At 51.4% G+C, this 142,891-nt stretch overlaps 1 long non-coding RNA gene across 1 annotated transcript; it reads left to right on the top strand.

Annotated features, from left to right (window-relative positions):
• Positions 1-60,838: 60,838 nt before the first annotated feature.
• LOC122203884 lies at positions 60,839-105,107 on the top strand. The gene is made up of 4 exons (XR_006195383.1): positions 60,839-60,922; positions 71,574-71,692; positions 102,322-102,503; positions 104,641-105,107. It is a non-coding gene; the product is annotated as an uncharacterized LOC122203884 (long non-coding RNA).
• The last annotated feature ends 37,784 nt before the right edge of the window (positions 105,108-142,891 follow it).

Raw genomic sequence — 142,891 nt, 5'->3', positions numbered from 1 at the left:
CCGTCAGGAAACAGAATAGCCCCCGCTGGTCAGGGTACCTTGAGGAGTCTCGTAAAGGGGCTAAGACAAGGACGCGGACGGGCCGTTGGAGAAGCGTGACGGATAGGTCAGGACCCGCAAGGCGGAAACACTGGGGCTTTTCCAACCTCTCGACCTGAAGGAAAGGGGGAGTGTTACCTGCACTGCCTGTATTTGAGGGAGACAGCTATGGAGGGAGGACCTCCTTGGGAGGGCTGGGACATTTATCAAGAATAGATTTCCCTGACTTCATCACTGTTGATATTCAGGACTGGATCCTTCCGTGTTGTGGGAGGCTGTCCTATGCATCGTAGGATATTTATTTAGGGGCATCTCTGGCATCTACTCCTAGGAGGCCAGCGACACCCTCCGGACTTTGCCAAATGTCTCTTGGGGGGGGGGGTAACGTTACCCCCAGTTGAGAACCACCGGTCTAGAGAAGCAGCCAGCTTGCTGGCTCTTCTCCCGGAGAGGAGATGGCACCGTCACGTCCCACGTCCTTTTGCTTTCAGTCTCCCACTAGGGTTCCCCACTGGTCAAAACACAACCAGAGGCCAGAAGGTGAGGAAGCATGCCGATGTGCTCCAACCAGGCGGCTCTGAGCCGGGAGGAGGGCACAGGACGGTGGGTGGCAGAGGGAAGGAGGCGAGTGGAGACACAGCGCATGGAGTCAATACCACAGACCAGACCTCCTTTGGGAGCTCACAGCCTCGCGGTGATGGGGCTGGAGGAGACAGACCAGAGACACACACATACACAAGAGAATTCCGGAGCGCGGTTGGGAATGTGCAGACGAACAAAACAGAGCAACGCGACGGTGAACGGCTGAGGTCTCTGAACGTTCAGTGAGGACCTGAATGATGTGTTGGGGCCAGTCTCATAAATACTGTAGGGGGGATACTTCTGGCAAAGGGAACAGCATGGGCAGAGGCCCTAAAGTCTGCCTTCCTCCATTCGCGTGTTTGTTTTTGCCGTGTTTTGCCGGGACGTAACTTACATACGGCAAAATACGCGAGTAGTGAGTGTACTGCTCAATGCACTTTCCTAAATGTATTCAGAACCCATAACCATCATCCAGATTAAGATGGAGGCTATTTTCATCTCCCCAGAAGATTCCTGTGTTCCCCAGGTTGGGCCCCCCCCCCCCATCCTGCCACTGTTCTGACGTCTATCGCCATGGATTAGTGTCGCCTGACCTTGAACTTCATACGCAAGGAGTCATCCGGGGTGTAATTTCCTGCGTGTGCCCGGCTTCTTTCACTCAGCGTTGGGTCAACGTGATTCATTCACGTTGCACGTATCAGGCGTTCGTTGCTTTTTATCGCCGAATAGTACTCCACTGTATGGACATACCACAGCGTGTTTATCCATTCTCCTGCCGAAGGACATCTGGGGCGATTCCGCTTTGGGGCTGTCGTGAACACAGCTGCCGTGGACATTTTCTCGCACAGTTTTCTGTGGACCCACGCACCCGTTTCCCTTGGATGCGATTTTGGGGGGGCCTAGGACACATGCGTGTCTTCTAGCAATAACCCGTTTTCTGTTCGATTCGGATGTGACGCCAGGCTGGTTCACGGCAGTTTTAAAGGCTTTCCGAAGCCCCTTCCGGCTTAGACATCCTACGTGAGCAATTAGCTACTAATAATTAGCTCGTTAGCGATTTCCCTGGATCTCTGCCAGTCTCACCAGACAGCTAGGTTCATCATTACCTCCCCCCCCCCCCCAGGTACCGTGCACCCTGAGACAGCTGTTCTTGTGCTGGGTACCTGGGCAACCTCTCCCTGCCTGGCTCAGCCTCCCGCCTCGTCCGGGGGCGCGTGTATTAAATCACGGCACAGCGGCTAATTCTTTGCAGCTTGCAGGTTGCCGCCTCCGTTTGAGCAGACAGGAGGGCGCCCTGACACTTTTAAAGATCACAAGCTTTGATAACCTGGCTTTCTGATTTATGACAGTCCGGGTCCCCCCGTTCTCCTAATGAGGGGAACTCCGAGTGTCAACCTGTTTATTAAATGCTCAGAACCATGTGTGAGCCGGGCCGAGGCAAGAAGTCAATCATATTTTCATTTATTCTGCTCTGTCCCCCTCCTGTTCCTTCGGTGCTCTCTCCCTGAGACGGTCAGCCTGCCAAATTCTTTCTTTTCATCTCCAGAAGGGAGGACTTTAGGACAGATCATTTGCGGAGACGGTCGGGCTCCACGGCGTTTGCACTTTCCTACTGATTTCCTAGGTGTTTGGAAGTTAATGATACTCAACACCTCATGATTCTTTCCTATATGTCAAACAAAGGCATGAAAGGGAAAGTGGCCAGAGGCCACAGAGACTCCACAGAGACTGGTGTCGATGCCAACGCAAGACGGATGAATATTCCTGAACTTGTCGGGTGCTGACGAAGTCTCAATTCATCTCCTTTAATTCCCTTTGGAAAAGATGTTTGAAAAAGCACCAGTCACAATAACGGAGGGCCCAGCTGGACTCCGTCTCACCCTTTTCCCCTTTGCATCTTGGCCACTGTCATTCCCTTCATTTCCGGGGACTCTACCCTGACTTCTTTCAAGTGGCATCAGTTCTGTCGCTGAGGCTTGGTCTTCCGGGTGCGGCATAAATATCTCTGCGCGCTCGAGGCCCCCCGGCTGGCTTCTGTCCTTGGACGTGCTGGGGGAGGGGGCCGAGCCGGCCACTGTGGAGTTTACTCGGGGAGAAGAGCTCTGGGCAGCCCAGCCTGGAGACCCCTGAAGAGTTTGGAAGGTCACAGTGCTTTAAGCGGCCTTGAGTCAAGTTGCTGGTTTTCACTGTTTTTCTGTCCGTGCACTCTCGTGAGGGACGGCCTCGTTCGTTACAATACCCTTGTCCCACTGAAAATGACCTGAGGAAGAGGTTCAGGAATGGCTTGATCTGTTTTCCCCATTTTTAAAAATGTATATTTATTTCTGAGAGAGAGAGAGAGAGAGAGAGAGAGAGAGAGAGAATGTAAGTGGGGGAGGGACAGAGAGAGAGAGAGGGAGATACAGAATCCGAAGCAGGCTCCAGGCTCTGAGCCATCAGCACAGAGCCCGAAGCGGGGCTCGAACCCAAGAACCGCGAGATCATGACCTGAGCCAAAATCAGATGCTTAACTGAGGCACCCATGCGCCCCTATGTTTATTTTTGAGAGAGAGAGAGAGAGAGCAGGAGCGGGGAGGGGCAGAGAGAGGGGGAGACACAGAATCCGAAGCAGGCTCCAGGCTCTGAGCCATCAGCACAGAGCCCGAAGCGGGGCTCGAACCCAAGAACCGCGAGATCATGACCTGAGCCAAAATCAGATGCTTAACTGAGGCACCCATGCGCCCCTATGTTTATTTTTGAGAGAGAGAGAGAGAGCAGGAGCGGGGAGGGGCAGAGAGAGAGGGAGACACAGAATCCGAAGCAGGCTCCAGGCTCCGAGCTGTCAGCACAGAGCCGGATGGGGGGCTCGAACCCATGAGCCTTGAGATCATGACCTGAGCCGAAGTCGGACGCTTCACCGACTGAGCCACCCAGGCGCCCCTGTTTTCCCCATTTTTATTCAGTTCTTGCGTCTTGCATCGTGCCCAGCGCCTGGATCGGAATAGACGCTACCTAGATATTTGTTGAACGAACGAACAAGTGGATGGATGAGTGAACAGAATAACCCATTTGTGCATTACTCGATTTTTAACTTAAGTTTGGCTTTGATTTGTTTTCATATAAAGCGCAGAAACATAGTCTGGCTGGTGGCAGCGTGGAAGAACTGAATACCTATGGCAGAGATGGGTATACTGGTGGTCATTTAGCCATATCCGTTTCTCTTCCTTAGTAACAGAACCTCCACGCTTAGCGGGGCACTGGATCTCTGACAAAAAGGATCCATTTCCCAGCCTCCCTTGCAGCAAAGTGTGGTCACGGAGGTTCTGGCCATTGAGATTTGAGTGGTAATGTTGTACGATTAATGTCCTTACAAGACAGCTGGAACAAGCCCCTTGCCTTTCTTCTTCTCTTCCTTCTTCCTTATGGCTGGAACGCAGACCTGAAGGATGGAGCTCAAGCAGCCCTCTTGGACTATGAGGCGGGAAGCCATGAAAGGTAAAGCAATAAGAGAAAAGTAGCTTGGGCCTGTTGATTGTAAAACTGCCATATCGATCTGGACTGACTTCTTGCCTCTAGAATAAATTATGTGACACAGCAAATTTCTAGTTTGCTTAAGCCATATTTTGGGTTTTCATCACATGTTAACTAGACCTAATATGCAATTTAAATTTTTTTTTAATGTTTATTTATTTTTGAGACAGAGACAGAGCATGAGCAGGGGAGGGTCAGAGAGAGAGGGAGACACAGAATCTGAAACAAGCTCCAGGCTCTGAGCTGTCATCACAGAGCCCGACGCGGGGCTCAAACCCACGAACCGTGAGATCGTGACCTGAGCCGAAGTCGGAAGCTCAACCGACTGAGCCACCCAGGCGCCCCGTAACTAGGCCTAATTCTAAAGGATTTAACATGTTTTGAGGACCTGGCACTTTACTCATTGATAGAGTCAGCTGCTACAGGTTAATACATCTTAAAGATAAGACACCCAGAATGTAGTGGCTGCAGGAAAAATGGAACACCGTCTGCTTTGAGAAACAGAGGTTTGTGACTGATGAAAAAGAAATTAGCTTGAACCTTCGATAAAACAGAAACAGTCGACACTATTTCCTGAAAAATACATCAGAGAACAACAATGAATGTTAGAAGCACCACATCTAGGAGGAATAGATCAGCCAGTGAATTCCAGGGGACAGACGGGGATCGGCATGAGCACGAGGCCCCCAGCAGGGTGTTTGGCGTGACTCCAGCGATTGGCAGATAGCAGTCTCCTTCGTTCCAATCTCCTGCACCTTCGGCATCTGCAGCTTTGCAAAGTGAGCAGGAACCAAGCCTGGCGGGGCTTTTTATGCAATGCTGACGTGTTTGGATGCAACTACCCACCTCGACCGTCGCAATGCGATGGCTGCCGGAGACAACATGCGAATCAACGGACAGGGCTGAGTCCCGATAAAGCTTTATTTCTAAAACATGGTGGCAGATTGGATTGGCTCACTGGCTGTGGTTTGCTGACCCCTGGTCGCAACAGGTAATTACTTTCATTTATTGATTTTTTTTTTAAGTTTACGTATTTATTTTAAGAGAGAGAGATCGAGAGCTCTCTCTCTCTGGGCCATTAGCACGGAGCCAGATGTGGGTTTTGAACTCACGAACCGTGCGATCATGACCTGAGCTGAAATCAAGAGTCGGACACTTAACGGACCGAGCCATCCAGGCGTCTCTGCAACATGAGTGGTAAGAACAGTAGGTGACACGGAGGACAAGGGCTATGAAACACAGACCACTTCAGGAAAGGTAGTCAGAGAGGACTTCCCGGAGGAAGTGACGTTTACTGAGGGCTGGAGAGGGGAGTCAGTGCTAACCTGACGACAAAGAGTTGTAGGGGGTTCCAACACCCGGGAAGAGAGGGCAATCGGCCCCAGGGATCTGAACGCGGTCCCTGCAGCAGGAAGTGCTGGGGGATCCCAGGGCGGATGGGGACAGACGGTCCTGGAGTCCTCGGCCATTTATGCACACCAGGCCCGGTGGAGCAGTGGCGCTCCGAGACGGACAGAGCATCTCTGGACGTGCGTGTGCATCTTGAGACGGTATCCAGCGCTGGGCACTGACCAAGGAACAGTGAAGTGGGAACAGTGGCTTGTGGCTGGCGCTGCTTGCTTCCTCCCGCAGACACCCTTAAGCAGGCGGCCGCCGACTGCCGCACAGGAAAGCTGTCAGCTTCTGACGGATCAAGGGAGCCAGAAGGACAAAGTCATTCCTGGTCTCCGGGAGTGAACTCCACGAGCCTCCTCATCAGAGGCCCCTTCGGGGGAGGTGCAGGCCCCTTGCACCAGTCCTCAGGCGCCTCTCTATTTTAAGATGGAAATAAATCCTGCCTCGGAGAGCTATCCCTCTGATGCTTGCTTTCAGGCAGAACAGCATGTTTAAGTGACCCACTTCCCCTTTTCCTACCGACTCCCCCACCCCATCGTTCTTGTGGAGTCAAGACTTGATCCAGAAATGTACGACACCCTGGCTGACTCTGTCCTCACCTGTTCGTTCTAGCCAACGGGGAGAAGAAAGACCGTAGGGCATTCCGGAATCCTGCATCTGGCCCTCTTCTTCCCCTTCATCCGGAGCCTGAAGCTGTCTCCTATAATAATACCGTAAAACCTTGGTTTGCGAGCATAACCCGTTCCAGAAACGTGCTTGTCATCCAAAGCACTCATCCCTCAAAGCGAATTTCAAGAACCTTTGGCTCAGTTGTGATCATGTGACCCTGGGGGGGTGGGGCGCATGCTGCTCGTATGGCAAGACATCACTCGTGTATCGAGTTGAAACTTATTAGAAACGGTTGCTCGTCTTGCAGAACACTCGCAGAACAAGTTACTCGCAATCCAGGGTTTTACTGTATTAACTTGTTATGTGTGGTGTGGTTTCCCAGCACCCCCCTCCCCTCCTCGGGAAGGGCTGGCTGGAGGGAGGGCTGCTGGACAATGGGAGGGTCAGAGAACGGGAACAACCAGGGTATATCTACCCCTGTCTCTGCTTCCACGGCCTCTCCTGCAACCCCTGCCTCTTCTCCCTGGCTCCCGACCATTCCTTCCTCTATTGTCTCAGCCCCATGGGCAGCCCTTGCCAAGGCTCTCACATCTCCCCGGTGCCCCAGTTCTGGCTCTGGCAAAACTACATTCTCTCACTGGCCCTCCAGCCGAGGAGAGTAACAGCTCCTTGCTCCTGCCATGTCTGGGCTGCTTCTCAGCCCTTCTATCCTCTGGGCAGTCAATTCCCTCTATCAGACATCCTCTGCTGGAAAGACCTTTAGTGGTTTCTGTTTTCCGACTGGACCCTGACAAATACACGTAGCATCTCACAATCAGAAGGAGCTCTCTATTCTGTGGTCTCATTTAAGAAAAAAATTTGGGGGGGGGGGAGGCGCCTGGGTGGCTCAGTCGGTTGAGTGTCTGACTTCGGCTCAGGTCATGATCTCACGGTTTGCGAGTTCGAGCCCCGTGTCGGGCTCTGTGCTGACGGCTCAGAGCCTGGAGCCTGCTTCGGATTCTGTGTCTCCCTCTCTCTCTGCTCCTCCCCTGTTCATGCTCTGTCTCTCTCTGTCTCAAAAATAAATAAACGTTAAAAAAAAAAAAAAAGAATCAGATGCTTAACCGACTGGGCCACCCCCAGTGGCACCCCCGTGGTCTCATTTTTATTTTTACACGAACAACATCAGGGAGGACTTCAAGGCGGGCACCATCACACCATGATGCAAACAAAAAAAAAGATAAAGGGAAAGCTATATCGCCCAAAGTCCCGGATTAAGGCAACATGTCTCAGGGGAACCAAGGACACCATTGTCTTGAATCCCAGTTTCACCAAATGTCTGTACGTCAGATTTCACTTCTCTGAGCCTCCTTTTCTTCATCGTTGAAGTGTTGGTATATAAAGCACTTAGCTCTGCCTGATATGTGGTAGAAACTCAACAGCATGTTAGCAATGACAGTAGAAACTCTCTACCATCCCCTGGTTAATCGAGCCAACAAATAGCTAGCCTCTTCCGCTGTCTCCGCAAACATACTCTTCGGCAGGGCTCCTTGAAGCTCACGGGTCTGAGATGCTCGCACATTCCTGCCTTTCTCACTCGAGGCACAGATTTACTAAACTTGGGTCACGTGGGGTCCCAGACCTGTCGGACTTAGTCACACGTCTTCTCGAAAGAAGAAACTAGGGATGCTCATGTTTCAGAATCCCTCACCGCACAGACCCCTTCCAAGGTCCTGAGAGAGACCCTGTCAACATACCCCGAAGGTCGTAATTTCTTTTACGGCTTTTAAAAATAGTAAAGTGCCTTCTTTAAGAGCATTTTTAGGTTCACGGCAAAATTGAGCAGAAAGGACAGAGTTTCTATAGACACCCCCACCCCCGCTCCCCACGTGCACAGCCTCCCCGACTAGCAACACCCTGCACTAGAGAGGGACTCATGTTACAATTGGTGAAACTGCACGGACGCGTCACGATCACCCGAAGTCCAGTGTTGACGTTCGGGTTCACTCTTGGTGTACATTCTGTGGGTTTGGGCAAGCACATGGCACGTCTCCATCATTACAGACCAGTTCCTTGCCCTAAAAATGCCCTGTGCTCCTCCCATTTCCCTTCCCCTTATAACCTCGGGCAACCACCGATCTCTTTACTGTCTCCGTAATTTTGCCTTTTTCCGAATGTCTTCTCTTTGGAATCACGCAGCGTGTAGCCTCTTCAGTTTGGCTTCTCTCACCGAGCAACATTCATTCGAGATTCTCCCATGTCTTTTCATCGCTTGATAGCTCATTGCTTTTTAGGGCTGAATACTATTCATCATCTGGATGGACCACTGTTTGTTTATCCGCTCGCCTACCGGAGGGTTTATTCGTTGCTTCCAAGTTTTGGCAACGATCAATAAAGCTATCACAAACATCCGTAGGCAGAGTTGTTTCAGGGACACAAGTTTTGAACTCAAATGGGTAAACACCAAAGAGCGCAAATTGTTGGACTGTAGGGTAAGAGTGTATTCAGCTTTGGAAGAGACCTCCAAACTGTCTCCCCAAGTGGGGTGTCCCATTTTGCTTTCCGACCAGCCGTGAATGAGAGTTCCTACTGCTCCATAGCCTCACCAGCTTTTGGCATTGGCGTTTTGGATTTTGGCCATCCTAACATTAAATTGCTTTAACCTACAATTCCCTGATGGTATATGATGTTGAGTGTCTTTTCAGATGCTTCTTTGCCGTCTGTGTGCCTTCTGGGACGACGTGCCTTTTGCCCATTTTTAACCCTCGTTGCTCATTTTCTTCTTATTGAGTTTTAAGAGCTCTTTGTATATTTTAGACAACAGTCCTTTACCGGATATGTCTCCTGACATAAAAAGTTCTTTCCTATCAGGAATATGCTTGAAAGTGTAGCTTTAACGAGTGCATACACCCCGTATCTTCTCTTTTATGTGAGGAAATAATATAAAATAGGATTTACCCAGGGGCGCCTGGGTGGCTCAGTCGGTTGAGCGTCCCACTTCGGCTCAGGTCCTGATCTCACGGCCTGTGAGTTCGAGCCCCGCGTCGGGCTCTGGGCTGACAGCTCAGAGCCTGGAGCCTGCTTTGGATCCTGTGTCCCCTTCTCTCTCTGTCCCTCCCCCGCTCATGCTCTGTCTCTCTCTGTCTCTTCAAAATAAATAAACGTTTAAAAATTAAAAAAAAAACAGTTTGTGGTCAGAAGTTATAAGAGGAAAAATAATTTAGCCATGTGGGAGGAGTTAATGAATAAAACTGTTACGATCTTTTTCTCTGGGTTTCGTGACATTTGCAGCCTTTTCGCCTTCTAGAAAGGTGGCAACGTGTGATTTCTCACATTCTAGATCAATATCTATCTTTGTGTGTAGAGTTTTCCAGCTGTAATTCTGTTTTCATACAAAAGGGCCCCCAACCTGTGTGAGCCTCGGACCCCACAAAGCCGGGATCTACTCCTTCTTAGCACTGTCACGATTACCATTTAACAATATTTCGTGGAAGCCAATGCAAACCAAGTGTGTAAAGAAAGAATTGCGTCCATCAAAATGAGATTCCAAGCTTTGGAAAAGCCTGATCGGCTCTGAGTCGTGGAAAAAACCTCGCAGTTGAGCGTGGGGGAGATGGGGTGGGGGACAGTAATCCTAATGATCTAGGCTTCTTCTCTAAGGCTGCTTCGCAGTGACTTTAATCTCTCCCTTCACCTCCAAGAAGCCCCATCCGGACCTGCAGGTGGGACCTTGTCCCACGTGTTATGGGAGACAGCAAAGCCAGGCGTGCTGGGGGGCAGGGGGGCATGTTCGCCCGCTTCGCTGTAAGATGGGTAAACTGAGGCCCAGGAAGCGAAAATATATTTCCCAGGGCCGCACCATCATGGAGCGGCAAAGCCAAGGCCCCAGGTCTCCAGGTGGTCTTTCCACCCCCAGGGGGTCGTGCGGTCGAGGAGAGGCAGGCAGGAATTTGAAGCTCCCGGATGCTTAAGTTGCCAGGGCATTCGTGACGTCACCACTGAGGAGGAAATGGGAGGGGAGCCTCAGGAGCCCCCACCCCCACCCCCAGCCCTTCCACGTCCTCTCCGTGAGGGGACTCTCCCAGGGGCTGGGCTCTGAGCCCGAGAGAAAAGGCAGGAATCAAGATGGTAAGCTGAAGTGGTTCCCTCCCCCAGCCCCCCACCCCTTCCCCAAATATCCACATGTCCTCTTGGATCTAGAACACAGGCACACACACAAAAAACCCCCAAAAGCAACAGTCTGGGCCATGGAAACCATCCACGGTCTGGATCACTGGTGTCACCAACCGGGAGAGAATCTGGGAGGTGTAGGTCGCCATCTTGGAGGACCGGCCTTATTCCCGGTGAGAAAGGGGTCCTGCTGATCAGGCACCGCCTTAGTCCACCAGCAAGAACAGGTAGCAAGGGCGTGGAGATCTGGCGGGGGCGGGGGGGTGGTATCCGTGTGGGCGAGGACAGGTTACCCCAGCTTAGCGGATTCGCCACTGTTTCCTTGCAGACAGGACAGGCCCGGGTTCAAAGGTCAGAGGAGACCTGGGCACAGCCTCCTTCCTCCCTCCCTTTCGCGGGCACGAGGAGCCTGAGCAGGACTGGTTGGAGATAGAGAGGCCACCGTCTTCCTTTTGGAGACTCTGGCCGTGGCTCTCCATGGGGGTGAGCGTTCCAGCTGTCTTGCGTAAAAGCCCCAGGTCTTTCGAATGTCCCGTTCGAGCCCGAGCTCCAGGAAAAGTTGCCAGGCTGCGTTTGGCCCAGGGGACCCACACCCTCGGCATAATCCAGGGGTGCCGCGATGAGGCCTCGGTCGGAGGCCCGGAACCCCCTGCGCTGAGGACGCACGAGATGAGGCGTGTTTTAGCTGAGACCCTCTGACCCTCTGAACCCCGGAAGCAAGGAGCAGCCCCAGAACAACAGCAGTCAGCAGAGGAGGCCTTTCCTTGTCCCTTCACAAGAGACAAAATTCCTCACCAGGAGGAATGTGGATACAGGCAGCACGGAGGCACTGCCTTTTACAGGCTTCAGCAGAAAAGATACAGTGAAGGATTCGAAGCGACCGCCTCTGGCAGCTTCCTCGAAACGTGTGCCAATTCGACAAAATCCCTTGCACACAGCGGCAGTGTGTGTGTGTGTGTGTGTGGGGTGCAGATATTTGGAAAATAAATGAAGGAATGGAGTACGACGTTCCTTATCAGTGCCTTTCTGGACCCGACGGTCCGATTGATTATCTAATATACCCTGCCGCGCGCAAGGCAGGCGGGCAGCAGGCGTCAGAACCGAAAGGACGATTCAGGAAACCTCCCAAAGGCTGCCCTTTCCAGGCTCCCACGTTTTGCAGAATCTTTAGAGCAGGGTCTCGAACTCCCAGGCATGCAGGGCCTGCAGGGGGTTACATGAGCCAAGTGGGGGCGGGGGGCAGAGGGGACTCTGATGACCTGAAGAACCCCTGTCCCCTCCGAAGGGGACAGCCACTTCCCAGCTCCATAACTGATGCCACGTAGGGTTTTAGGTCACTGTTGCCAGCCGTCCTGGCTTTTGTTTGTTTCTTTTTTTTTTTTTTTAATATGCATTCAGTTCCTCTGCTCATTTTTTTTTTTTTTTAGTTTATTTATTTATTTTGAGAGAGAAGGGGAGAGAGAGCGAGCACGACTGTGAGTTGCAGAGGGGCAGAGACGGGGAGACGGAACATCCCAAGCAAGCTCTGCACCAGCAGCACAAAGCCCAGGGCGGGCTCCATCCCACAAACCTGGAGATGGTGACCCGAGCAGAAACCAAGAGTCGGATGCTCAACTGACTGGGCCACCCAGGCGCCCCACCCCCACCCCCCCCGCCCCCCACCCCCACCCCCCCCACCCCCCCCACCCCCCCACCCCCCCCACCCCCCCACCCCCCCCCCCCCCCCCCCCCCCCCCCCCCCACCCCCCCACCCCCCCCCCCCCCCGCGGATCTTCCGGCTTCTTAAGAGCCGCCAGCACGCCCGTTTGAACAGAGAGACGACGGATTCGAATATTTTTTGAAAGCGTCGTGTGGTCAAACAAAACCCCGCGTGAGGGCCCCATCCGGACCTCGGGATGGCAGCTTGGAAGCTCGGATTCAACACTTCGCTTCATCCGTTCATCACCTGCTTGTGGGGGAACACGCTCAAGCTGGCTCACGGAGGGTGAGGAGGGTTTGGCGAGCGGGCCGGGTCAGGGCAGACCCGGCGCGCCAGGCGGAGGGCACGGCACGTGCAAAGGCACGGGGCGCCTGCCAGAGCACGCTGCACTTGGGAAGACGGAAGGTGAGAGGGCGTGGCCGAGACCCAGGGAGCGGTCTGGGCACGCGCGTCTGGGGTTTGGGGACAGCTGGGTGCCGTGGGGGCGGGGGGGGGGGGTGGTGGGGTCGCCGCTGGCCGAGGACCCGTGTTGCGCTGAGCTGCCCACCTGGTGAAGAACAGGTCGGTTTGACTGATAACCGCAGGGAAGGGACGGAGCCCGCCTGCCGGGGTTCAAATCCCGGCTGCCCCGCATGGACGAGCGGCGTAACCAGAAACCACAGATGCTGCCGTGACTCAGTTTCCTTGTCGGCTGGAGGGAGACGACCATCCCGCACTGGCTGTGGGGACTGAGGGCGATCCTTCCTGTAACCGGCAGGCGAGCACTCTGCAAACGTTCCCTCTTTCTGTTATGACCCCCTCCCTCCAGGGTTGCCTAGACGGCCAGACACGGCCATCCGTGATGTCTGGTACTGGCCCTGGGAAACCACAGTCCGTGAGTCAGAGGTTTAAAAGCTCTTTTCCAGAGCCGAAGATTCTGATTTCTTAGCTGTGCAGGGAGGAAATAAAGCCCTTGCTCTTCTAAATGGACGGGGAGGAGTATGAAATTACGACTAAGTCGGTTTGGAGCTTTTGTGAAGGGCTTTCACGAAGGATCAGCCATTAATCATGCGCAATTACTCTGACCTTGGGTGAACTGCAGTCTCTCGAACGTGGAAGATTTCACTCCCTGGGGCCCGGAGATACCAAGCCGTCTTGCTCGCCATCCCAGCGCAGAGAAGCAGGTGGCCTCAGGTCCAGCGAGCTTGCGTCTCAGACTGGGACCCTGCCCCTCGTTCCAGGGTCTGCTTGCAGACCCAGATGCCCTTCCGGAGGGAGCAGGGAGAGCAGGTGATGGAAAACAGGGGAAACTGGTCCTTGCCCAAAGCGTGTGACTTCGGGCAGGCTGTTTATCCTTTCTCCCGCTGCCTCAGTGTTGCCGTCTTCAAATTGGGGTGAATAATGTCTGTCCCGTGTGAATGTCCCATGGTGCTCGAAGGCTCCAAAGGCTCAGGGAGCTGAAGTCACTTGTGCACGGGGAGGCTCCCGGCTGCTTAGTCCAGGGTCTGACACACGATCAGAGGAAGGGATGATGGCTCTTGTCCCCCCCAAGGACTGGCCGCCCTCGGCAGCCCCACCCTACCCAGGGACTGGACAGAACTCGGCAGGGCAGAGGGCGGCATTTTGATTGATGGGCTTCCTTCGTCATTTCTCCCTCCCGTCCACCCTTCCTCTCCCCTTCCCACACTCAGACTCTTGATGGGCACCTGCTTCGGGCCAGGCATTGCGCCTGAACACGGGGCGACGTGAGAGCCTATCTTCCCTCAAGCCACACCACGGTGTGGCATACACTATGTTGTCTGTCTCTTCTCTTGTGGGAATGATCGTCCAACTGCTTAATCCACCGAATGTCCTTCATGTTTCAACTCTTATTATTATTTTTTTTAATATTTACTTATTTTTGAGAGAGCAGCGCAGAAGAGGGGGCAGAGAGAGGGGGACAGAGGATCCGAAGCCAACCCCGCGGGGATGGCAGTGAGCCCGACGTGGGGCTCGAACCCACGGAGCGCGACATCACGACCCGAGCCGAAGTCGGACGCTCAGCCACCTGAGCCACCCGGGTGCCATCTCACCTCTTATTTCTAAAAACAAGATAAAACGAAGCATCTTCCCCTGCTAACGTATATATTATACATGGCCACATGGGAAAATTGGGCCATGCAGGAAAGCACTGCGAAGAATATAGTAATCATTAATGCCGCGGCCACTAAATGAAACCACCACTCACATTTTGCTGAATTTCCTTCCAGTCTCTTCCTGCGCACAGCCATATGTACATCCTGTGTGACTGAACTCATACCGGCTGTATATTCATTGGGCATAAATTCATGCATTATATTTTTACAACATACGTATTTTCTCATTAAATAAGTGTAATGTTTCCATTAAATATTCATGTCTTCATTCACTCAATCAACAAATATCTTTTAAATATTTATTTTTGAGAGAGAGAGAGAGCACACATAAATGGGGGAGGGTCAGAGAGAGAGAGGGAGACACAGAATCCGAAATAGGCTCCAGGCTCCGAGCTGTCAGCACGGAGCCCGACGCGGGGCTCGAACCCACGGACCGCGAGATCGTGACCTGAGCCGAAGTCGGACGCTCAACCGGCTGAGTCACCCAGGCGCCCCTCAACACATGGTTTTGAAGCATGTGCTGTGTGCCAATAATTATTTTCGGTGCTGGGGACACACGAGGGAGCAATGTGAATCGAAAGCCCTGCCCCCTCAGATCGTACAGTCTGGTCCAGGGCAATCGTATGGAGAACACATACATAAAATATGGATGTGTGAGTTGATAACAGATGCCGCAAAGAAAAATACAGCTGGAAAAAGGGGTATATGTGTACACATGTGTGTATGTGTGTGTTGTTTCAGTGTTAAATAGGATGTTTGGGGAAGGCCTTACTGAGAGAATGACGTGGGCCAAGAACTGAAAGAGGTGAAAAAAAAAAAAAATGGACATCCAGACAGAGGGAACCACAAGTGCAAAGGTCCTGGGGTTGACATAGGTGGGTGCATTCGAAGAACCTCGTGGAAGCCATTGTGGCAGAAAAAGAATGAATCAGGGGACGCTGTTGGTGTCCTACCACATCGCCTGGGGTCCCTTGGGCCATTTGAGTGTGCCCCTATCCCGGCTGTTGTGTGTCTTACTACCCATAGCTCATACTTCCAATCCTTCAGAGAACTGCTTTTGGACAACAGGAACCACCTTGCCTGAAGGTGTCTGAGAGTCTGTGTTCCTTTCCGGAGTTACGTCCCCATAGTCAGTGACTGGCTTGTCCTCGGGTATGAGAGCTCAGCCTCCTTGCTCTCAAGCGGAATAACTCTGCAACGCAGTTGGGACTTTAAAGCCCCCCGGTGAGATCAGGCTGAAGCTTGACGTCACTGCAAACCACATTCGTGCTTGGCTTCCTCCGCTTCCTTGTCTCGCATCACTCAGCCTGTCTCGCTTCTCTGGAGAGCACTCTTGATAAATCACTCGCACCGGAATCCTTGTCTCAGGCTCTGCGTCCGTGGAATCTGAGCTGACAGGGCCATCTTGCCCTGTGCATACTCGACCCATACCAGTCCGTGTGTTTGCAGTGACGGTGACGTGCTACTCATTGGGTTCTGCGTGCTATGCACTTGCCTTCGCACCAGGGTGTTGAAATGACATTGACACATGCAGCTGATTTCCAACTCCATAGGGCGCCCAACACGATAATGATGCCCTCCCTAAATGCAGAAAGCACACGTCGAAGCATTAGACCGTGTGGGTTTGAACCCTGGCTTCTCTACGTTGCTAGCTATACCCTGAGCATTTCCGGAACCTCTTTGAACCTTGTTTTTCTCAGCTGCGAATGCAGCCAAGCATCATGCATCTCCCAAGTCAGGTTCGTGAAAAGCTTTCGGATACGCACTCTGCAATTGTGAACAGCTACCATTTACCGTACATACAGTGGTGATCACAACGGAAGAGGATGGATGTGAATTTGTACGGGTCCCTGAGATGTGGTCCTACATGGGCTCTTTGGCCCTTTTAGCTTTCATCCAAGAGGAGTGAAGAACTCTTTCCAATTCGTGAGCTCCGCCAAAAAGTCACGTTTGGCGAAACTCAGCCATCTTTATTCGATGGCTTCAGGTGCAACATTACCACCAGGTGGTAGTGTGGTCATATGTCCTAAGCGAGGCAATTTGTCCCCCATCTTCCAAAGCTGCTATACAGGTTTTGTGATAATATCCCATGCCATACTTTCTGCTCTGTGCAAAAACCTAGTGAAGTCATGCAGAATGCTCCAATGAGAGTTGCATACTTGCCAAGAGATTTTTTAAAACGCATTTGCACCGTGACTTAGAGAAACTGTTGGAACAACTGTCATCAGATTCCCTTGAAGCAGAAGCAATAAAAATCTGAACCAGGTGATAAACTGTGGAATAAAGGCATTGAAAAGATGTGTCCCCAGATGAATTCTGAGGAAGCTTTAGTGTAGGGAATAAACGGAATCCAGAATGTTGTGTCCTTACCGAAGCAGGAACGTGTCACTTGTCATTCTTGAAATTCCATTCCATGTGGAATCTGGCCTAAAGTAGGTGCTCAATAAATGTTGATGGAATCAGTCAATTAATCAGTCAACCAACCCACGCATGCGTGAGTGAAAGATTGAGGACCGTGATGTTGGAAAGAATTGTCTCAACGGCACGCTCGCAAAGAAACTCTTCTGCCATAGACATGTGCTTTAGCTTTGGGGGAAACTGGACTGGGTTGAACAAGCAATGTTAATGGGCTTGAGGCATCCAAAGATCTACGAACTTCCCATTACAGCTGAGCTAGTTGAGGAAGGACACCGTTTGGAAAATTCTGCTGAGTCTATTATATTAGGGTCTTGTCGGGCCCCTGCATAAAAATCAGTCTCCACCCTGGTGTTGAGGAAGAGAGAAGATCTTTGAAGCCATGATTCCCTTTCCCTCGAGATATCAATTTCCCTTAGCCGGTCCACACGAACCACTCCATGAGCTGTCTATTCAATGACCTATCTATTCAATGATATGTCCGTCCAAAGATCTGTCTATTCAATGACCTACTCGTTCAACGATGTATCCGTTCAACGGCCCTGCTTAGCCAGATCCGCAACTCTCGTAATTCCCTGTAGCAAGTCGGAGACCAGGCCAGGCCGTGTCACTCAAGTGTCTGGGGTAACACAAGCAAGATCAGCAGAAAATGGCATTGAGAACAGATAGATAATTTGTCCCATCTTTGTTACGTTCATCTTGGCTTCGAGCATCATCCGGGCGTCCTTCTGCCTCGTTTCCGGCCATTGGTAAAGCAGAAACCAACGTTTTCCCCCAACTGGTAGTCCTCTCAACTACATCTAGGCTGGCTGGAGTCGAGATTCCAGGCCTAAGGAGAGGAAGAGTTTCTCTCTCTTGAGGTTGTATTAGCTAGGGACGGTGCCAGGCCCTTTCCATTTGTTAATTGAAAAAACCCCCGGGGTGCCTGGATGGCTGTCTGTTGAGCATCCGACTCCTGGCTTCAGCTCAGGTCATGTCTTGTAGTTCATGGGTTCGAGCCCCGCGTCGGGCTCTGCGCTGATGGCCCTCTCTCTCTCTCTCCTCTCTCTCTCTCTCTGCTCCTCCCCTGCTTGCTCTGTCTCTCTCAAAATAAACAAACTTAAAAAAAATTCTCACAATGACCCCTTGCAGCAGCTACTATTAAATCAGTCCCATCTTACAGATGAGGAAACCAAGGCTCTGCGCTGTTGAGAGACTGGTCTAGCTAAAAAGAGGCATGTTTGGGATTTGAACTTAGGCAGGGCCGTGCACTTGGCTGCTACGGGCAGGTGCTCAGCTGGGTTCATTCGAGAATGGCCTCCCTTCTATAAGGGGTGGCCAGAGATCACTTTCCCTCTTAATCATAGACATGCCTGGGGTCCCTCCACCCTGCCCCACTCTCGAGGTCTGCTGAGGTTATCCTTCTAGCCTGGCAGTAAAATGACGCCTGTGGGGATTTTCCCCCTTTGAAGGGATACTGTTTACATACTTGACTTTAAAGCAAGGGCAAAAACAAGGGCTCAAGCAGACAAATAACTGCAGCCTTGGAGAAAGGACATGACGTCTATGGATGCACGGTTTCCATTTTGTCATAGAAGATGACTCTTCTGTGAAAAGATCTTGGTCTCCTTCCAAGTGGTTGTCTTCATTAACTCCTTTACCCACTCCCACTCCTTTTAATTACAAAGAAACTGACTAGTTGTTTCTCCCTCCCTCCCTCCCTCCCTCCCTCCCTTCCTTCCTTCCCTCCTTTCCTTCCTTCCTTCCCTCCTTCCTTCTCTCCTTCCTTCCTTCCTTCCTTCCTTCCTCCCCTCCTTTTATCTTTCCTTCCCTCCTTCCTTCTCTCCCTCCTTCCTTCCTTCCCTCTTTTCCTTCCTTCCCTCCTTCCTTCCTTCTTTCCCTCCTTCCTTCCTTTCTTCCTTCCCGCCTTCCTTCCTTCCTCCCTCAATCTTCCCTTCCTCCCTCTCTCCCTTCCTTCCTTCCTTCTTTCCTTCCTTCCCTCCTTCCTTCCTGCTTGCCTGCCTTCTTTTCAGTTAATTTTTCCTTCCTCTTCCCTAAATTTTCTTTGGAGTTTGAGGACATTCTTTCCACTTCTCAAGTTATAGTATTTATGTTGGAGCTTCCAAATGAGATAAGATTTTGGAATAGATGTGCTGCCACTTACTAGCTCTTTGATCTTGGGTGAGGTACAACTTCTCTGAATTTCAGTTTCTTCCTCTATAAATTGGGTATATTAATGTCTATCTCCTGGATTCTTGAGGGGAGAAAACAAGTCTCTCTAGAATGTTAACTTTAACGAGAAAAGGGAGCATGCTGTGTCAACCCTCTCTAGGTAAAGCTAAGAATCTCATGGATCTTCCCTAATATTTTTATATATTTACTTATATTATGGATATTCTATCCTATCTATTTATTTTCCATCCATCCATCCATTCATCCCTCCATCCATCCATCTATCCATCTTTCATCTACCCATTATTCATCCACCCATCTGCCCACCTATCCACACATCATGCATCCATCCATTCATCCATCCATCTATCCATCTTTCCACCCATCTACTCACAATCTACCCACTCATTATCTATCCACCCACCTATCCACACATCATCCATCTATCCATCCATCCATCCATTCATCCAGTAACTTCTGAGCAGTAACTCCTGCCCTCATGGTACTTATATTTGAGTAGAGGAAAGAGACAATAAACAAAAATATGCAATGTGTTAAGTGGTAGTAAGTGCTAAAGAGGAAATAAAAGGATAAAGGAGCAAAATATTGGGGTAGGGGCGCCTGGGTAGCTCGGTCAATTAAGCGTCTGACTTCATCTCAGGTCATGGTCTCATGGTTCGTGAGTTCGAGCCCCACGTCGGGCTCTGTGCTGACAGCCCAGAGCCTGGAGCCTGTTTCAGATTCTGTGTCTCCCTCTCTCTCTGCTCCTCTCCCACTCACGCTCTGTCTCTCTTTGTCTCTGTCTCTGTCTCTCTCAAAAATAAATATAAAAAGAAATTAAAAGAAAAAGAAATACTGGGGTAGAACAGGGGTGGCAATTTTAGATAGGACCATCAGAGAAGACCTCAATGAGAAAGGGACATTTGAGCAACAACCTACAGGGAATGAAGACTCTCTAAAGATATCTGATGGAAGGGCATTCCAGAGAAAAGAATAACGAGGACAAAGTCCTCAAGGCATGAATGTGCCAGGAGGGCTCAAGGAGCGAATGGACGTGTGTGTGTGTGTGTGTGTGTGTGTGTGTGTGTGTGTAACAGGCACTGTCACACGATGCTGAAGGGAAGGCCTTTCCCTAAGGGCACTTTTATAATATATATCAGCCTTTACAACATGTATCCGCTTGGGGACCAACAATACCAGCTTTTCAAATGTATCTGAAGAAAATGTTCACGAACGTGTCTAATAATTCGTTTTAAAGATGTTCATCCATGCATTATTTACAATGGCAAAAAAACAAAAACAAAAACAGAACTGGAAAATAACTGAAATGCCCAGCACTTGGAGAATGGTTAAGTAAATGAAAGGTTCCAGATGCAGGCATTAATGTGATGGCGTAGAAGTCTATTTAAGGGCACAGAACATCTTCATCGGATTAAAGGGCTCATAAATGCACGGGAAGGCACATAAAAGATGAGGCAACAAAATATTAACAGTAATTGATCCTGAGGCACACGTGCCATCGTAATCTGTTCGTGTTGTTTTAAATTCTCCTATAAAAAACCTTATATAGGTTTCATAATTTTAAAAGTAAAGTTTTTCTTTCTTTCTTTCTTTTTTTTTTTTTAAACGTTTATTTATTTTTGAGACAGAGAGAGACAGAGCATGAACGGGGGAGGGGCAGAGAGAGAGGGAGACACAGAATCGGAGGCAGGCTCCAGGCTCCGAGGCATCAGCACAGAGCCCGACGCGGGGTTCGAACTCACAAACCGTGAGATCGTGACCTGAGCCGAAGTCCGAGGCTCAACCGACCGAGCCACCCAGGCGCCCCAAAAGTAAAGTTTTTCAAAAAGAAACTTGAGATAGCAGGATCACTGGTTAAAGTGACCTCAGGTAAATGAGGGCCAAGCTACATCTACCAAGCATAGCAAAGTGATCGTAATCGACATCGAGGGCCAAAGGGTTTGCATTTTACTGGCTTCTCGCCCTACCTCCTGCAGTGTTTGTTCTTACTGTTTATTCGTATACGTGCCTCCAGAGATTAACACGAAGCAGATAGAGAAAGCGATTTAGGTAGTTCACCCACTCAGATAAATCCACTTTGGGGGTAGGGGGTGGGGGAGGAAGAGAAAACACACTCTGCTTGTCTGACCATAAATAACTCACGTTGGGGGTTTCCATGGATATAGTTCACCCCACGGCCACACAGATTCTCACTAGCTTGGTGTGGTATTCAAGAAAACCCTGGAACCCTAAATGGTCCCTAAAATAACTTCCCTTTGTGACTCCTGAGAATGGAGATGGGCATGGTATGAAGCAGGGACTGGCAAATGTATTCTCTAGAGAGTAAACATTTTCGATTTTGCAGGTCATAAGTCCTCTGCCACAACAGCTCAGCTTCGTCGAGGTAGTGAAAACAGCCACGGACAAGACACAGATGAACGGGTGTGACTGAGTTCCAATCAAACTTTACCTACAGATGCCAATTCTGAATTTCATAGAATTTCACATACCACATAGCATTCTCCTGGTTTTGGTTTTTGGTTGTTTTTTTTTTTTTTTTTTTTTCCCAACCATTTAAAACACAAAACCATTCTTACGTTGTGTGTGAAAGTAGGGGGTGGACCACACTGGGTCCCCGGGCCACAGTTTGCTGACCTCTGGTTAAAGAATAGAAGAGAGTTTTATACTGTCAGAATTATTATTTTTAATGAAGTGGAAATACTGAGTTTTTTTAACTTAAATAACGATATGCTTTTGATAATACAGAGTACCAGATGCCATGAAAATGTCTATTTTTCTGATGCACGATATGTAATTTTAAAACTGGCTAGAATGTTGTGTCAGATCAGTTGATAACTGCAATGTATAAACCATATGAAACTAATTCCAGGAAATACCTTATATTTATGTCCTTGGGTCTGAATTTCTGAGCTCTCTGTGTTTAGGGATGGAATTTGGTTTATTCAAGAAGTAGCAGGTTATATATCTTGATGGCTACATTAGCTCAATATTTCCTTCCCTTTCGAGAGCAGGTAAGCCTTACAGACTGTTTCAGTTTGTGGCAATTACATTTGCTTATCGCTGTGAAACAGAATTTCATTTGAAGCCAGTTATTAATGTCTAAAATGCACTTCCAGGAAATAATTCTGAACGTTTTATTTATTAAAAAGAACGCGATGTTTGTTCAAAGGCATTGATGTAATTTACGAAGTTCGATATTAGCTATTTTATGAGGTATTATAAAAACGCCATTTTCTGAGACTCTCGTTGCATAATTGTACCGTGTTACGTTCAACATCAGAATAAGGTGCTACTTTGTATTTGGTTTTTATGCCCTGAATCGTATGCTTATTAAAGATGCAAACAAACAAACAGACAGACTTCCATTTTCCCCAGCCGCAAGTTCTTCTGATTTGTGGATTTATTTTTATGAAACGTTTTCAAAACTCTACGGGTGAAGCCGCTTTAAACACTTTTAATGGTTCACCTTTATGGAGAAAGAAGAAATTTGGGAATTTGGGAACCCATGAAAAATCTGCGACATATACCCTTGTAACAGACCCTGTCAGTACCCCACCGATATCCCCTCAACACTTGGTATTCTAGTACATTCTTAGGGTGCCAACCCTAAGCACCCAAAATTCTCCACTGGAGGGCGATGTGTTGGCCACAGTGAGGGGCAGGCTAGACGTGTTGGAGTGTTAATGCCCAGGAGGAATTTTGCCCATGATGGGCCGGGTGTTGAAGAGGAAGACCCCAGCTTCTTCACCCCTCATGGGACACAACTCTGGAGAGAGAGAGAGAGAGAGAGCGCACAAGCGGGGAAGGAACGGGGTGGGGGGGCGGGTGGGAGAATCCCAAGCAGGCTCCGTGCTGTCAGCACAGAGCCCCACACGGGGCTCGATCTCGTGAACTGCAAGATCACGACCTGAGCCCAAATCAAGAGTCAGATGCTTAAACCGACTGAGCCACCCAGGCGTCCCAATGTCGTTGTTTTAGAAATCCCACTCGCAAAGATTAAAGAAGTTGCTATTCGAGGCATTCAGCCAGCCAGCGTGAAAGCCTGGCCTGGTTTCAGTTATTCAGCCAACCGTCAGTCCCTGTTCTGGGTACTACACATAAAACAGTGAAGGGCTGGGGGTAGAATACTCGGCACAGAGAGTATTCCTGCCCTCCGGGCACTTATATACTCTGGAGGAAGAGGCGATACATAGGACGTTACAACAAGTACTCTTGTGCAAGAAAAGAACTTGAATCTGTAAGGCAGACTCACTGGCAGATGGACTTTAGCTAGGAGATCTGGGAGGGCCTCCTGGAGGCGGTGACATTTATTCCCATGCCCGAAGGATGACGAGAAGCTGACAGTTGACCGCGGGTGGGGAAGGCATTCCTGGAAGAAGGAGCCACGTGTTCCCTTAAATCCAGACCGGGCAGGCTCTCATCCGGCCCGACTGAGGACGACCGGGTCACGGGGCATCGCTCCCGAGGAGAAGCTGACAGCCCAGGACAGTGTCTCAGGCTGACCGGCAAGGGTCCTTCCCACACGTCATCATGCGACCTGTCACTGGTGCCGGGACCCGTGTCCCCCGACCCACGGTGACATCTTAGATGCAGCAGGCAGTCTGGGGTGGGCCCTGAGGGTAGAACCGGCCCCGGAGGAGTGACGAGCCGGTCCCCATCCATGGGAGAGGTTGAAACGGCAGGTAGGAAGCTCCGGTTGTGTCCCAGTGTTCTGCCGGGCGCGGTCACTGATGCACACCCTGGGCCACCGTCCCAACTACCCCTCGAGGAAAGTTCTTATGGGCCTCCCTGTCCCAGGGGGGAGCTCAGCAGGTCGGAGAGCTCCCGTTGCTTGACCAAAGTCGCCGCGGGGATGGAACTGGACTGGCCCGCCTGGTGCCCTTCCTGGAATGTGACAGGGGTCCAGAGACACCCCTTGTTTGTCTTCCCTCCAGCCTGGGACATTCTGTCCTCTGTATTGGTCGGGGCGGGACGAGCAGCTGAGGCAAGAGCAGCTCCAGAATGGCTGTGGCTCGGCTGGGAGCAAGAGCGGCTTGCTCGTTTCTACGAGGGTCCCCAGAGAAAGGTGTCTACGAGGGCCGGCAGGCGTGGCAGGGGCACACCTCACACCTGCTCGGGGTCCCTGCGCTGACACCCCATCACGCGGCCCCCCTCGCTGCAAGGGAGGCTGGGAGACATGGTCAAGCTGGGTGCCTGGCCTCCGAGGCGGGTCACGGTCACCCTGGTAAGTCCCTTGCACCTCACGGCGACCCTTCCGGGGGTCCCATTAGCCTCTGTTATCTTGGAGATGAGGGAACGGAGGCACAGAGAGGTCAGAGCACTCGCTGGGGTCACACAGCGCCTCGGCGGGGGGCGGGGGGGGGGGGGGGGCGCGGGGATTCCAACCTGGCTGCCTGCCCGCAGACGAGGGCGGCTCAAGTCCCGGCGGGTCCGAATTTCTGGTGCCGGGTCTCTCCATCCCCCCCCCCCCCAGGCGGGATTTGAACCCGGGTCCCATGTCCTTTCGAGGGCCGGAGGGTGACGCCCCGGACAGGCCCTGACCTTGTTGTGATCCACCTTTGGCGGCGTGAGGGTGTCTGTGCTGTCCAGTGTGATAAAAATCTTGGAAGCTGCCAGAGCTGCACGAGGCTCTTCCCAGACCCCCGCCCCCCCGCCCCCCCCTTCCCCTCTTCCCTTCGCTAATGAGCCCAGAGACGCCGGCAGGGCGGCGGGCGGCAGCCAAGGGACAATTAGCGGAGAGGGCCGTCCCGCGTGGGCTGGGCCCTGCATCGGGGCCCTAAGTGTCTGCTTATTAAATCACAGCTCGCCTGGAGCCCGGCCGGCCCCCCTCTCCCGCCCCGGGGACGCCGCACGCAGCCCTTGGCAAGGCGGCCCCGGGGATGCAACTCAGCTCGGCCCACAGCATCCGGGGAAAACACAGGCAGAGAAAGACAGGAAGACATTCCGGGCCGGCACAAAGGCCCGGCGTCAGCAGCAGGACGGGTGGGCACATTCCTCTGCGGGACAACAAAAAGGCTCGCGAGCACCTCCCGTGTTGGGCCGCGGGTGAAGCCTTTCGCCTCTCGGAGCCTCAGTTTCCTCCTCTGCACCCCGGGGGGGGGGGAGGGAGGGGTCCAGGATCCCCACCCCACCCCACCCCCCACACCAGTATGGAGTGAAATGATGCACACGACCGCCTTAGCTGCTAGCCCTGCAGAGACTCAGGGCCCCCCGCGGATGCCAGCGGCTGCTGGTGAAAATGCAGATTCCCCGGGGCCGTCGCCATACTTACAGAGTGGGGGGCTAGAGCCAAGGAACCGGCCTTTGTGGGTTCTACCGCCGGGCCGGAGGCACAGGAAGCTTGGAAAAATAATGCCCTTGAGCAAGAGTCAGGACGCTTTTCCCCCCCGAAAGTCCAGAAGGTTGGTGTTTGCAGCTATATGGGGCCCACAGTCTCCGCTTTTCAACCCTCCTGTCGCAGAGAGAAAGCAGCCACCTGCAAAAGGCCTTTGAAGGGGCCAGGATGCATTCCAATAAAACTTTATTTATAAATCCTGAATCTCCAATCTCACATCGTATACACACGGCCTGAGATATTTTCCCTCTTAAATTTGTTTCCCAATCAAAATCGCTTAGCTGCCGGGTCCCATAAAAACAGGCAGGATGCCAGACAGGCCAATCCCTGCTCGGGAACAGAGCTATTGCTCACAAATAGAATGTCACGCACCCAGGTGATTTTTTTTTTTTTTTCAGTAGCAGCCCTTGAAAGCAAAGTCACAACAACACGCCAGATGAAATTATCTTTAACGGTATATTGTATTTAGCCCCTAGTATACAATACACTATTCTCTTCGCATATCGTGAATATAACAGTATTTATTATTTTTTTAATTTTTTTAACGTTTATTTAATTTTGAGAGAGAGAGACAGAGTGTGAGCAGGGGAGGGGCAGAGACAGGGAGACACAGAATCCGAAGCACGCTCCAGGCTCCGAGCGGTCAGCACGGAGCCCGACGCGGGGCTCGAACCCACCAACTGAGATTATGACCTGAGCCGAAGTCGGAGACCGACTGAGCCACCCAGTCGGCGCCCCTAAAAGTATTAATGGGATAGTTTCCTTTTCTCTTTTCCGTGCACCAAGCCTGGTGTGTATGTTACACTTACAGCCCATCTCTGTCTGGACTAGCACTTTGCAAGCATTTGATAGCTGAGTGAGCTTGCGGCCGCCGGGCGGGGCGTCTCAGCTCTAGATGATGTGATTTCTGTCTGCTGTCACGCGAGACCGTGTGGTGCCTCGGCCAGCCTCTCGTTTCACAGAACAGACAAAGTGAAGCCGAAGGAGGAAAAGTGGCTTGTCTGCGATCACACAGGTTAGTTTACACAGTCTCTGCTGTGGTTTCTCAGAGGTCGGGGCCAGAGACAAAGAAAACCAACCTCAGATGCACCTGCTAGGAGCCAGGGGCTGTGGGGAGCTCCCAGCAATTCTAGGAGGGTGTATGCCGACGGGCCGCGCATTACGCACAGGGGGACTGGGGCTCAGAGAGGTGGGCTCACTCACCCAGGGTCACTCAGCTGGTTAAGTGGCAGTGCTGTGTCACCTGCTTGGGAAAGGTGGGACATGGCAGGCAGAGGGACCGTTTATCAAGCAGCTACTATGTTCCAGACGTGCTGCAACGTTGTTATCCACGAGAAGTGTAGGAAGCCCAGCCCACGCCCACGCCCTTCAGGCTACTTCCGGCTGCTGGGGCATCATCCCCCAATCTGCAGGTGGCTGGAGAACAGCCTGGAGGGTGAGTTTGATGTGTCCACTGGGCGGGGCTATGGCACCCACCGACTCAATCACACACTGATCCGGGCGCTGCTGCGAGGCCCTTCTGTAAATGTGGTTAGCGTCGACAATCCGTCGACTTTAAATCAGGGAGATTACCCTCCATAATGTGGGTGGGCCTCGTCCAACCCGTTGAAAGGTCAGAAGAGCAAAAAGTGAGGTTTCTTTCCCGAGAAGAAGCAATGCTGATTCGAGACTGTAACTCGTGCCCGAGGTCCAGCCTGCCCTGCGTGCAGATTTCAGGTTGATCACCTCCACCGCTGGTGAGCCAGTTCCCTCAGAGAAGTCCCCTGTTGCTTCTGTTTCTCTGGAGAGCCCCAACTCACACAACAAGCCCCCCACTACTTTCACGTCCTGACCGCCACCCCCAGAGAGCTGACCTCCCCCTCAGGGAGCCCGAACGTCCTGCTCCTTGGCCCAATCTCTCTCCTCTCGCTGCCCGTGTCCTGGATGCTTCCCTGATCACCTCCCAAACCCCACCAACCTGCTCGAGTTCTGTCTGCACCCCAGGCTCACTGACCATCCTCGATCTCGACTTATCTATTTTGTGTAGTGTCTCCCATTAGATGGTAAAGTCCCACCGAAGGCGGGACGTGGTTTCATGCACAGCCTGGTGGCACGCCGGCTCACCGCAGACCTTCCGTAAAAATCCTCGAATAAACCAAAGAACGCATTAGCTCATTGAAACCTCCCATTTCCCTTAATAGGTGGGCACTATCGTTAACCCCCATTTTGTAGATGAGGAAACGGAGGCTCGGAGACACGAGAGCCATTTGTCCAAGCGCGCAGAGCAAGGCGGTTCGCCGCACTGCCGGCCGGGTGAGCCTGCTGTGGACGGTGGAAAGCGGGTGACCTCCCCAGCCCGGGGGAAGCCACGGTCGAAGTGACAGCGGAGGCCACAGTCGAGTGCTGCAGCTCACAGCTGTGTGCCCTTGGCCCAGTGCTTGCTTTGCTAATCCTCAGTTTTCTCATCTGAACAGTGATGGTCATCGCTCCTGATCCACAAAGTTCTAACTTGACTCAGTCTGCTAAAGCCAGCCGGCTTCCTCAAAGCCGCATTCCAGACTTCTCTCTCCTGAGACCGCCTTTTCCTCTCCTTTCCAGTCCTGGCTCCCTTGGCTCATCAACAGCCTCACCCAGACCCTCCTTCATGCCTCATCTGCCTCCGTAGCGAAAAGTGTGCAGGTGGGGAATGCCTCCTGCATCCCCGGTCACCTCGCCATCACCGGTCATCCGGTGGGTGTGGAGTCCCAGAGCCCCCCAAGTCCTCCATCATGGGGTTTCACCCTCCTGCCAGGCAGGCCCTCCCTACTGAGGGCCTTACTGGGTATGGATGTGGATCTGGGCTGTGCCACATACCTGTAGATGCGTGACCATGCACAGTCACACCTCAGAGCCTCAGTTTGCCCATCTGCAAAGCGTGTACAACCGTGTTCAGCTCATGGGGCTTGTGTGAGAACTGGGAACAGACATAACGCACGGACCACGCCTCATCCACGGCACTCGGGAGAGGCTTGTGCCCCGACTCAGGTACTTCCCCTCTAAGCCTTGGAGCCAGACACACCTGGGTTTGAACCCCACCTCTGCCCTCTCCTAGCTGTGTGGCCTCGGGCGGACAACCCAGTCTCTCTGCGCTTGTTCTCTCCTCTGTCGGACAATGGATGAAAATGCCGCTTCCCTTAGCAGGTGTCAGGTGGATAATGCAAGATGGCGTCCGTGGCACAAAACACTTCCGCGCGGTCTCTGGGCACACATCTGGACTACATTTCCCAGCCTCCTTTGCAGCGAGGGTCAGGTGATGGCGTTCTGGCCAATGGAAGGTGGGCTCGGCGGCAAGCGGCTAGGGACTCGGATGCCCCGGAGCCGTGCTTCCGAGTGTGATCCCTGGCCCGGCAGCGGCCCTTGCGAATTCGGGGGGGACCCACTCCAGACCTACTGAGTCGGGAGCTCTAGGGGTGGAGGACGGGAGCCTGTGGTTTTAAAAGCCCCGCGGGGGCTTCTGATGCAGACTCGCGTTGTAGAGTCACTGCCCTGGAAGGTGGCAAAGGAACAAACGAGAGGGCGTCTGGGCTCCCGACGAAGCAGAGCGTGACCCCTGCCGACCCAAGGCACTGAGTTCGGGGGCTGCTTTCCCAGAAGCTGGCCTGCCCCGACTGTAGCTGACAGTAACTGGCTTCGACCGGGCACTGAAAAGCGGGGGGCTATTATTCCGGTGGCTATCGTGGCTCTTCCGTCCTGTCGAGGGTTCAGCCTAGGGGTTCCAGGGAAAGCCGGAAAGGCTAGGCCTCAATGGCCAGGACGGAGCAAGGCTCCGTAGGCCGGGGCCACTGCCCGCTGGCAAGTTAGACGTTCCGCCGTTGGGAATGAACTTCTGCCTGTGTAGGGGGGGGGGGGGTGGGGGGGGGGGGGGGGGTGGAGGGCCGGTGCCCACAGTGACCTCCCCGGGCAAGGTGGCAGGAAGCCGGAGACAGGCATCAGCCCAGCATCCTCCAATTAGCCGCCATCGCTGACCCCATCGGGGCGGGAGGAAGTTCTGGCGTTTTCCGGCTCTCGGGCCCACCTGCCTGGAGGGCTGGCAGGCCCAGCAGCTGGGGTGTTGGCATCTGAAGGTCCCGGCCTAACAGGGCCCCACTTATTCCTGGGATCTGCAAGGGGTTAGCTGGGGGGGGGGGGGGGTTGGCGGGCGGCCGGGAGGAAGTGTCACAGAGCAATCACATGGGGTCAGGCTGACCTCCCGGCCTTGGGGGCAGACGTGCCATGTGGGGCCAGGCCAGACCTTGTTTTCTTGGAGTCCTGGGGAAGGAAGTTGCCCTCGCAGTTGGAAATTAGCCACTTCCCAGGAGCTCCGGGCCGACTTGTGCCGTTAGAGGGAGGATACAGGGTCCCCGTGGGTGGCTGCCTCTCTTCGGTGGGGGTGGGGGTGATGGGGGGGGGTCGGATGGCATCTGCCGACCAGAGCACTGCTCCTGGACACCCAAAAGAGCCTGCGTGACTCTCCCCTGGGTCGAGCAGCCTATTTCCTGACTGTGCCCTGGTGCCCGGATGATGCTAAGTTCTCAGGACATCGGTGGCCCCATTTTACAGACGAGCGGACGGACGCGGCGAGGAGAGCCTCTCCCAGGTCCTCACCTGCCCAGGTGACACGGTGAGGCTGAGATCTGAGCCAGGGAGGCCGGCTCTCAGGGCCCCACGCCTTTTGCTTTAATTGTGGTAAAATACACAGAACGTAAACTTTGCCACTGTGACCGTTTTAAAGCGGGTAATTCAGCGGCGTTAAGTACCTTCACGTTTCTGTGCATCCGTCACCACCATCCATCACCAGAGCTTCCCCAGCTTTTCACACTGAAACTCTGTCCCCGCTCAACACTGAGTCCCCATTTCCCCAGCCCCGGCCACCCACTGCTACTTTCCGTCTCCTTTAGGGACCTCAGACAAATGGAGTCATACAGTATTTGTCCTTTTGTGACAGTGGCTTCCTTCAGCAGAAGGTCCTCAAGGTCCATCCATGTTGTGGCACATGTCAGAACTTCCTTCCTGTATGGAGGCTGAATTTGGGGGCGCCTGGGTGGCTCAGTCGGTGGAGCGTCCGACTTCGGCTCAGGTCACGATCTCGCGGTTTGTGGGTTCGAGCCCCGCGTCGGGCTCTGTGCTGACAGCTCGGGGCCTGGAGCCTGCTTCGGATTCTGTGTCTCCCTCTCTCCCTGCCCCTCTCTTTCTCTCTCTCAAAAATAAATAAGCAGTCAACAAAGTTAGAAAAAAGAAAAAGAAAGCTTGTCCCTCTTCGACGTTGTCCAGTTTGACACGGAAATGAAGAAGGGGTCACAATTCACTAAAGAGGGCAAAGCCGAAGGTGAAAATTGTAGTCAATGGGTTTTACCAAAACGTCCAGAAACCTAGTGATTGAAAAGCAAAACAAAACCCAAAATGTTATTTTTGTGCCTGGAAGTGAACCCGGAAGTTGACTCATACCTTTGCTGTGTGACCTCAGACAAGTCGCTACACTTCTCTGAGCCTCAGTTTCCTCCTGTGTAATTGAAGGCAATAAAGCCTTCTTCCCGGAAGTGTTGTGGAAAATGGGCAAAACGTATGCCCCAGGATGTCCTAGAGGGTGGACCGTGTACCCAGGCAACTTAAAATGATACACATTTATGTTTTTAGTTTTATCAGTATATGTATGTACATAGTAATAATCACTTATACATATATATTTGTTTCTAATGTGTTATTTTAGGAAGAGAAAAGAAAACTAGCGTTAGGATTTCCTAGAAGCTCCAGCTTAAAGTGAGGTTAAGGGGAAAGGCTGGGGTGACTAACGGCCTAGCTGGGGCCACGGCCAACCTGGCTTTGGGAAGCACCCAGACCGCGGATGCAATGTATTCAGCAGCTTCGGGTGCACTGGGGGCGCTCCAGAAAGGCTGGTTGATGGATGTCTTTGGAGAAAGTGCCGGTAGAGGAACTCAGACTGCTTTTCAGCCATCTCTGTCCTCTGTCCCCTCCCCTCCCCTCCCCTCCATTTAGCCTTTACAAGTTTATGAAGACTGGTCTGGCCCCATCAGGGCTCCGGGCAGGTCCCCGAAGAAGATTAAACGAGATGAATATTTCATGGCCCTGACTGACAGCTGCCGAGGACCTGTTGTCGGTCTGGCGCCCACATCTAGTTAAGGAAGGGGGGCAGGCGGAGGGGAGGAGAGGGGAGGGGAGGGGAGGGGAGCCCGTAGACTGCGCATTGATCCGCTGGGCCCAATCTGGGCTGATGAAGCTAGTGATTCACCAGCTCTCTCCCAGCTCCCAGCCCAAGGCGGCAAGTAATGGGCTTTAAGAGGCACGGGGACCAGTGGCCGCCTGGCCACCCAGCCCCCTGGGGGCCCGCAGAGGCTCCACCGGGCCCCGGAAGACCCATTTCCCCGTCTCCAGCTGTGGCCCCCTCTGTCCTCACGGTGCCAGCCCCGTCGTCCTAACGAGCCGAAACTCAGCATTTCTGACGCCTCTGACTCAACTCATCACCCCATTAAGGCCTGAAGCCAATCTCCTGCTGCCGGGGGACCCAGACGACAGGGTGGCGGGGCGCCCGCCATCCTGGAGACTCTGCGGCGTGGGTGAAGACCCCGGGTAGGCTCGGAGTGGCCCCAGGAGATGGCTCGGACCCCGTGGAACGGTCCCTCCCATCTGCGCCTTGGACGACGCGGCTGGGGCTGGACAGAGTTCCACGGGGGAGGCCGAGCCAGGGATTTACTGCCCTTCCTACCCCTACTGTTTCTGCATCCAGAGCTGTCCAAGCTACCGAGTCCCATTTTTTCTCCACCAGAAATGACCGGTGCGGAGAAGGCCTTCTAGTCTCTCACTCTGGCAGGGAGAAAAAGAATTTGTTCGGTGCTCCCGGCTCACACCGGACTCCGCAACGCTAACAACGCGATGGGGGGCATCGCGGATGTTGAAGAGTGTGACCTCGCACATTCGTTTGCCTGTGGACGTGGTAAGAGTCGCTGCAACTTGGTGGCTCAACCCGACACACGTTTGTTGTCTTACGAAGCCCAACCCGGCTGTCACTGGGCGAAAACCAAGATGTTGGCTCCAGAGAAGGAGCCTCCTCCTTTTTTTCCTTGCCTTTTCTAGCTTCAAGAGGCCGCTTGCGCTCCTCAAGGCCACGGCGTGGCATCGTCGGGTCTCAGTGACTCTGCTTGTATTGTAACCCCCCTTCTCCGACTTTTTAAGGGACCCCTGGAGGTTACAAGGGCGATCATCCAGGACGGTCATTGCTGCCGTGCGACAGGTTACGGGGATGAGGACGCCTGTTTTCACATGGCCTTGGACCAACCCCCAACTCTGTTACTGGCCAGCTCTGCGACTTTGAGCAAAACTTCATCTCTCTGAGGGTCAGCTTCCTTAGCCCACGGCGGGGCCTTGAGAGATGGCTTCTTAGATCACTGGCAGACAAAACAGTACCCAAGAAGGGGTCTGGCATTTCTAAGTGACTTGCCACTCAGTGAGTCTTTGGTACGTGGTCGGTGTTGGAAACTCAAGCTGATCGAGGCAGCCGCTGTCAGATCAGGTGGGGGTGCTGGTTTGCAGCCTGATGAAGTGAGCTTTCTAATTTTTAAATTTTAGCCAGGCAAGCTCTTGTCCATAAAGGTCTTGCCTGTAAAGGTCAGCAGGTGTCACGGGCACTGCTCAAGTGTGAAGGGCAGATAGGGGACCTGGTAACCTAGCACAACCCCCGCCCCCATGCCCATGACCTCCCCCAGCCCAGGGTGGCACCCAGTTTGAAAGTACTGGTCTAGAGGGGAGGCTTAGCTTTCTTGGGTGTAAAACGGGGGGAAAAATACAGTCCGCCTTGCACGATTGTTGACAGAGTCAGAAATGAGTCTCGCAGAGGGTCCGGCAGAAGGTAAAAGCATAATATAAGAACATAAAAAAACATAAAGGCAACTCTGGAGCCTCTTCTGGGACTCTGACCCTCCTCTCTAATCCCAGCTCCGCCCTTTGTGAGTTTCCCTCAAGTCTAGAAGGAATAGATGGGCTGTGGATGCTGTAGGCTGAGCGCCGCGAACCGTGAACCTGGGCTTGTCTTCTCAGACTCTAGCTGGGCTTGTTTGAATGTCCCCGAAAGCCTGTCTCTTCCGGAAGTCACCGTAGCTTCGTGCCATGGCACCACGGATACCAAACCTCATGTCCATGAACCTGAGACAAAGGAGCAGGTCTTGGGTTCAATAGTAAGAAGGCACGGGGTTGCCTCTCACTCAGTCCTGGAGGAGACATGTGAATGAAAACGAGCACTGTGATCTCCCTGAGTTTCCTGGTTGCAATGGGTCAAGAAGATTCCCTAAGCTGATGAATGTAAGGGCTTAGTTCAGGGTCTGATCTGCATTGTGTATGCTTAATAATTATAAGCAATTACATTTTATTATTACTAGGCAGCAATTAACTTTATTATTAGCCATGGAGCAGAGAGAGAGCATAAAAAGGAAAATTGACTGTCACCGGTGCTCAGTGCAAAAACAATACCACGGTTTCTTTTCACTGATGCTTTGCGTGTAGAGAGCAAACGTCCCAAATTGCCCGGAAGGGAGAGAATGCCCCTCTTTTGCAGCTCTGACTCTCCCAGAATCTCCTGAATCTTCCAGTTGGAGACTTCCTTCAGGAGGAACAAAAGGAGAAAGCAGGGTCCAGCCCCAGACCTGCCTTTCTTGCCAGACCTCAGTCCCGGGCTTCTCTGTTCTTTTATTTACTTATTCTTTAATGTTTACTTATTTTTGCGTGAGAGACAGAGTGCAAGCAGGGGAGGGGCAGAGAGAGAGGGAGACACAGAATCCGAAGCAGGCTCCAGGCTCCAAGCCCGACGCAGGGCTCGAACTCACAAACCGTGAGATCATGACCTGAGCTGACTCAGACGCTTAACTGACCGAGCCACCCAGGCTCCCCAGGCTTCTCTGTTCTTGACGGGAGCCAGTGAGTGCCAGCTTGTGAGTTTGTGCCCCCCCCTCCCCCGCGGGTGCCCAGGTGACTGACAACAGTGGGTCCTCCCAGGCGTTAACAACAGTAAAGAAGGAAAAGAGGAAGAAAAGAGGAAACTAAAGAATGGGCAGCTTGTAAGTTACAGGGATAACATCACCTATTTAATGTTAATTAGCGTTTTTAACCGCCGATTGCTGTGCCATTAAGTTCCAATAGAAATCTTGGGGGCAAGCCAACACACTCCCAACAGTCTGGCTTGGACGGCTGTCGTGCTGGGTGTGCAGAGTAGACTCAGATTGCACAATGATTGCGAGCTGGCATTGCTTGTGCGGGGTGCAGGGAGCTGGGGGTGGGGGAGAGCGTGCCTGAGGAGTAGGGCATTTCACTAAGGGGATATTTATAGCTGGGCTCGGGGAGTAAATGATCCACAGAGAGGGCCGAAGGGGCGAGGCTGCTGGGAGTTGGTCAAGCCCGGGTGCTGGGTCTCTCCAGCCTGAAATTTCAGTGTCTTGGTCCACCCTGGGATCCCAGGTACCCGGTGATGGGGAAGATAGGAGAAGCCTGCTGGGGTATGATGGGGTGGCCATTTCATTTCTTTGCTTTACGTACATAGAAGCAGACCTTGACTCAGTGGCCCCCTCTCTGTGGACTTCCTTTCCCTTCGTGGTAAAATATCCAATAGATGGGAAGCATCACCAACATAATTTCATGCTTTTGTATTCAAAGGTGGCTGACCTCCAAGGTGCTCCCCAATGACCCCATCTTTGGTATTTGGGCCCTTTGTGCGGTCCCTTCCCATTAGAGAATAGGGCTGACGTGGATCACCAATAGGATATTGTGGAAATGACACTGGGGGTGACTGAGGCTGGGTCAGGAAAGACACTGGCTTCCACCTTGTCAACGCTCTTGGCTCACTTGTTCTTGGGCGGGCGGGGGTGGGGGAGTCAGCCGCCATATTGGAAGGACGCTCAAGCAGGCCCATGGAGAGGTTCACGTGTGAGAAGCTGCGGCTTTGTGCCATCAGCATGGATCCACTTGGCCGCTACGGGAGTGGTGGCCTCGGAAGCCAGTCCTCCGGCTCCAATCAAATCCTCTGATGATTGTGACCCCCACCTCCCCCCACCTCTTGACTGCAATCTCCTGAAAGATCCTGCACCAGAACCATTTAGCCGAGCTGCTCCTGGGCACCTGGTGCACAGAGATTGTATGCAATAATAGATGAATGTCACTGCATGAAGCAGCTAAGTCTTGGGGTTATCTGTTACGCACCATTGGATAATTCATTCACTGACGTATTATCAGCTCGTAGCCCAGTGTCTGCCACATGGGGGACGACTAATAGATAGCTGTTTGTGAATACGATACCACTTCATATGGCTGCTTTGCTGATTAAATGAGATAATACATGGAAGTCTTTAACATAATGTCTGGCACAGAGCAAGAGCCCAATAATGACCATTGGCCTCATCATCATCTTAATCACTACCAATACCATTAGTCTCTGTTAGTTTGGGGCTACAAATGGGTAGGATCTTTGGGAATGGGACTCCCCAAGAGCAATGTCTGGGGAGGCAGAATAAAGGCAGGAGTAGAAAATGAAAATGAGAACGTTAGACGAAATAAAAGAAGTGAGGAAAATGTTGATAAAGAAGAGAGGAAACTCTATGTGGCTCCTGGATCCGCGTCCTGCCCCTGCCCCCCAGCATCTGCGAGTCAGAGAGCACGTCCTGTCGCTTCTAGACTTGGGTTTCATCACCGGTAAGTGATCCCGCCCTCCTGGGGACATATTCCCCTAGGAACATTTGTTTTTTTTGTTGTAGATGGCCAGATTCAGGTCTAGTTCACGAGTCCCCAGACTCTGGTGGTCATTAAAGATCTAGCTTTTACCATTTCTGCCAAGAAGGGGAAGTTTTGTAGAGATTTTTCTCTTCCCTCCGCTTCTCTCTGGCTTTTCTGCTGCTCGCTAACGTTGCCGGCTTCACGCACTTGGAATTAATCAACTCGAGCGTTGGCTGCTGAGCACCTACTCTGTGCTGGGCTCCGGGAATTTAACGGTGACCGGGAAAGGCACAACCAGTGGTCTCATGAAGCCCGAAGCTTTGTAGGAAAGGGCTTTCCAGTATCACAAGTGTTGAAAATGGTGATATTATGGGAGTGACCATCAGGGGACCTGAGGGTTGAGGGTCAGGGTCAGTCTTCCAGGGAGTCCGGAAGCGAGGCTGACTTTAGAAGCTGCAAGCGCTCCATGAAGGCTCACGTTCTCACTCTCTCCCTGTCTCTCCCTGTCTCGAGGCTTGGCTTCTTCTGTGTTTGCCCTCTTCTGTCCATCAGAAGATAGGCACTCTTCCAGTCCATGGACCTTGCCGCCAAGAAGAGAAGAGAATGGCTGTAGGCAGTCCCAGGCTTCATCCCTCCCAGCCTACTTGGCCAAAGTGCACACAACGTCCCAGGGAAGTCCTCCCGCTGGCCTGGCTTGGCTCATCATCCAATCACGGGTCGGGGGTGGCCGTGCCATGAGGGCCACTTGGAGTGAGTGACGAGGAGGAGCCCCAAAGGGGGGCACTCTTGCCACAAGAGCAGAGGAAATGGTGCTGAACTGACTAAATGACCATTGTCTACTCGACCTGAAACCACCATTTTTTAAAGTTTATTTATTTACTTATTTAGGGTGTGTGTGTGTGTGTGTGTGTGTGTGTGTGTGTCTGCGTGTGTGTGCACAAGAGTGGGGGAAGGAACAGAGAGAGAGGGAGAGAAAGAGGGATTTCTGCACCATCAGCATGGAGCAGCCCAAAGTGGGGCTCGAACACACGAACCCGCGAGATCATGACCCGAGCCAAAGTCAGACGCTCAACCGACTGAGCCACCCAGGCGTCCCGAAACCAGCATGTTTCAAACTCACTCTGGTCATAATGCTTGGCTGAGGAACACGAGCACTTTGACTTCCTCCAAAACATCAAAACTTCTGGTGATTAAGCTGGATTGAAATGTCATTATTGTGTTTGACGTGTGTGCGTGTGTTTGTGTGTGTTTTCTACTTAAGATAGATGTTCTAGGGGCGCCTGGGTGGCTCAGTCGGTTAAGCATCCGACTTCGGCTCAGGTCACGATCTTGCGGTCCGTGAGTTCGAGCCCCGCGTCAGGCTCTGTGCTGATGGCTCAGAGCCTGGAGCCTGTTTCAGATTCTGTGTCTCCCTCTCTCTCTGACCCTCTCCCGTTCATGCTCTGTCTCTCTCTGTCTCAAAAATAAACATTAAAAAAAATTAAAAAAAAAAGATAGATGTTCTAAAGAGGAATATTATTTATTTTCCTTTTTTTAAAATTGAAATATAATTCACATAAACATGATATGAGTTTCAGGTGTACACATAATGACTCAGGATCTGGATGTAGAGGAAACTGATCCCCATACTAAATCTCGTTAGCATCTGTCTCCATACTTAGTTATAATAATTTTTCTTGTGGAAAATTCTTAAGCTGGGTGATGGTTTCGTGGGTGCTTCTCAGAACACCACACACACATACAACTTGCCTAGGTGTCTTGTTAAAAATGTAGATCCTGGGGCACCTGGGTGGCTCAGTCGGTTAGACGTCCGACTCTTGATCTCGCCTCAGGTCACGGTCTCTCGGTTTGTGGGTTTGAGCCCCACATTGGGCTGGGCGCTGAGGGCGCAGAGCCCACGTGGGATTCTGTCTCTCCTTCTCTCTGCCCCTCCCCAGCTTGTGCTCTCTCTCTCTCTCTCAAAATAAAAAATTAAACTTGAAAAAAAATTTAATAAAATGCAGATTCTGATTCAGCAGGTCTGGGGTAGGACCTAAGATTTTGCATTTCTTAAACAAGCTCCCCGGGGATAACCGACATTGGCAGCCCCAGGGACCACAGGGCTCTCTCTGGAGATCATTTTTCGCTCTAGAAACTTTGGCCCAGTTATTGCCAAACAGCAGATACTTTGTGCCTGCCCGACTATGCCAAGGCCTCGGCCGCTCTCACGGGCATCCAATCTCCAATCTGTTGAGCGTGGGTGGATTCGAGGCCAGGGATGTGAAGTGGCAATCAGAGGGTCCCAAGAAAGAGTTAAACCCTCTGGAAGGCAGAGTCGCACAGTCCCAGGCAAATGCAGACGGAGTTGACCCGGTTCTAAGGGTTAATACTATTTTGTTTTCCGGGACTATTTGTTACATTAGGTTAGTGCAGGGAGAAGGGCATGGGGGTCGGCGGCCCCCCTCAGCCACCCCTTCTCCCCGCCTTCCCCCCTCTCTCCTCATTTGCAGCGTCACTGCCTCCTTTAATCGTCAAGAAGAGTCCTTTGCCTTCCTTATTCCTGTCTTCATTTCCCCCTTTTTGTCTTCCTCACCTTGGATGCATAGATTCTTTCTTTTCCTCTCCCTCTCTCCTCTTCTTCCTTTATTTTTAAGACTTCGGTCTCACGAAACTGGACTTTAACTCAGGCCTCAAATCCCAGCTCTGCCCTCTGGGTGAATTAGACCATGCCTCCGGGAGTTCAACACTCAGTTTCTTCATCACGAAGCCAGATTGACAATCCCAAACCTCTGGGCTCCTGGTTGACAGTTAAGTCAACCATATCCGGGGGAAGTCCTGGGTCTGGGGTACAGTGGGTGCCCTATAAATGTTAGTCTTTCCATGTCCTTAAGACTTTTCCTTTTTACTTTTAGCTGTGTTTCTTTTCACAACTTTCCTATACATTTCGGGAAGATTCTTTATAGGTGAAGACCTCCATGCAGAAAGCGTGGTGCTATGATGACAGAGACCTGGGCCTGCTGCTTCACAGCTGTGTTACCTCGGGCGGGTCGCTGAAATTCCCTACACTTTACCTCCCTCTTCTGCAAATGGGGATAAGAGTTCTTTCTCCGAGGGCAGCGATGAAAATTAAATGAGATGATGTAAGGTCATCGCCTACCACAGAGCCTGGGGGCCACGACTTAGTTTGTCTCCCGCTGCTTACTCCCTCTCTAGCCAGGCCTTCTTTTTACTGCCATGTAACCCACCAACAGTGCTCAAGTGCACAGCTTAACTTGTTGGTACTAATCCCTCTGGTAAGGAATTTCTTCATCCATCCATCCACCTACCTGCCCACTTATCCAGCCATCGTCTATCCATTCGTCCACCATCCACTTATTCATTTATTCATCTATTCATCCATGCATCACCCACCCATCCACCCGCCTACCCATCGACTCATCCCATCATTCAACCTTCCGTCCATCCATCATCTATTTCCATGTATCATCCAACCCTCCATCCATCCACCTGCCTACCCATCTACTCATCCATCATCCAGCCTTCCATCCATGCATCCATCCATCCACCTGCCTACCCATCTACTCATCCATCATCCAACCATCCAGCTTTCCATCCATCCATCCATCCACCCGCCTACCCATCTACTCATCTATCATCCAAACTTCCACCCTTCCATCCATCCATCCATCCATCCCTCCACCTGCCTACCCACCTACTCATCCATCATCCAGCCTTCCATCCATCCATCCATCCATCATCCATCCATCCACCTGCCTACCCATCTACTCATCCATCATCCAATCTTCCATCCATCCACTATCTCTCTATTTCCATGTATCATCCAACCTTCCATCCACCCACCCACCTACCCATCTACTCACCCATCATCCAACCTTCCAGCTTTCCATCCATCCATCCCTCCACCTGCCTACCCACCTACTCATCCATCATCCATCCATCCATCCATCATCCATCCATCCACCCGCCTACCCATCTACTCATCCATCATCCAGCCTTCCATCCATCCATCCATCCATCCATCATCTATCCATCCAGCCATCTATCCATGCATGCATCCATCCACCCACCCATTCATTCATTCATTCACTCATTCATTCATTTGTTCAGAATGGTTACATAACAAATAATATTTATTTATCTAGTAATCTTTATTTACCTAAAGCATACCTTCTCATAAAATTCTATTTGACACTTCAGAACTAGAGGAAAGACATTTAAAAAACCCAGTAACACCAACATGATTTGAAGCCATAAGTCCCTTCCTTCCAGACCCTCATGGAGCAGGTGGAGAGGAGGGATGGACCCTTGGCCTTGAGGACAGAACACATGAGATTGGGTAGCTCGGTGGTCTTCCGACTGGCTTCCCTGACATCCAGAGGTTTATGCTTGTGCCAAAGGGGTTACTTCTCCATCCCATCTGCCTTTTATATGGGTCTCTGTTGAAGACGTAATTTAAGGAAAACTGAAGAGCTCAAGAAAGAAAGTGTTCAGCTGCTAAGCACAGTTTTTAAAGCACTTAAAGAGATACACATCTTAGATACTAATGAAAACTTCAGAAAGAGCTACGTTCTATCTTGTTAACCACCGAGGAAATGGGTCCTCCCTTGCTCACACAGGTTTTGTGGAGTTCTCACCACAAACCAGGCAGTGTGCCACCAAATTACACGAAGGAATGCATTTAATCCAATAACTTTATGAGGTTGGTACTATTGTCACCCCCGTTTCTTTTTGGATGAAAACGGTGAGGCCCAGAGATGTCAAAGCACTTGCCCAAGGTCACACATCTTCACTCCCTCGTTCAGATTTGAAAACAAGCAGCAGGTGCATTCTGGGGCTCAAACACCCAACAACGTAAAATGATGGATTCCTGCATTTAAAAGGAACCGAGGCCCGTGCTCGTAAAACCGAGTTTCCCAAGGATCCCCCGAGATTCTTCTGTGGCTTCCACTGAGCGTGATCAGAGGTGACCTCTACCACCTGGATGCTCAACGGATCTGGCCTCACCTCGAGGCCAGGCACGAATTTCATGACCCCTGGAAGCAACTTTCCTTCCTGGGGACTCTGCTTCCTCATCTGTAAGAGGGAAACGGAAAGAAGGCCTACGTCCTGAGAGTTAAGGAGGAAAATGCATCCAGAATGCTCAGCAGAAAGCCTGCCATGCGCTGACCACTCCAAAATATCGGCTGTCATCACCACCATCATCACTAATTGTGGCTTCGTATAAGAGCCCATGCGACCAGATCGTGCTGAAGCTAAAGTACTTTGAAAACCAGAGGCCTCGTACTAGGACTAGGGGTAGTATTTGCAGTCATAGCAGTAGTATTTATTTTAAGGAGAGAGGCGAGTGGAGATCTTTTGGGGCCTGTTTTCAGTTTCGAAATCATGCCACCATTACTGATTATCAACAACCCCATTGCCTCGTGAGCACGAATTAGGTACTGGCTCCTGACCTCATGCTTTGCATGATCACCTTGCAAACTCGCTCTGCGTAAGGCACTATTTTATCCTCATTTGACAGGTGAGGAAACTGGAGACCGTCCGTTAACAATGATTTTTGGAGCACCTCCTGGCTGTTATCTGCTGTTCCAGGCACTGTGGGTACAAGAATAGAGCTTCTGTTTGCAATGAACTTAGTTCTATTGCGGGGGGGGGGGGGGGTAGACACAGTTTAGGAATGCCTAATCAAATGAGATCATTCCCAGCACCGGTCAATGCTGAAGAAAAACTGGGGTAATGAGACAGAGGGCAGATGGTTGAAATCAGGGAGGGAGGGGTCTCGGGGGACATGATGTGACATTTAGGTCAAATTGAATGATAGAAAGAGGCAAGTGGAGATAAAAGCATTCTGAGCCAAAGGAGTTGCACATGCAAAGGCCCCGGGGCCCGCACAGGATGGACGGAGGTGGCTTAAGGGATGTTCTCAGCATTTGAACCCATGGCTGGCCCTAGAGTCAGCATCCTAAACCATCCGATTCTCTCCCCTCCCTGGACCCTCCATCCACTGGCGAAGGCTACAGTTGAACTATGACCTTGCTGGGTATTTACAGGGAAGAATTGCCTGGAGCTGTCACCTTCCAGAAAGCAAGCACAACCGCAAGGATGCTGGTCTCAAGAGAGAGCCGCAAAACCGGGCCTCAGCTCTTGCGGGGCCACAGGGTAAGACTCCAATGAGAGATCACGGTCGTGTTCACGGTAGAGTCTGCAAGGTCACCCCATCCCTGGGTGGCTACGAAGTGCGATGCTTGTCCTCACCAAGAATTCCAAGCGTGAGCTGGGCACCTCACCCTCAAGACGTGGGGAGGAGGGACCCTCTAAGCCAGGGCTTCCCAGTCTTGGGGGTACACCTGTATGTCCCCCAAGGGGGATTGTGTGAAACGGTAAATCTGGTCCAGTAGGGCCGGGGCGGGGGGCTCAGTTCTGCATTTCTAAGAAGCTCCTTGTGCTCACATTCTCGGTCTCAAAAATAAAGGAAAACAAACATGAAAAAAAAGCGCAAAACTCCAGGGGAGCCCAGGTCGTTGCTCCATGGAGCATATGTTGAATAGAAAACTATACGGCACAGAATATTCCAGAACAAAGAAAGAAGATGCTACAGCACTGCTTATAGAGCATTTACTACTCTCCAAGTGTCATTTCATTTTGCCCTCGCCACCCACCTATGGGTCAGGCATTGCCATTATCCCTGTTTTACAGATGGGGACACTGAGGCACCGATGAGTTATGTGTCTTGCCCAATGGCACAGGGCTAAGGGGGTGGGGGGGGACCCAGCTCTCTAACTTCAAGTGCCCTTCACTCCGTCTTTTGCTCCCCCACCTCTTCCACCTGGAAGATGGAGTCTGGAAGCGGGTCAGAAGCTGGTCTCCAAAGCTGAATGTCACAAACAGAGTAACAGACTGTCTTATTTGAAGCGCAGGCTCACCGGGGAGCTTTCAGGCTCACCTGTCAGGTGGGAATATGTCGAGACATGAGTCACCAACACTAAACTTCTAACCCTGCGGGGAAGCACTCAGTGTTGTTGCCTTAGCAGGGATTTTGAGGGCCACGGGGGGCTGTCTGTGTCTTTTGGGAATCCTGAAGTGCTCAGCTAACCCGCTTCTCCAAACACATCAAAACCCAGGCGTCTGCAATGAAGGAGAAGACGTAATTTGGGAGCAACGTGGCCCATCGGGCTTTGTGTCACATTCTGTGGATGCAACCACGGTTGGCCCAGTGATGGCTTTGGCCCATCAGGGTACACACCGGCTACTGAAAAGAGCCGGGCAACGAAATCAGTAACTCTGGGCAAGTTTGGGGGGTCACGAACAGGATCTTCCAGGGCAGGACCTTAACCCAGACGGAGGGTGGGAGTTGCCCAGAGGGGTTCATGGGCAAGCAATGACCGCCCTGCTCAAGGCTACAGGATGGCCTCCCTCCCACTTACCCTCCCTGCCCTGCCCCCTCTCCATCAGCAGGCAGTCCGCTCCAGGGTCAGGACTTGTGGCCAAATCTTCCCCACTTTCTCAAGGCAGCAAACGATCATAAAATATCATTAGAAGTCGCCCCTCTGCGTCCCCAGCAAAATGCCCGCTTTACAACCCAGAAAAACACAGTTGGGGAGGAAGCTCAGAAGCACCAAGGATTCCCCTCTCCTCCCTCTTCCCGGTCCAGCCACCGCCTGCCTCCCCCACCCTGCACCCCTCCCCGTCCTTCCTCCCTCCTCCCTGCTCTCCCTCCCCCCCCCCCCCCCCCCCAGGAGAGTGGAGGAACTTGGCAAGCCATCTCGTCGCCAATCAATCTGTGGTGTAACAATTAGCACTTAGGCACCACTCTTGCTAAACACACGCTTAGAAAACACTTAAAAAAAAAAAAAAGGAAGAAGAGTCTTCAGGGGTAGAAGCCAGAGCAGCACCGTTGGAGGGGGGCGGCGGGAGGGGGGGGGATGTCAGGGAGCGGAGCCAGGAGGAGGCCTGGGGAGGAAACGGATCAATGCGCTGCAGAATGGAAGGCATCTAATACCCTATTATTGACGAGGCCAAAGCACTTTGAAGCGTGTTTCCACCGTGAGCAATTAGTCGGCGAGACCGCAGGAGTTAAGCTAACACTGCCAGCCCCCCCCCCCCCATCTCCCCTTCCTCCCCGCGAGCTGTTGGATGACACTTTCATTTGGTCGCGAGCCCCCGCAGCAGTGGCGCCAGCCTGCAGCCGTAATGGGGCCCATCCGAGGCAGACCAAATGCTCCAGCCTCCCAGAAGGCCCCCGCCGCCCCCCACCTGCCCCGGCCCCCCGCCCCGGCCGCCCGCGCCCCTGCTCCCGGGTAACAGAATCCAGTCGACGCGGAGTCTGTCTGCGCGCCTGCGAGCTGCCCAAATTGATTGTAATGGTTTTATCGCGCGCAGAGAGACCTGGCTGTTTTCTCGCCTCTGCTGTCGGCTCGCATAAACGCCCGGGCAGGAGGAAGTGGGTCCTCCGCGGAGCAGTGGATCGGATGAAAGGCAACTTTTGTTTGTTGGCCAGAAGCTCGCAGGCTCCCCTGCCGCCCCCGTCTCCAGCCCGGTTTCGAGGCTGTTTCTCTCCCCGGGCCTCCCAGCTTGTTATGCACAGGAGAGAGGCTCTGCAAACCGCCCCCTCCCCTCCCCCCAAAACAGCGGGGAGGGGGCTTGCTGGGGTGGGGGGAGGGGCTCCTTCCTGGAGCCAGTGCTGGGTTCCTCTCTAAGGGCTGGAGTGTTTGGGGAAGAGGGTTCCGACAGGGGGTGGGAGAGAGGCTTGGGCAAGGTGACACAGGAAGCACCTGGAAGAGGGAGAGGGGAAGCTCGGCCCCGTCTGGCTAATGCTCGGTCTGGTCCGTGCTCTGTACCTGCCCACGTTGCTGCAGGAGAAAGACACGGGTGTAACACCTCGAGCATTGGGTATGCCCCAACCTGCCCTGGGTGACGATGCCCAGGCAGGCACCATGAGGGCAAGGATTCCTTTGCATGTTCTGGAGCTGGGGACAGGGAGGGGTAGAGTCTCTTCTCGCATTTATCCCTTCTTCTTGCTTTGGGCGGGGTTGCAAAGCCTGGGACTGAACCAGCAGATGCATGGAAGTTTCTATGTGCTCTTAAAGACTTCTTTCCTCTTCTTCTCCCATCCCTTGCCCCGTCTGCTCTGTTCCTTATTTCGTATTTCCTGTTCTCACGCGTCCCCGCATTTCTACGCTGGGGTAGGGGTGGGGGGGAGGTCAACTGTCTTAGGAGGAACTGTGGGATTTGGCTGAAGACAGCAAGCATCATAATCCCCAAGCCGAGGTGCCGACTTCTGCTTTTCACAAGAAAGGAAGGACAAGGGCTCTCCTCAGCCCCTCGGCTTTGGTGGGGGGTTCTTGCCTACGTTCTGCATGAACTCTTTGAGTCCAGCCACAAGCTGAAGGCATGATAGGAAGACCCGAGGGGCCCAGCCCTAAAGAAAAGAGGACGGGGCCAAGGTCAGAACGACCTCGCAGCAATGACCAGAATGAAGGCCAAGGCGTGAACAAGGGATGGGAGAAAAAAGCCAGGGCTCCTGCCCCCCTGTGAGCGGGACCCAGGTCTGAAGGGGCAGGTGATAAGGAGCGACTCCGTTTCTCCAAGAGGAAAGTGGGGGGGGGGGGAGGACAGGCTTTGATAATCCCAAGGGCCCGTGTGCTGTTCAGTTCTACCGTGGGAGGATTCAGAGTCGCCTGGGCTGTGTTGGTGGGAGGGCAGGCCAGCGTTCATCTGAAAGCGGGGGAATGGGTGTGGGCAGCTGGGCCGAGTGAAGGCTCACGGGGTGGGCTTCTCGCCCCTGAGTTGATCAAGGCGTCACTCTCAGAGCCGTGTGGGGAGCCGCGCTGTCCCGGGAACGGGGCTGGGGAACACGGGGGTCTACGCCCAGGGAGAGTGGGTGAGCTGTGTTCCCCAGTCTCGGACCCAGCTCCCCTCTAACTCCCCAAGCAGCGTGGGCAGAGCCTTCTGGACCCAGAAACTGGCTGAGGCGAGGAGTGCGTGAGCTCTTTCCATCCCACGAAACACCCAGGGAAGGGGGAAATGACCGCGTGACTCAGTTTCCCGGAGCTGCCACAACCACGTGCCGCGAGCGGAGTGCCTGAAACAACACAGCTTTATGCGCTCGCGGCTCTGGATGGTGGAAACCCCCAATCAAGGCGTCAGCAGGGCCACGCTCCCTCTGGAGGCCCTAGGGGAGAATCTGTTCCCCGCCTTTCCCCTAGTGTTGGGGGTTCCCGCCATCCCTTGGCCTTCCTTGGCCTCCGCTCTCTGCCTCCGTGCTCACGTGGCATTCTCCCTGTGGGTCTTCCCCCCACCCGTCTTCCTTCTTGCAAGTCTGTCTCCATGTTTTCTCTCCTCTTCCTAAAAGGACGCCAGTCGGATTGGATTCGGGTCCACCCGAAGACCTCATCTTCAGTTGATTACAGCTGCAAACGCCTTATTTCCAAACGAGGCCGTATTCACGAGGGGTTAGGGCTACCTTTTATTGGGGGGGGTACACAATTCAACCCATAAAAGTCTGGAAGAAAGAAGTCCACCGTGGAAGGGGTATATGCATTGATTGGCACCTGCCAAGGAGTTGAGCAGACTTAAAGGGCCCCGCGTCACGTCCCACGGGCCTGTCTCTGAACAAGGGGCCGCTCTCTGCAAGCTTAGACTCAAGTTGATGGCATTCTGCTCAAGCACGTGTCACACCCTCTATACAGCTGCAGGGCCTGCTTGGGCCAGCAGCACCAGGAGCCCAAAAACCGACGGGGCCGGGGGTGGGGGGGACCAACCGATGGGAGGGTCCAGTAAGGGCTGGGGCTAAATTCCTTACTAGGTCCTCTGAAGGGACACCTCTGGGATGCATTCCATATACTTCTAAGATGTTCCAGTGGAACCGAAATCTCATCGTCCACCGTGGCTCCCTGAGTGATGGCTTATCTTGGCTTCTCCTTCTTGCTTGTCCCACTCTTTCTACTCCCTTGAGCCTGATCCTGGGATCACCCTGACCTCCCCCCCGCCCCCGATGGCTCCCATCTCGCCCCCACCGCCATTAAAACTACCTGTTTCCAAGTCTCAGACTCAACTTCTGGTGGATCCCAAACCAAGAGAGACATGGACCCTGGAGAGAACGTGGGTTATTTATTTCCCGATCTAGGACCTAGCAACGCCCCCTTGAGCAAAGCCGATAATAAGAACATTTTCCACGTGCATCGTCTGTTTTAATCCCAACACCGTAGTGGGTTGGTTTGTGTACCCCTCAAAGATATAGATCCACATTCTGACTTCTGAAACCTCTTAACATGGTCTTATTTGGGAAAAGCGCAGTTAGAAATAAGCTGAAGACCTGAGATGAGAGCATAGCATAGCGTTGGATCAATGACAGGTGTCGTTCACTGAGACAAAATAAAAGACGCAGAGGGGAGAGGCACAGCCAGAGGAGAAGGTGATGGGTGATGTCCAGGTGGAGGCAGAGAACGAAGCGAAATGTATATAAACCCAGAAACGCCAAAGACTGCTGGCTGGCTCTCACCCAACCGTAGGAGAGAGGCACGATCTCCCTCGCAGCCCTCGGAAGGAACCAACCCTTGATCTCTGATGTCTGGCCTCCAGAACTGTGACAGGATCAGTTTCTGCTGTTTGAAGCCACCCCATTCGTGGTAGCTTGTGACGATAGCCCTAGGAAATGAATTCTACACGTTAGTTATTGCCATATTAATATTCCACATGGGAAACAGAGGTTCAGGGAATTTACTTCACATGCCTGAGTAGCTGGGGGGGGGGGGGGGGAGTAAAATCTGGATTTAAATCCTGCTCTGTGTAGCTCAAAACCCTTCCCTCAAACATTCTTCTAGACCTTTTTCCTCCTCAGAGAAGTTACTGCATTTCCTCTGTGTTTTGGAGAGACTCCAGAGGCCCAAGAAGTTCTAGTTAGGGCCCAGGTGGCAAAGGGCATGGACAGGGAAGACCATGAATAAATTTGGCAAATGAGGCCTCCTCTGGGCGCTCTGAGCTGTATCCGGGGAGGACAAAGGCCCAGGAGCTGACTCTGAGGGCCTGCAAATTTCAAAAGTAGGGGCCAGGAACTTGTGAGTATTTAAGTTAACGTAACCTCAATCATCTCTGGAGGCCCATTGAACTAGGAGGCTTAGAATTATTTTTGGCCGCCAATATGGCAGGCCTTTGGGCCTTTGCAGTACAGAGGTCCTCTGCAAGTGAGATTTCAGAGGGAGAGCTCACCGAGGGGGTGGGGGAAGGGCCGGACAGTGAGGCAAGCTGCGACGTGACCAGAGGCCCGGAAGGAAGCAGGCACAGGTTGGGAGTTGAACTTGGAAAATAAAGTGTGATTTCAGCTTCTCGCGGACAGACAACTTGGCCCCGTGAAGCAACGACTGTGCAGCCGTGTGGCCCGCGGCCAAGCCAGCTGGACTCCGGGGGCAGAGACTCTTCACTACATCTCCGTAATGGGCTGCACGGAATAAAGGGGATTGAGTAGTGAAAGGGAAAGTTTCGCTGAAAGGAAAGTCTTTCTCAACGTTGGTGTGTGAGTCAACGGAGAATCCGACTTCTAAGTGCAAAAGGCGGGACCGCGGTCCCCAAAGGATAGGCTCCCTTCGTAACGGATTCATGAAGTGAGTTCTGCGTGTTTAACATGGTGTCTTTTCAAATGAGAGAAATAGCATACTTTGGGGGGGGGGGGGGGACATCGTTGCACAGAAGTGCATAATCAGAAAGACAGAATGGTGTCTTTCAAACTCTACCTTCCAGGGAAGATGAGAGACGGTGCACAAACTGGTCGCAAAGAAGAGACACGTGTGCTTCGCCCAAGCCCTTGCTGTCAAACAGACACCACACGTCGTTGCCTCTCCTTCTGCTGCCCGTGGCAGACATCACTAATCTATCACCGCTACTCTTTCCTTCCGACTCCCGTTAAGGTCTCGTTCCTGAAGACGTTAAAGGAGGCAGGCACTACCAGAGGTGACATGAGAGATGGAATTGCCTGACCCTGTAGCCCTTAGGTGTTGAGGGTTTATTTCGGAGACGGGCAGGGAAGTAGGGCAGCATAGACATGCTTGTAACTCCGTGATTTTAAGACCAACATATGGGGCAAGCCTCCAGAGGAACTGGACCAATGGATCATTTCCAGTTGGGTTCAGGAATCACTCTAACTCTTTCCTTTGCATCTCTGATTCATACCAAGAGGAGGGGAAATTGAGAGAGAGAGAGGGAGGGAGGGAGGGAGTCCAATTGGGATAATTTGTCACCAACCAATACGGTGTACCTTTAGAGGACAGACCGTCTCTAAGACAACGTTCAGATGGCTGGCTCCTATTACGAACAGCCTTTTGTGACATGCTCTTAGCTCAAATGGCAATGTTCAAATCTCACGGTCAGCAAACTTTCTGCAAGGGGCAAAGTAGTCAATAGTTTAGGCTTTGTGGGCCGTGCAGTGTCTGTCACGGTGATTCAGCTGTGTCATCGGAATGCAAAAGCATTCACAGATACCACATAAACCCATGAGCGCTGTTGTGTTTCAATAAAACTTTATTTACAAAGCCGAGCGCCTGCAGCCAATGGTCTCCAACCCTGTTTGAACTGATCAGTGGTGGCTGAGTTAGCAGGGTCAGAGAGCACAATGATGACAACTTAATGCAGAAGAAACTGTGTCCTTCTCAGAAGAAAACTCTACTCTGCACGTGTTGAGTATTTCATGAACTCTCTGGAGTCAGTAGCTGTTGTCATGCTTCTCATGTACAGGTTCTAGGAGATCTGGTGGTCTTCAGTGAACTAAAGTACATTTATCTTTTTTTCCCAATGTTTATTTATTTATTTTGGGAGACAGAGAGAAAGTGGTGGGGGGGGGGGCAGAGAGAGAGAGAGGGAGAGAGAGAATTCCAAGCAGGCTCCCTGCTGACAGTCTGCAGCCTGACACAGGGCTCCCTTCCATGAACTGTGAGATCACGACCTGAGCTGAAATCAAGAGTCAGATGCTTAGGGGCACCTGGTGGCTCAGTCGGTTAAGTGTCCAACTTGGGCCCAGGTCACCATCTCCCGGTTTGTGAATTCAAGCCCTATGTTGGGCTCTGTGCTGACTGCTCAGAGCCTAGAGCCTGCCTCGGATTCTGTGTCTCCTTCTCTCTCTGCCCCTCCCCTACTCACGCTCTGTTTCTTTCTCTCTCAAAAATAAATAAACATTAAAAAAAAAAAAAAGAGTCAGATGCTTAGCCGTCAGAGCCACCCAAACGCCCCTAAATTACATTTAACTTTGACTTTTTTTCTGGAGCCCTCCTCCTATGACCGTGTCCTTGTTGTATATAATAGCGATAGAAAAGTTGTGGCATGCCTACTGTGATTCCCCATTGCCTCACCCATGGCAGACATCACTAATCGATCACAAGACTCTAATCGATCACGGAGTCCATGCATGCCCCAATGTCCTTCTTAACGTAAAGCCGTCGCAACCAATCACTCAGAGGTGGCCCTCAAACCAAAATATGTTTGCTACGCTAGGAAGAAGGAGAGAGTAGAAACAGAAAATGTTTGCTGATAGACAAAGTCCCAAATGGCATTCAAACTGGGAATCCCAGCTCCTCCATACCCCTGGGCTGAGATCCTGCTTTAACAGACTTACAGTAAACAAACCCAGGACGCATTAAAAAAAAAAAAAAAATCTCCCTGCCAAGTTGTTCAGGATTTTCCTCATTTCAGCAGATGGTCTCATTCTTGTCACTCTCGAGGGGTCCTCGAAGCTGCGATCCAGCTGCTTCCTGGGGGAGCGTTTGGGTGGAGTCTGGCAAATCCTTCCAGCTGAAGCTGGGAGGAACATTTCAGCACAGATATTTGTGACCCGTCCCAAAGTTCCAGAGTTTGAAGCCAGACCCGTGATACAGTCAGGGCTCCCATGCATCAGGCTCAGAGCCCGGGTGAGCAGCCCCCCACCCCCACCCCGACTTTCTCCTGTTGCTGGGACACCCTCTGTTCCGGGGCCACCAAGTAGAAATGGCACCTGGAGAGACACCACTCTTTACGTTTCCCCCTCCGGTCACCACCTTCCAGCTCACGTTGGCGAGAGGAGGAGAAACGGGCTTTTAACACCATCCGGTGACCCTCTGTAAGCACCTTCTCCCGCATTTGATCTAACAAGGTGGGGACAGGTCAGTTCTGGCCTTGCAAGAGCGAAAGCCTTGTCAACAGGCGGTTCGAGCCGCGTGGGAACGGGGGTAATCGGAGGCCCGGCTGGCCGGGGCAGCCAGAGAGCTCGCCTGGAAAATATTTCAGGAGAAGCTGTCACGGGCATTCTAAGTGCCGACAAGATGCGTCAGGGAAATCCATCGAGTGCTTTTAGGAAGCAGCCATTTTCTCGTGCAGAATCTTGCTGGCTTTCCAGTTAGGGGCCCAGAGGGAGTTGGCTGGCATTGAAGAACCATCCAGAAGAATTGGAGCGGCAACTGGGGCGGGGAGGGAGCTGCATCTCTGGGGCTGGAACGAGGACTTACCTGATCTGCTCTCATTCTCTCCTCCCTGACTTTGCCGATGCGCGGACCAAAGGATTTTGCACCACGGTCCCCTATCTGCAAAGATGGGGCAGTGGTTAAGAGCCTGGGTTTAGATCTGTGCTTCTTGGGATTGAGTCCCAGACATGCTACTTACTGGCTGGGTGACATCTGGAGGGTTATTCACCCTCTCTGGGTCTTGGTTTCTTCATCTTGTAAAATGGTGATAATCCCAGTGCATGACTGATGAGGTTATGACGGATAAAAGAGTTAATTCCAGGAAAGGGCTCCGAACCCATGATCAACACCGTGGGGTTTCATTTGGTGTCTCTTTGTGTTGTTTTTTTTGTTTTTTTTTTTTTGAAGTCAAGCTTATCAACATGTAATCTACATCCAGTAAAATACGCCCTTCCACTGGTGACTTCACTGATGAATGAGTTCCAACAAATATTTATGAGGATGTCATAAATATCCATGTGGATGTCTTGACCTCCAGACTCAAGACGCAGAACACACCCATTCCCCTCACAGAGTTCCTTTGTGCTTCCTCCGCTACCCCCAAGCCTCCAGCAGCCCCTGGTCTGATTTCTGTCCCTGGACTTTCGCCGTTTCCAGAACGTCTTATAAAGGAAATCATTCCATATGCAGCCCTACGTGCCCACTTTCTTCCCCTTCGCATAAGGCTTTCTGAGGCTCGCCGGGGTTGTTGCGGGCACCAGCACTTTGTTCCTGTTCACGGCTGAGTAATATTCCATCGTAGGGAAGTTCACGCTTTGTGAGTCCATCCACGGCTTGATGGACATTGGGCTGTTTCCAGTTTGGGGTAATTATGAATGCTGCTGCCGTGGACATCCACGTGCACGTCTTTGTGTGGACAACTGTTTTCTTTCTCTTGAGTTGCACGGCTAGGTCACGTGATAAAAGTACGTTTAACTGCCCAAGAAACGGCCAACCTGTCTTCCAACGTGGCTGTGCCATTTTCCATATTCTGATCAGCAGCGTATGAAGTTCCTGTTCCTCCCCACCACCGCTCGATAGTGCCAGCTTTTTTTTTTTTTCATTTTTAAAAAAAAATTTTTTTGGTAATGTTTATTGATTTTTGACAGAGAGAGAGGCAGGATGTGAGCAGGGGAGGGGCCGAGAGAGGGGGAGACAGAGAATCTGAAGTGGGCTCCGGGCTCCGAGGCATCAGCACAGAGCCCGACGCAGGGCTCAAACTCACGGACCGAGAGGTCATGACCTGAGCCAAAATCAGATGCTTAACCGACTGAGCCACCCAGGTGCCCTTTCTTTTTTTTTTTTTTAATGTTTATTTATTTTTGAGAGAGAGAGACAGAGCATCAGTGGGGGAGAAGCAGAGAGAGAGGGAGACACAGAATCCGAAGCAGGCTCCAGGCTCCGAGGCATCGGCACAGAGCCCGACGCAGGGCTTGAACCCACGCACGGTGAGATCATGGCCTGAGCCGAAGTCAGATGCTCAACCGACTGAGCCACCCAGGCCCCCCCCACTTTTTTTCCCTTTTTAACATTGCCTTTCTAGGAGGCGTTTAGTGGTGTTTTGTTGCATTTTTAACCTGCATTTCCCGGTGACTGGTAACGATGAGCATCCTCTCCTGTGCTTCTTTGGCAAACACATCTCTGCTTCGGTGAGCTTGGGCTTTTTTAGGAGCGAGGACAGCCACCCACCCCTTGTTCTCCGTTGTCATTTCTGCTTGTTTGGCATTCTTGTGTCTAGAGTGACCGGCGAGCCTGTGTGTTTGAAGGTCCCAGGTTGGGAATGGTGTCCGTTCCTCGGATTCCTTTCCATCTCTGCGTCCTGCAGGGTGGGCTTCTTTGGTGGGCTCCCCCGGGGCAGCCGCTGGACGCTCCTGGGCTTCTGTTCTGAGGAGAGATGGCATCTCGGCCCCAGGAAACTCGAGCACAGCAGGAACAAACACCTACTTCCCTCCCAGCTTTCCCAGCCAGGAGTTTCTGTAGCTGTTGGCTATCTAAGAGCCAATCACTGTGGCCAGGGCTTGGAAACAGAGACTGCCTGGCTAATATACCTAATTATACGCCTGTCCTTAGGGCTGGTGGAAGGAGCCCAAGCTGACCTCAGGGACTTAGGGTGGGGGACAACTGGATCCAACGGCACCATAGGACTGAGCCCGTGGGGCCGAGTCCTGTGCTTTAGAAGGCTCTGTCCCTCTTTGGTTTGTGCCCCTTCCCGCAGGTGGAAATGTCCACGAAGCCAAGGGGGAGCTTTGCTCTGGGTATCTGGAACCCCTAAATTCCATGGTCTAATGGCTTCATCTCTCCCTCCAGGGCATGCACAGACCTCTTTCTGTGTCTGTCTTCCCAGCCGATGCTGATGCTCCTGGAGGAGACCGAGGGGCAGTTGGTAGGGGGTGGTGGGGATCGGATGGAATTTGGATGTATAATCTAGGAGGTCCATGTGTGTGCCCTTGAGTCCTTGGGGTGTGGGAGGCGGTGGGGGGGTGGGCGGGGGGGAAGGACGGGTGGAGTATCCTAGACCACCAGAGAGTCTAAGGGGGTTTGGCAAGGCCATGAGAGAAAGTCCTTGAGCCGAAGCTGGCCGTCACTGGAGTCCCGTGTCTCCCGGGAACAGACCTGTCACAGTGTCTCTGCCATTTGCAGCCACGGTTGGGGGCAGGCAGTCCTGGGAAATGTGACCTCCGAGCAGGTGCACAGATGGATGTGAGGACGCAGCGCTGGGACCCTCAGTCGATTTCATTGCTTGTGGTTAGAGGTCTTCAAGATGCCTGTTCAGGGTCTCCGCTCCCTGAGACCCCAAGCATGACGGATGGGCCTGCCCTGATCCCCAGTGAAGGGGCAGTTACTGGAAAAGGGAGGAGTGGGTACTGGGAGTCTTGCAAAGACCACTGGGGACCTAGGACACTGAGGATGACAAATCTGAGACAGCCTCGCCCTTGGCAATGTTGCCCCGAACACGTCTCCACTGGGCACATTAGCACTACCAATCACCTTGACCAATGAAACAACGCGCCCCAGGGTCTCGTCTTCTCTCCGGTGGAGGTTCGAGTAAGCGCTTACCCTCCCTAGCCTGTGACCCACCAGGGAATCTTGTTAAAACGCGGGTTGTGAACCCGCAGGTCTGAGCAGGGGCGAGTGGGGGGGGTGGGCACGGTGCTCATGTCTTAGCTCCCAGGGCGCCCCCCTGCTGCAGATGCGTGGAGGCCACGCCTGGAGCATCCAGGGGACGAAGTAGGTGCCCGATGAAAGGTAGCTACGATCACCACCGCGATTTCCCCAGAAGAGGGCTGCGTAGATCCGCTCGCCCCCCCCCCCCACCCCCACCCGGACATTTCCCAACGGGGTCATTTCTGCAGAGCGGTCGGCAACTGAGGAACAATGAGGTGACACGAGGCGGTGGCCCAAAAGGAGGCTGATGGTGGACACGTGCTTCCCTCGGCAGGTGTGGGGAGAGCGGGACCAGCTGCAGGGGAAACCTCTTAATTGGTGAGGGAAGTCACCCGGCTTAAACAGGATGCAGGCAGAAGGCCCCATCCAGGCTCCGCCGTGGCCTTGGGGTTCTGGCCGCGAGGAGCGAAGGAAAAGTGGTGTCGGGAGGTCAAGCCTTCCCTCAGGGCTGAGCTGCTGTCACCGGACTTTCCATTCCAGGAGGGCGTCCCCCTAGGCAGGGATTCTTCCAGAAGCACGCGTGTGCGTTCAATCCTGCGATGGCACCTGCCACCGGACGGTGAGTCTCACAGATCAAAACAAAGGTTCTCTATCAGTTTCTGGAGGCCGGAAATACGGAATCGGTATTGCGGGGTCAAGGTCAAGGGGTCGGCGAGGCCTCCTCTGGAGACTCTGGGGCGGATCCGTTCCGCGCCTCTCCCAGCTTCCGGGGGCTGCCCGGCTCGCATCATCAACCGTCCCGAGCGGCAGGACCGGCATTTTCAAGGCTCTCTTCTCCAACATCACATCGTCTTCTCGTCTGTGTGTGGAACATCTCCCTCTGCCTCCCTCTTGTAATTGATGTGTTCAGGACCCCCCCCCCCAGATAATCCGGGTTGATCTCCCCATCTCACGATCCTCACTTGAATCACATATGTAAAGACCCCCCTCCCTTTTCCCCAGAAGGTAACATTACAGGTGCCAGGGATAACGATGTGGCTATCTCGGGAGGGGGACATTTCAAAGCCCGCCGCATTATCTGTCTCCCCCCTCTAGGATATAAACTGTGAAGGCAGCGGTTTTGTGCCTCTTGTTCGAAATGCTGGCCTCGGTGCCTATCACAGTTCCCGGCATACAGTAGGGGCTTGATAAATGTTTGTCAAATGAATGAATCAGTGAATGGCTTTGTAAGCCAGAGGGATAGGGGCTTGCTGTTTAAAAAACATTTTTTTTAACGTTTATTTATTTTTGAGACAGAGAGAGACAGAGCATGAACGGGGGAGGGTCAGAGAGAGGGAGACACAGAATCCGAAGCAGGGTCAGGGGTCCGAGCTGTCAGCACAGAGCCCGACGCGGAGCTCGAACTCACGGACTGCGAGATCGTGACCTGAGCCGAAGTCGGCCGCTCAACTGACTGAGCCACCCAGGTGCCCCAGGGCTTGCTGTTTAAAGGAAGCCTGCACGGAATCCCTTGTGAAGGGCGGTTTGATAATCTGGGTAATTGCCTTCAACTCATGCTCTGAAAAAGCAAGCTTTTCAGCATTGCATTTACTGAGTGCCACGTTCCCTCCGTATAGGGCTTGGGATGTTGCTTTTAAGAAAAGCAGCAAAGCGGGGCGCCCGGGTGGCTCAGTCGCTTCAGCGTCCGACTTCGGCTCAGGTCATGACTTCACCGTCCGTGAGTTCGAGCCCCGCGTTGGGCTCCGTGCTGACAGCTCAGAGCCTGGAGCCCGCCTCGGATCCTGTGTCTCCCTCTCTCTCTGCTCCCCACCCCCCACTCACACAGTCTGTCTCTCTCTCTCTCAAAAATAAAATAAAAACATTAAAGAGAAGAAGCAGCAGCAGCAAAGAATTGGCAAGGAGCCTTTTCTTTTGTTTCAGCCGAGTAAAAATAAAGGCCCTTAGCCAATGTCGCCCATCCCTGTGCTTTTTCACACCTAAATTTCATTGAAAGTGTCCAAATGTTGCCAAATATGGTAAAACACGGCCCTGAGTCCTGGTGACGGTGTTTGGAGCACAGGCCGCTTGAGTTCAAACCTCGGCTGTGTCAATTGGCAGCTCTGTGACCTTCAGGCAAGTTCCTTTTCTTCTTGAGCCTCAGTTTTTTCATCTGTAAAATGGGACTCGTCAGCATACTTACCTCATTAGGTTGCAGTGGGGATTTACTCTCTTGATAAATATTTATTGAGGACCTCGTGTGTGCCAGGCACTGGGTGCACAGTGCGAAGAGAAAAAGCATAGTCCCTGCCTGCCGTGAGCTTCGAGTTCTCTGGGAGACCAGGAGCGTGAGGCCTCTGCTGGGCTGGGAGACACGGTCAACGCTCAGTAGATGTTTTGGTTACTGTGATAAATAAAGAGTCGTCTCCATTTCCTTCATCGTTATTGGACACCCAGTCTGCAACTGTGATCATTTTTTTCCTACCTGTGACTTTAAAGGGGGGGGGTCATCACACGTCGGAAGTGGGGGATCGACCTGGGGTGCGGACGGAAAGCAGTCTTGTCCTCGTCAGCCAGGAGAGATGGGTGAAATTGCACTAGATTAGAGGAGAGGAGACAGAAATGACCAGGTTGGGACCCGTGATAAAGGAAGCATACGAAGGGGAGATGGGCGTCAAGAGTGTGAGCCAGCCCGGGCGGGTGATAACCTAGAAGGACTTTCCTTGCACGTGCTCTGAGCTCTGGAACTCGTCCCCGCAGGAGAGAAGCGGGCTGTGCGCGGTGCAGCAGGGACAGCGTGTGGCTTCAGCTGCAGGGGGCGCTCTGTTCCGGTCAAGGCCTTCGGGATAAGGAAATGAGAAGAAGAAACTTAGGAATGGGTCTGGCAGGGAATAGCTTTGTCTCCATTTCTCTGGGCGGTGATAACAGAACCATAGGTACAAGGCACTTTCTTTTACTGTTACTTCTTTTCTTTCTCGTATCACCTCACTGGATCAGGAGCTCCCTTAGGGGGAGGGGCTGTGCCTCTCTCGGTCTTAGTAAGCACTTATACTAGGAATACATTTGGCTATGATTAAGAGAAAGCTCAACTCTTATGTGGCTTAAATAAACCGTGGTTTGTTTTCCTTACGTAACAAGAGATCCAGAAGGAGATGGACGTTGGAATTCGTTTAGCAGCCCCAGTATTCCTCTGTGATCTTTTCAGTTTGATTCATGCTTAATGCCTCATGGTCACAAGATAGCTGCTCTGCCTCCAGGCATTACATCTGCTTCCTAGGCTAAAAGGGGAGGGAAGGGACAGAAAGGGCTCACCTAGCCACTCTCATCCCCATATTTATCAGGAAAGGAACTCTTTTTAACAGATATCTGCTTAAATCCCATTGGCCCGAATGGAGCCCCAGAGCCAGCAGGGAAGACTGGGGAATAAAGTGTTATCTTTTATATATATATATATATATATATATATATATATATATATATATGTATATGTGTGTGTATATATATATATATATATATATATATATATATATATATATATTACAACATTATAACTGTACAGAAAGCCCAAATGGGACGGAGGTTGGGAACAGGCCTTGAGAATGAATGAAAAAAGGAAGGAATTGGAAATTGTCTTGAGGATGAATGAATGAGTTGTTTGGTGACTGAAGAAGCCCAGAGTCCCTGTGCCCAGAGTAGCGGTTTGCGATGATATCGTGTCTGTCTGATGCCCACAAAAATATCTGCGGATCACGAAGTAATTAAGATCACCGGACATTAGTTACCAAGAAGAATATGGGCACTGGGTGATGTTTGATTTTAGTAACAGGCATTTGCTCATTCATATTAAATGACTCTTCAGGGTGGGTCCCTCTTCAACTTGGACAAGAAGGGCTTACTTTGGTGCATACAGGGCTCTCGAAGATGCCATCGGGGATGTCGGCAACGACGCAAGGGACATGGAGGGCTATCGGGTGTCTCTAAAGTAAAAGGAGGCAGTGCTCGGGGACCCTGTCTTGCTTTCAATCTTAATTAGTTCTCCTTTGTCCTTGCCCCAGCTTTCAGAGTTAGCCAGTGTTTTGCCCTTGAGCCTTGAGTCCTTGCAAAGGCAGGATGGAAGTTCAATTGGATTGAATTGGGGCATCTCTGCCCACCAGCTCCTTCTCCCCGGCCCTTGGGGATGGATGTTTAGCCAAGACCTTGTCCAACGGGGGCATCTTGGTCCAACAGCCTCTTGTGGGAGGCCCTCGGGGATGAGGACCTGGCCACTTGTCCAGAAATGGAAACAGGGAAGTGTGACCTTGGCCAAGTTCCTTGACTTCTCTGAGCCTCGGCCTCTTCCTCCGCATCGCTTGCTCTGAAATTCGGGCGAGACAATGTATCTGGAGCATTATTATAATTATGATGCTCTTAGTTGGGAAAACCTGGGTTGGGATGTATGATCAGTTTAGTTTATTTTTTAGCTACAGTTTTCTCATGTGTAAAATGGACGTCGGTAGAGCCTTCCGGGGTGGTGGGGAGTTAGAAATTACACGCTGAACAATCCTGTTGGTGCAGGGAAGGGGGTATGTGAGGGATGAATGAATGTCCGACCAAGACTAAGCAGGAAGATGGGATTCAGGATGAGCCGGGACATCGAGGGCTCCGGCCGGGGCAGGTGCTGGTGAGTCGCCAGCCTGGGTCAGAGGGCAGGCATCGGGGGCTGTGTCCTGGGAAGGAGGAGGGGGTCCTGGTGAGCCCAGGCAGGGCTCTGAGATCAGATCTTCTACCTGGACAATGGCGAGGCTCTGGGCAGAAGGGCATACGATGGGGGTCTGCGGGGTAGCGCGTATGCCTCCCCAGATCCACGGGGGGTCCCAGTTCAAGAAGGTCAAGCGTGCCAGGGCTCCAGCCTGGAATTTCGACCCTGCTCTCATCGCCCACTGCCTGTTTGACTTCACGCTATTTAGTCTTCCTGAACTTGGGATCGTCATCTCTTCCTGGGGAACAGCAACCATTAAAAAAAATTTTTTTTAATGTTCATTTATTTTTGAGAGAGAGAAAGAGGCAGAGGCGTGAGCAGGGGAGGGGCCGAGAGAGAGGGAGACACAGAATCCGAAGCAGGCTCCAGGCTCCGAGCTGTGAGCGCAGGGCCCGATCAGGGGCTCAAACTCACGATCGGAACCGTGAGATCATGACCTGAGCTGAAGTTGGATGCTTTGCGGACCGAGCCACCCAGGCGCCCCGAAGAGCGACCATTTTTAAAAGCTAAGTGCTCCTGGTTACTTACATTGTATCTTACAGTGTGTCAGTTCTCTGCCCTTCCCGTGAACCCCTTTGAAGCTCTCTGCAGCCCCGCAAAGCTGATACTTTTATACTTTTATTATCTTTCTTTGCCGAATGAAGACCCTAAGGCACAGAGCAAGATCCGTGACAGCAACTGGTATGTCAGCTCAGGCAGGACGATGAGAGAGAAGCCCAAAGCTTTGCTACTCGTTTTTCAACAAATAATCACACACTGCTGGTGGGAACGCAAATAGGAGCAGCCGCCCCGGAAAACAGGGTGGAGGGTCCTCAAAAAATTAAAAATAGATCTACCCTATGACCCAGCAATGGCACTGCTAGGAATTTACCCAAGGGACACAGGAGTACTGATGCATAGGGGCACATGTATCCCAATGTTTATAGCAGCGCTCTCAACAATAGCCAAATTACGGAAAGAGCCTAAATGTCCATCAACTGACCAACGGATAAAGAAGATGTGGTTTATCGATACAATGGAATACTACTTGGCATTGAGAAAGTATGAAATCTGGCCATTTGTAGCAACGTGGATGGAACCCGAGTGTATTATGCTGAGTGAAATAAGTCAGGCAGAGAAAGACAGGTATCATATGTTTTCACTCATATGTGGATCTTGAGAAACTTAACAGAAGAGCCTGGGGGAGGGGAAGGGGGAAAAATAGTTACAAACAGAAAGGGAGGGAGGCAAACCATCGGAGACTCTTAAATACAGAGAACAAACTGAGGGTTGATGGGGGTTGGGGGGGGCAGGGGAAAGTGGGTGATGGGCCTGGAGGAGGGCACTTGTTGGGATGAGCACGGGGTGTTGTCCGTAAGCGATGAATCACGGGAATCTGCCCCCAAAACCAAGACATACACTGTAAACACTGTATGTCAGCCAATTTGACAATAAATTATATTTTAAAAAACCCCACACAAATAATTGCACAAACAATACCCTGTGAGCAAAGGGGATACATTTTTAGAGAGAAATGTACAGGATGACCCAGAATTCCCGGTTGGGGGCAGAGGTAGAAAGGGAGGCCGTTACATGGTGACAGCAACTTTTTCCTTCAGGCACCGGATGTCCCTGCGTTTCTGGTTGCAATGCTCCATTTTTCAGGTGGGAACACTGAGGCTCGGAGGTAGTGTGGGAGCTGGTCATTCATCGGGCACCTTGCAGAGCCCCCACCGCCTGCCCGAGGCCCTGCCCGTGGCTCCCACCCCCGCCACCCACGGTCACATCTGCAGGAAGCCACACTTCCCACGGGGCGGCTCCCAGCAGGGACTGTGGGCTGCGGCGATACGGAGGCAGGCCCATTTCCTGGGACACACAGGACGGCTCCAGAAGCCAACCCAGACTCAAGAAACCCAGGCGCCTCGGGGCAGCTCCCATAGACGGCAGGTGAGTCTGGCTACCCTCCTAGCCCAGCCCCCCCTCCTCCCCTCCGCTCAGGGTCAGACTTGATTTCCATCCGACTGGCCCCCAGCCTTTCATGATTTTCCCTCCCAGGCCTTCCCCCTAAAATAAACAAGTCCTTGGGCGGTTACTCTCTCCTGGGGACCCACATCACGGAGGACCCGAGCTAACCCAGCCCAGTGGAGACTGAACCACATCCCGGCTGGAGGCGGCTTTCTTTCCGCTCCGAATTCATTAAGACTTAAACAGAAGCCTTGAATGCCTTCCCCCAAAGTCCACACTTCGCAGCGGGAGCAGCGGCCGACGACAAACAGCGACGTGTGTCGGGAGGAAGGCTGTGTGTATCCAGATCACGAGTGAATCTTCCGAAGGGGCTTTTTTGAAAACTTGCGTTGTTCTGTGGCATTTCTCCGTCGGGCTTGGGGTCCGAGGCTGGCTGGCTGCAGTCTCTGCTGGCCGAGTGAGTGACGTGGGAAGAGCCTCGGTCTCTTTACCTGTAAAATAAGGGCTGACGTTCTCCTGGACGGGTGGCTGGCAGGGGTCAGTGATGCGGTTCACGTGAAGGTTAGCGGGGCGCCTGGCTGTACGGGTGCTCAGTGAATGATGGGATGACCATGACCATCCGGGGGCAGGTTCCCAGGCTTGCGTGTAAGTCACGGCCCCGGCAGCTAGTCCGCGGGCTCCCCGGGCGGCAGGCGCTGTTCTACTCACATTTGCCCGTCCTTCCCCCGGCCCGGGGCACACGGTGGGGTCGGCACCTGCTCGGTTCCTGCCGAGACTGGAGGCCAGCACGAGGTGGCCCAGTGGCTGTTCTCAGGGGGGCCGGGGGTGTCAGGTTGGGGGGTCCGCCTGTCTCTAGCAGATGCCCACCCCCGGCCCAGACCCGCCAGCTCCTTTGGGGTCCAGCCTCCACCTGACAAGGGGTTTCTTGTCCGTTCTCCGGCCTCCCCTGGGATTCGCTTCCCAGCGATCGGCAAACCCTGGAAGACAGAAGACGCTGTATTAGACACATAAATAATCCCTGGTGATTTCACAGAGAACGAACGCTTTCCTGAGGCTGTGGGACGGTCCCTGCCCAGGTTGCTCGGCTCCCAAGCTGAGGAATCGTGGTGTCGGCCGACGTGAGGTCAGGCAGGGACCCGGGGAAAGGCTCCGGTCCTGGAGCTGCGTGGCAGAGATGGGGGAAACCGAGGCACAGAGAGTGGGGAGAAGCATGTGGAAACACGCACCCCTGAGCCAATATTGAAACTAAACTGAAATCCAGAACGTGTACCTGGGAAGGCTTCTGCTTTGTGTTTTCACGTTTCTGGCTTCGTGCGAGATTTCTGAAGTGATGTGGGCGGCTCCCGAAACGCTGTAGCACGTAGGTTCCCTGGCGGGAATGGCCCGCGTCTGCCACTTTCCGCCTGGTGATCTTGGATACTTTACTCTTAAAAAAAAAAAAAAATGTTATTCATTTATTTTGAGAGAGAGAGAGAGAGAGAGACATGCACAAGTGGGGGGAGGGGCAGAGAGAGGGAGAGAGAGAATCCCAAGCAGGCTCCACGCTGTCACCGCAGAGCCAGGCGCGGGGCTCGACCTCGTGAACCGTGAGACCGTGACCCGAGCTGAAACCAGGAGTCCACGCCTAACCGACGGAGCCACCCAGGCGCCTCCATAGTTTACTCCTTTAAGACTCAGTTTCCACATCTGTGAAATGGGTTGAGATGTGAAGGGAGTCAAACTTGCTGAACACGTTTAGGCAGGGATTAAGTGAATCGATGTTTGTAAGGAACTGGGGACATATGAAATGCCCAATTAAATAACTAATAAGGAGTGATTAGGCTTATTACCACCGCCGCCTGGCCCTCCGTCACACTGTCACCTCCCGCTGTCTTCTCCATTCAGGGGAGACTCCCATCTGTCCTCTGACTTGGCTTCTCTCTCTTCTTTTTGCCTCCCAGCTGACCTCTTGGAAATGCTACTGGCTTTACCTTAAAAATATATCCAGGACCTTCCCACTGTCCTTCCATGGTGGTCTCCCTTGGATTATTTCCTAAATCTGGGGTCGAAAAAACTTACTCCCCCCCCCCCCCCGGTGAAATCTGGCCTGCGGTGCTGCTTTTTTTTGGGGGGGAGCAGGGGGCGGTATGCTGTCAACTCAGAGTGGTTTTTCCATGTTTCAATGGTTGGGGAAAAAAGCGAAAGAAAAATTATATTTCGTGACCCATGGCAATTATACGAAACCCCACTTTCTGTGTCCGTAAAGTTTTATTGGTACACAAGCACGCTCACATCTGCATACTGAACGCGGCTGATTCTGTGCTGTGCCAGCAGAGCTGAGCGGTTGTGACAGACACCCTATGGCCCGCCGCAGCTGAAATGTTTCCTATCCGGCCCTTTCCAGCAAACATTTGCCAACCCCTGGGGTGGGCTTTTCATGGGTCTCCTTATATTCTAGTTTTCCTCCCTACTGTCCGGTCCCAACACAGCTTTCTGAGGAATCCTTGTAATACATTCGGTTTCCTGCTGATAGACCTTTCGTGGAGCTCCCTGAGCCCCTCAGAGTAAAAGCCAAGGTCCTCCTAATGGCCAAGAAGGCCCTGCATAACCCATCTCCTTCCAATGCTCATTTCATTTTGTCCCCTGATCCCTGTTTTTGGCCCTGCTGACCCCTCTTACCATGCTCTAATTTTCTTTTTCTTTCCTGTTGCACTTACTGCCTGCTTGGGAACTAATTTACTAATCCTTTTTTTTTTTTTTACCATTTATTGACTGTCTCCTTCCATTAAAAAGTGAGGCCCCCTGAAGGCTGACATTTTGGTTCAGATTTGTTCACTCCTGTATCCCAGATCGCAGATAGGCTGGCTTCACGAAAGCACAGCAGTGCCCTTGCGTAGGTTCCCCGGGCTCAGAAGGGCTCCTGCTGAGAAGGATCCTGCACCTGGTTTAATGCTCCGTTGCCATCATTTTGCAATCTTTAATACCTTTTGAAAACACTTTTTTAATGTTTCTTTATTTTTTGAGAGAGAGAGAGACAGAGCAGAGAGGGAGGGAGACCCAGAATCCGAAGCAGGCTCCAGGCTCCGAGCTGTCAGCCCGGAGCCCGACGCGGGGCTCGAGCTCACAAACCGTGAGATCATGACCTGAGCCCAAGTCGGTCGCTCAGCCGACGGAGCCCCCCGGGGACCCCCTGAAGTTCTTAATATTTTTTTGAATACGGAGTCTCAGGTTTTCATTTTGCACCGGGCCATGCCGATTATGTGGCCGCCCCTGCCGATGGAAGGATCCTGGGTTCACAGGACGCCCCCTACGAATATCTCTTGAAGGCAGGCAGGCCGGGCGGCATGGTGCATGTCACGATTTCGCTGCGTGAGTTTTCCTTGTTTCTCCACCCCGTGCCTCCCTCACTCCTGCCTTGTGAAGGCGTGTGTATTGATGCAAACGGACAAGGAGAGGAGTCCGTCCCCGATCGGGGAGCCAGGGAGAAGATCACCTGCCACACGGAGGAGACGCAATCACCCCAGCAACCGTCCCGCACCCCCCCCCCCCCACCCCCGCCCGCGGCTTGGAGCCTCCACTTAATGTAATTGAGTGTGAAGGCCGGCTGGAGACACAGGCGCCCCCGCCGCCCCCTCTCCATAATATAGACACTATTGGTTGCTAATTGGCGCCAGTGGGCTGGTGCTAATTGTCCTAATGCACTCGGCTTGATGGAGGGACAAGGCTGCCCAGGCCGGGGGCGGGGGGAGGGGGGGGTGCTCCTTGGGAGATGGTGGGGGTGGGGGGCACCCAGAGGCAGCAGACGCTGCTACCGGGCTCATAAAAGTTGGAAACGGGCTTTAATTCTGCATCAAATATTTACGCGGGTTTGGGGTGGGTATTGATGGGGAAGGCGGACCTTTGAGCTTTGCTTGCGGTAACCCACAGAGGCCCCGGCGGGGGACGGGGTGGGGGGGTAGGCCCCCTGCCATGCTCATCGATGGATTATCCAGACGGCTGTGTCCCTAGCACTGTCTAATTAATTGTGTGAATTTCTAATGACCCTTTTAGCCCCCCTGCACCCTCCCTTCTGCCCTCATTCGGGCTGCTCCCTCTCGTTTCTAGCCGATGCCGAACAGTGGGCTTCAGGGATGTGACTCAGTGCCATCCACGGAGGGAGGCAGCATTGGACAGAGGGAAGTGCAAAGGAATCTGACTCAGCCTTGCTCTCACTGTGTGGCCTCCGCAAACTCACTCACCTCTCTGGGCCTCAGTTTCCCTAGCAAATGACTATCAGGCTGCTGAGCGTTAATACCGCACGTCCTCTCTGATGGACGCCACAGTCTCTTAGGGAGCGTAGGAACGTACATGTATACACACACAGATATATACACACGTATATTTATATACGTGTATATTTCCATTTTTTTAAATGTTTATTTATTTACCTTGAGAAAGAGACATAGAGATCAACGGAGGGGCAGAGAGAGAGAGAGAGAGGGAGAGAGAGCGAGAGAATCCCAAACAGACTCCACACTGTCAGCACAGAGCCCAGCTCGGAGCTCAGACTCCCAAACTGCGAGATCATGACCTGAGCCGAAAACAAGAGTCGGATGCTTAACCAACTGAGCCACCCAGGGGCCCCCATATGTGTGTGTGTGTGTGTGTGTGTACATGTATATATATAGGTATGTGTATATATACACACATATATATGTTTTTTAAAAAGTTGCAGCTAAGTCTGTTTTAGCATGTAGTAGGGGAAATAAATTCATATTACATATTATTCTACACACACAGTATGTAACTAATAACTACCCAAAGATGTGGCGTGCCAGTTAAATGTTTAACCATCAGTTCTGCGTGGGAACAAAAGCTCTGATCTGGAGCCTTTGCCAATGTCCATGGTGTAAATATCGCTACCATGGTTGAGTTCAAGCGGCTGATACGTTCCCAAACACAGAGTCGGGAAGAAATGGACCGTCGCATCCTATGATAAAGCATCTCCGTCGCTCAGAGACAATGGGTGAACGTTAGCAACCTCAGGAACAGAGATACTAGCAAAATATGGCAACATAATTAGGAAAGGATGAATTCTGAGTATTTATTACCGTTGTCTTTAAAATAGCCTGAGTGCAAGCTAATATAATTTCATTTTTGGGGCGCCTGGGGTGGCTCAGTCGGTTGAGCGTCCGACTTCAGCTCAGGTCACGATCTCGCGGTCCGTGAGTTCGAGCCCCGCGTCGGGCTCTGGGCTGATGGCTCAGAGCCTGGAGCCTGCTTCCGATTCTGTGTCTCCCTCTCTCTCTGCTCCTCCCCCGCTCATGCTCTGTCTCTCTCTGTCTCAAAAATAAATAAAAAGGTTAAAAAAATTTTTAATTTCATTTTTCACCACTGTGTGCGCACCAATTGGCTCTCAGGATTGCTGAACGTTTAACGGTGGCTCTCGTGAGCCTTGCGGGCCAGCTCCCGCACACCGCTGTGTGTGTGTGTGTGTGTGTGTGTGTGTGCGCGCGCGTGGGCGTGTGGCACACTACTCATGAACCCTACAATGTCTCAGATGGAAGGGCATAGGACAAAGCTGCGTTAAAAAAGGATTCCATTTAAAGGGGCACCTGTGTGCCTCCGTCAGTTAAACATCTGACTCTTGGATTTCGGCTCAGGTCATGATCTGGCCGTTTCGCGGGTTCGAGCCCCGTGTCGGGCTCCGTGCTAACGGTGAGGAGACTGCTTGGGATTTTCTTTCTCCCCCCCTCTCTCTCAAAATAAATGTAAACTTAAAAAAAGTATTCTACCAAGAATCAAGTCCAAGAAAACGATATTAAAGGAACACGGCTCAGGTGAATGACACGTAGGGCCCAAGTCGTGGAGCTGCTATGTCCATGGCAGTGACCTGACGAGAGAGCACAGGTTCCTCCCCACTGTCTGGGGCAACTTACTAGTGACTGAGCTAGGGTGGGAGTAGTGAGGGTGGCCAGGGTTCGCTGCCCTCTCTCGTTTGCTAGAAGGCACGAAACGGCCACGTCGCGCTCTTTCCTTTGACCACGGACTTCGTTTCTTGTCTCCTTCTTCCTAACGCCGAGGCACCTCCTCCTCAGATGCCAGTGTCTACACGGCTCTTGACCCCCCGTTTCTAGCCCTGCCCTCAGCCGCTCAGCCTTTTCTATCCACGCCTTTCCATGGCCTTGGCTGTGTGGCTGACACTCCTGTAGACCGCTTCGTCCTACCTCCCACGGGCCTTGGGGCCAGAAAGTGATAGGGGGGTGATGCTTGTGAGCCGGAGAATGGGTCAGGACCAGTCTGCACAAGGTGCGGGGAAAATCATGACTGTTTTGCATCCTTCTCTCTCCGGACAAATCATCCCAACGTGCTTTGCCTTAGATTTGCTTCGTGAGGTTGTTATGGCCGATGTTTCATTATAAGAATGGTTTTGTGATTGCAAATTGAAATTCCCGCCCGGAGCGGGGCGGGCAGGTCTCATACATGTAGGAGGCAGGTCAGTTGGGGGTCGTGGCCACCCGGGAAGTCTACGTCTCTCAGAAAGAGGCTGGCAGTTACCCACCAGCCAGCAGGTGCCGAAGATGGCCGGACCTCCTCGTAGAAGGTGGAAAAGGCTGAGTCGAAGGGAGACTTCCTTAAGCTGAAAATCATGCTAAGAGCCGGACACAACAGGTCCACGGGCTGGGCGTGGCCTCTGAAAATCTTAGGGAGGGGGAAAGAAAAGTAAAGGTAACAATGAAGCTTCCTCAGCAACAGCAATAGCCTTTTGGTGTTTAGATTAAGTTGTCTAGATTTTTGTCCTAGATTTTTTTTTTTTTAACCTTCCACTGTGCCTTTCAAATTTCTTCATTGTGTTTATTCCTCCTGATCGCACGGCCTCATATGGCTCCAGCAAAACCTGTTGCGGGGTATTAGACAGGGGGCCCCAAGTCCTTAGCTACACCTTCCATCAAGAGGTGGACCATGAGGGGCGCCTGGGCGGATCAGTCGGCTGAGCGTCTGACTTCGGCTCAGGTCATGATCTCACGGTCTGTGGCTTTGAGCCCCGCGTCGGGCTCTGTGCGGATGGAGCCTTCAGATCTCTGGTCCTCTGACCAGACAAACGTCACGTGAACGTGAAAATTCATTCCTTGTTGGGAATTCACCGTCGTCGACGCTGAGCGACAGGTTCCTTCTTGACTACAGCCATCTGAAAAGGGTTTGCTGAGTTAATCTCTTACATAAACGAGAGTTCAGTGCCTGACCCTGGTGCGTCTCTCCGTCATTAATTCATAAATTCGGGCATATTTTCATTACGTGGCTTTTTTTGCTGTTGTGGTAATCGTAATAAAGAATAACGTGAAACCCAGCCAGCAGCCCGTCTGGGGCATCTGATGCAAATGTAGGTTTACTGAACGTCTGTGTTATAAGGAACCAGGATTTGACTGATGTGGCCCGGGACCCAAGTGCCCAGACTAGCCGGGGCCAGGCAGCTCTGGGGGCAAGGTCTGCTGCCCAGGAGAGGAAGTGAGCCAGAGAATAACCACCACAACAAAGGTACGAAAGAAAAAGAAGGCTCTTTCACCCCTCATGAGCAGAAGAGCCGATTTACAAGTCGAGCCTGGAGAGGAAACAATTTTGATCTGGTCCTGGGACGTGTCTATGCAGTCGGCGAGACCAGATTTGCTTATTACTGTTATCCCCACTACGACGACCTGCTACTATTATTTGAAGGACAGAAACACCATTTACTGAGTACTTTCCCGAAGCCCAGCACAGAATCTAGCCCAGCGCCCTCTCACTTCCTACCTTGAGGAGCCGAAGAGGGAGACTTCATCACTGTACCCACTTTACAGATGAAGAAACTGAGCCGTAAACTGACTTGTCCACGTGTTGGAGTGAGTTTCCCGAACCCTGGCTGCCGTGGGATGGTGCGGGGGGCAGGAGGCGAGTTCCCTCCTTCCTCATTGCTTTCTCCTATTTTTCTTTTCTTCCCCTGCCTTGCTCCTACATGGGAGGGAGGATTTGTTAATAGAAAAGAGGCAGAGACTCTTAGCAAAACCACACATGAGAGCTACTCGGTAGGAGGTGGATAATTGGCATAATTTATAGGGCGGAGGGGGTGGGAAGGTGGGGCTGGTGAGACCGCAGGAGGCAAATCTCAGGGCATCGTCATTGTCCCACTGAAATTCACTGTCTGAAGCCATTCAGTTCAACCTAGACCGCAGGACAGTGACCTTGAAGCACGGGGTCCTGCGTGTCCGTGACGCCGGCCCTGGCTGGATGATAGGAATAAGGGGAAGTTGTTAATACTGGCCTCCAGACTCTCAACCTTAATATTCATCCCCATGTAAGATTTCCCCTTCGGGCGATGCTCTGTACTTTCGAAATGGCCCAGAAACAGGTGCATAACGAAAGGGTTGCTTGTGTGGAGTTGAAGACACGTTCTTCTTGAAGTTAATGAGACTCTTAATAACAGGTAACGTTTATTGAGCGTGTACTCTTTGCCGGGCGTTGGTCTAAGGGTTTTGCAACATAACGCGGGGAGCGTTGTTATTAACCCATTTCCAGACGTGGACACTGAGGCACTAAGGAGCTTGACACCCGGCGAGGCGGCTGGTGAGTGGCCGCGCTGTGGTCAAACCACGGCTCCAAAGCCCAGATTTCCCCACTGGGGTTCCCCACTCCGCGTTTGTTGAGTGACTGAATGATGGCCTTGACCAGGGCTAGAACCGAAGAAGTTTGGGCGGTGGAGAAAGGCCCAATTCACTGCGAGCGCAGGCCCGGTTGTTAATGGAGTGCTGAGGCCAGGCAGCGTTCTCGGCCCTAGGATTCCGGGAGAAGGGTGAGACAATAAGGAGCTTCGATGGGCTGAACATCCTGATTCCCATTGTTCGAGAGCAGACTGTGTGCCAGAAAGGAACAGCATCACCTCCCCATCCCTGACAACCGTACCGGGGCCACAAATAGCAAAAGGAGGAGAGAGGAAGCCGTGAAGCTTTCCTTGGGCTCCGGAGGTTACTCCTGACGGCTGGAGCCTGGGACAGGATTGAGTGGGCGACACAGATGCCTCCTCGCCCGCCAGGATATCTGGGCGCCTGGGATGGGAGCTGAGAGCAGCTGGTGTGACCTCAGCGTGACACGGGCCCCCCCTTCCCCTGGCCTCGGAAGATGCTCAGATTAATCCTTTCTTAACACACCTTCCTGCCGGAGCGTTTCCCACACGGCTCCCTCCGGAGTAACCTATTCTTATCTCACACTGATGGGGGTGACCAGACGGCCCAACCTTTGCTGAGCCTTCGTGCCGTGTCCAGCCCAGGGATTACCTCGCTGAGCCTTTGAAACCAGAAAATAGATTCTGTTATTCCCGTGTCACAGATCAGGAGGGACTAAACTGTAGAGACCCACGGCCGATGCTTAGCGAAGGCTGGACTTGAACCCGGGTCCTGACCTCACTTTAGGGCTCGTGTGCATCACAGCCCCGCCAGCTGGCTCAGGCACAGTGAGGGACTGCTCATCAGCACCTCCTGTGCCGCCTACTAGGGGCTTGGGTGACCACCCGACCTGGTTTGTCCCGGTCCGAGGGGTTTCTGGGGCTCACGGCTTTCAGTTCTAAAATTGGGACAGTCCACGGGGCGCCTGGGTGGCTCAGTCAGATGAGCGTTCAGCTCTTGATTTCAGCTCAGGTCACGATCCCAGGGTTGTGGGATTGAGCCCCGTGTTGGGCTCTACGCTGAACGTGGAGCTTGCTTAAGACTCTCTCTCTCTCTCTCTCTCTCTCTCTCTCTCTCTCCCTGTGCCTCCCCTTGCTCACGCATGCTCTTTGTCTCTCAAAATAAAATAAAATAAAATAAAATAAAATAAAATAAAATAGGGACAGTCCTGAGCCAACTGGGTCAGCTGTTTAGTCAATTCCTTCTGGTCTGCCTCCCTCCATGATGGAAGCGATTCTAGTCTATCTCTTGGCTCTCCACCCCCATATAAAGCTCTCCCCACCTTGTACCTTCACCATGAAGCCCCGAGCAGGAACTCTGGCCCATCCATCCCACCAGGTATCCCAGCCCTAGGGGTCAGAGCTTTAACTGATGCACACAGTGAGGGAAGACAAAGCCTGTGTTGTGTGTGTGTGTGTGGGGGGGGGGGGGGGGGGGATTATTTTGAGAAGGTGAAAACATACCATGTTATTTCAAGACCCTGAAGTCATGCTTGGGTCCAAATAAATTGTGGGATGAGTTTATTTGCGGGTCGGCACTTGAATCTTGCCATGGAGATCCACGCTGATATAACTGATTGAAAACGCTAAGTATTGGGGCGCCTGGATGGCTCAGTTGGGTTAAGCATCCGACCTCAGCTCAGGTCACGATCTCGCAGTTGGTGGGTTCGAGCCCCATGTCGGGCTCTGTGCTGACAGCTCAGAGCCTGGAGCCTGCTTGGGAATCTGTGTCTCCCTCTCTCTCTGCCCCTTCCCTGTTCACGCACTGTCTCTCTCTCTTTCTCTCAAATATAAATAAACGTTAAAAAATCTTTTTAAAAAAGACAATGCTAATTATTAATCCATATTAGCCCATCGAAATATAATTTGACATCGTCGTTAAAAACGAGTCACGTGTGCATACACAGATCTTTACTTGGCGGTCGCAGCAACGGTCGAAGTGAATACCTGAAACCTGCTGTTCATGGTGATCCTTCTCTCCAGGCAGAGTAACAAAGGACAGCTACGGAATCCACAAAGGACGGGAAAGGTGGCCGGCCAGGACAAAGACGCAGCGGACCTGTCACTGAGAGCTGGGGTGTGGCCCTCTTGTTGCAGCAAAGGTAGGCAAGCCCAGATTGCCAATCGCTTTGCGTATTTAATTTCCCGAACCAACAGGATCCTTTCCGTCTGCAAAATCTTGCCAAGCGTTGCATTTCATTGTGCCGAGCAGAACGTAAAGAATTTCTCAAAGAATTGTAACATCAAGGGTCTCCAAAATTATCACGTTTTCCAGAAGAAACGCTTTCTGTAATACGTTCCGAATCACTGATTTTTTTTTTTTGTAATCTTTTTCTCCCCGAACTCATGGGTTGCATGTATTTCTTCTTTTATTCCTTTCGTCCTCGAGAGTCTGTGCATAACCCTTGGGTGTCCGCCTCAGGAACAGCTTCGCCAGACTCTCAGATGGCCTTCTCCACGCTCCCCGCCCCCCCGCCGCCCCACAAAGGGATCCCAAACCTTGGCCTTAAAGACTCGGGACCTTTCAGCATTTTGTCTCCTATTTCCTCCACTAGGAACGTCTGTCCCATCTTCTTTGCCTTAGAAAATTTCCACTTACTCTTTGAGGCCCTCGCTCAGTTTGGGTCAACCAGCACACTCCAAGCTCTGGCTGGGGGTGGGGAATGTGATGGCAGAAATAACAGACACGGTCACAACCATTTGATCAAGCAGGTGTAATTGCCATCGGCCGTTTCAGACGGGAGCTTCAGAGAGGTTAAGTCACTTGGCTTGAACACACTTGGCCAGAAAGTGCCAGAGCTAAGACTGAGTTCAACGTGAATGCTGAGCTTCAACCTCTCAATAAACCAACCTACCAAAGGGAGGAAAGTGAGGGTCAGAGAGGTGAAGCTACCTGCCCAAGATCACACAGCTGTTCCACGGCAGCGCGGGGATAGCAACGACCAGGCCCTTCCGCCTGTCACGCTGCTGGAGTTTCCTTGATTCTGCAGGATGAGTTGAAGCCTGACAATGATGCTCTGTTCTTGGCTATCTCGGAGCTGGGAGGAGCCAGAGAAAATAGAGCGTCTCTTTGTTTGACCTCAAAGGCAAATAGCGTGGAGTTTCCAAATTTGGGTCAATAAAGGCAAATTCGCTATGGCCGCTTTAGAGGTCAGGCGGTTTGTCTGGGCAGGGGGGTGCGGCGGGCGTGAACCCCCCCCCACTCCAGGATGGCTAAGAAGGAGCCCAATTACTGCCCTATGGTGGGTTCCCGCTAATTGGAAAGGCCAACAGGCACCGAGAGGAAACAAGCAAAGGAGTATTACAAATTCATTACAGACACTAACTGCTTCCATTTGTGCATGTGGCCGAGGGCTCAGTCGACAAGTGAAGTGCGTAATTCCTTTGTGCGGCCCGGGCCAGGCCTGTCTTACCTGGAATCCCTGCTACCCCGGCAAGCCAGGTTTTGTGCCCCACGATCCTCCCTTGTTGTGAGGGCGGGGCCCCAGGCACCCTGATTGGTCCAGTGACCAGCAACCATGGCCAGTGATTGGCTAGTCTGATCTGAACAGGTGAATGCCCCGATCTGATGCCTGTTTGGGCAGATTGGGTTTGGGCAAGTGAGCCACTGGGCCAGGGGAGCTCTGAGCGCTGAGTTGAAAGACCGGGAAGTAGACGCTGGACCCGGCTGGCTCTTTTAGGCCACTTAGGAAGTTGACCTCAGTCTAGGAGAAAAAACATGGCAGAGACACAGAGAGAAGCAGAGATGCCATGATTGAGAGGTAAGGGAGAGAGTGAAACAAGAGGTAATTGATGGGTTCCTGGTACCACTTTCGTTAAAAGAATTTCCTTTTCTTGAAGATCACTTGTGGGGATCTCTGTTTCAACCAAGGAATTTTAAGAAAATGTCTACATCTTTTTTGAATGTAGGGATCTCAGCGCTATGCCCATAGGGGCCAGGAAAACACCGTAAATGCCAGAGGCAGATGGGGCATAGAAGGAAGGGACCACATGCCAGGGGGTAAGGGGGAACCCTTACTGACCTCAGGCCGATATTTGCCATGTGACGATGCGGGCAGTACCCCCTCACCCCCCGACTGCCCGCCACGGGTGCTGAAAATCTGGATTTTATGTCAACCCTCACATATTTAAATATCGATAACTGAAAAATACGGGGAAGGCCAAACAAGCACACTTGCAGGTTTGCTGCACCCCGTGGCTCGGTCTTTGCCATCTTTGGTATAAATTCTAGAATGTTCTCTACAGTTGAATGGAGTTGAGTATAAAGCGGATATATCTGTGAGCTACCCACAGGCATTCAGTTACTGAAGAAGCAAAAGCCATTGGGTTATAAGGCATGTTGCCCTGAAACTGGTATTATTGTGACTTGTTCCCCCCACTGAATTGTATTTAATTCAGCACTCTGTGGTTTTAGAACCGTCACTCCCACATGGTGAATAGGATCCTTATGGAGTTGAAATAAAAATCAAACCCAGGGTCTTACACAACGCAGAGGAGCTCCGTCTGGAATCTCATATCGGATATTTTGGTCTGGAAGGTAGCTTCTTGTGAATGCCCCTCCCGCCCTTTGAACTTATTTTGTTATTATTAATTTTTTCCCCTAATAATATATAACCTTACCAATATGTATCTGAAAGCATCAAAACGAATTTCCTTCTAAATGCTTTCCTTTTTATAGACTTTTTTCTCCCCCCCCCCCCGCCATAACTTCCTTTTTTCCGGATCTGCTTTAATTCAATTTTGCTTTATTTCCTTGATTCTGCTATTTTTCTCCCCTTAGAGACTAAAAATTTCATATCGGAGTTTATTTGCTTACCGAGAGGCCTGGGTGATGCAGTGAAATGAACCATCGTGGGCGGAGCGGCCATCTGCGTTTTTTTCTTGTTTTAGCAAAATGATTTAGTAATTAAGGTGTATGTTCCTCAGCAGTCTTCCCTTGTGAGAGCAGTTCTAGGCTGAGAGTTTGAGAACCAGTTCAGAGACTCGGGCTTTTGCGGCTGGTCGTGCATGAAACTTGTTCACATCCCTCTGTCTTCTTCTTCCTCTGCGTAAAATGAGGGTAGTGATGATCCTCATGGTTCTCGTGAAAATGAAAAGGGAGAGTGAACGAGAAGAGATGTTCTAGCTCAGTGGAGATACCAGATCTGAGTCAATGTCACAACTGTGCAAATTATAAGCCTGGCTTTGAGACACTTAGGAGGCCATTACTATCTGCCTGATACGGAGTCATGTGCTGGGCACAAGGAGACACCTCAGCTCAGCATGGAGCGGGGAAGCCTTTCTGTGCCCCTCATTCATTCAGGAAATATTTACACCCCATCATCTGTAGAAGGCCAGACCTTTTGTGGATACAGGGGATCCAGAACGAGTTATGGCGGCCACCGTTCCCACCCTCAGGGAGCTCACTGTCTGCTGTGATCAGTGCTATCATCAGTCAGGGGTGGCTTCCTGGAGGTGGTATCATCTCACCTAAGACCTGAGAATGAATTGGAGTTTAGGTGAAATGGATTGACACTGGAAGGAGCGGGAGAAGCGGTCAGGAGTCGGGTCACGACAGCTTGTGCCGTCGCCCAGAAATAAGAGAGCCTATGAGTTTTCTCGGCCATCCGCTGCTGCGTAACAAATTACTCCCAAATATAATCGCTTAAACCGCTAGGTATTTATCCAAAGGATACGGAAATGCCGATTCGAAGGGGCACCTGCACCCCAGTGTTTATAGCAGCACTATCGACAATAGCCAAGTATGGAAAGAGACCAAATGTCTACCAACTGATGAACGGATAAAGATCTGGTATATGTACAATGGGATCTTACTTGGTGATGAAAAAGAATGAAATCTTGCCACTTGCAACGGTGTGGGTGGAACTAGAGTGTATTATGCTAAGCAAAGTAAGTCAGTCAGAGAAACACAAATATCATATGAGGATATCATATCAAATTCCATACGTGGAATTTAAGAAACAGAATGATGAATGTAGGGGACGGGAAGGAAAAATAAAATAAGATAAAACAAGAGAAGGAGGCAACCCGTAAGAGACTCTTAAAAACAGAGAACAGGGGCGCCTGGGTGGCTCAGCCGGTGAAGCGTCCGACTTCGGCTCAGGTCACGATCTTGCGGTCCGTGAGTTCGAGCCCCGCATCGGGCTCTGGGCTGATGGCTCGGAGCCTGGAGCCTGCTTCCGATTCTGTGTCTCCCTCTCTCTCTGCCCCTCCCCCACTCATGCTCTGTTTCTCTCTGTCTCAAAAATAAATAAACGTTAAAAAAAATTAAAAAAAAAAAACAGAGAACAAACAGAGGGGTGCTGGAGGGGAGATGGGCGAGGGGGATGGGCTACACGGGTGATGGGTATTAAGGAGGGCACTTGTTGGGATGAACACTGGGTGTTATACGTAAGTGATGAGTCACTGAATTCTACTCCTGAAACCAATACTATAAATATATGTTAACTAACTTTAATTTAAAACAAACAGACAAAAAAATATAATAGCTTAAAACAACAAGCGCTTATTATGTCAGTATCTTTGGATCAGGAATCAGATTTGCATTGTAGAAAGACGTACCTTGACCAATCGCTTCGAAGGAGGTGACTGTATTGTTACTGGAAGACCACTGTAGTTGTCCAAGCAAGCAAGTGGGGACCGGGTGGAAAGGATAAAAAGAAGTGAAAGAATTCTGGGGATATTTGGGAAGTCGAATAAGCAAGACTTGCTGAATGAGGGTAAGAAGAGTAAACGAGGGAAAAGACGGGCTCAGAGATGCTTCCTAGGATTCTGATTTGGATGGTTGGATCCAGAGTGGTACCGTTTTTCCTGGAGATGGAGACCAATTGAGAAGGGGTGAATCTGGGCAAGGAGATGACGATGGGGTTGGTTTTGGGCATGCCAAATTTGAAGAGCCTGTGCGGTATCCAAGTAACGACGGCCAGTGGGTAGTTAGTTGCTCATTGGCCTTCCGGGTAGGAGGGTTGATAGAGATTGGAGAGCCACCAACATCGGGTAACTAACTGAACCATGGGACGGGGTGAGATCTCCCAAGGAGAAGCCTGGCTTGCCTTAAAGAGGACAGGCCGAGGTTCCTTGCAGAGGCACGGGGCCCTGGAACAGGGGCACAGGAGACACAGTGGCAAGATGCTCTGGGGATCAGCTGCCCTATCACCTGTTGGAAGACGAACATTAAACTCCATGGGCCTCAGGCATTTTCTTTGCTACAAGCCTTTGTAGCTTGCTGGGGTCCTTTGTTGTCTGATTTATACCATCACGGATGATTTGCAGATGGCGAGCAGACTGAGAATTCTGTTTGGCTTGGTCCCACTTTCCTTTCTGTTCCTTGAGCCCATGGCTGGACACCAGGGTAACGAGAGGACATGGCGCAGGTTGGGGGCTCATTCATTTGCCATTTCGGGCTCATAGTTTGCTCTGGACTCAACACACAACTTTTTCGGGTTATTGAGCCCTCCTTCACCTTGATCCCTGATAAACTGCCAGGTTTAAGGACCTGGAGGATGAAGACCACCACGGTTTGCTTCTACTTGAACTTGAGAGGCGGTGGGACATAGTCGTTAAAAAAGCGTGAATCCTGGAGCCACACCGTGTGGGTTCAAAGACCAACGTGGCGTTTACCAGCTGTGTGACCTTGGAAAAACGACCGAGTGTCTTTGTGCCCCAGTTTCCTCATCTGTAAAATGGGCTGATAACAGAGTTTGTCTCAAAGCATCATTATAAGTAAAGGAAACACTTAGGACAGTGTGGAGCCTGCTTGGGATTCTCTCTCTCTCCCTCCTCTTTCTGCCCTTCCCCTGCTCGTGCTCTCTCTCTCCCTCTCTCTCTCTCTCAAAATAAAACTTAAAGAAAAAAAAAAGACATGTCCATTGAATTAATGAATGAGTTAAGTTCTCATATGTCATGACAGTTGTATGGACATAGGACCCCAGACCAGAAGTCAAGCTGTCTTGCCTTCCACTCGCCAGTGTGCTTTTTAGGGTTAATGCCTTTGCTCTTGGCCCTTAGTTTTCCCATCTGTTGAGTGGATAGAAAGAGTCAGGTTGGTTTGTGCTTCCTCCCAAAATGTTGTCTTGAAAGGCGCTTCTGAGGAGAAGATTCTGTGCCCAAGTCAGCTTGGCGAACAGAGACGCTTAAGGCTCTGAAAAGTCCTGTAATAATAATAACGTAAAACCCGTGATTCACTTTGTTCGTGGTAGAATTTCTCACCTCTTTGCTCCCCACCTTTACCCCATTTTACATCCAAAGCCGTGGGTGTTTCCTAAAACACACTTTGGGGCATGCCGGCTGCTTTTCATTTTCAGCATTTTATGGTTCTGGAAATCTCTGGAGGTACAACTGCCTCCCAACCTGACCCCTGGGCAGAAACACGTCTCATGTAGGTTGACCAGAGAGCCGTGTTCTTTACGTCTCCGAGTGCGAGGGCTCGTGCAGGTGCGCACACGGCCAATGGTGGGTACCCAGCCAGCCCTTTCCTGGAACTCTGCTGACAACACAGGGGTCTGGCACGCTCATCACGCACATGTGCAATGCCCTGTGCTCCCCCTTCCCATCTCAGGCATTATTTTCCAATTTAAAACATGTCCTTGTACACCGCCATGCTTCCATCATCGACCACAGATGACATCTGCCACTATCTTGGATGCAGTTGAATATCTGGGGGAGGGGGAGGCCATTGAAGACAAGTCTAGGGTGTTTTACCTTTTTTTTGATGTTCCCCAGGATAGGCTGAGGGACAAAGATTGCCTGCCCGTTGTTTTATCCTGTCCCCGAGGAACGGAACTAGATGCATTTGTGGGAGTGCAGCCTGCCCGGAGACATGTGGGTCAATATATGTATTGACTTTTCCAATGGGTCCATATGGGTCTCGTGTGTGTGCACAGGACGTTCCACATTTTGGTTGTATTTTCTCTGTGTGTGCATGTGTGAATCCACACATTCTGCCCGTGCTTCTTTGATCCTTGAACTTACTTTTGAGCTCTGAAGATGCAGATTTTTTCCGCGATAAATTCTTACCAGATTTTTCCAACATGCCCATCATCCACATGGACACAAGTTGCCTGAGTCACAAGGCCTTCTCGAAGATACGCAGCTGGAAATAAAAGTCAGGGGGGAAAGAACATTCCCTCCACGAAGACCCACTTTCACCACGAGGGTAGCTCTGAAGGTCAAATAGGTTGGTTGGAGAAGGAAGATTTCTTAAGAGCAGGTGAAGGCCGGGGAAGAAGCAGAATTCACGATGGAAAGTGTCAATGGCAAGACTTCGGGATGGACGGTGAACTGAAATGGAACCAGCTTGAGAAATAGACCAGCCACCGGGAAATCGACCCAAACAACTGGATGAAAGAGTCAACCGCCATGGAGCCTTCCCCACCTGGTTGGCCATCAGCTGGCAACATGTAGATTCACGGGGTCCGCTCTGGATTTGCTGGCCAGTGTGCAGGGGAATCTGTACCTTTACGACCTCTCTCCCAAGCCACTTGGTAATTAAGTCAGCCTGCAATCGTTACAGGATGAGTCGGGAGGTGTTGCCCTTCCGGGAGGACATTCCAGTTGGTCTTCTGAGTAGAGTTCAAGGCTCCTCCCCACCTTCACGTTCTCAATCAAAATCAAGGGCCAAGAAATGCTACGCCCTCACCAGGAGTAAATCTGGATTCGATCTGTGATGTTTGAGGACATTCTTGAGTTTCATTCTCCAGGGTGGGACCTTCAGGGCGGAGGATCCTGGCCCTGTGTCTGTCGGTCTTTTTCACTCCTCTCTTTTATGTCTTTCTGCCTAGATAACATAGAGCTACCGCTTTTTGTCTTAGAAACTGCTTCCCCGCCTTTAAATGTCTGGTTGCAGGTGAGGCAATATGAAGCGAAGGACAGCCGGACCCAAGGTTGACTCTGGCCAGAGGCTATTTAGACTGTACCACCCTTAGGACGGATGTGACCCAGCCCAGGTGACTCTCATGATCTACCTTGGGATTTGGCACCAGAGTCTTAGTCAATGACACAACACTGTTTTGCTTTCCGTTTGTCTGGCATTGTTCTTTGACGACACCCCTTTGGAAAGAGGTAACTGTCCAGATTTAGTATTTCTGGTTCCCTGTCCAGAAGGCCTTCTAAATTTACCCCTAGTTCTATCCAGATTTTTAAGGCAAGCATCCAGTAATTGGAGGGAAGAGGGAAGCAGCATTTATTGGAAGACTCACCATGTGCCAGACAAGTAGTAACTGTCACCTCTTCTGAGACCCCTGCAGCAATCCTATAAGATTGGCACCTTGGCCCCTTTTTATAGAGATGGGATCGAGAAGATCAGTGACCTTCCTTTCTTGGAAGGTCGGTAAATGGCAGAGGAGGGCCAAGCCCAGGTCTGGGCACCCTAAATACATATTCCTTCTTGGACATTACTCATCTTTTGAGGTTACTTTAGTCCTGGCACCCCACGGAGCAGAAAGGGAGATGAATAAAGGGATAGTCTTGCGAGCCATCTGAAACATCTCCACGGCTGTTACAGCACCTTTGGCCAGGAACCGTGCCCAGTTCCTAACTCACCAGTGTCTGAAAGTCGGATTAAGCAAACCACAAACTGACTCATGAGCTCTGGCCCTTGAGGAAGTTTTGCAAGGGCGGAACAATGAGAGTATTTTGGGTTTTTGTCGGGTGTTGTACCTTATACCACATTGTCACCTGCTATTGACACACTGTTTTCTTGTCATGCATTGGGAAACACACTGGCTGTGGACTAGCAGTCTGGGCGAGAACTGGGAGGTGCTTGGGGATGTGCACCGAGGCTGGGTTTTCCTGGATGCGGGTGTGGGGGAACAGAGGAGACACAGTGCAATTTTGAGTGTGGCCAGGTTCCAAGGGTGCTACGTATCGTTGCCTTTCTAGTTCTCCCTCCTCCGAGTACTCCCAGGACATGAGAGATGCCTTTCAGTGTCTCCCTTTCCCCGTTAGGTCGGTTGTTGAGGAATTTCTCAGAATAGAACTGATAGTCTCGCGTCGCCGTAGAGCCTTTTTCTTGGAGGTGGGGTGCAAAGAGGTGGGAATCTTCCCGCCTTTGATGGCGTTGCTTTGGAAACTTCCACAAAGACCTCCAGTCCACCGCGAGAGTCACATGGAACCATTCTGGCGGGGAGCTTTAAGATCTCGGCGTCTGGAACGCTGTCCGATAGAACTTTCTGAGTCGACGGCAATGTTCCGTATCTGCCCTATCCAACGTGGGAGCCACTGGCCTGCATGTCACGGTTGAGTCCCTGCAATGTGGCTCGTGCCACCGGGGAACAGGATTTCTCATTCTAAGTACTTTACAGCAAAAGGGGCCTGGGTGGCTAGTGGCTGCTTTGGTGGACAGAATGGTCCCGGAGTCTGTCCATTTCAGGAGTCCCGAGTCTACCACTTTATAACTGTGTGACCTTGGGGAAGTTGCTTCACCCTTCTGAGCCCTGGTTCTCTCATCAGCCAATGAGGCTAAAGATGGCACCTGCGTCCTAATTATTGAGGTGAAACAAGGTAACGCGTTGGGAGGGTCAGCATGATGTCTGCCACCTAAGCTTGCAATAAATGTTAGAGAACAAAATCTGAGGCAGGGAGGGACGGCGTTGGTGAAGACAGGAGACGCTCTGTTGTCTATTCTATGGCCGCCCTGTCCGTTCTGCCTCGGAACTAGCTCTCTAATGTTTTCCGTGACTCGCTTTGTCAGCGACACGCTTCCGAAGAACACGGGTCCCCCGCAGTGACCATCCCACCAGAAGGCGGCACCCCGGGTCGGGTCTGGTCTCTGCCCATCACAGCGGCTCCTTCCTGACTTCCAGTGGTTGGTTTTGGTGATGTCACGTGACGGTGGTTGTGACCAATAAGAAACCCAGGGAAAGCTGACGGAGCCGTTGCTGAGATGTTTTTTTGTGTCCGTCTGAAAAAGAGATACGAGGAACGGATGCTCCTTTTTCTACACCTGGAAATTTTCCACGACGCTTGGGTCTCAGCCATCTTTTGGAGCCGTGTTTGGTGGCCTGTGAGGACAAGCCAACCCTCCGAGAATGGCGGGACACAGAAAGATGCTGGGTTCCTGAGGATGTGACCAGGCTTCTTCCAGTTCCTGTTCCTCCTCAGGTCCCTCTTACCTGGATGCCACCTCTTGGTTTTAATCCCTGACTTTGAACCTGAGCTGCAACACCGATTGGATCTTTCCATGCGTGACGTAGATTTTCCTGCACAATTTTCGCCTTAAGGTCATCCCACGGCCTTCTGATTCCACCAGTGTTGAGCAAGGAGGCCAACTAATGTCTCTCTGGACTCCAGCCCAGAAAAGGCCCTAAGGAGGGAAACTGCTACTCTGAAGCTCCCTGTGTCGCCTACATCATGCTTCCTTTCCAAGTGTGGTAGAAAATGGCCTGACACCTTTAGTCCAGCCCAGAGCATCTCAGGACTTCCAGGGAGGCCTTGCCCATGGACCCCGGACTTTCCAAAGCTAGTCCGGAACTGGTCGGGAGCAACCACCCTCTCCCCTTTCATTTGACCCTCTCCCCTTTCGTTTTACTCCCCGCCCCCCACCAGTACAGTCACTGGCACTCGCTCAGCCCCTACTATGTGCTGTTGATTTATTTATTTTTAATTAATTAATTATTATTATTTTTCTTTCATTTTTTTTTACTACGTGCGGTCTAAAAACAACGTCGTAAACACAGCGTCTCCTTGAAACCACAAGCCTGTCTAGGCTGGGAGTTGTCACGGTCCTCGATTTGCAAACAAAGAAACCAAGATTTCCAAAGTTTGGAGAACACAACCAAGGTCCCACGGCTGGTAGATGGCAGGTGCAGAGTTTTACCGTCCGTCCAGCTCAGAACTCTCGCCGACACCGCTGTAGTGCTCCTTGGAAAGCTCCAGAACATTGTGCCAAACATTATTCGAGTTACCACACCCCAAAGCCAAACCGGTAATGATGTTTTGAGGCCAGGGACGAAAGTTACTTTTACCCGAATTCTGGTTCTGCTCCCTCAGACCCTGGATCTCTCTCCTCCTCAATCTTCCCTCCATTTCCCACCAAATGATGGTTTGGGAAGTCATCGTGCTGGGAATCCCCGGGCGCCAGGGTCTTGGTGTGGCCTTCTGGAAGCAGCTCATGTGTTAGTAGGTCATTGGAGGCAGCCCGTGGCCAGACCAGCTTCTGTCTGCCTTCTTCTGGAGGGGGTGCCTGCTTTTAGGAGAGGAAAAAGCGTTTTAAGTGGCCAAAGCATGGCTGAGTTCTATCACTCCAGCACGGCATGCTCGTGGTCAGGAAAGGCTTCCTGATCAGGCTTCGAAAACAGGGCTCGAGACAAGCTATTGGGAACTTCTTCCTCTCGCTGGGTCCTGGGAGCTGAGATCGGGCGTGTACGTGAGTGCAGGAGGTGAGTTTAAGAAGCGAGGATCCCTGGGGGCGCCTGGGTGACTCAGTCGGTTGAGCGTCCAACTTCGGCTCAGGTCCTGATCTCACGGTTCGTGAGTTCGAGCCCCGCGTCGGGCTCTGTGCTGACAGCTCAGAGCCTGGAACCTGCTTCGGATCCTGTGTCTCCTTCTCTCTCTGCCCCTCGCCCACTCGTGCTCTGACTCTCCCTGCCTCTCAAAAATAAGATAAATGTCAAAAAAAAATTTTTTTTTTTTTTTAAGAAGCGAGAATCCCTGGGAGGAGTGGATTTCTCCTGAGAGCCGTTTCAAGTCTGTGACTGTTTCTCTCCAAGGCGATTTACTTCATATCCCAGAACCGCTGTCGTTCTTGCCACGTCGCAAATGTTCACACATATTCAGGAATTCACACTCCTCTTAGTCTCTGACGGTGGGGTCTGCTATTTTAGAAGCGTTTCACTCAAAGGAGAGGACGCAAGGCCGTGAATGCCAGGAGGTGGGGACACTTGGGGGCCATCGTAGAAGTCACAACGGGCAGGTGTCTTCAACACCAGTCCGTGTCTTGCCTGCCAGCCTTCGTCAAGGCAGACCCTAGGTTTTATTTCCTCCCGTGCTTTTCACTCCTGGTGGCTGGCACATAGCAGGTGTTCTCAGCCCTGCCTCTATTCCTTGCCTTCCTTCGCTCTGTCTTTTCTCATCTCCCACCCCCTCCCAGCCCCGCCCGATGCCACTTTACGTGGCAAATGCAGCGTGGGAATGAATATCTTCCTATGAAATGCACTCCCCTGATCCAATCAGAATCAGCTTTGGGGGCGCTGTGGGCCGTGGGATCCTGTCTAGTTGCTCCTTCCATGAAGCAACAGATGATTATGAAAAGGATCTCTACCCTCCTCCCCCACCATTCGGTTCCTCAGACTATAACTCACTAAAATCCCCCCTAACCCGGTCAATGGATTTGCCTAAGGATCTAGCTCATGCCCCCTGAGTGGTGGGCACAGTAGTCCCCCAAAGACTCCTCTCGTTGAAATAGAATTTTGCTGGGGCGCCCGGGTGGCTCAGTCAGCTAAGCATCCGACTCTTGGTTTTGGTTCAGGTCATGATCTCATGGTCTGTGAGATCGAGCCCCGCATCCAGCTCCATGCTGGCAGGGCAGGGCCTGCTTGGGATTCTCTCTTTCCCTCCCTCTCTCTCTCTCTCTGCCCCTCCCCCCTCCCCCCACACACACATGCTCTCTCTCTCAAAATAAATAAACTTACAGAAAGAAATATAATTTTGCTTATGGAATTAAGGGGAAAGGACTGCAGTGCTGAAACCCCGATGATCCACGAGCACATATTTTCCATCACACCTTTCATTAGATCTCTATATTTGTGTATCAGAATAAAACAGCCTTGGGTATCTATTAAACCGTACAAAAGATCATAACCTAATGCTGCAACACAATTTCTGCCGGTACCCCGGGGGGGAAATAATTTATTATTATTTTTCTACATAACTCATAAAACGGGGAAATGATTTCCTACGCAGAGTAGAGCTAAATCGTTTCCAAAGTGGCCAATTTTCGCAATGTTTAAAACGACACCGTGCTCTCCAGAAGGGTTCCAATATCCTTTGACACTTCGGAAAGATTCTGGGGAATGTCGCTGAGTCTGGCCTGGGCTCTGGCCTCCCCGCGTTTCCCTGCTGAGCTCCCGACGCATCTGGGCTCAGGAGGGAATTGCCAAGCCACCACCTGGAGTCTGGCCGCAAACACGTACCCCGGTGGTTTTGTGACCTATAATTGTTCCTGCAGGAGATCATCTTGCCTCAACACAGGTACCAAGTTTCACGGAAACCCTTTCAAAGTCCCAAACGTTAAATTTGGTTTTGGTTAGCGTTCTGAGCTATTTTCTTCCTTTCTTTCTTTCTTTCTTTCTTTCTTTCTTTCTTTCTTTCTCTCAAGTTTATTCATATATTTTGAGAGAGAAAGAGAGAGAGAGAGAGAGCAGGGGAGGGGCTGAGGGAGGATCCCAAGCAGGCTCCGCACTGTCAGCACAGAGCCCGACATGGGGCTCGATCCCACGAACCGTGAGATCATGACCTGAGCTGAAACCAAGAGTCAGATGCCTAACTGACTGGGCCCCCCAGGTTCCCCTTGGGCCAATTTCTAAGAGCTCTCGGGGGAATAACGAGGGGCCCAGCAGTAGGTAATACTTACGTACTACGTTGTAAGCACCTCATTCGGGTGTTTTTATACCTAAAGGTTCTTTGTATTCTTAAATAGCCTAGTGACGCAGGAACGATTGTTATCCCCATTTTACAGATGAGGAAACTGGGGCTTGGTTCCCAGTCCTGCTCTAAACCTCGACACAGTACTGCCTCTCTAGAAGACTCTCAAACATCTATAGTCATTCTTGTTATCTGGATAGTCCTCAAGAGGCTGGCAAACTCACATCCAGGTGAGACACAGAGAAACGACTGAGTGAGATACTTTCCACAGATTCACTGGATCTGTAATCTTGACACTGGGTTTTCCGTGGTGTGAGACAGATGGTTTTCCACTGAGTTTGGTGCATTGAGTGAAAAATAAAAGGAGTCCATGCTAAGCGAAGCTTGGGAAATGCTCCAAATCTTGGACCAAAGGCTCTGAGAAGGTTTTCAGGGAGGAAGCCTGTTTCATTTTATTTAAAGAAATGTTTCCCGGGGCACCGGGGTGGCTCAGTCGGTTGAGCATCCGACTCTTGGTTTTGGCTCAGGTCACGATCTCGCGGCTCGTGAGTTCGAGCCCCGCCTCGGTCTCTGTGCTGACAGCGTGGAGGCTGCTTGGGATTCTCTCTCTCCCTCTCTCTCTCTGCCCCTCCCTGCCCTGCTCCTGTGTCTCTGTCTCTCTCCAAATAAATAAATAAACTTAAAAAAAAAAATGGTTCCCAAACTTAGTTGAGCGTGGAATCCCTTGGCTTAGCAGCCTATCAGCTGCCTTAGTCTTCTGTGGGTGAGGGTTCCATAGAACACACTCTGGGAAACATGGCTCTGTCCGTACGTGAAGGGCACCGTTCCTCTTCCGGGAAGGCAAGAGAGGTTCTCAGACTTCCGGGGTCTTCTGGAATTATCACGGATTTCTTCAACCCTGGGACACTCCAAGGCTACGTTAAGGTTCTTAAAACAACGATAGTGAAGGTAAAAGCAACCTCCCCATCAGCCCGGGTTGAGACTTTCTCACAATAGTGCCTGTGATCGAAGGTTCTTCCTGCCAGAATCCACCCTTCCCCCTCTCCTTCCAGCCGGGTCAGACCTGTGTTTGGGTACGAAAGCCCTCCTGTCCGCTCCCGCTCCTTCCTCTGGATCCTTCGCGAACCTTTCCCTCAATAAATTGCTTGCACGTCGGGTCTCCTTTTCGGAGGATCCTAACACGGGAGCCAGAATATCCTTGGCCTTGGCCTGCCACGTCAGAGCCTGATGGCCGTGTTCCAGGTTGAGATCCTGCTCTTCCGGTCTCGAGCAGGAGCCGGCCGGCGATAGCCCCAGGGCCAAATCCGGGCTGTTGCCTGGTTTTGCACGTAAAATTTTATTGGGACACGGCCAGGCCCTTCTGTGTGTGCATTATCTATGGCTCCCCTGTTACAGAGGCGGAATGGAAGAGGCTGAACTGAGAGCGTATGGTCCGCAAAGCCTAAAATATCTACCGCCTGGCCCTTTTTAGGGACAGCTTGCTGATACGCCGTCTGGAATAACGTAGCTCGTTCTTCCGATGGCGTTCGGACACACGGCACATCCCCTGCTCTTGGTGTCTATCAATCCCCTCAAGAAACCAGGAATCTGAGAAATGAGGGTGATCGTTCGCGGGACGCATTATTATTGAGCGCCTCGGTGCTATTCGAGGCACCAGGACGGATGTTCAAATCTGTCGCGACAGCCAGCCACGTCTATCCTAACCTCTCCCGCCCTGAGAAACGTTATCCCTGAGATGTGCCAGCCTCTGGCTCCACATTTCTCCAGGTGTGTAGGCTAATCTCTAACAATTTTGTTTCGTTGGCCAACGCTTGGCCCGGTAATTCAGAAGGTGAAGGGCAGAACACCCCAGTCGTCTGCAACCTTGAGAAGCTTCAGAAGGAGAGAAATCTGGTTCTCATTTGCACCTTGGCACTTCCCCTTATAGCCAGCAGGCAGCCCGAGGGGCCAGGCCACTCTTGTAAAGAGCCGTACTCTTGTAAGTCCCTTCCGGCACGATGGAGACCTTGCTCTCTGTTGGATATAGTGCTCCTGGACCCCTAAGACCTTGGCTGTGGCGGGGTGTGGAGTACCGGTGAGGGGGAGGGTTGGATGACAGAGGTGACCGGCTCTGGGGGCTGATGGGGCCACTGGCAATAGAGTTGACGGGTTCAGCCTTTGCTCGAATGACGCGTCGCGCAAACTTGCCCCGCAGTGACGCCTGTGGAGAGATGTATCCGCTGTATTCCTTGTTCTGCAAAAGTTTTTAAGTTTATTTTATTTATTTGGAGAGGGCGCAAGTGCAGGGGAGGAACAGAGAGAGAGGGAGAGAGAGAGAATTCCAAGCGGGCTCTGGGCTGACAGGGCGCAGAGCCCGACGCGGGGCTCGAACTCACGAACCGCGAGATCGTGAGCTGGGCCGAAGTCGGATGCTTAACCGCCTGAGCCACCCAGGCGCCCCGGTTTTGCCGTTGATGCGACAATCTAGCGAGGGAGACGTCAGGATCACCGTTTTGGAGCTGAGATAACCGAGATTCAAAGGGGTGAGCCCTTCCTCGCTCGGGGCTGAGCCCCAGCTCTGCCCGGACTGCCAGGGTTTGTGGTGTGAAAGCCCCTCTTGCTCACCACCCCGTGCTTCCTTGTATCATTTCAGAGGCTTCCAGAGTTTCTCTCTTTCACGTGCTTGCTGGAGTCGTGAGGAGCCTTGAAGGTTGCGAAACAGTCTCCCAACCAAAGAGCCTCACGCCACAGCAGGAATCATAGTGACAAAAACACGAACGACAACACTTAGCATAGCTACTATTTGAGTTCTCTGTGCACGCCGGACTCTGGGCGTTCCTCTTGCTGTGCTTTTCTCTCCCAGTTCTCAGAATGTCCCAAGGAAGCAACAATTCACATTATTATTTTACACGATGAGGACACCTGCCCCCGGCCCCTGAACTTGTAAATGGCGGGGCTGGGGCCGGGCCCGGCTGCAAGAGTGTTTGTTGCTGCATCCGGAGCTCGTTGAGGGCCCTGGCTGCTGCCTCTCTCCGGAATGTTTCCCCTTCGTCGGCATCTCTTGCGGTAGCGTCGAGCCCCCTTTTGGCAATCCGTTATTTCCTCCGCCCCAAATCCTTCCTCCCGCTGCTCACGACCACGTCCAGTCTCTTTGTCCTTAGTGGAGACGCCACATGGGCCCGTGTCCCTATGGGCATTTGCCCGTTCTCCTTGCTGAGTAGTCTGTGCTTAGCATGCCTCGGGGGTGTTGGAAAGAAGAGTGGAGGAAGCAGGGGGTCCCAGGGGAGCAGAGAAGGGGATGTTATTAACTACAGGCTTTTCTAGGGGAGCCCGTGTTAACTATTATGAGCCGCCAGGTCAAGTGCCCTAAGCCTGGCACATCTGGTCAGCAGCTCAGCTTGTTGCTTGCAATTTGTGGCTGGGACTTTTTCCCTCTTCTTACGTGGAAGAACAATGCGATCGCTGCCTAGAATTTTTAAAGGGCGAACGGTGGAAAACCACACGCAACCTGGACAGGCGGAGGTGCAACCTTCTTGGCCACCCCGCGAGCGGAGGGGTGGGTATATTTCACTGGTCCTCACCTTCTGCAGAGTTCTGCCTGCCCTGCCGGCTGGGGGAAGAAGGGTCCGAGACAGACTTCTGACCTCCGTCTTCTGCCTCCGTGCTGAGAGGCGGGGTTTCCGGCACCTTAGGATTCCAACTCGCTCATCGCGCGTTCTCGAACAACCAGCTCTGTGTCTCCGGGCCCCCGTTTGGCCGGTGGTAGAAGGCGACAGGATGGCAGTGCTCGTGCAGGACAAGTGTGAAGTTTGAGTGAGGTCCAGGAGATAAAGATGATCCAATTTTGGTACCAGGTAGCAAGCGGTCCTCTGATTGTAAATTTTGGAGCAAGAACCCAGCTTTGTTAGCATCCCGTGGAACCTCCTGCTGTTCATCCCAGTCCTGGAAGAGGGTTTTTCTTGAAATCCAGGATTTCCTATTTGCAGGATTTTTTTTTTAATGTCTAATTTTTGAGAAAGAGAGATAAAGAGAGAGAGAGAGAGAGAGAGAGAGAGAGAATGCATGCAAGCAGGGGAGGGGCAGAGAGAGAGGGAGACCAGAACCCGAAGCAGGCTCCGGGCTCCGAGCTGTCAGCACAGAGCCCGACGTGAGGCTCAAGCTCTTGAACCATGAGATCATGATCTGAGCTGAAATCAAGAGTCAGATGCCTAATGGACTGAGCCAGCCAGGCGCCCCTAAATGGACATGTTTTGATTCGCATAAAAGTCATCAAGGGGCACCTGGGTGGCTCAGTCGGTTGAGTGTCCGACTTCGGCTCAGGTCATGATCTCGCGGTCCGTGGGTTCGAGCCCCACGTCGGGCTCTGGGCTGACAGCTCAGAGCCTGGAACCTGCTTTGGATTCTGTGTCTCCCTCTCTCTCTGTCCCTCTCCCACTCACTCTGTCTCCCCCTCTCTCTCAAAAATAAATAAACATTAAAAAAAATTTTTTTTTAAGTCATCAATACTCATTATTAGGAAAAAGTGAAAATTGCAAGAAATTTTTAAGGGTAAAATAACTTTTGCTGTAAAGGGCCATCGAGAGCCACTCTCTGCTTTATATAGCCCTGTGCAGTCTTTAACTCTTCAACTCTGCTGTTGTGGTGTGAAGGCAGCCACTGATCCCATGAACGCTACCGTGTAGCAACAGAACTTGGTTCTTCAGCCCTGACATTTGAATTTCACCTAATTTTCATGCGCAGTGAAACCTTTTTCTTTGGAGTTTGTCTCTCTTCATCGTTAAAAAAGATGTTTGAAAAACAACATTCTCAGCTCACCGGTTCTTTGCAAAGAGTCAGGAAACTGGATATTGCCTGCGGGCTGGAGTTTACCAATCCTGGAATCTGTGTCTAATTATTTGCATGCATTGGCATATATAAATTTAGACTCTGAGTGTTTGTATGCTGCTGATTCCTGCTTGTTACAATTGTGTGTATAAGAATCTTCTCTGGCCACCAAATCTGCGAAAACCTGATTTTTAAAAATGTTTCTTTCTTGATTTTGAGAGAAAGGGGGGGTGGAGGGGCAGAGAAAGAGAGAGAGAGTGAGAGAGGGAGAGAAAGAATCCCAAGCTGGCTCCTCTCTGTCAACACCGAGCACGTTTGGGGCTCAAACTCGCGAACCGTGAGATCATGGCCTGAGCCAAAATCGAGAGTCAGACGCTTAACTCACTGAGCCACCCAGCATTTACAGTGGCTGTTCAGCATTTCACCATAAGGTTCATGATCTCTTTTGAATGATTACCTTTCGTTTGCAACATACGTTGTCGCCATTGCTTTGGCGGTAATGGACAATGCTATGATGAAACAGAATCTGCGTCTTCTAAATGAAAAAAAAAAAAAAGATTGAGTTGCAAATTCTGAAGAATTCTACTGTGTTGTCTCTACCTAAAATCCCAAGGCATCCTTGCCCACAGACAGTGGGAAAGGGTTGGCTCTGGCTGCCTCTTTCTCCTGGGGATATTGGGTGAATTTCGGGGGAATTCTGGGGTGTGCAGGGGGACATGTGGGTAACTTGGGGCCCTCTAGTAAATACCTTGGGCCCCGAATCCCATCTCCCTGCTGTCTACCCGGGGGTCCCGCATGAGCAAAGGCATCACCAGATGCTACTGGAGGGAACTTGGCTCCCGTAGAGGTTAAGAAGTTTCCTGAAGGTCCCTCGACAAGCTGGTGGCGACATCAGGATGGGAACGCTCAATACCTTAATTTCTAGGGTGTGTTGGCCAAGCGTCTTGGACAGAGAAGTTTTGCTAATAGAAGAATATGGAGAAGAAGGGTAACGGCAGTGGTTCACCTCCCCACCCCCTGCCGTCTTTACACACACACACACACACACACACACACACACACACACACACACGGAAAGAGGAAAAGAAAAAAAAAAATATACGCTCTGGCCCATCCAGGCCCTGCTGATTTCCCCTGTCGGGGTTTAGCTTAATTCAACCTTTTGGCTTGTTTGGTGTGTATGCCAATTTCCTCCTTTCCCAGAAACAAATCGGGATGTTCTTGAACTCATGTACGTTCGCACTTTGCTCACCTCTCTGTTTAACATTTTCCATATGTGTATTAGCCTAGTGGGACGCCAGCTCCCCTGTTCCCAAGACATCCGATGCCTGGGTAATGTTCTCGAGGGTTTCAACCTCAGCAGAATGAAAAGTCTCTCTCTTTTCCTCCTGCCCTTTCATAAACGGGGGCATTTCTTGGGAATCTCATTTCCTTTGTGTGTGAGTCCAATTCTTTCGTTATTAGGGCACGCGGACTGCCCACGTCTTGTTTCTGGGCCTCTGAAATCGCCGTGTCTGCACCCTCAGGAGTGAGAAGGACGCTCGGACTACGACAAGCTTCCGTTCACTGATACAACGCGGGGGTTGACGATTCTGGTTATTTGAATGGTTGTGGCTCAAAGAGCATTGGGGGTGGTTTAACAGTTTACAGATTGGGAAACGGAAGCCCCGAGAGGTCTCATGGCTTGCCCAAGGTCACACAGCTCGTTAGGAGCATTTAACAGACATCCTGAGTCGCCAGGAAAAAAAAAAAAAAATCTGACTTTGGTCCACTTCTGTGAGAGAGCCAAAGAGGAGAGAATTAAATTCACCCCCAAGTTCTAGGCATTGATATGAGTAGCTATAGGCCCAGCGCTAATTATTCATAATTTCTTAGTTGTCGCTTGCCAGTCGGGTGCTGTTTGTAGTGAACACCTTATGGGGAAAACACCTTATGTTAATATTTAGCATCTCTGACACTTATTTATTTAAAAACAAGTAAAGAGTGGCCTAAAATCAATGAGGATAATTTTTTCACACTTGGAGTGAAAAATAAACCATCGTTACATTATTTATTGAACCGGGCAACAGCGAATTGAATATTTACATTAATAAAAGTCCCACGCTCATAATCTTTAATAGGCGCGAAGCGTTTATTTGGAAAATAATAATATTGATCATAACACTGAGAGCTCATGCTTGCTGGATTCCAGACCCCAACAGACCCCAGTAATCTGAGGATCAGTTTCCCAATCTGCAAACTGTAACTATGTGTCACTGATACTGAGCCCCGTTTTCTTTCCACCTGTCCAGAACTTTCTCTGCAACGTGGGGTCCTGTTATTTTGTGAACGGCTGGCGTCTCTCTAGATGAACTCATCCCTGCACAGAAATTCATCCTTTCTTCTGTCGATTATCCAACAAATATTTATTGGCCGCCTAGTATGTGCTAGTCATTGAGCAAGACGGGACAGAAGTCAGGGCACACTTGTCCACATTTCTTTTTTTTTTTTTAATTTTTTTACTGTTTACTTATTTTTGAGAGATAGAGCCTGAGCAGAGGAGGGGCAGAGAGAGGGACACTTAATCCGAAGCAGGCTCCAGGCTCTGAGCTGTCAGCACAGAGCCCGACGCGGGGCTCGAGCTCATGAACTGTGAGATCATGACCCGAGGCGAAGTCAGACGCTCGAACTGCTGAGCCACCCAGGTGACCCTGTACACATTTCTGACCAGGTCTTGGTTGGAAGTAGTTTGTCCTCTCCTGAGTCAGGCTAGTGACCCCAATTTAGTTTAGAAAATGTGGTCACTGGGGTACTTGGGTGGCCCGGTCGGTTAAGCCTCCGACTCTTGGTTTTGGCTCAGGTCACGACCCCACGGTTTGTGAGTTGGAACCCTGCGTCAGGCTCTGTGCTGATAGTGTGGAGCCTGCTTGGGATTCTCTCTCTCCCTCTGCCCCTCCCCTGCTCTGTCTCTCTCAAAATAAAAAATAAAATAAAATAAAATAAAATAAAATAAAATGGATGTGTGGTCACAGTAGTTGGGTATGTTTGTCACCATGGCAAGGCAGAGCCAAGGACTGCGATGCCCAATCCAATGACAAAACCCGTATCTTGCCTTTCTTCAGCAGTCCTTGGGTTGTCACCAAAGCTACCCCTCGATGGGCCTTGGGCCTGGAAAGTGACTCCCCTCGTGCGCCCCTTCCGAGGTGAAGGGCTTGGTTCTTTTATTCCTCTGTGGCACTGGCTGTTCTAGAAAGAGGGAGAAGAGCAGTTGACCCCACCCCCTGCTCTCATGGAGAGCGCAAGCAGGTGGGGGGCCCTACTTCCAGTTACCGCTCTCACTCACGCCCTGTACCCTCCCCTGGGATGCTGGGGCCGGGACTCTGCAAACCTCACTTCTGCTTTGCCAGTGGCCTAGGCTTGGGCTCTGCCGACCCCGTGGGGAGGCAGCCGTCCAGTCTGTTCCTTCCAGTCTGCTTCCACTTCCTGCGGCCGTCCCCCAGCACTGCGGTCCCCCTGCAACAGTGGGGGCCTTCCTGTAGCGACAGCCGGGTCCCCTCTGTACTTTGCCGTTGGTTTGCTGAGCCTGCTTCGTCACGAGCCCCTCGGAGACACCAGCTGGGAGGTCTCCTCACCAGAGGTCAGGGGACCTGCTCTGTGGGAGCCGTCTCTGAGCTCAGGGTTTTCAGCCAAGTGCTGGTTCCACGGGGTCCCTTCTCTAAGCTTCTAAATGCCAATAATGCTGGCATCTTCCCTCGATTGTCCAATCCCAGGGTTGGCAGAGACCCCCTGCAATTACTACCTCCCAGATCACTTAGTGTCACCTTCCCAGTTACCTGGTTGGCAGTTCTCTACGTTGAATTCTCCCTGTTGAGACAACTGGGGATTTCTGTCTCCCAGTTGAACTCTGACCGACGAGGCCGGTAATCACAAAATCCCACATCTATCTATCTATAAATGGTGGTTGTGTCGTTAAGGGAAGGTTCAGGATGCCAGGAGAGCATAGATGGGGAACGTGGGGGTCAGGGAAAACGGCGCTAAAGGAGAGTGAGTGAGAGTGAGTAGAGGAAGGCGGGGAACAGTGTTGAGTCAAGGAACAGCATGGACGAGAGCAGAAAGAGAGAAGGTCAGTGGCTCAGGTCAGTGAGCGCAAGGCTGGTGAGTCTGGGTCGGGGAGGGAGGTCGTGGACCTGCGGACAGAGAGCAAGGTGGGCCCCAGAGCACGGGAGGGCACGCAGGCCAAGTTACCATCTGGTTTCAGCGGAAGGGAAATGTGTAAGCCCTGAGGGTTTCAGGCACGATCCTCTCTGAGTTGAGAGACACTAGAGCAAGACAGTGCGTGCGTTTTGCCCTCACAGCACAGCTCAGCGAGGGCTCCCAGCATTTCATGCGTTAAAAGCCACATGTGGCTGGTAGCTGCCATATTGAAGGGCAAGACCACCTAGGCTCACATTCCAGTTCTGCCCCTAATTAGCTGCTTAACCGAATTCCTGCAGCAGTCTGTTTTCTCCTCTGTAAAGTGGAAATAACAATAGGGCCCACTTAATGATACTATGGAGAGAACTGAATAAGTCAATACATTTAAAGAGCCCAGGACATACTGTAACAATTATACTCATAATGATTTTAAAACAACCATTACCCTGGCAAAGGCAGAGAATCGATTGGAAGGGCCAGGAGTGGTCATAGGGAGATGGGTTAGATATTTGTTGCCGGCCTCTTCTCCTTAAAAGGGATTTGGGTGGGGGGGGGGGGTTAGAGGAGAGGATGTTTTCCACACTGAGGCTTGGGTCGCATCATTCCCACCCAGCCCCCAGAGGGATCACGGAGTCTTAGGGTGGTTTCTGAAATCTGGGGTCCACTTCTGTCTCTCTCGCCGTCATTTGTGGGGGGGCGGTATTTGGGGCAGACTCTGAAGCTCATACAAAGGGAGAGACGTGGACATTCCTCATTCTGGAAGGGAGTCTTGGGAAGGAGCGTTCTGGATTCACAGAAGACTGGTAGAGGGCTGTTCCAGTGCAATCAGACAAAAATGGTCGTTATGTTGCGAGCACGTTGCCAACAGGGCCAGACTCCATGCAGCCGAGCTGACTTGCTTCCAGCGGGGGCCAGATGGGCCCCTCTGCTTGACAAGACGGGCAGTGGTGGTACCGATCTCCTACCTTCTAACGCGGGGTACACACACATACCCCGAGCTCTGGCCTGGGGACTTCAGGGAAAACAGGGACTTCTCCAGGATTCGGAGAGAAAATAAACGCTCTCTCCTCTTGACCCCATCTGGACTCCCTCCTCCCACCCGAGAGGTGATAATTAGTGAAGGCTTAACACCTCTCCTGTATCTTTATATACCCAGACCTGGGTGGGGGGTGACAGGAATTCTCTACACACCGCGGAGAACATTTGCCCTGGGCGTCGGGCAGGCCGGAGGAAGTCCCTTGGGTTTTGACTCTTCCTGGCTAGCCGAGAGGAAGTGGCTATGAGGGCAGCTACCTGGGACAGAGCCATGGGATCAAGACTTCGCCCTGACCCAGTCCACACCATCAGGGTTGGAAGGTTCAGCCTGGGTAGCGCTTCTTAGAGAAGAGGAAGTGGGCTTTTCTGTTTTAAGTCCCCCAAATGGCACCTGCTAGTGGCTTCCCTAGCTCTTAGACGAAGGTGGTATTTTTTTTCCAGAACTAGAAATGCTCAGCATTGTCAGTTCTCTGCTGCCCCCTTAGATACCACCTCCTGCCCCGCTTTGCTCTGGGCAACCGTCACACATTCCTTCTTTCCATGTCATGGGCCTCAGGGCCTTTGCATGTGCTATTCCCCACATCTTGACTCTGTTTCCTTTCCCTTCCTGATCTTCACCTCTGCACCTGAGTTTAGGTCTCAGCTCAAATGTCACCTCTTTCATGAAGATTTTAAATAACAGTATTTACCAGGGTGGACTAGTGAAATAAATTAAGGCACAAGCAGACAATGGAACATGATGAAGTTTTATAAAAGAGGGAGAAGCTCTTTCCATATGAACAGGGAATGGTTTCCAAGCAGAAAGATGAATAGAAAGAAGAAAGAAAGAAAAAAAAGAAAGAAAGAAGAAAGAAAAAAGAAAGGGAAGAAAGGAAAAGAAAAAAGGAAGGAGGGAAGGAGGGAAAAGAAAGAAAGAAAGAAGAAAAGAAAGGAAAGAAAAGAAAGAAAAAGAAGGAAGGAGGGAAAAGAAAGAAAAAAAAGGAAGAAAGAAAGGAAAGAAAGAAAGAGAAAGGAAGGAGGGAAGGAAGGAAGGAAAAGAAAGAAAAGAAGGAAAAAGGAAAGAAAAGAAAGAAAGGAAAGAAAAAAAGAAGGAAGGAGGGAAGGAAGGAAGGAAAAGAAAGAAAAGAAGGAAAAAGGAAAGAAAAGAAAGAAAGGAAAGAAAAAAAGAAGGAAGGAGGGAAGGAAGGAGGGAAAAGAAAGAAAGAAAAGGAAGAGAAAGGAAGGAGGGAAGGAAGGAAAAGAAAGAAAGAGGAAGGAAATAAAGAAAAGAAAGAAAAAAGAAAGGAAAAAGAAAAAGAAGGAAGGAAAAGAAAGAAAGAAAAGAAAGGAAAGAAAAGAAGGAAAGAAGGATGGAAGGCTGGAAGGAAAAGAAAGAAAGAAAGAAAGAAAGAAAGAAAAAGAAAGAAGAAAGAAAAAAGAAAAGAAAGGAAAAAAGAAAAAGAAGGAAGGAAAAGAAAGAAAGAAATAAAAGAAGGAAAAAGGAAAGAAAAGAAAGGAAAGAGAAAAAAGAAGGAAGGAGGGAAGGAAGGAGGGAAAAGAAAGAAAGAGAAAGGAAAGAAGGAAAAGAAAGAAAGAAAGAAAAAAAGGAAGAAAGAAAGAAAAGAAAAAGAAGGAAGGAGTGAAGGAAGATGAAGGAAGAAAGACAAGAAAAGAAAAGAAAGGAAAAAAGAAAAGAAAAAAAAAGGAAGAAGGAAGGAAGAGAAAGACGGAGAGGGAGGGAGGGAGGAAGAAAAGAAAGGAAAGAAAAGGAAGGAAGGGAGGAAGGAAGAAGAAAGAATAAAGGAAAAGAAAAACATAGAATATAGTGCATATAGTCTACCATTTATGTAAAAATGGAAACATACACATATTATAATAAATAAATAAATAAATAAATAAATAAATAAATAAATAAAAGTAAATATTTTCTGCACTGGGCATAAACTAAAACAAGACACAGAAGCAGAGTGAGGAAAGTCAGCCTAGAGTTAAAGGCACAGCCTCCAAGGTATATTCCTTCCGTTTCGATCCCGGTTTGCCGCTCACTGGCTGTGTGAGTTTGGGCACATGACTTAACCGCTCTGTGCTTCTGTCCCTTCATCAGTAGAGTGGCTCCGATGATAGAGTGCACCTCCTATTATTTTTTGTCCTTTTTAAAAATATTGGAACCTGCAAGTAAGTATGTTACCGACTTAAAATATGTGAAAGCTAAAATAAACTAAATTTTAAAATGTACACCATCATGGTGAAAATTATATATGTATATGTGTGTGTGTGTATGATTTCATGTAAATTTTATATTTTCTGTGTACCTTTTTATAATAATATTTCACACACATTTCTAAACCTGCTTTGTCCCTTAATATTCTGAACTATAGAAAGGTTTTCAGGGTCACTCGGGTGGCTCAGTCGGTTAAGCTTCCCGACCCTTGATTCCGGCTCAGGTCACATGAGCTCAGCATTCATGGGATCGAGCCCTGTGTCAGGGTCTGTGCTGAGAGCCCAGAGCCTGCCTGGGATTTTCTCGCTATCCCTTCTCTCTCTCTCTGTCCCTCCCTTGTTTCCATCCTCTCTCTCTCTCTCTCTTTTTCTCAAAATAAGTAAGTAAATATTTAAAATATATAAAACCTGAACAAATCAAATTAAAAAGTTTTCAGGTATTCTGTGCCCCTTCCTTAGAGGCCACCGGTATCTACCCTGAAATATTCGATGCGCGCATTTTCACACACACACACACACACACACACAGCCTTGCTCTCCTCTCCCCTGACCTGGTCCCCGCTGGAAACGTTCACTCCCCCAAAGCGCGTGACGTTAGCGGCTCTCCCATGGTGCCGTGGAAACCACGGGCACAGGTGGTGGCCTGCCACGGGGCACCCCAGACACCCCGGAGCTGTGATGCGTCAGGTGCCAAGAGCCCTAAATTCACCCGCGTGGCTGATGCGGTTCAACCGGGTTCCATGGGGAAGGACGTGGAAGGCTCTGGACGAGTCTGCCTCACGGAGCCCCGGCCCTCGCCCGAGCGCACACTGACTCGGTGCGACAAGTGGCTGAGCAGCTTTGATTAATTAAATATTTCACCCCGAATTTGCAAAACGTCGTCTCGGGCCGAGTCCGCGTAACGCCTGTGACGCTGGGCTAATTAGCTTAGCAGGTCCTCTGGCTGGTGCGCTGGTGTGTGTAACTCGTAGGCAGGCAGAAAAAGCCGGTTTGGGAAGGGAGGGGGAGGGTTTGGGATTTGGCTGGCGTGCCCTTTTGTATGGCACTAAGCGAAAGAATCCTCCCGGGCATCTTGAAAATATAGGAACTCCGAGTGTGTCAGCCTTACTACGTGCTAAGTAGTTTCCAGGGCTTACCATCTCATTTAATCCTACACAGAAGGCAGCAAGTAGGACGTTTCAGTTGCAAGGCCTAGAAAACCCAACTCTGGTTGGCTTGTGCCAAAAAAAAAAAAAAAAAAAAAGCGTGATTGCAAACGATGTGCTTGTCAATTACTACTGGCTTCTGGAACTGAAACGTCCGGGAGCAAACCAGCTTCAGGAACGACGGGATCCAGGACCCGGCTGTCTCCGGGGCCCTCACTGATTCCATCTCTCTGGCCTTGGTGCTTTTCTCACGCGGGGTCTCTCTTCAAGGGCCCAGGTGGCTGCAGCACATCTGATCTTTACTTCCTCCCAGCTTCGAATCCCAGAGAGACAGGGTAACAGTCTCTTCCAGAAGCCAGAATGTCACGATAGCCCACTGTGTCTTAGAGGGAGGGTTCTGTGTCCATTTTCGAGCCGATCGCTGTGACCAGGGGCGGGGGAGGAGGGGGGTGATGGTTTAGGCTAACCAGGGCCCCTTCCTGCAGCCAGGGTGTGCAGAAGGCCACATCCCAAACCACACGGCTAAGCACGAGAAAGAGCTGTTTCCCGACGCAAGTCAGGCTACTGCTTTTCGGAGAGGCGAATGGCTATTGACAGCGGATGTCTATAGCAGAGAGGTTTTACGAAAATCCCCACGTTACAGTTGAGAAAACGAAGATACAGGAAGGTTAAATTACTTGTCCAAAATAACGTTATGGGCGTCTGCATTGATTTCAAGTTGGCTTTTACTTAGAAGCCCGTGCCCTTGAAGGTGACCTCGTACGGCCCTCCCGTCTGACCCGCTTGCAAAGCCCATCTGTTTCATCACCTGATTATCATCGTTTTGATCCATCAAGTTCTCATCCGTAGGCCTTGATCTTTGGCTTTCTGCGCAGTTCGCTGTGTTTAAGCGGTGGAGACGCTTGTAGGCAGAATGTATGATAGGAATCATTTTCTTACCCGATATACCACATGACCTGGTCATTTGTGAATGTTCTGCGTTTCTATTTATTTATTGATTTATTCGTGTATTTAATTTTATTCTTTCACGTTTATTTTTGACACAGAGACAGAGCATGAGCGGGGGAGGGGCAGCGAGCGAGGGAGACACGGAACCCGGAGCGGGCTCCGGGCTCCGAGCTGTCCGCACAGAGCCAGACGCGGGGCTCGAACCCCCTGACCATGAGTTGGACGCTCAACTGACAGAGCCACCCAGGCGCCCCTGTTCTGAGTTTTTAAAAATGCATTCGATTTCCAAGACGAAGCGTGTAGCAAACACATAATGATGATCGTGTCAAGAGGCACATCAAACACACGAAGACCGTAGGAGTTACCTCGTGCAGGGCTGTCTGTTAAGGGCGCCTACGTTCCACGTGCGAAAAAGCTCCGTTAACGCAGCGGCCACGATTATGCCAGGTAGATTATTACACAGCTAAAGAAGCAGAGGTCCAGAGAGGTGAAGCGACTTGCCCAAAGCCACGTAGCAAGAAAATACCAGGGTGGAGATTCACACCCAGTCCGTCTGACCCGAGGCTCTCATCGCATCGAGCTTGCGATTTCATTGGCATGGTTTGCGCGGGATAAGGCGACGTCGAGGGGAGAAAAGAGTCGTAGAAACAAGAAAAATAAGTAAATCTTCGTGCCGGGGCTTATGCCATGAGACATGCCCAGGGGAGGCACCAGGGACTGGCAAGTAGATTTACACGCGCAAATCCTTGCAGTGAGAATAAGCCTGCAGTGCCCCCTCCGGGGTAGGGCAGGGGTCTCATCTGAGGAGTAGCGGAAAAATCCGTTTGGAATGTATTGCCAGCCCACTGTGATCCCCTCACTCCCGGCTAAGGGCCCCGGTGGGTGTCTTATGCCCGGCAAGGCTGTACTCCTTGACCTTCCTCTAGATCTAGACGGTTCCCCAAGATGTGCCGGTGAGAGTCCCCTCCGTGATAATTTAGGGTTGAGAGACAGGAATCGAAACACACACACACACACGCTCACACACTTACTCATGTGCATACTGACTGACTCACCCTCTCTCAGGGTTGGACCAATGGTTGGACCATTGGTGGGACCAATGACATGTGAAGTTGGGCACCGTGGGGTGGCCCACGATGCGGGGAAAGACGTGGAGTCTGTTTCCAGTGAAAGGGAAAGGAGTAACAGCAGCCCACGGAGAGCAACAGAGGCAGGGGTGGGCAAGGGCCCCCCTGGGTCCCTGAGGGCCTTTTTCCCTATTTTCCTTTGCACAAGCTCAGGTGCATTCCGATCTTATGGCTCCCCAAAACCGCCTTGGAATGATTCATTCTGCCTGAGCAACCTCAATCAGATTTCCATCACTTACAACCCCATGAGTCTGACCCACCCACCTGGCTTGGCCTTCAGGGCCCAGCTTCTCTGCCCAGAACTGGGCCAAGTCCACAGACAAAGGGATGTGCGGGGCGGGGGGGGGGGGGGGGGGGGGGGGAATCCCTTCAGGGCAGACCTTCTCTCTAACTCTCAGACTCAGCTGGCACTGTGGTTTCAGACGGCAGCCCACGGGAGCCCTGCCCGATGGGGCCAGGCGAACCAGCGTGGATGTCCTCCCCACCCCGGCCTGAGGTCAGCGAAACCCAGGCCAGCGATTTCCCTCTGTCAGCAGCCCAATTGATCATTTTCTCAGGCTGCCTGAGTTACTCCGGTTCCCGAGCCTCAGATGTTCGCAGTGGAAGCCTGTCTGTCTCTCCTCCTGGATGCCCTGGGGCCTTGTTAAACCTCTCTCTTTGGCTCAAGAAGTCAATGTCCAGCCTAAGAAATGGCCCCATTTCATAATCCATCTGGGGGGTGTGGGGCAATATTCAAATCCCTGGTGTGGCCACCGGAGTCTTGCTGTCTCTCTTTAGGGCTGATAGTTAAAAATTCATGGTTATTTTCAAAGGAGAAAAAAATGCTTCAACTCCTTTCCTATTTGCAAACGTTCCCTTTTCTGATTCAAAATCAAACTTTTGTCTAGACAGGCGAGGGCTTTTTTTCTTTTCTTTTCTTTTCTTTTTTTTTTGCTGACATATATTGCCAGCTCAGAAACCTTGAGGTTTTCCAAATGCAACACCCCCGCCCCTTCCTGGCGGCCGCTCTCCAGCACCCTGTTCCTCCCAAACACATCCTCTCGGCAGCTCAGAGCAGACCCAACTGGGTGGAGAAGACCGAGGTGGACATTGGCACGTTCCTCCTTTGGCTTGGCCATCTTCCTTAGCAAGTTATCTGCACTGGCAGGCCATGCTAACCACCTGGCCAGTCGAGCTCTGCTTCAGTGTCTGAAACAGCTATCGAAAGCCGCCCTCGTCGCCCAATAGCGGCTGCTGTCTTTTTCTTCCCGTCTTCCAAGGAATACGTGTCCATCGTAGAAAAATTAGTAATTGGATAAACCCTAAATAGAATAGTAGATCTCATAATCCTATCCTTCTAAAAGTTTTCTTTCTGTCTGTCTCTTTCTCTACACACACACATGCGCGCACGCAAAAATTCTACCCATAGAAGTCTCAAAGTCTTATCCCGAACCATGATAAGTCTCAAAACTTATCCCGAACCTTGGCGGGTTGAGCAATGCAAAGTCGTTATCTCACAGCTTCTGTGGGCCACCAGGAATTCAAGAGCAGCTTGTCTGAGCAGCTGTGGTACAGGATCTCTCATTGTAGTCAGAAGCTGGCTGGGGCCGCGGTCTCATCTGAAGGCTGGACTGGACCTGGACGCTGGGCTGTCAAAATGGCACACGCACGTGGCTGTTGAGTTGGTACTGGCCGTCGGCGGGAGACCTCGGTTTCTCACCCGTGGTCTCTTTCCTTCCGTAGGCTGCTTAGGTGTCTTCGCAGCATGGCAGTCGGCCTCTCCCGGAGCGAGTGATCCAAGCCAGCAAAGCGGAAACGGCAGTGGTGTTTTCGACTTACGCGTGAAGTCATACTTGACCGCTTCTGCCACGTTCTGCTGGCCACGCCGACCAACCTTGGTGCACTGTGGGAGGAAACTATCCAAGGTGAGGAGGCGAGGGTCATTAGAGGCCGTGTTGGTGGTCGGCTACCATTGTATAAATCTATAACATCCTGTAATGCGGACGCTTTTAAAAAGCTGACATTGTAGCACACATACCAGCTCACCAGCCTTGTGAGTGGGTCACCTTGGAGCGATTCGGCAGACCACTTTGGAGCAGTGAGGCCTTGAGAAGGAGGTTACAGTCCCAACAACGTCTGACGGCGACTTCATGGGAAATTCCGAGCCGGAACAGACGAGCCCAGCCACTCTCAAGTTCCTGCCCTACAGAAATTGTGAGACAAGAAACGTCTCTTATTTTTTAAGCTGCTAAGTTGCCATGACTTGCAGTTTTCAGGATCAGTGGATCGTGATCACCTCCGACCATAAATTTTATAGCATCATTTTTAGCGGGTCCCTCGGGGTGTGGTTAGAAAAGTGTGTTTATGTGTGTGGACGTTTCAGGTGGCCCCAATAACTGGCCGACACTCAAGAATTGCGGGGGGGAGTGGGTAAGATAGCTGTGAGAGATTATTGCTGGCCCCCGTATTTCAAGCTCTCTTCTTCTTGAGAGCAGTTGAGGGATTACACTTTCCCGCTCACCTGAAGTTAATGGCGGGCATGTGACTCGCTTGGCCTGTGAAATGTCAGAGAAAGGGACAAATATCACTTCCAGGTGGAAGCATTTAATTGCCAGTGCTCAGCTTTTGTTGTTTTAAGCCACGGAGCTGAGAGTGGGGTTTTTTTTGTTACCGCAGCACAACGTAGTTCACCCTGACTAACACAGGGTGTGGGGCAGAAGGAGAGCCAGGGTTCCTTCGAGGTTGAGCCGGGAAGCACCTGCTGTCAGATCCATTCTGTGGCCTTCCTTTGCTCTGCTCTGTGTCTCGGGGATCGCCACTGCAAGCGGTCGCCACCAGCTTTTCCCATCACTTTGTTTCTGCTGGTGGGACTCATGATGTTGTGGAGGGCGGGAGACGAGAGGTCATGATATGTCTTCTCCTCCATTTAAAAAAAAATTTTTTTAATGTTTATTTGTTTCTGAGACAGAGAGAGACAGAGCATGAGCAGGGGAGGGGCAGAGAGAGAGGGAGACGCAGAACCGGAAGCAGGCTCCAGGCTCTGAGCCATCAGCACAGAGCCCGATGCGGGGCTCAAACTCACGAACCGCGAGATCATGACCTGAGCTGAAGTCGGACGCTCAACAAACTGGACCACCCAGGCGCCCCTCTTCTCCATTTTTGGCTCAGGTGCTAACCCTGGTAGGAACTGTGTCTTCTCGTCTTCAGTGCCCTGCCAGGCCTGCTGTGGTTCCAGCTCCCACTAGAAGTCCCCGACCCGGTGGTGACATCTCCTCTTCTGCTCCTCCAGCCTGGGGGTGGCGGTAACCCCCTTGCTGTTGCTGGCCTCTGCTTTCCTCACCATCCCCCTGGGCTTCTCGGATCTTCCATACCTTGCGTAACCAGTTCCCCGCATTAAAGGCCCTCAGTTTCCATCCACAGTTGGACCCTGGCCGATACCGAGGGCCAGCTCTGCGCTGGGACCTGTAGAAACGCGGAGAGCGAAACAGCGGAGAATCAGGCAGGGCAAGGTCTGCCCCGCGGACCCACGCGCTGATGGACAAGACAGACTTGCAGGGCGATTGGTCCACGAAGGGGCAGTACAGAGGCGTGGGGGCTCTAACGTGGTCTTGGGGGCGTGGAAAGGCCTTCTTGAGTTGGGAGCGTTTTCATGCTGAGATCCGAGGGCTGGACAGGAGGTAGGCATGAGGGACGTCTGTGGCATTCCCGGGCTGGGAGGCAGGGGCCGGGGCCTTTGGCAACTACCATTAGCGACATCAGCCAGCAGGGCGAGGTTGGGCTGCTCCCTGCCTTCCCTCTTTCTTGGCCCTTGTGCTCATCTGGCTTCTCGTGATTGATCACCATTGCATGTGGGTGATCTGGAGTCAGCCGCAGACATTTCTGAGTAGTAGTTGGCTCTGCATCTGAAGTGGCAATGACTCCAAGAGAAGAATGTCCTAATCATATTGGGTTCTTGGCTCCTTTGAGAAAATGCCTAGAGACTGTGGGGGAGACTGGCCAGAGAGCACACTGTCAAATAAAATATTCTCTTCTTCTTCTTCTTCTTTTTTTTTTTTTTTTAAGAATCTGTCACCTGACGTGGGAGAGAGCACCCGGGGAGAAAATACGTACAATGGATTTTGCAAAATATGTGAGAAACGAAGAAGAGGGAGTGAGTGACCGCCCACGTCATCAGGAAAGGTTTCTCGGAGGAAGCAACATGGACCTGGGTATTGAGGGATGAGTAGGAGTTTGCTAAGGAGAGGCTGATGACATATTCCAGGCAATGGAAATAACATACAAAAATAGAGAGCTGAGAATAGTAGCTTAAAAAGTGTTAAAACATGTTATATACAGAGATTTGTGGGCTGAAGCATAAGGAGCTCAAAGTAGGGGGGTGTATGTATAAGAAGAAGGTGGGAGGGTAGGAGAGGGCCAGATCATGAATGGCCATAAGTACCAGGCAAAAGAATTTGGACCCAGATATTTTCGGACCTTAGAATAGGAAACTACTGGGGTGTCTGGGTGGCTCAGTCGGCTGAGCATCTGACTTCGGCTCAGGTCATGATCTCATGGTTCGTGGGTTTGAATCCCGCGTCGGGCTCTGTGCTGACAGCTCGGAGCCTGGAGCCCGCCTCGGATTCTGCGTCTCCCCCTCTCTCTCTGCCCCTCCCCTGCTCATGCTCTTTCTTTCTCAAAAAATAAACAAAAGAAAACGAAAAGAATTGGTAGCCACTACAACCGGTCCGCAGTTTAGAAAGACCAACATGGCTGTTTTGCACAGAAAGGATCCATTTTTCTGTTCAGCAAGTATATATCAAGGGTCTTCTATATGTCAGGCACGTTACTAGGTGCTGGGAAGAGCTGTGAATAAGACAAGTAAGCAATCTATCCTTTTGAGTTTTGGTTCTAGTGTTCTGGTGTAGGAGACAGATAATAAGCAACATAATTTACGTGTTATATCATACATATTATATATGATTTCTACCTGAATATAACAATGCATTATATTTCTAGATTATATAAACATTATATATTTATTTATGTTTATATTTAACATATTTATTATACGATGTATTTATTGTATCGTATAAATATACAAATATAACGTGTAGAAATTTTAGCGGTGATCGTGTGCTGAGTGCTAAGAAGGCAAATTAACAGGGCAATGTGACAGTGAGAGCTGAGGCCTATTTACATAGTCAAGGGCCCGCCTAGGGGATCTGGGGACAGGGAGGAGGTTCCAGGAAGAAGTTTCTTTGAGATGAAGCTCCTGCCCGTGGAAGGAGATGGGACGGAGTGGGGGACAGAGTGGAATTAGTGGGAAATGAGGTGATATATGGGGGTGGCGAGGGGGTTGGGAGACCGGGGAAGATGACGGCCTCCAGACTACATTTCCCAACCTCCTTGCAGGTGGGGGGGGCCAGGAGACTGAGTTCTGTCCAATGGAATGCCGTGGGTCCCTTCTAGGTCTGACCTCTTACACGTCCCATAGAATCTTCCATGCCTTCCTGTGCTCTCCCGCCAGTCAGATGCACGGTGTCCCGGCAGAGGACTCATGCCCTGGGACAGGCGTTCTCAGCTACTGCCATTGTGGACCCAATAATTCTGGCTGTGGGGGACCGTCCTCTGTCGTGAAGGATAGTTACTAGCATCCCTGGCCTCTTAGCACCTAGATGCCAGCTGTCCCTGCCTCCAGTTCTGACAAATATCCCCCCAAATATCTCCAAATGCTGCCGAATGTCCCCGTAGGAGACGCCCTGCTGGCTCCCGTGGCCCTTGGCATAAATGAGACATGACCCTTTCCCGTGTCAAGACAGAGACTTGGGGGCTGTGTGTTACAGCAGCTTAACCCACCCTGAGACGTCATTCCCTTCTGGAGCTTCTCTGGAGTCTGGGCTGGAGTTATTTGGAATTTTCACCCGTCAGAGCTCTGGGAAAGCCGGAGATGGCCAAGAAAGAGTGAGATAAGAGGGGGGTTGGGGACGAATGCTTAGGAACAGGACATTTCAAGCTGTGGACAGAGGAGGAGGAGGGATTCCCCGGGGGGTGGGGGGGAGGCTGATGGCAGGAGGCGGGAAGACAGATCAGATGGAGAAAAGCTTGGGAGCCCGGCAGGGAAGGTGGGAAACAGAAACCTAGTTGGGTTACCAGCTATCAGGGGCGCGTTAAATCTAAAATCAGGTCAAGTAAATAACGATCAACATGGAACAAAGGCATTCAAAGGTCAGGCAGCTGGTTCCAGTCTTGGCACATTCCTTGGTTCTGAGGCAAGCCTCTCTGCTTTCCCAACTTTGTATCTTTTTCCAGTAAAGACTGTGTCCTTTCCAGCCGGGGCGGGAGAAACGAAGCAAAATCTATATAAGGCTTTCGCGGGGCTCCCGCCCCCTTTCTGCCCAACGCCGGCCCCCACAGAAAGGTGTTGTATGAATAAGAAATACTGCCATTACCAAGTGCTCAACAAGTGTTTGATAAGGATCAGAGGAAGGCTGGGACCCTTCAGGGCCACTGCAGTGGGGGGACAGCCTGATTCTATCTTTGTGTTTCAAGAAAGGTTTGTAAAGGAAGCTGGGTGGCAGAGGCTTGCTGGGATGGTTTTAAAAATGAAGGAAATTCCCCATTTCCTGGTTGTAAGAAAATCTGGGTGGAACAAGCCTTGAATGAGGTGATCAAGGTTCCGACTTTGATGTCGGATGAATGACAATGATCTCCGAGGCAGGAACACAATGTAATGAACTCGCCCCGCTTTTCCATGAAAAACAAGATCACTGAAGGGGCCCTGGGCTGGAAAACAAAGACTCTGGCTTGCAAGGCCTCCAGGAGGAAGGCCTGGGGCTGTTCTCAGCCGGTGGCTTGTGGGAAATGAAGACTCACACGAGGGCCTGGGCCAAAGTGGCGGGTCCTTGCTGGGTTTTGTGGCCGTCCCTGGGCTCTCCTGCTACTGTTACTGTTTAGCAAACGCTGAAGGAAGAAGGGTTCCTCTTCAGAAGTCAGGTTTCAGAGACAGGAGAGGGTGATGCTTAAGCTGGGTTTTGAAGGGTAAGGAGGAGTTGCTGAGTAGGCGGTATGAGGGAAGGGCATTCGAGGCACAGGGAACAGCGGTGCAAAGTCATGGAGCTTTGAAAGAGTGCACGGTTCGTGGCCACTACAAATGAGGCAGGACTTCGGAGGAAGAAAGTTCGAGAAGCAGTGGGAATAACAAGCCAGGAATGTAAACAGGGTCTTTTGGACCAAACTGTGACGTTTGTTCTGAAGGCAATAGGGAGCCACTGAAGGATTGTGAGTAAGGAAGTGATGTGACCAGGCTTGCGTTTTGGCAGAAGCACCCTGGCCCCTGAGCAGAGGACAGCCTGGGAGGGTAATCCTAGAGAGGTGAATCCAGAGATGACATCCCAAACGACCCCGCGGGAGGGGTGAGTGGCTGGAAATATGGAGCCAGCGTCCAAGCCCCTTCTACAAAGCTGCCTACGACGTCTTGCCTTGCCTGGAGGCTGGTGCAGAGCCTCCGGGGAACCGCGTTTCAGTTGTTGTCAAGTGCACTTGAAAATATGCAGCTGAGTCAGGTGGCCAGAGTCAGGGCCCCGGGGTTTACTGGAGGTCTGAGAATAGGCTAGAGCAAGCATCAATCGGCTACCCAGTTTCCCCAGCGAGCGACTGCTATGGTTTTGCACACACACAGGGCCGTGAGCCTGCTCATGGCACACGGGGGCCGGGGGGGGGGGGGGTGGTAACTAATTCAAAGGGGGAAGGTCAGCCTCCAGTTCCCAAACTGCCAGCTCAAGAGTAAGAAGCAAATCGTGTTGGTGAGGAAGCCAAGTCTCGAAGATGAACAGGTCCAATGTTTGTCTTTTTAGCCTTGGGGAACCCTCTGCCTCTGTCTGAGCCTCAGTTTCCCAATCTGAAGAGTGGGCATACACGCGGCGTGAGGAAAATGTTCCCTCGGTATTTCCCGCTACTCTTGGATGCATGCTGTCTTGAAAAACGAGCGTCATTTTGGCTTTTTAAAAAAAACTTAATTTCTCTAATGGCAATTCTGTCTCCACATGTCACCTTGTTTTTTTTAATTTTAATTTTAATTTTTTTTAATTAACCAGTCTCCCCGACGAGCAGGTTGTCAACGATGCCTGGGTACATTCCTCTGTTAACAGAGAGGCGTGGAGTTCAGTCAAAGCCTTGGTAATCTGTGTCAGCCGAGGTTTTCTAGAGACAAAACCAGTGTGTGTTTGTGTGTGTGTGTGTGTTAAAGGATTTATTTGAAGGTGTTGGTTCACGTAGCTGTGGGGGGCTCGCAAGTCTGTAATCTATAGGACAGGCCCACAGGCTGGAAACTCTCAGGCAGGGATGGACCCTGTAGGCTCGAGGCAGCATTTAATACAATTAAGCGGAAAGGATGATGGAATTTTAAAAGGAACTAGGAACCCACCAGAAAGGTTTTCATACGTGCACTGGAAACGCCTTGGGATGTTCTCAGCAGCACACAACTTGAAAACTTAAATACCCGCCCACAGCACAATGGAGAAATTAACACACACACACACACACACACACACACACACACACAGATTCTCACTGTGGAATACTATATACCTGTGAAAATGAAATGGTGCCCCAAGCAACTTCTTAGATAAATCACACACGTAATAGAGGGAAAGTAAGCAGACAAAGAAGAATGAAGCCCTGTGATTCTGTTTACTTAACGTTCAAAGGTACAAACTAAACTGTGGAGAAGGGGTCCTAACAGAGGCCGCCTTTGGGAAGGGTGACGGCCAGGAGGGTGGGTATGAGACCACTTGCCGCGGTCTACACTGCCATCTTGACGGTGGTGACGGGGAAGCGCTCACTTTGCCAAAACTGTCTTAGTGGTGACATATGTTTACTGTTTGTAATTTTATTTCAATTATAAGTTTATACAAAGGATACATTATGTTGGAAAGCAAAATACATCTGGGGGCCAGATAACGGCCCCTGGTCTGCTGCGTTGAAACGGATTTGTCCTCTTCCTCACCGCTGTCCATATGGCTCTTTGCCCCTCCTCGACCTGGACAGGAAAGGCCATGATTACCTCACAGGTAGGGAAACTGAGGCTTGGGGGGTGTGAGGCTGACTTTCCCAGGCATCACTCAAAAGCTGTCGTCAGTGGGAGGGCTAATTAAGTATGCGGTTCCTATAGTATGTTTCTCTTCGCCAGGCTTTTGTTCTGATTCTCGTTGGAATATTTCGTTCTTTACAGTCTAGATCTATTAAAACACATCTGGAGGAGGCACGCAGTTTGATCACGGCATGAATTTTGTACTTTTCCTTCGCCGAATCAGGATTTCTGAACTTCATTACCCTCGACGTTTGGGGCTTGGCAATTCTCTGCTGAGAGGGTTGTAGGTGTGGGGCACCGTTTCCTGGTCTGTACTTTCTACCTGCCCGCGACACCCTCACCCCCAGTAGTAATACAGAGATCCCCAGGTCCTGCTCATAAGCCCCCCAGGTGAGAGCCGCTGTCTTAGAAAGTGAGCTCTTAGAGACTCTGAACAAGGCCTCATTCACCTCCGTATCTGGAATACAGTAGGTACTTAATCATCCTTGGTTGTATAAAAAGAGAACGTCTGCACGCGGTATGGGCACAGTCTCCGGAGAGCTGGAGGGGATCCTCCAGGCAGATCGGCCCAGTTATTAAGCATCTTTGCACCTGAGGTTCCTCCTCTACGAAGGATTAAAACAGCGTCTATCTCTCGTGGTGTCGGTATGTGAGTTGAGTGAACACAGCCCAGGCGTCACTGGGTATGCATTAATAAGCCATAGCTATTTTTACTGGGTGAAGCAGAAGTCGGGATTCTCGCCCCAGAGCAAAGGGATCGGTCAAATGCAGAGAAACGCTGCACCCTGCATCATTCATGATGCTCACTGATGTCCTGAGGGCACACGTTTCTGCCTCGTACAGCGGAGGAAGGCACTGAGGTCCAGAAATTTCGGTCAGCCAGGTCACTAACTCACGCTGGCCGTGTGTGGTGGTCCTCCTCCCTCTGAACCTTGCTGAACACAACGGGGGCGGGTAGATCCTAAGCAGTGGTCAGGCAGGAGGAGACTGACCCCAGTGGCAGCTGCTGGGCTGGGCGGGAGTAGGGGTGAGGTTGTGAACAGACATGTGTGGTTTGTGCATACCCAACACCCACCCTGCCTTCTTCTGGCAATAGCACCCCGATTTTCCCTCGGGATACACCCCCCCTTTGCCCCCACTTTCCGTCTTTGATGTTCAAGGGGGAATGGATTCAGTGCCTGTTCCAGATTTGACCAATGGGCACATTTCATCCCCTGGGATAGGATCCCAGTGACAGGGTCGGGGATGGTCATGTGACCCAAGGCACTCCAGTGGGGACCCACTATCGTTGGGAGCCCTCCTCCTCTGGGCAAGGAGGGCGCTCTTCTTCACTGGGGGTGCCCGACTGGTGAAACCCCTATGGGGAGCTGCCAATGGGCATCTTGCCGCCATGATGGATGGGCCTGCCTAAGAATGAAGCCAATACAAGCAGGGCTGAGAGGTGGAGAGGGGCTGGCTTAAGCCGGTCTGAGCTGGTTTCTCCGTCTGGACTATCAACGGGCTCCAACCCCCCATCAGCACCTTGCTGGGTGAGGGCGAGGCCATGAGGGTGCTGGCAAAGACCAGTCATTCTAGGCTCCCCGCCACCGCCACTCTCCCTGCCTGGTAACGACCCTGGTAAAAATGACCTTGAACTCATCAGCTACCACAGGTCATTAGCAGGTGCTTCCCCCAAGCCACCCCCCCACGTTTGTCTCCCAGATCTCAGTTTTTCCTTCCATACAATGGGTATGCGGTGCAGTGTAGCTAGGCAGCGTGTTAATTTCTGTTAATTACTTGTCTGTGTCTGCTCCTGACCTTCCTGAAAACTTCAGTCTTTTAATCATGTTGTAACGGCGTTCGGCACCTGGAACACAGTCAGCATCGCGCCCAGCGCCCTGTGAGAGGCACGCACCCTGTGAGAATGATGCTGCGGTTATCCCCTTAATGCCCCTGGGGTGCCTGGCCTGGGAAGGGAGGGCATGGCCAAGGTCACATGGGCTGTCACCTTGGAGGTGAGCCGGGACTAGACTCTTCATGAGATCTTGCGTCCAAATTGGCACGGTGTCACTGTTTCCAACTGCTTTTCTTCTTTTCTCTTAGTCTTCCCCTGATTTCTGAGCTGGTGGCTTGTTCCCATTTGACAGATACAGAAACCAAGGTTCAGCGAGGGGCAGGGGACTTGCTCAAGCTACAGGGAGTGAAGGAGGAGGGGGGTGGGGGAGGTGATCATTGATGGCCCGCAGGGAGCCCTTAACTAGGTCACGATCACATACGCTGCTGCAGAGGGTGGTGCGAATATTACGTCCATTTTCCAGTTGGATGCCACGGCCCATTCTTGTCACCACTGTCCTGTGCCATCTTTCCAGAAATCAGAGCTGAAGCCTCCTGAGCCTCTGGGACCACACACGGCCCCATTATTTTGAAAGAAACTGGGTAAGGGGAGGGGGGGTGGGCAGATCGTGTCTTCAACCCAACTCCATTGTTCCCCACTCGGCAGCCCCTTCCGGTTCAGGTAAATAGAAGTGATTCCGTCATTGTTTGTCCCCGGTGCTAATGACTTTCGTCTTTGTGTCTTAGGAGCCAGACCTCAGCCCTGGGAAGCTGGCCGGGGGCCTGAGAGGCACCAGCCGCCTCTGTGAACAATGGTCTTTGTTCTTCACACTTTCCCTATCAAAGCCTCGCAGCAGGGATGGCCTTCAGAGGCAAGGGACGCTGTGATAATTCCCGTGCCAGAGCCTGGGGGGGGGGGGGGGCGGGGGCAGGAAAGGAGGGGTCAGGTGTAACTTTGACCCAGTTCAACAACTCTGGGGTCCACTGTCCTCCCGGGTTGGTAAGAATAAACCCTATGAATAGCTGGAGGTTAGCTCATCACGCCTTGTGTGAATTGTTCTCTTGTTATGTTCTGGGGAGTAGCGAGTCTGGAAATGATATCGGTGGGCAAGAAACACCAATGCCAACAGCGGTCATCGTGCTGATGACGACGGCAGTGACGCCAGCTATATTTATCGCACACGCACTGGGTTCCGGCCACCCTGAAGTATTACACATACACCAACATTTAGTTCTGACAACAGCCCGGGAAAAGGAAAACGATTATTATGCCTGTTTTTCAGGTGGGGAAAACGGGGCACAGGGGGAGTGAATTACTTGCCTAAGGTCACGGAACTAGGCCTTGGACCCGGGCCTAAGGTGAGTCCAGAGGCCATGCTCTTGACCACGGGGCTCAGGTGGGTCTTTGTAAGAATGGGCCGGGCAGGGAGCAGACAAGCGTCGGATCTGATCTCGGCCAAGCCACGTGACCTTGGGTCGGTGGGTCCTAAACGCTGAGCCTCTCTTTCCTCATCTGTAACATGGGGCACCCTCACGCTCCCACGGCAGCCAGGATCCCTGCCGGAAGAGTCTACCCTGGATGGCTCGCGCTATGAGAGTTTAATCAGGGGGTGGCTTACAGAGAGGTGGACAGGGTTCAGTGAGCTAATGAGGGGCGCTGAGGCCCCCTCCGTAGGCTGAAAGAGCAAAACATAAGCAAAGGGGGTTTCAGGAGCCCCGTTAGGAACAGGGTCGTGCCGAATGAGTTTTCCAACAGGAGCTGTGCGTGGGGAGGGACATATCATCTCCCCACCAGTTGATGTGGTCCCGAGCAAGGGAGGAAGAAGAAATGCCCCGGCCTCTCTCTCCTTTTACCCCTTGATCTCTTGCCCGTGCTTCCCTCTCGATGATCCCAACCAGAAGCCAGGGCACCAGGGATCCTGGGCCATGTCTGCAGGGGGAGAGGTCAGCTTCTGCGGCACAGGGCTGGACAGAGAAGGGTAGTGAGGAGGAGGGGAGAGCAAGTGAAGGAAATAACCGGGGCCCGTCTCCCAGGGTGTTGGGGCAAAGGGCACAGGGTGACTCCTGTAAAGCCTCGGGTCTGCCGCAGGCACGTGACAAGTCCATTCAGTTTTGCCACAGGATGAGACGTGGGGGTACTTCTTGGTGCTTAAAGGTATCCTCTCTTCACAAGACGCAAAATGAGATCCTAGAAAAGGGGGGGTGGGTTCTGGAGCCAGACAGCTTGGATCCAAATCCTGCTGTCCTGCCTACTAGTTCTATGACCCCAGGGAATTTATTTAAACTCCTCGTGCCTCAGTTTCCTCATCTGTAATACAAGTGGCACCTGCCTCGCACAGGAGGTTGGGAAGGATCGAATGAGTTAAACCTGAGAAGCTCTTAGAAGAAAAGTCTGGGCGCTGGTCAGTCCTCAGTAAATGCTGGCTCTTACTATATTTCTAGATGTTTACTTTCAAGAAGGGCTGTCAGACAGATCAACTAAGAACGGAGTGATGTATTTTCTCAGTCTAAAAAGTAGATATTGATTAGGGAGCAGAGACAGGAAGTCTGTTTCAATCAAGTGGGTCAAGGAAGGCCTCTCTGAGGAGGTGATATTTGAGCCGAGGAGGATGAGTAAGAAGCCTCCAGGCCTGGAGAAGAATGATCCAGGCAGCAGGGAGAGCAGGTGCAAAGGCCCTGGGGCAGAGACAACTAGGGATGTTCAAAGAACAGCAAAAGAAGACCATCGAGTCAGGGGGTGAGATTAGAAATTGAGGTCAGAGAGGTAGGCAGGGTCCATGAAGGCCAGCGTAAGAAAGTTAGATTTCTTCTGGTCAGATGACAAGCTCTTGGAAGGGGATTATGCCCAGAAGGGATACGACCCTGTGTGTTCATCTGCATCTTCCAAGAAGCAGATACCAAGACAGATGACAAGTGAGGAGGTGCCTGTTCGAGAGTAAACACCGAGGAAGCCAGAACGGGCAGGATGAGCGGTTGGTCAGCAAGGCGGGTCTGAATCCGAGTGAGGAGACACAAGATAGAAGGTCAGAGGGCCGCATCCCCGGTTGGCCATCTAGGGAAGATTTTGCAAAGCCTTGAGGAGGCCTGGAGCCATCAGGGGAATTTCGTGTCTCCGGGAACAGGGCTGCCTTCGTGTCCTTGCCGTTTTCAGGCATTGGCTGAAATGTGGCCCCCGGGAGTCATGGCCACCAGCAGATAGATGGAGGGCAGCTGGGAGAGCCTGTAGCTGAGTCCCTCGGTCTCCTGCGCTCCCTGTAGGTGCTGGTCTGAGAGGTGTATTCCTACGTGGCCCCATCCAGCTTGGACATGCACTTGGGCTGTGCCAAGAAGAACGGGCCCGGAAGGCGGGCCAGAGGCCTAGTGATGACCCTCGAGGGCTCCAGCCCCAAGGCCCGCGCAGCGGGGCGGGGGCAGGTGACCCCAGATGGAACTCGGTGGGACTCCAGACAGACGTGTGCTCCTTCCAGTGAGTCAGGCCCTGCCCAGCTCCATCCCTGCCTGCCCGGCCTCTGACACCCCCTAAGTCCCCTGTCTCCCCAGAGGAAGTCAGGCCTGTAGCCTGGCTTCCTGCAATTATGCCATTTTTACAGCCTGGACTTGATTTAGGTGTTACGTTCTTGCTAAGAATATGCCCTGACACTTGAAAGGAACCTTTATTATTGTCCTAATTTGTGAAGAATTAGTTGTTACTTTTTTTTTTTTCCCTTTCCCTTCTCCCCTTTCTTCTCTGCAGGGTCAGGCTGGAGCCGGTGTTATTGTTGTTAAATTTAGATCGGGAACTATATTGGGCCCGACCTGGTGTCCACAAGCTTTCACTTCTTAAAACAGGAAGGAAGGCCCCAGCTGGGGAGTTCCAGAGCGCCAAGAAGCTTCTCCCGAGACCTCAGGGAAATGCGTTTAGCTGGAAACCGCTGGAGGTGCGTGGGAGGGACCGGATTCAGGGAGCGTCTTCGCGTGGTGGCTGAATTGAAAGATTTTTCCCGACCTTCTGGATACCCCGGTGAGCCCGATCTGCCCCATCCGGGTGGGTCCGAGTGAGCGAGGTGGGGGCCGTACCGTGTGGTTTCGAATTAGCTGTTCTGTTTGTAAATAGTTGTTCTGAAGTTGATTTTTATTCACTTTGAGAGAGAGAGAAAGAGCAAGCGGGGGAGGGGCGGAGAGAGAGGGAGACGGAATCCCAAGCAGGTTGCACGCCCTCGGCGCGGACCCCCCCCCCCCCCCCCGCCCCTTGACGGGCTCGATCTTACGAACCGTGAGATCGTGACTTGAGCCGAGATCAAGAGTTGGACGCTGAGCCAGCTGAGCCACCCAGGGGCCCCTGCCTCAGCTGGGTTTCCCGGCTGGCACGGCTTGTGAGTCCACCGTGAATGGGTAAGAAAGGACCCCAGAGTCCATCACCTTCTCGGTCTGTGGCCAATCCCGAGCTCATTTGCCTCGTCTCCTACAACAGGGGTAACCTGTGCACCGCTCACCCAGAAGGTTGGAGATTAAACGGGGGAGCGGTCATATCACTTATACATAAGTGCTTATACATATGCACACATATACATACGCATAAGTGCTTATACATATCAGCTGCATTTCATTCTTTCCTGATAGAAGACCCCCACTAAGTTTGTCCCAAGAAGCGTTCCGTTCCTCTGTCACTTGCCAGGTGGCTTTCTTGCCGTGTCTCCGATGCACCGGACACACTCCTGCCTCCGTGCTTCTCTTTTCTAGAAACCCTCTTCCCGTTGAGATGTCCGCGCGACCTACTTCCTTATCGTCTTAGCTCAAATGACCACTTGGGTCGTAATCGGCCTTCTCCGGCTCCGTCTCTAAGATCGCATCCCTCCCCTGCCTGCAGCACGGTCTGCCCCCCTCTGAGTTTTCCGGGTGGCATTCACTGGCATTCGAATGCATCTGGCCTACCGTACCGTTCATCAGTTCATCTTGCTACTTGCTCTCCCCCCACGCCCATCCCCCGCCCGCTACTAGACCGTGAACTCCTGAGGGCAGAAATTTGGACGGTTAGGTTTACGCCGTGTCCCCCAGTGGCGACACGTAGCAAGCTTACAGCAAATGTGCGTGGCAAGGAAGGACGTGTCTGCTTCTCCCGTTGGTTTTGCCATAGGTAGCTCCTAGAAAGTTCTTGGTCCCCCTCCAGTTGGAGAAGCTAAGGGCTCAGAGAGGCAGACACTCTTCTGAAGGTCACACGGCTGACGACGGCAGGCACGTAGACAGCACCCGCTACCTGCCGAGGACTGTGCTAGACCTTTCAGTGTTTCGGAGGCGTGTGTTAGTTTCCGGGGGCTGCAGTTAACAACGGCGTGGGGCGCCCGGGGGGGGCTCAGTCGGTTAAGCGTCCAACTCTCGACCTCGGCGCGGGTCGTGATCTCACGGTCCGTGAGTTGGAGCCCCTCGTCGGGCTCTGCGCTGAAAGCACAGAGCCTGCTTGGGATTCTGTCTCTTCCTCTCTCTGCCCCTTCCCTGCTCGCTCTCTGTCCTTCTCTCTCAAAATAAATTAAAAAAAAAAAAAACTTTGAAAAATTTGCTATCAACTCGTGGCGTAGACAACAGAAATTTATTCTCTCACGGTTCTGGAGGTGAGAAGCCCAAGATCGAGGTGTCTGTGGGGCCGTGTTCTCTTTGAGGGCCCTGGGGAAGAACCTTCTCCAGGCTTCTTTCTTTAGCTTCTGCTTCCGTCCTGCCCGTGTGCGTATCCGTGTCCAAATTCCCCCTTTCTATAGGGATGCCACTCATATTGGACTGGGGGCCCGGTTACCCCCATGTGACCTCATCGTAACGAATTATATCTGCAACAACCCTGTTCCCAAACAAGTTCATGTTCCGAGGTGTTGGGAGTCAGGACTTCCGCCTGTGACATTTGGGGAGGGGGGCATCACTGAAGACATGACAAGAGGAAGTAGGCAGCTTGTCGTGAAGTGTTTCGCCCCAGGTGAACACAACTGGTAAGTGGTGGCACTGGGATTCGAACCCGGGGCAGCCCGACTCCACAGCCCGTACCCTGAACCACAACGCTGAAGGCGACAGGGACCCTGAGTACTCAGAACCAGAGCAAGCTGTGTGCTTGCGCTACACTGGCCTAGAGGGAGAGGACAGGACGGAAGGAGGACAGTGATGCAGGGCAGGCAGGTGGCGCTCCCCCTCCCCTGCTCCATTACCCTCTCCCCCTTTCCCTGCCCGCCCCCTTCAGCTGGACAGCTGGACAGACAGCAGAAGCCAGCTGTCCTTGGAAGGACAAGGACAGTGGGGGGGGGGGGAGCTGAAGAAGGCTGCTGCGAATGAGAAAGGCAGAAAACTGGTTCCTTCTAGGACTTTGTAGATTTCCCTGCATGGAAAGACCTTCCCACGGGCTCTGGAGGGTAGGGGCGGGGCCCACGCGGGGATTATAAATATCACTCGCCCATTTTTCTAATTCAGGAGCCCGTCAGTCACTGAAAGGGACCAAGGCAGGAAGCTCTGGTGACGGTTGGGGCAGAGGCAGGGGGGTGTCAGAAAACACAGAGGAAAGGTGCCCTCTCGTACTAACTCCCCAAGCGGTGCTGACGCCACAGGAAGCTTGGGACACAGCCTGCCTCCCCAAACCGTCCTGGCGGAGGGCAGCGCCACGACGGGCTAGTGGCGAACGTGGCAGGCCGGGTTTGGTTGGTGTGTGACATTCGTCTGGTTTTTAACGAGCACTTGCTTTACACAAGACCCTGCCCCTGAGTTAGCGCATTTAACCCTCACGCTCCCCGAGAGGTAAGCAGTAGTAATTCCCGAGGCTCAAAGAGAGGCAGCGACGTCAGGATTTGAACCCAGGGCGTCTGCGATTTGCCCGATGGAAGGCCCGTCGCCTTCTCTAGATAGCTTTGCTCTGAACGGAAGCCCGAAGTCTCCTCCTAGGATAGACTTGATTTGCATTGCCGGGATGGTCTCTTCTCCGTCTGCGGCCACCACCCCACCCAGGTCGCGTCTATCTCTTGCCCTTGATGGACGGCCGTAGTGGCCTCTTGATCAACAGAGTGGCATTAGACAAAACACGCACACACGCAGATCTGGGCAGTGCCCCCCAAAATCACCAACAGAATCACCACACACACGCCAGCAATGCCACTTCCGGGGACATACCCCAAAGACCTGGAGGCAGAGTGTCGAGCCGGCATTTGCGAGCCCACGTTCGTAGTAACGTTCTTCACGATATAGCCCCAAGGTAGCAGCGACCCAAGTGTCCGTCGGCAGAGGAACAGATAAACCAGATGGGGTCTGTCCACACAAGGGACTAATCAGCTTTAAAATATACTTTAAATATATTAAAGTATTTAATATTTAATATTAAAGTATTAAATATTAAATTAATTATTTATTATTAGGAGGAAAGAGGGAGTAATTTTTTATTGTGGTTCATGAGTTCGAGCCCCGCGTTGGGCTCTGTGCTGACAGCTCAGAGCCTGGAGCTGCTTTGGATTCTGTGTCTCCCTCTCCCTCTGCCCCTCCCCTGCTCGCGCTCTGTCTCTCTCTCTCTCTCTCTCTCTCTCAAAAATAAACATTAAAAAATAAAAAAAATAACAATTTAAATGAAACTCCACAGATCTATGTCAGTTGGCTGCTTAAAATCCATCAACGGCACCCAGCGCTTCAAGGTTAAAATAAGGATCTTCACCTTGGTCTCCAAGATCCAGATGGCCTCTGCCTACCCCCTCTCAGCTCTTCTCTTAAAGTAAGGAAGCGAGATTTTAGAATTTTCCAGAGCCTGAAGGAAAGATGATAATCTGGTTTTAATCATTCTGGAGCCCCCCGTAATGCTTGAGCCCCATCTCATTGTTCACACCCTTGTACAATCCTCTCCTTGCGCATGTGGTCAGATCCTGGCACTTCCTGCTACACAGATGGAATAAAGCAGTGGGACGGGATGTCACTTCTGTGATGACACACATCGGAACTTCTCTCCGCTCGCAGACGCTCCCCCTTGCTGGCTTTGAGGAAGCCTGCAGCCACGGTGGGAAAGCCCAAGTGGCCAGAAACCGGGGCCAGCCTTTGACGGACACCCAGCAGGAAATGGGGCTTGAGGCTCCCGGGCCAACACGATGTGGGGAACTGAATTCTGCCAGCGACCACATAAACCGGGAGCATGGCTTTCTCCAGTTGAGTTTCAGATGAAACCCCCGGTTCTGGCTGATCCTCGGTGCCGCCTGAAGCAGATGACTCACCCTAAACCAGGACTGGATTCATGGTCCGCAGACCTTGTGATGACTTGTTACACGGCACTAACTAACCAATACAGTGTTGCTGCCGTGGATCCGACCAAGATAATGCTGCTGCTTTCTCTTCCTTTTATTCTTTTTTTTTAAATGTTTACTTATTTAAGCAATTTTTTTAATGTTTATTTTATTTTATTTTTTTTAACGTTTATTTATTTTTGAGACAGAGAGAGACAGAGCATGAACGGGGGAGGGTCAGAGAGAGGGAGACACAGAATCTGAAACAGGCTCCAGGCTCTGAACGGTCAGCACAGAGCCCGACGCGGGGCTCGAACCCACGGACCGTGAGATCGTGACCTGAGCCGAAGTCGGACACTTAACCGACCGAGCCACCCAGTCGCCCCACCCCCTCTTTTTTTTTTAAAGTTTGTTTATGTATCTTGAGAGGGAGAGACAGAGAGAGTGGGGGAGGGGCAGAAGGAGCGGGAGATGCGGGGCTCGAACTCACGAACCGCGAGACCATGACCTGAGCTGAAACCAAGAGTCGGACGCTTAACCGACTGAGCCGCCCAGGCGCCCCTTAAGGCTGAATAACATTCCGTTATGTGGATGGACCACATTTTGTTTGTCCGTTCACCTCTCGATGGACCCGTGGGCTGCTTCTGTGTTTCTGCTCTTGTGAAAAATGCTGCTTGTGAGTACGGGTGTCCTCATCACGCGGCTCGCCTTGTGTCGTTTCTAGGTCTGAAGTCATTCACTCGTCCCTCTATCTCTTTGGTTCACTCAGCAATTCATCTGGGCCTTGTTAGGCCAGCTCTGTTTCTTATTCCTCGAATGACCTCAGTCAGGGGCTGGAACCTCTCCAGGCATCAGCTGGCTGTTGTACGTCCTAAGGACCCATCTGTGTGCCGTGGAGCAGGTGTTCGGTGCCCGGGCCCTCCGTCGTTCCTGTCACAGCAGGGAGGGGCAGGGCCCATCGAGCCCCTACAGAAACAAACAAGCCCCCTGATGCCCCGTCGGCCCCCAGGTCACCTGTCCTCCCTCAAGGAAAGCCTTGAGGTCAGATGCCTTCTGATGGCCAGGATTTGTGCCACCTTGACCCCCAGGGGGTGGCCCAGCTGGTCAAAAGAAGGAGACCAAGCCAGAGATGCTAGGCTTCCTGGGGAGCAGGGAGGAGAAAAAGACCTCCTCGCGGCTGCCCTTCCCAACACTGCCTGGCTCCTTGGGGGACGCCCTCCTGCCTGGGAGACTTCCTTCCAACATTCCTCTGAGCTCGGGCTCCCACTAGGCAGGCAGCAACAGATGCCCCGCCCCCCAGGACATCTCCACTGGCCCTGTCATGTAGCCCGATCCCCAGGGGGACAGGGGAAAGGGACAGGCAGCAGGGTCTCTTCTGTGTAACCATGTTGCTTGTGGATGGGGGAAGCTGACAGGTGACTCTTAGGCATATCCTGTTGGCTTTTCTTTCCTTCTCCCCAGTGAGAGAATTTCTGTAAAAGAGAACCAGAGAAAAGCAAAGGAACAAACAGGACCTCTCTTCTGACTCTGAATGTCCCAGGCCATGTGCGCAAGTACTGAGGCAGCAGGCTCCATGGATGAGAGAGAGCTGGCTTGGAATACCGGTTCTGCAGCTCACCTTGACCTCCCAGAGCCTCAGTTTACCCAGTGGCACAACGAGCATTTGAAAGCCTACCCGTCATCTCTTTGTTGGCCGTTGATAAACATCGCGTGGTGAGACCTAACGGGAGGGCTTTATTTTCCTGTAGTTTGGTGGCCAGGCACTGTTTGGGGTTTCTGAGATCAATTCAACCGAATGCCAAGCTCATGGAGAGGACGAAACAAGCCGAGGAGAGGATTTGGGGTGATGGGCTCTGGGGCCAGCCAGAACTAGGTTTGAATCTCTGCTTTGGAGCTTGTTAGTTGGGTGATGAGCTTTCTCATCTGTGAGGTGGGGTGACGGTGTGACATGGGGTGACGATGTGACATATGGGGTGACGGTGTTTTTCCCCTTGCTTGCCAGAAAGCCTTGAGCCCAACGCCCGGCACGGTGCTCGTGCTCAACAGTGGTATTTACCCATGGGTTTCTAGTTCTCTATCCTCCTGCCTCTCCAGCTTTGGGCCCGGGCCGGCGGGAATGATCCAAGGCCATGCGTGGGACGGGTATTTCCAAGGATGAAGATTTGATTCTCCCCGGTGGGTCAGGGGAGATCTATGTGAAGAAGGGTGATTCAGACTGGGCGGGTGTCACGGGGCAGTCAGAGAGCCCGCGGGCAGAATGGTGGCTGGCGAGGTGTGAAGTCTATTTAATCTGCTTGTTCTTTGTAGCGACACTCCAAGACCTGGATCCAAAGAATGGCCCCTCCACTTACGCCATAGGAAACCCCAGTTCTGGGGCTCCCATTAATGTCCGTACACAACAAAGGACGGTGAACATCGCACGGGGGCGAAGAACACAGACCCCAGCCCCTCTGCGTCTCTCTGTCTCTCCTCTGTCTCTGAGTGTTTTTGTCACCGTGCACAGATGGCTCTGGCTTTCTTCGCCTGTGAGTCTGTGACAGCCGAACAGCTGGGGACTCCTGTGTGTCTGTCTCTGCCCGGGAGGCTGTATATGTATCTCCTTGTTTTGTAGCATGATAGATAGCCGTGCACCTAGTAGGTGGCGTGTTCTCTTTGGGTCCCTGGGGGTCTGCGTATGTCTGTGTGTGTGGAGGTATTTGTTCCCTGTGTGTGTATGTGTGTGTGTGTGTGTGTGTACATGAGTGTGTGTGCATGTGCTTAACTATATGCTTTAGTGTCTATGCACACCTGGATGGTTCCGAGGCTCTGAATGCACTTGGATATTTCTCTGAGTGTCTGTGTTTCTGGCTTTCTCCCTGAAGGTTTGCATTTCTCCGTGCACGTGTACCTGCTCGTCCGTGTGTCCCTAAGCGCCTCTAAAGGGCGTGAGCCTATGTGTGTTTGTGTATTTCTCCCTCTCCTCCTTTTCCAGGAAGGGAGGCTTTTCCCAACATGGCGCGTCTTTGAACATGTCAAGGTGATGGCCACGGGTTAAACCTTCACGATCTAAACCACAGCAGGGCAGACGTTTCCTTGAAGGGTCAGACAATAAAGGGTTTAGGCTTTGCAAGCCACACAGGCTGTGTCACGCATGCTTACCTCTGATACGGAAACAATGAGCGTGGTTGTATTCGAACAAACCTTCATGCGTGGATGCTTTTAAAAACTTGGGATTTCAGAGAGTTTTCACGTAGCGTGAAACCTCCTCCTTTTATTGATTGCAGCCATTGAAAAAGGTAAAAACCTCTTCTAGCTCATGAACCATATACAAACAGGCAATGGGGTGGATCTGGCCCATGAGCTATAACTTGCAGACCCATCGGACTGGCTTCCTTCTGCTGGGACAGTCATGTGTCTGGGCGACCGAACTAGCATATGGATCGCAGGGCCTCCCCGGGGCGTCTGGGGACCAGCCCTGGATCACTGAGGGCTGGGATCCCCAACCACTGAGGGTTTATTGAGGGTCCCTTTGGCCGGGCTTTGGGGCAGAAACCTTGGGAGCCAAAGACTTTGTGTTGAGAGAGAATGGGGCAAAGAATCTGCACTCGAGTCCCAGCACCGCCACCTGCCAGCCTAATAACTCTGTGCAAGCGGCCTCTCTGAGCCTCGCTTTCCTCCTCTGTAAAATGGGGCTGTTCCGTGACCATCTTCCTGGGCCATTGTGCAACCTCCAAGACATGACGAGCACCCACTATGCATAATTCCTGCAGGAGCTGCTCAGGAACTTTGACCCCGATCACCCCCAAGTCCGGTGAACCCCTGAGGACGGGAGGAAAGGTTGCTGCCGAGCTGGTCTGTGGCCTTGTGGTCAGGCTCTGCCCCGGCTTCTCCTCGGGCTGTTAGCTAGAAACGTGACCCCTGGTAGTTCTCTCAGATTTCCCCGATAAAAATCCAGGTAATGACTGCCTTTGTCTCTTGAATGAGCTGTTTCAGTGGCTGTTGTTTAAATAAGAGAGCAATTATCTGTTAGAAATACCGCCTCTGGGTTTCCACATCCCTGCTTCTCCAGGGTGGCGGATGGGGGCATCTCTCTGTCCCCCTCCCCCCCTGGGGATGAGAGGCCGGGAGGGTCAGGGATCACTGAGAGGGCCTTCTCCGGGAAGGTAGAGGCGGGTTGGGGAAAGAACCAAACGTGTAAGCCAGCCCCCAGCCCTGGAGAAGGGCCTGTGGCTGCCACCGTGGCTTGACCGTCCTTTACCTGTGCAGGGGTTTCCCCACACCAATGTCTCAAGACATTCCCACTTAACTTGCAGCTTTTTCCTTTTTACTCTGACATTTCTCTGAGCCTCGGTTTTCTCATCCGTTCCAGGGGTCCAGTAATAACTTGGAGAATCCATTTTGCCCAGACAAAGCTCCCCGCCCCCCTCCAGTCCTCCTCCAGATCTTCCTGCACTGTGTCCCTCTCCTGCTCCACAACCTTCGATGGCTCCTTGCTACCATGGGAGTGAAGTCTACGTTATCTTGCCGCCGAATTCGAGGCTTTCCGTTCTGTGTTTGGGGCCTACTCTTTCCGGTCGGAAGTACCTGCTCTATCCAGATGTTTTTCCCTGGTGCCCCACCGTGCCACGCTCTTTCAGACCCCTGGCTCTGCTCACAAGGCCCCGGGGGCGTGCCATGCCTTTCCCCCCTCGGCCCCATCTGCCATCACTCGCCCTACCGGGACCATTTACCAGCTCGAACAGCCTTGAGCGAGCAAGCTCCTTTGTCTGTTACATCAAACTTGACCTCCGTGAAGGACGAATCATGAGGTAGCAAAGTCGGAGTGATGGACCCAGGAGTCAGTAATGTTTCCCGCTACACGGGAAGCTTGCAATGAGCTGTTATTCGCGCCTGCTGGACTTACAGTCCTGCTCTCCCTTTGTGAAACACCACTTCCCCAAGGACTCAGGCTCATTTCGATTCAGTGGTTCTTCTCAAGCACATAGTCGGCAACGCAATGATATGCAGACTGCATTCCTCGGCTAAGATTCCAGCACCACTGCGAAGCACGGTCTATCAGGCCATTCTGCTGGCGGGCAGACTGTGGCTCAGAGAGGTTAAGTGCGTGACCTAAGCTCACACAGCAAGCGAGTAACACAGATGGGGCTTGAACTGAAATTTTCTTCCCTCAAACACAGACGCTTTCAAACAGTTGGGCTCCCCGTGGCAGGAGCCCCGCTTTTTAGCCGAGCGCGTGGCCGTCTGGCTTCAACAACTGCATTGCCCAGCTTCCCGTGCAGCCCAGATGTGGTCATAAGGCGGTGCCCTGGCCAGTGAAATAAAAGCAGAACGGATGTGTGGGGCTCTCAGAAAGACTGCTGAAAGGGGGCTGGCCCAGCTGGGAGAAGCTGGTTTGGCTCTCTGCCATCTTTCCTCCTTCTGTTGGCGGGGTGGGGGGGGGGGGGGGGGGGGGGGGGGGGCTACAGCTAGAATGTGATGGCTGGACCTCCAGCAATCAGTTTGAACCACGAAGCAACCATGAGACTTGAAAGGAAAGAAAGAAAAAGAAGGAAAGAAAGAAAGAGAAAGGAAAGAAAGAAAGAAAGAAAGAAAGAAGAAGGAAAGAAAGAGAAAGAAAGAAAGAAAGATAGAAAGAAAGAAAGCAAGCAAGAAAGAAAGAAAGAAAGAAAAGAAAGAAAGAAAGAAAGAAAGGAAGGAGGTAAAGGAAGGAAGGAAGGGAGGAAGGGAGGGAGGAAGAGAGCCCTGGGTCCCTGATGTCACCATTCACCTGCCACGTCAGCTTTGAACTGTTACCTTCTGACTTCTGTTAGATGCTAGAGAAATAAACTCCTACCTTGTTGAAGCCGCCGTCATGTTGGTTTTCGGTGACTCTTCCTTCTTCCTTCGAGATCTGCTCGGATTCCCTCTTTCTGTGCTCGGCGGCATTCTGTACGTCCTCTTCATTTCGCTCATCACATTGTTCTTCAAGCCACGCGTCCAGTAGCATGCAGCTCCGGGAAGGCAGGGACACACGGTCCCTGTGTGTGCTGTCGTTCCCTCCCACGTGACCAGGCTCGAGGGGGCACTGATGGCTGTTTGTAGAATGAGCACGTTCCCTCCAGCAGGTCCCGATCAGTTAACCCAGGCAAAGAGCTCTGTGCCGTTTCTTCTGGGCCTTCTGTGCTAATATTGACGCTCTCCAGTGGGTCCCCCTCGCCGGCAACTGGGGAGAACTGAATTCAACACACAGAAAACACGCGATTTCTTTGGTCCTCGAGTCTGTCGTGCATCTTCTCCGCCCCTTCTAGGCTCAGCTGTAAGAATAAAGCTTAAGACGGAGGGTCCCAAGGCAGTGACTGAACGAGGTAGGATTCAGGCAGGGAGAGTGTAGACAGGGAAGGTAGGGCCTCCTGAGCTCATCGCTTTCACATCATGAGCAGGACACAGTGTCCCGGGTCAGTACCACCCAGCCTCGTGCCCCAGCTGTGCCACCTCCTACCTGGGTGACCAGAGAACGGCGTGGACCTCTGTGGGCCTCGGTTTTCTCATCTGCACAATGGGAACAGTTCTCGTTCCCGCCTCGTAGGTTCGTTGAGGGGATGAAATGAGGGAGCTCGAGCCCGGGACGTGGAACAGCGTAAACTCCCCGAAACACGCACCCTGTTTCTTCGTGTTTGTATTTACCGTAATCCGTTTAGAAAGGCTTGCCGCCGTGGCTGTTTTATGACTCTTGAGCCCATTCCGGGGCTTCTGAAACCTTCCAGATGGGCCGCAAATTGACCGTGATGGATGATGGCGCCGAATTGGGAAGAAATAATTCATTCTCTACCAGCCGTACGGATGATGTACAATGGAAAGTGGTCCCGTCTAGCCTCGCTGCCCGCCCCTGCCCCCAGTGTCTCTTATTCTCTTAGCAGGTGTTCGTTATTCCCTGGCCGCACATCCATAGAAGGAGGTCTGGCTTTATCAAAGGGCGGGGAGGGTTTGATGCCTGGACTGGGGTGTGCACGCAAGAGTCTTTTAACAGACAGACCGGCTTTCACGCGCCCTTGTGGACGGCAGAGGGCTAATCCTTTTACCAGGTTCGGAGTTGAAAGGACGCTGATGTAGGTTTGGCGAGGGACCCCAGCGTTCGTCATTTGCTTCGCAGAGCTTTCGGTGTCCCCCTGGCTCTTGCCTGCATTTCGCTCAGAAGCAAATCCAAGTGAAGTGTTTCCTTCAAGCATGGGGGGTGCTCTAGAAGGGTGTAGGAGAGAGGGACCGGGACACTTTGGTTCCTCGGAGACTCCAGATGGGCAGTTGTGTAGGTCAGCCAATGGGAGACGGTGGGGACCCGACTGATGCTGGCAAAAAACAAAAAAACAAACAAAAAAAAAGTCGCATCTAACAAACAGGGCTGTACCTAACGGTCACCTGGCATTGGCCACTGGAAGTCCATAGTACTTAATGACAAAGTACGGCAGTCACAGCAGCCGAACAAGCTGACTATCTTTAAAAATTTTTTTAATGTTTATTCATTTTTGAGAGAGAGAGACAGAGCATGAGCAGGGGAGGGGCAGAGAAAGAGAGAGAGAGACAGACAGACACAGAATCGGAAGCGGGCTCCAGGCTCCGAGCTGTCAGCACAGAGCCCGACGCGGGGCTCGAACCCACGAACTGTGAGATCGTGACCTGAGCCAAAGTCGGACACTTAAGTGACTGAGCCGCCCAGGCGCCCCAAACCTGGCCATTTTTTTAATGGAGGTGAATTCACATGCCATAAAATGAACCATTTTATTAAAAAAAATTTAAATATGTTTTTAAGTTTAATTAATTAATTAATTAATTAATTTAGAGACAGAGACAGCACGAGCGGGGGAGGGGCAGAAAGAGAGGGAGAGAGAGACTCCCAGTCCCCGCAGAGCCTGCCGCGGAGCTCGAACTCACGAAACTGTGAGATCGTGACCTGAGCTGAAACCAAGAGTCAGACGCTCTTGGTCTGACCGAGCCACCCAGGCACCTCAAAAATGAACCATTTTTTACAATGTTTTATGTATTTTTGAAGGCGAGAGAGAGACGGACAACGAGTGGGGGATGGGGAGGGAGAGAGGAAGGCACAGAGTCTGAAACAGGCTCCAGGCTCTGACAGCTCAGAGCCCGACGCGGGGCTCGAACTCGTGAACCGTGAGATCGTGACCTGAGCCGAGGTTGGACGCTTAACTGACTGAGCCACCCGCGCGCCCCAAAATGAACCTATCTAGTTACAAGACATGCATGTCCTTACCCCAAAAGAAAACCCTGTGTTCATTAAGTGCGCATTCCCCACGTCTCCCTCCCCTTCACCCCAGGCCTCGGTAACTACCCATCTGCTTTCTGTCCCTAAGGGCTTAGCTATTTCAGACATTTCATAAAAACGGAATCATACCATAAGTGACCTTTTGTACCTAGTGTATATCCCTGGCATGATGTTTTCCGGGTGCGTCCATGTTGTAACATGGGTTAGAATACCGTTCCTTTTTAGGGGTGCGTAATATCCCATTGTGGGGACCTGCCGCATCTTCTTTACGTTTGAGCAGATCTTGAGTGCACAGAGTCGGTAAGCGCCTGGAGCTTTCTGGATCTCTGCTGGCTGGAAAATGTTATCAGTGCCTGGTTCCTTACAGGGCGGGGCAGCCGCCCGCCAGAAACATCAAAGTCGTCACCTCTGATTGTTGAGCCATGAGCTCACCTGCTGACCTGGGAGGGTTTTCTCAGCCGGGGACCGGCCCCTCTGTCATGTTAGCCGAGATTAGAAGGAACCAACCCGAGTTCTTCAGGGAGGAGGGTCCTAGGAAGGGCCAGGAGGAATGTCTGGCGACTTCTCTATCTTCCCCAAGTTTTTGTCCTCAATCCCTCACGAGACCGTAAGCTCCTTGAAGAACAGACCATGTTTTCGCTATTTGTATGGCCAGTTAAAAGCGCACGGCAGGTGCTCAATAAATGCGTAGCGAACAAATGAATGCAGGCATGCGCGCCTTTCTCTTATCCCCTTTGAGGGCCTTGGGTAAGTGAGAGAATAATATAAAATAATAATACAAACAATATAAGATTATATATAATAATATAAAATATAAAATATGTAAAACATCCGATCAGGAAGAGGCTCTGGGTAGCTCTGCGTTCCATGCTCCTTCCGTAGATTGTGCGAATACTCCGAGCACTTAGGGCCTTTCCACCTGCTGCTTCTGCTACCCGGATGCCCTTCCCAGAGGTACGGTGAGCACTCTTACCACCTTCACATCCTCGCCCTGCCACTGAGTCAGCGTGGAGGCTTTTCCTGCCCCCCACCATAAAATAGCATTCCCTAACCCTCTAAGAATGTTTTCCAGCTAATATTCGACACATCCAAAGAGCCTAGGTACAAATTATGAGCATAGGTATAAATTGCGAAGGCCCACTGATAAAATAAACCCCTGCGAGCCCACCCCTCAAGGGCTAACGCACAGCTGTGTCTGTCGCACCTGTCTCGGCTTTCCACCCCGAAGCCAGCCTGCTCCCTGACCCCCGTTCCGCTATGGTGGGTGTTCACCCCTTGCCCATATTTACGGATTACGTAGCATTTATCACCCCCCGACTCATCTCTGTTTGTGTGTTACCTGCGTTTCTTCCCCCCAAATCTAAGCTCGGAGAAGCCAAGGAAATTGCCTGGTTCTTTAGCTTAGCCACACAATAAGCTCTAAATAAATATTTGCTGAATAAGTGGTTGAATGGATGAAAGTTGGCGGGAGGGAGATTTCTTATCCATGATAGCCATTTCAAGGGTAGGGGGAAAGAAGGAAGTCTACCTCGCCTGTTCTTTAAACCCTAAGCTTGAAACGGGTTGACAGAGCACGACTTGGGGAGACAGACCCGGCTCAGCTCCCACTGGGTCCCTTTGTTGCTGTGTGACCCTGCCGAAGGACTCCTTCCTTTCTAGAATGGGGGAAATGATGGCAGCTGCTGACGGTGGGCCATGTGGCCAGCGCTCAAAAAGCAACAGCCAGTTTGTATACCCGAGTCCTTGCCTGGGATGATTTTCTCGTGCTGTGAAGGGGTGTTTGGGCAGCCTTGTGGCTCATCACTGCTGTGATTCTCTTCTGGAGGGAGGACGATTAGAAGTAAGAACTCTTGGAGCGCCTGGGTGGCTCAGCTGGTTAAGCCTCCGACTTCAGCCCAGGTCATGATCTCGCGGTTCGTGGGTTCGAGCCCCGCGTCGGGCTCCATGCTGAGGGCTCAGAGCCCGGAGCCCGCTTCGGATTCTGTGTCTCCCTCTCTCTCTGCCCCTCCCGTGCTCACGCTCTGTCTCTCTCTGTCTCTCAATAATAAATAAACGTTAAAAAAAAAAAAAAAAAAAAGAAGTAAGAACTCTTTAGACAGGATCTGACCCTCCCTACCTCCCAGGCCTTCAGCCCCACCCCAACCCCTTCCCTGGCCTCTTGGGGGTGATCTACATGACTTCTCACAGCTCCGGGGTGCCCCCTTGCCCTCAGGCACCTGTATTTATTCTGTATTCTTTCCCACGATACCTTCAGCTTCCAGGCCCCCTCCCACACACATACACCCAATGTCTGCTTGGTTCTCCCTTCTTCAACCTAATCCGGTGCCGCTGGGAACAGCTTCTTCTCGCTGTGCCCAGACTAGGTTAGGTGGCTCCAGCCCCTAACCCCAGTTTTGCTCTCAATCCCCCTGGTCTTTGTCTTCAGAAGACAGTCTCCTGAACCGCTTTTACCCCTGGTTATTTTTGTTGCCTTTTATGCGTCATCGGAAGCCCCGAGACCTTCCTAGAGTAAAGCAAAGAATGAACTAACCGTCCGTGTTAGCTCTTTTCGCCGCTATCGCAAAGAATCGCGAACAGGGCAACGGAACATAACCCAGATTTACTCACTTATGGTCTTAGAGGTCAGAAGTCTAAAACGGGTCCTCTGGGGCTCAAATCAAGATATCAGGAGCGCCGGGCCCCTTCTGGAAGCTCAGGGGGCCAACTGTGTGTTCTTTGTCACCTCCGGTTTCTGGAGGCCACCTGAAAACCTCAGCTTGTGGCCCCGAGCCACTCTGACCCCTGCTGACTATCCTCCCCATCTCCTTCTTATTCTGACCCTCCTGTGTATCTCTTCTAAGGTCCCGATTGATTATACTTAGGCCCCATCTGGAAAATCCAGAATAATCTCCCCATCTCAAAATCTTCAATCACACCTGCACAGTCTCCCCTGCCACAAAAGGTCACGTATTCACAGGTCCCTCGGGTGCCAAGAGTCAGGGAGTGCACATCCCTGGCAGGCGTTATTCTGCCCGCCACATCATCCAACTGCCTACTCAGCTACTAAGTTATTTCTGATATGAACTTTGCACAGCACAGTAATCTGGGGTTCTCCCCAAGCAGCATAGTAATTGACTTTAAAGACCTTTTCATAGGACCCGTGATCGAAAATGGGACGGAGAGGCACCTGGGTGGCTCAGCCCACTAAGTATCAGACTTCAGCTCAGGCTGTGATCTCGTGGTTTGTGAGTTCGAGCCCCACATCGGGCTCTCTGCTGTCACCACCGAGCCCACTTCAGAGCCTCTGTCCCCTCTCTCTGCCCCTCCCCTGCTTGTGCCCTCTCTCTGTCTCTCTCCAAAATAAACTTAAAATGTTTTTAAACGCAAGATGGAAATTTTACTTGAAATTTAGTCTCCCTGGGAACCTTGGAGAGTCATTTTTTGTTGTTGTTGAGAGAGAGAGAGAGAGAGAGAGAGAGCAGGGGAGAGGGAGAGAAAGAGAAACTCAAGCGGGACCCATGCTTAGCGCAGAACCCGACCCAGGGCTCGATCCCGTGACCTGTGTTCATGGCCTGAGCCGAACTCAAGAGTTGGGCGCTCAACCAACGGAGCCACCCAGGCGTCCCGGAGAGTAATTCTAGATGAACTGAAGGAATCGGTCTTTCCTGAGTCCTTGTCTCACCGCTTCCCTCCCCTCTTCTTCTGTTTGTTTTACCAGGAGGTTCCTGGGGGCCCTCAAACGATCTCCCCCGCCCCCAAGATCAAAACCCGTGAGGGTTCCCAGGCATGCCCTGAAGCTGGCACCTTTGCTGGCAATTTCGAAGCATCGCTGACACCCGGTTTTAATTAACCTGGTGAAGTGCCGTCTTGGCAGAGGCTAAGACCTTTTGAAACAAGTTCCTGACAATTCAGCTCCCAAGGTAAAGCCCAGCTTGCCTTTCTGGTTTGCCGTGTTTAAACCTCCTTTTTGAGGACTCTGTGCAAGTCTGACCTTCAAGGGCACGGTCAGCCAGGGCGCTCGGAACAATTGGCCCTTCTCTCCAGTCTTGTGATTTTTTTTTTTTTTTTCATATTCATGCTCCCGGGTCGCCCCTGGCAACCCTCCTTCCCTCCCCTGCCTAGACTTACTTGCTCTGTTGAATCCAGTCACTCCAATCGATCACGCAGATATTTCTGGATGTTGCAATCAGATTCCAGGCCCCAATGGGAGCATATCGCATTATGTATCATCTCTGTTCCTCCAGGGCTAATTCCAGGCTCTGCTGCGATGGAGAAACCTGAGGGTCCTTTCCAAAACCGAAACGCTTAAGAACTCTCCGTTTCTCTTAGGAGATTGCGCTTTTCCAACAGAGGCTGGTTTGAATTTCATGCTTTGCTTCTTGGCCGTATCGTTGTTAGAAAGTTGCCTGGCCCGGGTAAATTTCAGTTTCTTTCCCTGGGGGTGGGGTGGGGACACGTGCATGCACACGCACGCACACAGAGACGTGTGTGTGCAGCACGCCAGGGCACATGTCCATGATAGCAAGAGTGTGTTTTTTTTTTTTTTTTTTTTTTGTCAGTGTTCATTTATTTTTGAGAGAGAGGGAGAGAGAGCGTGAGCCAGGGAAGGACAGAGTGAGAAGGGAACAGAGGATCTGAAGTGGGTTCTAGCCTGGCAGCCGGGAACCTGATGTGGGGGCTCAAACTCACCAACCGTGAGACCCTGACCCGAGCCACCGTCGGGAGGCTTAACCGACTGAGCCACCCAGGCGCCCCAAAAGTGTATTCTTGAAACTGGATATCTCCTACAAATCTTGAAGTACGTTCGGAGAAGCATGGGCAAGCAGGGAAAAAAATTACACTCAAATAATTGGCTTATGCTACTCTTTACCAGCTGAGTATTAGGACTTAGCTTTTCTGGGCTTCAGTTTCCCCATCAGTAGAATGACCACGGTAATGTTACCTCCAGAGCCAGCTGGGAGTTTGAATTAATTCCTGCTCGGAAAGTGCTTTCAAGGGTACCTGGCACATAAGCCGTTATTATCGTTATTATCACTCTACAAGATGGAGATCACCATTACCGATCAAAGGACTGGGTGGTAGAAGGAATTCAATAAACGTCGACCGTCATTATCATGGACAATTGTTCTTTGCCTGTGCGGCTGGGCTAACGAGCATGGAAATTGATACAGAAGACATACATTGGCTAAAGCGGTGGAAACGCTCAGAAAAGACAAGAGGAGTTAAGAGTCTCCATACGGGTGGAACCTAACTGGCGCGAAGTGCCTCAGGACCGTGAGTGAGGGACCTCATCCATGCGTTGGAACCTCTGTGCTGCAGAAAGTAGGTGATACAAGTAGTTAAAGAAAAATCGAGCTGATACGAACGTTTTACCTTTTAGCTCATCGCAAGCTAGCAGCGCTCTTTGTTGGTCAATATTTACCTCCTGAATTGAGAAATGAGAGTCAATACTCACTTCCTATTGTTAGTACATCTATTTTCTGTACACTACACGTAAGCGGCCTATACACACAGGCACCGATACATTAATAGCTATATCAATAGAAAATCAACAATAATCATTTATTTTTAATGGCCATCACCACTGAAACACCAACAGTGCAATATACTCAAGACAAAGAGGAACACTTAGCGTGATAGATGTCTGTGGATAATTGATTTAGGTTAACAACTTCCTTTCCTAATGGTGCTAATTGCGTTAATCAACGGGCTGATTTCATCAGAGGCTTTCAGAGGCCCATCCTGGAGGTTGCCAGCTCTTTCTCTGGTTGATGAGTTAGTTCCCCAGGTGCAGACACCCATGCTTGATTTATAATCATCAGCAGAACTGTTTTAGTGAACACTTGCTGTCCAACCCGTTAACCCATTCAGCAGCCCGCGGCCCTGCTGTAACTACTGGGCCCAGTTAATTGGGTGGTTGAGATCTGGATGGTTGGCAACTGGTGCCGGTGGTGTTGTTTTGGACTTCCCAGAGTTCTTTTCCCCGGAAAAGAGCCCCTCCCTTACACGTGTGGCCGCTCCCTCATCATCCTGTGTGGTTCTGGTGCACGGTTTATGCTACCCCAGTAGTCACTCTCTAGGGAGTTTCAATCTTGAGAGGCAGGGCTCAAGGACTGGGAGAAAAATATACTTAGGACACGTTAATTTCAGCGGGGGTGTCTAGACAAAGCTGTTGACCTAGTAGGTACCTGCTGTCAAGGCCCCCGGGAAATTCCTGGTTCCTGAACATTCCCTTCAGTCCCCTTACATTCTCCCATATTCTTTCTTTCTTTTTTTTTTTCTTTCAATATATGAAGTTTATTGTCAACCTGGTTTCTCTCCCATATTCTTTCAATGGAACCTTCGTTGGCTTATGTTACCCAGACTCAGCTTCTGTGGCTTGCAGTCAACTAGTCTTACCTAGTCCAGTTGTGCGACCGGCTCGCCGGCCATCCAATTGGTTGATAGTGGCTACATGGCATGTTGTGTCAGGAAAGACTCAGAGGGTTCATCCAAGAACTGTAGAAATAGTCTAGCACTCAATTATCAATATCTGCAGGGAGTAAGTTAGGGGCAATGGAGAGGGGGTAGAATATTACTGGTGTCAAATATATGCCAAGGGCCTAAAGACACAGAGCACAGTGTTTAAGGGACTGGGACTGTCCCATTGTCACTGGGACTGTGGGGTGTAGATACGAGACATCCGAGCGGTGAATAAACGCCTGAATCCACAGAAGAACGGGTAAGTTGCTGTCTCAAAGTAAAACAGCCAATTCTAGAATATTCCACCAATTAGAGTCTGAGACCATTGCCATCATTTTCTTGATTTAGTTCTTCGAAGTTCTCTCTCTACTAGGCACCTCTCTGAACCTTGAGTCTCATTTTCCCTTCACTCGGTTTTCCATCGGAGGTAAAACCACGTGATCAAATGCTCTTCCCCTTCATCCCCCGACTGCTGTATTTAAGCCAACATTCCCACTTGACATCTGCCCTATATTTTTCTTTAAGTAGATCATTTTGAAAGTATGTACTTCTAGCTGATTCCTTTTGCCCCTTCCTAATAAGTGTCGCTGTCGTTCCTACTGTGATAACCCATTTCAGACCTCTTTCTGCAGCAGAGGCAGAAAGGATTTTACGAAACAACCTCCTGAGAGCTTCATTGGCCTAATTCTTGGTGGGATGCTTGTTTAACAAATTTTAATCCCTATCCAGGAGGCGTTCTGTATCTGCACCGGATACACATAGTATCCGTCTGTTATTTTTATTAATCCCCTTTTCCTGACGACGGCTCATGTTTACTTCTGTGGCATCACTTGCCAACCAGTGTGCTGACCACTTTACATGCGGTTTTCTCACCGGAACGTCCCCCAAACCTAAGAGGGTTTTGAAAGAAATGCTTTTCCGCCCCGTCTCCCGCAAGGAAACTGAGGCACGGAACCGTGCAGCCAGCTTCCTGCTAACAGTGGACCCAGCTGCCATTTGGACCCTGGGTTCCTTGACGCCCTGCCGTCTTCGAGCACCACTCATTTTCCAAAAGAGAAAGAAGAAAATAAAAATCATTGGTAACTCAACCGTCTTTGGAGTAAGTGGAAGATTGCTTACTTTAAGCAGTGGAGTTAAGAATAACCACGGCTGGCAATTACTGGGTGCCGGGCACTATGCAAATGCTTCTTAGCATCACCTCACTTGACCCAGACAGTGACCGTCCGACGAAGGTGTTACTTTTTTCCCTTCATTTTACGTATATAGAGGCAGATACTTCAAGTCTTCTGGGGGGCCCCCAGAACTAATACTCTGACCGGAGACCAGATTTCGGGTGCAAGGGGTTTATCTGGGAGGGGATCTCGAGCGCTGGGTGGGGAGCGGGGAAGACAGAAGAGTAGGCAAGAAAGCTGGTCGCCTCTGGGGACCACAGGGGTTTCATCCCACCCAGGGCTCTGAGAGGCAGCCTGGAGACCACACCACGGATAAGGGGCCACCCCTCAGTCAATGGTTAGGGCCACTGTGGGGGGCCCATAATTCAGGCCACTTTGTGTCTGAGTCCCGACAGAGCCCTCAGGCTGAGTCTAGGCGCTTAGGGGTAGAAATCTGACTGCTTGAGATGGCAAAAGCTAAGGAAAGGTGGGGAGGGCTTATGACATCTGCCATTCAGAGTGGTTCACTTCCTTGTTCAAGGTCACACAGCTACCACCTGCAGGTTAAAAAGCCAACTCCTTGATTGTTTAAGTAATCCTGGAGAACAGTCGAGGACTTCCTCTCCCCTTGCCTTACTTGCTTTTCTAACCGTTGTCTCCCCTCCACCCTGCCCCAGTCACATCTGTGGTCCCCATCAGCTCTGGGGGTCCATGATGACCCAGCTTCCCGGAGGGAGGTCCTAAGACACATTTTTCTAGTACAGCTTGAGGGACTTGGCGGGGACACGGGTTCCTCCTGACTTCTGATTCAAAAATGATCACCACTCTTTTCCTGTCTTCTGTTGAAGGCTAGTCCATTGCTATTAGTAAGAGTATTGATTTTTAAAAATGAGCCTGTTCCTGAACCTATATAACAGCTATCGAACGTTCCGTGTTTAAATATTTACTCTGCACAATCCCAGCCTGTTGGTCCTTCCTCGTTTCTGACGTTGGGTGGGTTGTCCCTCCTCAGGACTTCTCTCTCTCTCTCTCTCTCTCTCTCTCTCTCTCTCTCTGCGGCTCCCTGAACGGAAGACTTTAAACATGACAATATTAAGTGGCGTGTGTAGGGAGCTGGGTGTTCAGCATAACTGAGATTTAACGTGGAATCTTGGCCCCCGGCATACCCTAACTCTTGTGTGGGTAACCTTGGGACCCTGTGTCACCCATGGTGGCCATTTGTTCATGGCGCCCGGGCCAGCGTCAAGAAGGCCAGTGTAGGGAAAGCAATTGCGTGTTTCCTTGGTTTGTCCTATGTTCCATCATTTTAAACACTTCTTCCTATCCAGGCTTGAAGAGGTAGGACAGTTTCTGAAAAATTTGGGGGAAAAGTCACAGATTCCTTCAACCATGTGATAGAAGGTGGTGAGCTTTCCCCTGTGACCACATCCCTTTTCTTTCGGTGTCAGTCCTGGGTATTCTTGGGGATCCAGGTCAAGAATTCAGGGAAGCTATTTCTGGAAGCTTTGCCACTTTGTTTACCAAACTTCTAATGGAAAATTCTTTTTTAATTTCCCCTTTGTTCGTCGTAGGGGGTATGGTCGGAGTAGCAAAAGATGAGTTCACAAATAAAGTGTAGTTAAGTGAAGGTTCTTATATTTGAGTTGGAATGAGGCCCTGATTTTAGAATGAAGCTTCTTTGTATGAGGATAATTGTTAAAGACGATGTGCATAAAGTCAGCTAAGCAAGTGTGTTGATTAGTCTAATGGTTTAGCTTTTCAAGGTTGAATTTCGAGTTAATTGGTTTCTATAACACTAGGAGGGGTCAGGTGTAAAGGAGGATCTGACCCTGGACAATGTTAATGGCCCTGGGTGTTCCTTACAAGCAGCAGCCACATAAACTAAACACGTCCTAAGGCCTTATTCCTTCTCCAGCCCTTCCCTTTTAAAGTCTTTTCCTTTGATGCTTCTCTCCTGCATCAGGAGGAGAGGTTTCCTAAAAATTTGAGCAGGGTAAAGGATATTGGTTAATTGTATGTTGTAGCTACTTAGGAGATTTTATTCTTTTTTATTTTATTTTTTAAAGCTTATTTATTTATTTTGAGAGAGACCAAGTGAGTGGGGGTGGGCAGAGAGAGGGAGACAGAGAATCCAAAGCAGGCTCCAGGCTCTGAGCTGTCAGCACAGAGCCCGACGCGGGGCTCGAACTCACCGACCGTAAGATCGTGACCTGAGCCAAAGTCGGACGCTCAACCGACTGAGCCACCCAGGCGCCCCTGCTACTCAACTATTTCTAAGTTCACTTCACACGGACAGTAAAAATCCCCGTCCATTTGCAAGAAAACAGCCTTACTTTATACTCATAGCACAGACACCTGGCGATTCTAACTCTGTTGTTCGTTTATTGAAGATTTCTTTAAAAAAGGAAGCATTGATCTCTAGCAACAGGTAAGCCTTGCTCTGATAAGTTAATCACCATAACCCCTGCCAAGCCCAGCGCTTTGGTTTACGGGGAACTGACTTTATTGATGGGAAGGCAGTTTGACATCTGAGATCCTGATTTGTGTTTAACTGTAAAATTAAAAAATGTTTATGGGGCGCCTGGGTGGCTCAGTCAGTTAAGCCTGCCCCGCGTCGGGCTCTGTGCTGACAGCTCGGAGCCTGGGGCCTGCTTCGGATTCTGTGTCTCCCTCTCTCTCTCTGCCCCTCCCAGCTTGCTCTCTGTCTCTCTCTCAAAAATTAAATAAAAAACAAAAAAAATTAAAAAAAATGTTTAATGTTTTTCTCTTTCTGATGCAATATATCGTATATGTAAATCGTGGAAAGCTTATTAAATGATATGCCCATGATATTTCATTTTATAACATTTCAATATTTCAGCTTTTGTTTATTAAACATTTATTATATATTCTTTACTTATTTATTTCTTTTAATTCTTATGAGGTAGGTATTGCCGTGAGCCCCATTTTTCAGAAGAGGAAAAATCAACATGGACAGAAAATACCAATTTTCCCAAAGCAAGTCAAGTAGAAAGTGGGGAAGTCAGGATTTGATCAAAAAGTCTCTGACAACAGACGTCATTTGTTGAACCACTGTGCTACGACCATGACCCAGAAGCACCTTATGCTGGCATTTTAGTGTATTTCTTAGTTTTGATTATTTTTTAAAAACTTATTTAAAGTAAAATTTTATTTTGTATTCTGCCTTTTCCCCTAACATTTGAAGCATCTTTTGCGTGTCAATGGAAGCTTTTTATAGCTTCTTAATTGCTACTTGATTGTTACTTAAACCATTCATTCTCTTGTTAAAGGACTTTTCTTGTATTTTCAGTAACACTGTAAGGGACATCTTTAAACAGGAATATGTGTGTAGACTGATTTTGAAAATCAGATTGTGATTTTGAGTTCCTTCCTTCCTTCCTTCCTTCCTTCCTCCTTCCTTCCTTCCTTCCTTCTTCCTTTCTTCCTTTCTTCCTTCCTTCCTTCCGTTCCTTCCTTCCTTCCTCCTTTCTTTCTCCCTTCCTTCCTTCCTTCCTTCCTTCCTCCTTCCTTCCTTCCTTCCTCCTTCCTTCCTTCCTTTCTTCTTCCTTCCTTCCTTCCTTCCTTCCTTCCTTCTTCCTTCCTTTCTTTCTTTCTTTCTTTCTTTCTTTCTTTCTATTTCTTTCTCCCTTTCTTAATCTTTTTGGCAAGTCTTAGGGAAGTAAATGTATTTTTCAGGTCAAGATGAGTGAATTTAACCATACCTCTATCCTAAAGCAATTTCTCAAAGCTGGTCCCTTAAAGACACTTGACTTACCCTCTTTTCTCTGCCTAACTGGGTTTTCGTTTCCTTTTCAACAACTCAAATCATATTTTTAAAACATCCGAAGTGTGGGGCGATCTCATACCGTCTATCTGTGCAGAGAGCCGATGAGTAGATTATCCTAAGAAGTAGAAAGCCTAAACATATTTGGTGATTGGCTTTGGAATGCGCTATGCAAATCGGAAGAGAAGTTTTACCTTGTGAGTTGGTGTTAGCTAATAATGAAATGATTTCTCATTCTCCAAGTATTTGCTGACTCCAAGTGGGTGAAGGATCAGAGAGAGATTTGCTGTGTTGCAAAAGCAAGCCCATGTGAGGATCCGTTTAAAACCCCACCTGTCCTTGGCTGCCATCACAGAGTTTGCTAAGGTATATTTTGGTTTCCTGTCCATTTATCCTTATCCTCCACTGGATCAGGAATCTCAGGACCCATGAATATACATCTGGGACACTGTAGGATCCCCTAGGCCTGACAATAATGTTTGGCATTTGGTGGGCATTCAGAAAGTTGTATTGAAAGGAAGCAAAGAATTAGGAAAACCAACTATAGACAGTCTTGTAAATAGACACTTGGGAAATGACTCTGTTTGGAGACATCCCTGTATGCCAGACGCCTTTTTTTTTTTTTTTTTTTTTAATGTGTATTTATTTTGAGAGAGACAGAGGGAGCACAAGCGGGAAAGGGGAAGAGAGAGAAAGAGACAGAGAGAGGATCTCAAGCAGTCTCCATGTTCAGCATGGATACTGACCTGGGGCTTGATCCCATGACCATGAGATCATGACCTGAGCTGAGATCAAGAGTCTGACACTTAAATAGACTGAGCCAAGCTGGCGCCCAAGCCTGGATGCCTTTTGAACTCATTTTTCAAGTGTCACAAGGGAGGGCTTTTTAGAACCACAGGACTTACGGGAAATGACTCTGCGGGGGGCCCCTGAGGTCAGGGTGACAACCTTTGACTGACAAGGCTGAGGGGGGCCCAATCACGCTTTGGGGTCACTCTACTCCATACATGAATTCTAGGCCCTCTGGGACATGGTGGCCAGTCCAGCCCGATGTGGGAAATCTGCCGCCTGTTGAAAACACGAGACACCCCCACCCCCCAGCCTGGCCGTAAGGGTGAGCTGGGCACAGTGGACGGGACAAACACTCTCCTGCCCCTTCTCCGACTGTTTGCTTTTTCCTTCTCCAAGAAGCCTGCCACCATAGACCATACGGGATGGTCTGGGTTACACCCTTCACCTGCTAGGAGGGGACACTCTGGGGGGTTTCCTGCGGCTGTGATCGCATCACGCCGTGCTCCCTGTGCCGCTGTGGCCTGTCCTCACCTCCCAGCTTGCTCTTTCTTTTCTGTACCCTCACAGGCTACGGAGGCCAGGAATTAATTTATGGCTCTGTGAAATGTGCTGGGTCTTATCAAGGGATTACAGGCTAATACTGTCATGCCTCACCTCCCTTACCTTTGGTCCTGGAGGCCGTGTTTACCGTGCGGGTTTGAACTTGAGGGAGGGGGCTAAGTGAGGAAAAAGGCAATTAAAGGCTCCCAGTTGCCTGCTGACCTGTTTGAAGCAGGTAAGACTTGCCCAGGTGTGGACACAGGGGCCCTTCACCCACAGCCCTATCTCTGCAGGGAGATAAATTCACAGTTCATAAAGATAAGGCCCCAGAGAAATGCCATGAGCTGGGACCGCATTGGCCGCCCAGCCGATCAAAGCCGATCGTGACTAATTCTCTCAGGGGGAAATATGGAGGGTCAGAGGAGGTTGGTGTCACGGGACCGGTGAGGAAGAGCCACCCTGGGTAGAAATGGCTTTGAACCTTGCCTCTGACGCTCAACAGCCGCGGGATCTCGGGCAAGCGTCTTCACTTCTCGAAGCCTCAACCTCCTGAACCTCCGTTTCCTCTCTCCGAGGGCTCTTTGGAGAACGGACTACAATAATGTATGAAAAGCAACCGACATCGTGCCCCGCACAGTGTTCCACAAGCGGGAATCGCCTCCTTCCCTATTCTTTCCTTGGAACGTCACCTTTGAAGGTGAATAGATTGGGTGTGTTTGTATTCATTCGTTCGTTCCTCGGATGGATCGAACACTCGCTAAGTGCCAGAATCCAGGCCGGGCAGAAAAAGATTAGATAAAAGAGCTTCCCTGGCGGAACCGCGTCCAAAGAGGGAAAGAAACGTCAACAAGGCCGGTAGCTGACACGTACTGAACGCTTATGACGGGTACGGCCCGTCTCATATTTGCTCCTGGAATCCTCGTGACCACTCTTCTGTGGTGGACGCCATTAGGGTCCCATCTTCTGGATGGGGAAACAGAGGCACAGGCCCCTTGAGTGACGGCCCCCCAAACGCCACAGCTAGTGTCCCAGTGGAAACTGACACGCTGACTCTTGCGTGGCGGACGAGAGCGTCCTCGTGACCCGGCTGCCTTTGGAGATGTACCCATCTGGGGGCCGCTGGCAGATTCTGTTCCTTTGGGTGTCTGCAACCCTCGCTGATCCAAAGGGCCTGGGGCCGTGGACCAGCCGCGCCGACGTTGCCTGGCGTCTGGTCGGAGGTACAGAATCTGCAGCCTCACCCCGGATCTGCTGCACCAGTCTTACTCGACGAGGCCCCCGGGGAGTCCGTGGGCCCATCGGAGCCCGAGACGCGTTTGTCATATGCTCAAACGATCCTTTCAACGGCATAATGAAAATAGTGACTGGAGGGAACCCCGGTGAACCTAACCCCATGAGGGCCATTATGGAACTTGGAAGTAATTGGGTTGTGGGAGGGACCTCCAGGAAAGAAGTCTCACCACCTCCTCACGGGTTCGACCCTCATTTCTCTGACGTGCCCCAGGACTCTGCGGTGTCTTCCCTGAAGTGGTCAGTGGGCCTCAAACCCTCCTTGGCAGAGACCCTCCCGAGACGCCTCTCGAGCAGGGTGGTCCAGGGCCCACATCACAGCAATGCCCGTTCCACTGGTGTGGGGGCAGGGCCTAGGACTCTGCCGATTTAATTAGCACCCCTGCGTAATTCTGATGCCAAGGGCTTGAGAAACACGGACCTAGAGCCCCGTTCCTTCCTGGTGCGTGCCCGAGTAGAGCTGTTGCCCTGCAGAACATATTCTGTCGGGGGGATAGGTAGGATTGGGGTCCGTTCCTGGTCCGCCTCATTTTTTCTCCCCTCACGGAAGCACGCTGAATGCAACTGAGAGTAATGTTATTGCAAGATAACCATAGATCGGATCCTTTCAGAACATTCCATAAAGGATCGCTCAGTTCGGTGGCTTCCCATCCACTTACCCTAAAATCCCACTCCTTACTGTGGCCTGTAAGACCTTGTGTGATCTGTCCCTGGCTCCCTCTTTGACCCCACGCTCTATCGGCCTCTCTGGGTTCTGTCACTGTCAGCCTAACCGACCCCTTTGCTATTCCTCAGACCTACCCAGCCAACTCCTACCCTAGGGTATCCATAGGATCTCCTCCAGGTGTTTATAGGCCTGTCTTGGTTCAAATGTCACCTCCTCCCAAGCCATCGCTGACCTTCTCTTTATTGTCTATCAGCAATGATGGGAGTCATTTGATTGTTCGTTCGCCTTGTTACCGCGCGTCCCTCCATTGGGTTGTCATTTCCACTCATTTCCGC

The sequence above is a fragment of the Panthera leo genome, chromosome D3 (genome assembly GCF_018350215.1).
Source record: "Panthera leo isolate Ple1 chromosome D3, P.leo_Ple1_pat1.1, whole genome shotgun sequence".
Lineage (NCBI taxonomy): Eukaryota > Metazoa > Chordata > Mammalia > Carnivora > Felidae > Panthera > Panthera leo.
This window is presented reverse-complemented; position numbering and strand designations above follow the sequence as displayed.